This window comes from Sinohyriopsis cumingii, chromosome 17 (genome assembly GCF_028554795.1).
Source record: "Sinohyriopsis cumingii isolate HCF-2022 chromosome 17, ASM2855479v2, whole genome shotgun sequence".
Lineage (NCBI taxonomy): Eukaryota > Metazoa > Mollusca > Bivalvia > Unionida > Unionidae > Sinohyriopsis > Sinohyriopsis cumingii.
Genome location: NC_142977.1, coordinates 73,231,113 through 73,374,744, shown reverse-complemented (window position 1 = coordinate 73,374,744; position 143,632 = coordinate 73,231,113). Strand labels below are relative to the sequence as shown.

Below are 143,632 nucleotides of genomic sequence, written 5' to 3'. Positions count from 1 at the left end.
GAGAATGTGAAGTGGGCAAGAGAGTACTGGACTTTATTATTGCAATGTGTACTCACTGGTAAAGCTCGTGATATTTACATATCACTGTCACTAGAGCAGAATGCTGACTATGATGTTGCTAAGGACACTATCTTGATGGGTTATTAGTTAGTCCCTGAGACTTACCTGTAAAAAGTCAGAAACACTTAAACAGAAGCTGACCAGGCCTATGTCGAATTTGCTTGGGGAAAGCACGACAATATGATAGATATGATAGATGGTGTTCTTTTAGAAAGGTTAATAAATATTAAGAAAGTCTCAGACATAGTATATTAGTTGAAACGTTTAAGAACATGGGATAATTTATTGATTACTTCTGTAGACATATTTATATGTTTAATTTATTGTGTGTTTCAAGACATAACCCTGTTTTTATTTATAGTATGTTTCACGGCATTGACCTGTTTACATGGACTGATTTATAGCATGTTTCAGAGAATATAATTACATTGCATGATTTTTAATATTTTTCACAGAATATTCCTGCTGGCATTGCATATTTGATAGTTATATGTTTCGTAGAAGAAAACCAATGTTTACATGGACTGATTCATAGTATGTCTCCAGAAATAGTCTTCTTTACCGCTACTGATTTATTGTATGTTTCAAGGAATATATCTGTTTACATGGACTGATTTATAGTATGCTTCCAAAAATAGTCATCTTTACATGAAATGATTTATAAGATCTTTCAAGGAATATACATGTTTACACGGTGTAATTTATTGTATATTTCAAGGAATAGACCAGTTTACATGAACTGATTTACAGTATTGTTCAAATATTATATTTATTTTAATAGTACATTTTATATGATTCGAGGAATAGACCTGTTTACATGGACTGATTTATAGTATGTTTCAAAGAAAAGATTTGTTTAAATGGTATGATATTTATGTTTCAAGGTAAAAGACCTGTCAACATGGTGTGTTTTATTAAACACTTCAAGGAATATAACTGGTTACATATTTTGACTTATTGTATATTTCAAGGAATAGACCTGTTTATATAATGTGATTCATTGTATATTTCAAGGTATATACCTGTTTCAAACGGTGTGATTTATTGTATGTTTCAAGGAATATACCCGTTTACACAGTGTGTTGTATTGTATATTTTAAAGAATAGACCAGTTTCCACTGTGTGATGTATTGTGTATTTCAAGGAGTCTACATTTTGATTTACCATATGAATTAGGCCTAGTCTATAAATGTTTCGTCCATTTTGGCCCATACGTTTGATTTCTTCATGACCAGATATGTCAGTGATGGCCAGGATTCACAGTTATATAGTAGAGTTAATTTGTTACCTCTGACTGCTCAAGACAGATGGTTGCTTAATACATGATGATTTCGTACTATCTTTGATGATTGGTACCTTGAAAATGTGGGTCTGAAGGACAGATGAAGGTTTTAACTGTTCGGTTTTGGAGCCTTGAGAATGTGCCTATTTATGACAGATTATTACTAAACAGAGATGACCTTTATTACGAGTTTAAATATAGGAGCTTCAGATGATGGTTAAAGAGAGACATAACCTTTATGACAGGTTTAACCGTTCAAATGCATTTAAAGGGGACAAAAACCCCGACCTGCGCAATTTTATTGTAAAAAGAAAAATATTTAGTAGTTTGTATATGTAATCTATCCCGACTATTTTTTTCTTTGCATCAATTGTATTTGCACAAACATTTCATACAAAATATTGTCCTGTATTCCGAGATCAAACGGAAAGAACCTGCCCCGAATTTGTTAGATCCCTTCCATACAAACAGGATGTGACGTCATTTGAAACGATTAACATATAAGAGTTGTATTCGATTTGTGCAGCGAAGTGTCAAGTAGAAACAAGATTATTTTACTCCTTTTTTTTCTCCATCTTTGAAAAGTAAAAAATTATCTACCAAATGAAATAACATTAAAGAAATGTTTACGCTTTTTCATTCAATGTTTCCAACATCAATTTATTATGCACGTTTGATTTTGTATGTAACTAAATCGGATGAATATGCATTTTTCTTCCACACTTATGTATCTTACTCCTTTGTTTTCTTCATCTTTGAAAAGTAAGAAATTATCTACCAAATGAAATAACATTAAAGAAATGTTTACGCTTTTTCATTCAATTTTTCCATCATCAATTTATTATGCACGTTTGATTTTGTATGTAACTAAATCGGATGAATATGCATTTTTCTTCCACACTTACGTTCAAGACTCTTTTCCACTCATTATATAATAAACCCCTCCTTCCCATTCTGTATTCATCTTGATTGTGTAATGTCGATAATAGAAAAATAAATCACTTATAATTGAAAGTTTTTGTGTTCATATAAACTCGTAAGATTTCTTATAACTACACACACCGGAACACCACGATACACTTTTTTAAACAATTTTTAAACATATGTTACCGTTAACTTTCTTGATTGATAAATCTATTATAATAACATTATTAATTAATCTGGTAATTACTCTTAAACTCGAACCAGGTTGATTCGGTACAAATCGCTGACTGGTTCGGCCCATATATCTGGCTGATTATCCAAGCTTTCAAGCTGATTTGGACCATGTAAATGTTATTCAGTTTAGTCCGGGATTTAAATGTGACATTTGAGTTTGTTTTTAAAGATGAACTTCTCATTATGTCTCAAATATGCATTTAAAGTAACAAAATCCCGTTCGTACGCGTGATCATGGTATCGTTATATATAATAAAATAACGCAATCATGTTTATTGTGCATCGGCAATTTAGTAGTGAAATATTTTTTCAGCTTCTAAATAGTTTGTTACGAACACTAACAAAAAAGAGGAAATAAACTAAATGTTGGGCGTAGTACATGATAGCTTTCAGAAACCGTCCGAATTCTGTGCATCAGCCATGATGTTGAACTCAATAGCGACCGGATTTCCTGAGTTGGCGTCAATGATGGTTTTTATCGAGTTTACGTATCATTCGTCAATGGTTAGTAAATCTCAATGAAAAATCAGATTAAATTGTTCAGTTAGAGAGATGATACTATAACCATTTGGATTACTGACGGCAAGAATTTAGTCGATTTCGGGTTATAGAAGTCCATGCCATAAAGTCGTCTCAGGATTGGTTGGAGAACTTTCATGTAGAAAACTGCAGATGTCACATCATGCTTACACCCGCTCTATTTTTCCATTTAAAATGCATTTAATGATTTGGAGAGCATAGTAAAAGGGATAGATGCCACTTGATTTTCGTTAAGTACAGAAGCGGAGTTCATCAAATGGAAAAGTTGAAAAGTTGCAAATCTTATAGATTTAATAAGTTATTTAGTTGAAGATTAACAACAATAAATAAAGCCTTAACAACCAGGGCGAGTTCTCCATAATTCATTATGAACAATGCCAGTGAGTACACAGTGTCTCAAATGACGTCACATCCGCTATTTTTACAGAGGGAGGGAAGAGCGTTGTTCTATTCAAGACAGATTGGGAGAGATGATCGGTTTTTCATAAATTTCTTCGTAACGAGTACGAATAAAAGGTACAAATTTTCAGAAAATGAACCTTATACATATAGCAAATTATATATGAAGTTTGCGCGAATTTCAGTTTTGCATGTTGGTCCCCTTTAAAGTAGATACTGCATTGCGTCATTAGTTATAATGTTTAAATGCTTATTTTATTTTAGTTTTCCAACCAGATTTCCACATAGGTTCAGAGGAAATGTGATATGTTTATCATAAGTTTCATGGAGCCTAAGTAAAATAAACTAAATATCAAAGGATAATTCACAGCAGAAATTTAATATAAACAAATTAGTTATGATAAATTTAGCTAATCTTGTTAACAAAGTTTATTATATCTAATTAAAGATATGGAGTGTCAGTGGTAAAAAGGTTCCTTTTTAGTTCATCATACAAGCCATATGACCCTGAGAGCAACTTGCATCAAAACGGTATGACCGTTTATTCATCATCCATGATCCACCACTAATTGTCATTTCCAATTTCTTAACAAATGCTAGATTAGTTAATACCAACGTAGCATAAAGCATCTTGATCTAAAGTTCTTTCAAGCTTGCCTAAATCATGCTGATCACTTGCAAAATAAAGCCTTTGACTTCTTCTGCCAACTTAAATACGCCAATTCAGTATGAACAGACTGTAAAGGAAAAGATGAATGTTATCAATAAACACATAACTTAAATCGTAAATGAATAGTTACGAGATGAAATACAAACATAAATTTAATGAAAATTGATTTTTTTTACTAGACAGGTTAACCCTGAATGCAGGTTTAGCTCTCAAACTTTGTTCATTATATTGTAAGTAAATGAAACTGCATTATTATTATCATTTATTATTAGGCAAAATAATGGATATTTTTGTTTATGTAATAATGTTATTACTTTGTTTTTACTCCTGTCCATAGATGGTATTGACATTGGAAAAATTCACCACTCCCTGCCAATATTACTTGATAAAATTGTTTTGCACAGAACAACGGGGTGGTGCCCTGGGGATCTATAGAATCTGGAATTACAAATAGTTATATGCGTCTATTGGACACTATCTTTATTACGTACCCCATAGCAAGACGCATTTACGTCTTTATTACGTATTCGATTGCAAGACGGATTTAAATCTCTATTACTTATACCATAGCGAGACGGATTTACGCCTTTAATACGAACACGATAGCAAGAGGGATTTATGTCTTTGTTAAATACACCGTAGCAAGACTAGGTCTGATTATAATTCAGCTTTAACATTCTTCTAGTTTCAAACATTGATATTTTATTCTGATGAAGTGCATGCTTGTGCCTTCTTCTCTCCACTGGAAATTCGAATTACTTGTTGACAAAAATGCGTTTTCTAGTAATAGAATCAAAATGACTAAATATTTATGCCTTATTCTTCTCTGATACAGTATCTGTATTAACCCTAATAAAATCGTGCAGATTCCAATAATATAACATATACCGGGTCATTTTTGCTGATAATTGTCAAAGTAAATGTAGTGCAAAACACACTACCAATGTCAAACATCAAGGCTGTATTACACTAGATAGTAAGTGCAAGTGCATTGTTAAATTTCACGTCGTGTAGATGGGAAGAACATTAATTTAAATAGTTGACGCAAAAGACATGCAAGTATCGGCGCAGGATAAATATTTATGTACCAGAGACGACATATATTGGCATGATAACATATTTCACGAAACACCGATAGTAAGTATCGACGCAGAGTTATTGTTAAAATGCATGTACTAAAAGTGTACTAAAAATGGTAAGTATCGAAGCAGTACTACTGTTATATTTCAGGTACCAGAGTAGGTAAGTATCTCTATCGAGATACTATATTATCTTGTGATCGTGTTGAAGCTGTGCTAAACCGATGAGACCAAACGAAAAGGAAACTTAACACGTAAAACGTGACTGCAAAATGTATTGTCATGCATTGTTTAGGGGCATTAACTATCACAATATTTGAAAGAACAAGGGTATAATCCAATATTTAAGCTGCAAACTACACTCATGGGAGAACTTCGGGGTATTTGTTAGCTTAGAGTCTCTTGTAGCAAACATTATCAAAATAAAGAAACACAATCCAATGAAAAGGAAGAAATAATACACCAATAAAAAACAAAGCATCCTTCTTTTGATCCTACTCCAGTATTTTTGCAAGCACTTCCTTGTAGTTTGTCGTACAGTGTTGGAGAGCACGTGTATCATGGATACGTGAGAAAGCTTGCCGGTAGATTCTCGTGGGTCGGTGGTTCTTTCGGGGGTTTTCCCGGGTTCTTCCTCCACCATTAATACTGGCCGCCATGTATAGCATATCTTGTGCTGAAAAATAGCGTTAAAACATATAACAACAACATGTATCATGGCCAAATTTCACCAAAGCAATGTGTTCCAATTATCCTCCTTCCATTGGTTGCGTCATCTCTTTTTCTGCAACGAAAATAATCACCATCTTCGCCGTTTCTACTTTCTCATCATGGTTATCGTCCTCAGTAACTAGTGGGACCAAAACTACCGTCAGCAAAAATGACTTTTTTAAACATGGAAGGCTTTGATTATCTCTTAATAATAGAATGTCTCTCTAGTGACATTTTCCAAATTAATTAATGCCTGATTTCATTTAGAGATTAAATCTAGTTTTATATGTGTGTGCAATTGAGGTTCTCTACAGAATTACAAATTATCGTGTTGCATAACACAGCTTAAAGTGAAGCAATGGTTTTGCTTAAGGTGTATAGTTAATTTGTTTCCTCAACTAATATGTTTAATAAAAAATTCGTGTCTTGCAACGAATTTTATGTCACAATTCTTGACCTATCTCTCCTTCAATCTTTTCACTGCATTGTGTGATTCCATTATATATCGGTAATCTGTGATTTCTTACAAGGGAAACTGGTTTTGATTAACTTTTAAAACCACTGAAACCATCATTGTCGTTCTCTAAATACGTAGATGAATAAATCATAATTAGGTTCTTCCATGGTAGAAAAAAAACTTCCTCTGAAATACATTTAAGAACAAAAACATTTTTTGCAGTCAGGACCTTCGTTTCAGGGACCATGGCAATAAGAAAATTCAACTTTCCGTACTGGGCGCACATCAAGTGCATAGTTATCTAATGTGTCGATTTTGTTTCGCGTTTGGTCTTTTCGCTTGTGTGATATTTTGCTATTTACATCAAGCAAACTTTACGTTCTTTAAGCACTCTGAAGATAATGATATATAGCACTAAACTTCAAATAAGCAGTCCCTACAGAATGATACAGAAACAATGGAACTCTCAAAGAACAACCTACACACAGACTCGCCAGAGAAATGAACAAACGAGGAGTAAAATCTTTTACTTATCATAGTTATTTTTAGAAGGAAATGAGACGCAAGGACTCCTGATCGAATACGTGAGAAATATATTCCAAGGATTATCGTTTGGGATGAAATATGTACAATGTCGATGGAAACATTTCTTGATTGGTTATTGACAAAACTATTGCTGCAATAATGTGTGGCAATCGTGATCAATCACCGCCTTTTGTTGGATTGTCTCCGCACGAATGGCTAAATAAGTTTATAGATTATTATGAAGAAATAACTGATGATCACAGAGCGCTTGATCCAGAATTAAGAGAGTTTAAGAAATTAATCAGACTACACCGAATAAAATTTAGTGTGAAATATAGCGTGATATAATTTCAGAAACTCCTATAAACAAGAGTTAGAATTTGTAGAGACCAAATGATTTGATAGTTGCAAGTAGAAAGATAGTTCGTGATACACTACAAGAACAACTATTTTTGTTACATAAGGAAAAATATTCAAATCTACCTGTACCAGCAGCAGGGGGGGCGAATCCGACATTTTGTCCAAACGTCATTTGGCTTAATTAGTACTTTCTGCACTCAGCGGATCCGGTGTCGTCAGCGCCTGGTAAAAAAAAAACGACGTCGTCGTCGTTGTCATCGTCGAGGGGCCAAATCGACAATTGTCCGGAACGTCATTTGGTTTAATTAATACCTTCTGCGCGCCGATCCCAGCGTCGTCAGCGTCCGGTAAGCACATCGACGACCGCGTCGATGTCATCGCCCCCCCTGCTGCTATGATCTTACAAACAGAGTGATCACTAACTCCTCCTCTTGCAGATCAATTAGGTTATTTGACTGATCGGTAAGTCTGAAATTAATTCTTGTTAAAAACCGATTATGGCATCGCATATAGACCGGATTAATTGGACTCTCAACGATTAAAAATCCCGGAGGGGCTGTTGGTGAAAATGAATAAAGGATGTACCCCTGTTGAGCCTGATTTGATTGCTTGGTATCCACCTGGTAACTCCCTTCGATAACATCACACACTAGATTAATTGCTATCACCGATGCGATATTTACGTTGTATGGAGCAATATGCCTACCACCATCTCCGTTATCGTGTCTGAGGATATGAGTTGATGGACCGAGAAAATCATTAAGAGACTTTCTTAGTTCTGGCGCGTTGTATCCTGGAAACTTGAAATCGGGTAAATCGGCTTCTGCGATATTATACTCGGTTAGGAATTTTTGTTTATTATCATCGCTGCTATCGGATATTGTTTTAACGATTCGTTCATTGATATATTCCATGTCTGATATAAGTTGATTTAACACCTCAACGTGTTTTCGTTCTTTTGTTTCCCGTAGCTGTTCTAGTTGTAATTGGTAATAATGATTAATCTCGGCAAACATACCAGTGATATCATTTAAACTAACTCTGGCCGCGGCGGATAATTTAGGAGTTTGCTTATACGAAAAATGCCATTGCATGTTATTCCTGTCTTGAAATACAAACCTGCTTGGTAATAACGCGCCTTTTATGATAGACAAATCAATTCGATAAGTGGGATTAATCTCATGATACGATTGCTTGCCCGCGGGGATTTCATGAGGTGGATTCTTAGGCCATCCTAGTATGGTTCTTATTGAACTGTTATAGATATCAACCATATACCCCGGTGTGCTTATTTCAATCGTCGACGATAACGTCGGTTCATGAACCGTAATAGCGATTTTTGATTCTTTTCCTGTGATCGATTTTATCCTGCGCTGAAATTCTCCATTGATTTGTTCTATTTGGTATGACCCAGTTGGTATTGTAACCTCCTTCCAGTCTGGGGTTCCATCGGGTTTATTTGTCCATGCAAAAACCAGCGAGTTATTAGGTTGTTGTCCGTTAAATGCGTCCGCTCGGATATTAGGCCAACTGTGATATATTCGCAATTTTGCCAGCGCTATTTCCTTCACTGGAACCGGTGATGGAAAGTTCACACTGAATTCGGGTTTCGTTGATGTCACTGATATCATACTTGTTTGTACCGGAGTGGTGTTCTCCGCGATCCGCTGAAGCAACTGAAACCCTTCGGGGTTCAGCGACATTATTATTATTCGTTGTCTTTAGTGTCTAATTTCAGCAACCAGGTGGTTCCGGCTTCCAGTTAAAAATCCTCGATTTTTGACATCGCGGAGCTATATAACTGGACCATCGCGGAGAATTCAACATCGGATACGAACAAATTATCAATCGATAATGAGATCAACCCGGATAATTTCGAGTACGCGTCGGATACTATTTGATGTTTTACTGTATACTCGTTGAGTTTTTTCTGAAAACACGATGATATCTTTTTAGTGATTGCGTTGGCGACTCCAGCAATTGTTGTCATCGCGGAGATAGCGATTGGAACAGCGATCGGGGCTATCGTGGTTACCGTGGATAAAATAACACCGGTGCCAGCTACTATACCCGACACCGAGTACACGACCGCGTCGATGGCGGTTATTTTACGACGGTATTTTTTTATTTTTGCACGGTATTGTTCGGAAAGCGTTTTTAAGTTCGCGGAGAATTCTTTTGCGGTATCGAATCGATATTGATGTGACGTCGGTGATACCTCTGATTCAATTACCTTGGCGGTCATTTTTATTTTAAAAGAGCTAGTGTTTTTAATTACTTAGATCCACTACAAATTCCGCATACCATGTGATGTTTGCCCTAAATAGACTGCTATCAACGGCTTTAATTATAAACCGTTCGATTGTATCCTTGTCGATGATTGTTGATATTGTATTGTTAAACCCGGATGAACTCGGCGATGATATACTGAACTGCATCGCCGAAATCAATGTCAATCGATAAATACCCTTAACAATTGCGGTGACATCTATTGCATTACGCGTAGGAGTCCAATCGAATGATCCGTATTGAACCGTGTATACGCCACTGCCGATGATCCCATGAGGTGTTTTCATTTTTTCGAGTTGCTCTGTCATTCTAGGTAGTCTGTCCTTAATCGCTTCAACATCAGTTTTGATTGTTTTTATTTCCCCTCCATACGCGTCTACATTTTTTTTGTTCGCTTCAATATTAGTTTCGAGTTGCTCTGTTATTCTCGGTAGTCCGTCTTTAATCGCTTCAACATCAGTTTTGATTATTTCTATTCTCCGCAAATTCGCGTCTATATTATTCTTGTTCGTTGCAACATTAGTTTTGATTGTTTCTATTTCCCGTGTATTCTCGGTCATACTTTTTTTGTTCGCTGCAACATCAAGTTTGATTGTTCCTATTTCATATGTATGCACGTCTATACCTTTTTTGTTCGCTGCAACATCAGTTTTGATTAATCCTATTCCCCGCCAATACGTGTCTACATTTTTTTTGTTCGCTTCAATATCGGTTTTGATTGTTCCTATTTCCTGTGTATGCGCGTCCACACCCTTTTTGTTCGCTTCAACATCAGTTTTGATTGTTCCTATTTCCTGTGTATGCGCGTCTACACTCTTTTTGTTCGCTTCAATATCAGTTTTGATTATTCCTATTTCTTGTGTATGCGTGTCCATATTATTTATGATCGTTGTAACATCAGTTTTGATTGTTTCTATTTTCCGTCCATGCGAGTCTACATTATTTATGATCGTTGCAACATTAGCGCCAATTATTTCTATTTCCCGTTCATGCGCGTCTACACTCCTTTTGTTCGTTGCAACATCAGTTTTGATTGTTTCTATTTCCTGTCTATACGCAGTGATATCATTTATAGTTGTTGTAATCTCATCCGGTCTGGTATTTTTTTTACCAAAGAATTTATCAAAGTTGTCATCGATCCTGTTAACATTTTTCCGTAACGAGATAAATTGGCCCGACAGCGTTGCAAAATCCAAAATAGCACCCATTATTGCTGCAAGATTTGGTTCGGTTACCGCCGGGGTCCCGAAAAAACTAGCGGTAGTGAGTTGTATATCGGTGATAGATTTTTTCACCTCGGTGGCAGATTTTTTCACCTGCGCGTCAAGTTCGGTCACCGATCTATCCAACCTTATAAAACCGTCTTTGACTAATGTTACCGCCGATATATGTTCACCCGGTTTGAGTCGTCCGTCGCCGGTATACAGCGCGATAGTGCCCTCGGCGGCGTCACGCTGTCGTGTTAAAACGTCATTCAGCGACACATTACCGGATTTCAATTTACCCTGGCGGTCTTGAAATACAACTATTTCGCCTGGGTCAACACTGGTTAAATTCAACGTATCAGCGATTTCATCCTCGATTAGTTTTTTTATGTCATCGGTGGCGAGCGTTTCCGTGGATTCTTTCAGCGCCGAAACCGGTCGCCCCCAAATATCAATCATCGTTATTGTAAAAAAAAACGGCGTTTCTAATTAACCCGCCGGGCCTCTACGACCCCACTAGTGTATTCGTTTACAACCACATGAGGTGGTTTCCGCGATGATGAAATCGCCGCGAGTACGTTCAATACCTCACGGCCACATATCGGTGGGTCACTTAATTGCTGCGTTGGCAGCGTGGAATAAAAAACCGGGGCTGAACACGCCCGGATATACCGCATGAACTCGTTCGGCGGGGCTAACCCGTATGAATCAAAATAGACGATCGCACGCGGATCAATCGCGTATGCAACCCAATGAGTTCCCGCTCCGGAGGATTTATCGAGGTTAATTATGCCGGTTTCAATATTCCTTGCTGCCGCCGGTAATTGATCCCTCATAAAAACACCTCTGAAGTTTTTTATCGCTAACGCGTCGGCGGCGTCTATTAAATCAAAATTAGACATTGGAGTCATTGACTCCTGAGTCAATAAACGGTTCCCGGTAGTCTTAGACCCTTTCCCGAATACCATGAATACGGGGTTCCCGGTAGTCTTAGACCCTTTCCGGCCACGGGTCGTTTTTTTTTGTAGCCTTTCCCGGTTGCCTTCTTTAATGCCATTCCCGCCGCGGTACCAACGGCCCCCAACGCAGCCGCCTTAGCCACTGCTGGTGCGGCCGCGGCAATCAACGCTGGAATCGCAGCTAACAGCGGAAATATCCCACCGGTCTTTTCCATGTTTTTAATTGCTGCGGCTGAAAAATCTATTTGAACACCCTTTTTATTCTTCATCGCATCATTGAAATGTTTTATTTGACGCGCCGTCAACGATATCTTATGATTACCACCTGCCATCTGCGACGGCTTCAGCGTTATTGTGGTTCCGCATTGTTTAGCCGACTTTGATCGTAATTTCTTGACTTGACCATCAGTCAACTCTACACTGACGACACTATACGACATTTATTGTAAACGCGTTTGTGCTTTCAATTACATGTTTTCCACTGGCGCATCAACGATTCTCATTCGTCCACCAACGCCTTCTAGCAGCATTGATTTATCGCTGAGAATGACAGCAACCGCTCTGTAATTAACACCACCCGGGGCTATACGAGCTCGGAAGTGTATATCAACGACGGATTGTCTCGTTAAATCAAGATGTTCCAGCGAAAAATAATAAATCGGATACAGCTTTTTAAAATCAAGTTGTGATATTTGCAAACCAGTGTCGACGTTTTGATCACGACCCATATATGACAGCAATCGATGATACACACGTGCGACATGGTTGTCGCCGTAATTAAACTGTATATCCTCGGATGGTTCCTGTTGTCCGTTTATTCTCAGCGAAACATCCCTGACTCCTAATTGATCAAATATCATATGGCTGCGTTCTTGACTGCCCAATCGTTCCCTATTCTGTAGCGCTATGAATATATGACGCGGGGCTGAAACACCCTGTTTTGATGCCAGGTGCCATGTAAACGTATCGGCGACGTTATCCTCTTTAGCATCAGTTGTTACCGCTAGCCAACTCAACAGCGATTTCCCTCCCTGTTCCATAAATGCTAACAATCGTGCTTCCGTGGTAACTGATGGAGTCAGCACCGGCATCCACAATGCTATTTTAGTTAAAACGACTTTACCGTCAGCGACACCAGCAGCACGCCATATTGCATTGTTATCATCGCCCCTTCGCGTTAGCGCGATTGTATGCTTAGCCCCATAGATAACTTTTCTGACATTTCTGCAAAACCCAAATATGTGATGGAGTGGAATCGCGCATGAAAACGTTCGGCGTGGTCTTTGCAACATTGTTACTCGTGCTGCGAATCCCATATTGTAATTATTGTTAAGACTTTTCATAATATTGAACTCAGCGCCCGGTCTTGCTCTGCGGTCTGGATTGGCTGCTTCAGCTTGATTAGCAAATGCGGTATCTCTTTCCACCAGCACGTTGACGTACTGAAGATGATCAGCGTTATCGGCGGTGTCCTTTGCGAACATCATAGATGGGCCCGCCGATCTTGTATAATCATCCGAGTATCTCGCTAACCCAATTATCGTCGTTGCAACATCAACCTCGCGTTCTATTGATTCAATTTCTCGCCCGTCAATAAGATATCTGGCGCTCTCAAATAACGCCATGATACCGTTGTTGACGAAACCAACTCGAACACGATCGTCATCTGCGTATGGTGCATTATCGGCAGCATTTGTCACGAGTTCTCCCTCAATTTCGATAAACGCTTCACATGGCAGAAAGTATCTACTGGTATCTTGGACTTGAAGTTCAATTCGCGATCGTAGGTCAGGTTGCGCTGCATAATAAGAATAAAATTGATAATCACGGATAGAATCATCCCTGCGCACTGGGGCATCCATATCAAACGCGGGATCAGCGGTTCGCGCAAACATTTCTATTATTATTCATGTCGATGTTTTCAATTGCGATTTTTTCGTCGTAAATTCTTTGAATTCTGTTTAAGACCACTCCCCCGCTATTGCGTTCATGGGCGCGTTGGTGAGTGACTGAGCCGCCAACGACTCTAGTTTTTCTTCCACGGCGTTATTTATTACTTTACTGACATTTGCAGGCATCACCGTCGTTGATGGCATCACCGGTGGTTTTTGTTTTTTTCTTCTCACCAATGACATTAGTTTGTCCTTTGCTGCAGAAAGCGCCTTTCCGGCAACATCTCCAATAGCACTAATACCCTTATCACGAATAACATCAATAGCCTTCATTCCTAATTGTTTGGCTAACGGCGCTACTTTTGGAGCCATTCTTGTAAATAACCCCGCAATGGTGCTACCGAGACCATCTCCATAGTACGCGCGGTAAACAGGCAATCGCGAGTTTACCACGTAGACGAGTACTGGTTTATCATGGTTGTAGTGTATGATCATCCTTATTAAAAACACCAGTTTTCCAATTAATCATCCACTAACTCGTCTATGAGCGTTCGATATGCATTAATGTCCATAATACCGCCCGCAAATAAACGCTTGCAAATATCAGCGGCCTCATTGATTATTTCCGGAGAGTTATTTCCGGCTCGTTTTCCTCCGATTAGTACTTCCAGCCGTGATATATCACTGAGAACACTACCAGGACAAGTAACACTAGCGTTTCCAACTAAGCCGCTGCCTAAATATCCATTTCCAGTTGTTTCTTTATCCACTCTACTCAATACCATCTTTTTAAAATCCTCAAAATCATTGCGAATATTTTTTGTGATTTTAAATTTGCCGCGTTTTGCCAGGTATACTTTTTTTATCCAATTCTTGTCATTTTTTATGTACTCTTTATACATTTTGTTTACAGCGTTTTCTCTTAGATCAGGTGAAAAATTCAGCGCGGTGAATCTAGCTAATTCAGTGACATCTAAACTTTTAATTTTATTGTATACATCGTGTGTAAATATACTTTGTGGTGAATACATTTTTTCTATAGTAACGTCTCCTTCCTCTTCTTTAGTATCACCTTGTCGTCGTAGTTCTTCTAGTACTCGTTCTTTTTGTCGTTGTTGCTGTCCAGTAGTTGTTATATCCACGGGAAGTGTTTTCAGAGACTTTTTTGTTTGTTCGGTCTCTGCTGCTATCTTTTCAAGTACAGGAAGAAGAGGCACTTCTCGTCGCTCGCCCTCCTTAGGAATATCTCCATATATTGCTCGTTCTGTTGCCGCTGTAACATCCTTAGTCGCTTTAGTTACCGGGGCAAATAACTGTTCACTTCCAACAGCAAAATCAGTTTGCATTTGTTGCCGCGTTTGAAGTTTTTCTCTCACTCTGTCTCGTAACGGTATAAACTTTTTAAGCGCTGCTAGCCGCTCTCTGGCTAGCCGAGTAGTAAGTGATTCACCTACCATTATTGTAAATTGATCCGCAATTTCAAATAAAATTTTCTAATTTTCCGCCGAGTCTTTCCATGGTGGCAGAAATATATCGAAGCGAAAGTTGTGTCATAATGATAAGATTTTCAATATATATGCCAGGGTAGCCATACTGGAGATCTGATCACCACCATTTTCCTTTAGGACCAATCTGAGATTACAAGAAGTCTTTTAAAGAAAACCCATGCCAATATGGCCATTGGTTCAGGTGAAGTTGTAATTATAAGGAGTTTTTCTAGATGTTTACGGTCTGATCACTACCATTTAGAACTAACAACATACGAAACACACTTAAACCCAATGTTGAAAATGACCAGCCTTTACAGATATTTTCAAAATGGCACTATATTTCCATGCTGAACATCAGATTGGCGACAGCATACTGATAGGACAAGAAGTAATGATAAAAAGATTTCAAAGATGGCCACTATATTGGCCGCTGTCAGGCCAGCACATTTTACAATTAGATCCAATTAGACATCACAAAAAGTCTTAATGTAAAACTCACAATGATTTGACCGTTCATGTCAGTGAAAATTTACAATTTAAGAAATGTATTGGGCTTGACTAGTAGCTGTTTGGTTTAATGGATAGGTAATTAAAAACGTTATAGTACGACTTTATCGAAAAAAAAATAAACCATTACTTTTTCACATCACATGTATATAATGTTACATTGGTATGCCGACTTCGTCACGCGACGTGGGCACAGGTAACTTCAAGCTGAGGCTCCCACAGGGGTTTCGTCTATAATCCTCCTAATGTTTTTAATCTTACTAGAGATCTCGCGGCGTTTTTCATAAAGCTGCCCGAGTTTTTTTCGTATTGTTTCAACGGCAGTGAATAACCCAATGAATACGCTTACGTCATTGCCATACAGGTTCTCATTAATTGTATGTTGTAATCGTTTTATAAAAGAATACTCGCGGGCTAGCGTAAAACGCCCCCGCTTCGATTGCTCGTTTATAACCTCATAATCGGATAATATTTCCTCGCTGTTGAGCCTATCAGATAATACAATTCCTTGATTTTTTAATTTTGAAATCTCAGTTAATATATTATTGATGTCTTGGGGATCCATATTCTTATAAACATCTTATTTCTAATATCAAAAATTTTAATAAAATTATTGGGGGGTCATTTTTGACCCCGTTTTTTGTATGGACAGTACAATGCCGTAAATCTCCACTCGATGTTGCAGAAGTGTTTGTGGCAGATTACAGGCATACATATACTTAATTATGGACAGTACAATGCCGTAAATCTCCACTCGATGTTGCAGAAGTGTTTGTGGCAGATTACAGGCATACATATATACTTAATTATGGACAGTACAATGCCGTAAATCTCCACTCGATGTTGCAGAAGTGTTTGTGGCAGATTACAGGCATACATATACTTAATTATGGACAGTACAAACAATGACGGGGGCGTGGTTTGCACTCAACCGAACCAAAACGCAACCCATAAAAATCAATCATGGTTGCGTAGTTGGAAAAAACCAACCGCGCACACTATGAATGATAGTGTGTGGGCTGCGTTTTGGTTCGTTTTGAACTTCAACGAAGGGGGCTTTATCCCCTCCCCCCCAATTATATAGAAAAAAAAACATCTAACCGTTTCCCGCCAAGCAATTGCCCGCTGCGAGGCGCGAACCCGTAAATTGTTGACTCGAGTTTCATAGTCAAACATGTTTGCATCGGACTACGGACGCGCACCTAACAAATAACGAGTTTTTAAAAAATATAAGCACGTAGTGCGTTCCAGGTGAACGCGCATAGGTAACTCATTTACATTGAAACAGACGACAATTTGCAATCACGTGACAGCATAACTCTATCATGGCGACTTCGTCATACCCTCACGAGTTATCCCCCTTCAGATATGAAAATCGAATTCTATGTCCGTTTTTACTTGAGAAAGCTGTTTGATATACTCGTTCTGCAACAAATCGTACTGAGGCGCTACAAATGTCAAAATATTTTCCTGCCTCATTCATTGACTGAAATATTTTTTCCTCGTGCGTTGATGTATCAAATGATTTGACGCCCCTTGCTGCTTTTGAGTACTTACCAGTCTGGCCTTTTTTAATATTTTCACTCTGAGAGATAGCTTGCAGATTACACAGTCTGTTATTTTGATAATTAGAATCAATGTGATCAATAACGAGACTATCTTTGATCAATTCGTGGAAACATTCATAGATGATTCTGTGACAGAGATATTTTTTCCCTCCAGCAGTAAACATTAAATACCCGTGATTGTTTTTCCATCCAACCGGTTTTTTTAGTCTGCGGTTTCTAACAATGCCGTCGCAAGATGCCTCGTAATTGACGAGCAGGGGATGCGGCTGAAATTCTTGGTCCATTTATATAATAATACTACTTGTCTAATTTATTATTTGGTTTAATTATAAATCTTTCAACATAGTCTTGGGGGGTTTTGATGACGGAGTCAGCGGTGGGGTCAATGACGGCGTTTTTAATTCGTTTGTCATAATAGCGTTTTAGTTCCCTGTATCGCTTTCCGCCACAATTAATACACAACTGCGATTTTCCTCTTACACCAACGCGGCAAACCAAGCACGGGAGGGGGCCAAGAGAACCATTACGAACGCTTTGTAAATGATACCCGCAGAATTCACCTCTACATGATTTATTGCACGGGGTTGTCGACCCAATCATCAACCATTTGCATTTATTCATTATACTATATTCTTTTATTTAAATACTTGTTTTAATTATATGGATGAGGAGTTCGAGAGATTAGCAGCAATTAAGCCCTGGAAAAATATTAAGTTCAATTTCGATAGAGTCCTCAAGGACACACCAAAAGCGTTAATAAACGATAAAACCCTGTTGAGTAAAATACGCGATTGTATCAATGAATTCAAACGTGATGGTGCATCTCATAGTTGGTCAACATTTCGAATTGATGGCGTTGTTGATGCTACCATGAACGACAAACGCGCGGCAACGATAACATCACAACTTGACGGTAAAAAGTATTTCTTCAGAGTAAAATTCATTGTCCGGGTGGAATCAGGTAATTGGATCATACGTGATAAATTTGAACCAGTTCTCAGCGACAAGAAAACAGTCATTGTCAGCCGCGACTCCAAGCCGGGGTTGTTAACCGGAATTGACAAACCATACTATGAACGAGCGTATCCTGAAACAGCAGTTGTTTATGGAATATACCCGTTAAATAAGAAACCTGATATCGGAAAACTAGCGCCGATGAAACAGTCAACGGGGATAAATTGTGTAGCAGAACGAATAATAGAGCATTTTACAAATGCATGTCGAGGAAACAAATTGACTGATTTACGACGTAGCAAAATCAACCGGTGGGAACTAACCGTAAAAGAGCGTGGAGCAACCATCAGCGACATAGCGAGATTAGAAACGTCGTTGAGATTTCCAATAACCGTTACAACGATAACCGGTGAAGTATTATACGAATCAAAGTACAAATCAAATGGGGCCCCAATCAAAATTATTGATCATAACGAACACGCATGGACGCCCGCGATCACAGTGTTTCCACGGGATAGAACGGTAAAGTATATCCCCGGGGAATTTATACAAGATGGTTTTCTCGCGGAGAGGAAACTATTTGATGCTATCGCTTATTTGTGTAAAAACGACCCTGTATCAGTGTGGTTACTTCGCAGCGCTGATACCTTTGATCAGTTTGTAAGACCAAACGGTGAATTATATCGCACTGAAGCATTTCACAACAGGATGAAAAAAACCGCCATGGAATTTGAAGAGCATGATGAACAACTGCTAACAAATTGTTTTACGATTTCATCGGTTGCGGCTCATGTTGCAGCGAGGAAAAATGCGTGGGGTCCAACGCGCAAGGAATTTCTACCGGATGTACAATCCAGTTGTTTGGAATACTATCACGGTGGACTATGGAACACTGAATACAACCGCGACGCTATGATTTCCGTTGATATGGTTGCCTGTTATCCAGCGAGTTTTCTCGGGTATGGATCCGCCGCTGAGTATTTCAAACGATTTGGACACCCCAGACATGAAATGACTCGTGTTGCTATTAATGGACCACTGCCTGATTTTGATTTAACCGGATTCGCTCGCATAGTATCATTTGAGTTCGCGGCAGGACTTCATCGCTGTTGCTATATTTGGATCGGTAGACACATGGCTGAAAAGAAGTGGCTGCCAATAGCGTTGCTACGGTACATGATTGATTGTAGCATGCTTGTATCGTTGATTGTCAGTGACGCGATTATATCATACCGGGCGCAGACTGAAGTCTGGTTACCAGAACCGGAGCGTCTAGATAGCATAATTGACGAATCCAGAAAACACATCGATGCCGACGAGGAATATATCATCGAATGGTCCAGGAGGATATTCAACCAACGAAACCGCGAGGCAAAAGATCTCGGTAGAAGAATAATCGGTAAGTTCACACAAGGTGGAAAAAACTGCGACTACAAACGATATTGCTCACGGCTGATTATAGATGACGCAGAATATGATTTCGTAATCAAGGACGCAGTGGCGAAAAATAGATACGTGAACTGCGAAACAGCTTTCTTGTCCAATGGAACAAGGTTGGGTACAGTTGTTACCTACAGCGATGGAGACAGCCCGGCATACCCGCATTTGAGGGCGTCTATGCTGGGTTACGCCGCTATCAATTTATTCTCGATGATAAATAGATTCCCCGACACCGCGGTTAGAGTGGCCGTTGATTCGTTTTATGTTGACGTAGCGTATAAGGGAAACGTAGCCGAGTTTACTAGTCCAGACGAGAGTTGGGGTACATGGAGAATTAAAAATGAAATACAACGCGATTATTCCCCGTCAGCAGATGTCACCGTTGAAAACAATTACCTACGCGGTGATAAATTATCAGAATGGTCTAATGCACCACCGTGTTCTGATCCAATTTGTAGACACAAGACGGTTTATTTAAGCGGCTGTGGCGGGTCGGGAAAGACGACTCGGGCAATTGAATTATTTCGAACGCGGGCAAGTATAATCGTGCTTACACCGACCCATAGACTAGCGCGAGAGATAAAACAACGAAATGTTGACGCCGTTACTTATCACAGCTTTTTTCGATACAGCGGCGGTGAGTGGACTCCTGATCGAATGGGTGAAAAATTTATTCCTGAGGTTATCATCTGGGACGAAATATGTACTGTTTCGTTAGACGTTTTACAAATGTTTCTTGAGTGGTTGCTGCGCGCGAATACAGCGGTAATCATGTGTGGCGACCATGGCCAACCACCACCATTTGTCGGCGAGGGTCCACATGATTGGTTAAAGGGTTTTGTGGACTATTATGAAGAAACCGATACTGATTACCGGGCACTTGATGAACAACTGCGCGAGGTTAAAAAATTAATCAGATTACAGCCAGATAGAATTCAATGTGAAATAATCCGCGAGGTGATTCCGGAAACACCGTTAAATGAATTCTGGGAAACATGGAGACCAAACGATTTGATTGTAGCGAGTAGAAAGATAGTCAGAGACACACTTCAGCGGAAGTTGTTTACGTTGCATAAGGAAAAGTTTCCAACGCGTCCAGTGCCGTTATGTTATAGACCCGCGGATACACGGCGACAGAACATTGAAGTTGAAATCCCGGGCCGGACAGAAAAACAAATTCTCGTGCTGAATGATATCGTGCTCGTTGATATCAGCGTCGTCGAGGACGCGCTACGTGCTGATAAATCCCCGTGGACGCTAGGATACGCAACGACAATACATTCCTCGCAGGGACTGACTATCACGGATACAATTGTTTGGATGGTTGATAATCGCATCGAATGGTCGAATCTAGTCTATCTTGCAGTGTCCAGAGTACGAAGGATAAATCAGCTTCGAAGAATTGTTATTGACGGAGTCAGTGACGGAGTCAGTGACGGAGTCACCATCGATGCAAGCGTCATTGATAGAAAACTCTCGGGTTACCGCCAACAGGATAAAAAAAAAACAGCGGCGTTTTGATATTGATGCCGAATTAATAATTGCGTTACGACAACAACAGAATAATCACTGCGCGAGTTGCAATTGTATAATGAGTTGGCGCTATTCGGATAAAGACGCTCGCCAATTTACCGTGGACAGGATCGATAACAGTCTCGGTCATGTCAAAAACAATGTGAGGTTGACCTGTCTTGAGTGCAATAGACGCAACGGCGCTAGTTAAGACCACGCGGGGGTAATTGAGTATCGTCAGGTATCACTTGTAGTTGCTCGCGTGTAAATCCGCGCTGTGGGGCAGTTGAATTCAATCTATAGATCGGTGGTCTATTAGTTGATCGTGTTATCGTTGATATGTTATGTGTGGTAACACTCCAGATAGGATCAGTAGCCCTTTTTTTACCGCCTTCAAGCTCTCCTGGTTCATACAGATATCTAACAGTGACATCGCCGAGAATCGGCTTGGAAACGCTATCTATTTTTGATCTTCCGGGTATATACTTTTCTTTAATCGCGTCGCTGGGCTTCATGTTGATTGCTCGGGTAATCTCGTTATTTAACGCTGAAATTACGCCTGGCAACCTTTTGACCCATTCACGAGATCGTTTTTCTTGGATGAATTCCTTCGCGTATTGATATCCAAATAACCGTTCAGCAAGAGTCCGATTGAATCGTTCAACAATTGCCTGATCACGATGTAGCGCAGTATGACCTCGTCGTACCGCGACGCTATGATGTTTCAGCGTTGAAAGAACAGCGCCGCGAAATTCACCACCGGGATCAACTTGTAATAGATTTGGCCAGCGCAGAGGACCTCTTCGATAAATTCGCTCAAACGCATCGGCTACTTCAGTTGCTGACTTTGTTTTCAACGGCTCCGCTTGTTTATATCGACTCGCAACATCAACTACGGTTAGCGCGTATTTGTAACCGTTGTCATGCGGCAGAAATAGTATATCAGCCTGATGAACTTCATTAGGTACGCTGATATCAAAGCGCGAGAAGTTGATTTGTTTAGGCGGTGGTAGATAGATTTGCCATATAGCCTGTTTGGATAACCAATTAGCCGCAGTGGCCCTCGTTACTTTTGCAGCGCTTGCAAGCTTACCAATTGCGGCCTTCCCCTTCCAGTATCCTCTCGGAGAATAATAGATGGATTCCATGTTGTTATTATAAACGCTAGCGTTTTCAATTACCAGCGCGAGAAGCTCCGCTTCCAATCATTAATTTACCTTTCATAGCCGATTTTACCAACCATGAGGCCAATTTTTCTTTGACGGATTTATCAGGAATAGCATTTAACGCGTGAATTAATTTTACGTCCGCGATATGACGCTGTTGCAGATCGCTTCTTTTGTAGTAGGCAACATCATGAGCATGACACGCCTTATCGATAGCGTTTATTGGATACTCGCCGGGTTTGGGTTGATTTTGATCATCGAGTCTGATATCTAATCGCGTTCCGGGGCCACAGTAGTTATATCCTGGAAGGTGCTTTTCTCCTGGATACTTTGCCCACGGGGTTCCGGGGAGTTTTGATAACCTGGCTGCAATATCACCTCCTCGCTTTTTTTTAAAACATCCCCGGGTTTAATAGAAATAAATCTAAATTTCTTTGTACCGCATTGTACACACTTGCCAGTAAGCGCCGATCTGTTATTTCTTGTTGTAACGGTTGTCATATCATTTGTGCCAGTACGCACTCTACACTTTACACAATATAGATCCATAATTTATGTATAGAGACATGAATATAATTGACTTTTCAGCGACTAAAACAAGAGAACCAGTTAAGCATGTTGCAGCGTTACCAAACTCGATCCGGATGATTATCATCGGACCATCTGGAACCGGCAAGACGCAATTGTTACTCAATTTAATAATGAGATGGATGAAGTGGGATAAGTTGTATTTAATCGCCCCTAGCGTAGATGATCAACGATGCTACGAGGTGTTGAAAGATTTCAACGAGAATGCATCAGCGATCGCTAAAAAAAATGTCATCGAGTTTATTACAGATATCAATGATGCACCAGGTATCGATGATATTGATGGCGACGTTAACAATCTAGTCGTGTACGATGATGTTATGTTAGACAATCAAAAAAACCCAGCTAGGATATTTTCCAGAGGCAGGCATAAAAACACTGACGTGATATATGTCACTCAACGATACACTCAGATTCCAAAAGTAATCAGAGACAACTGTAATATTCTTGCTGTATTCAACGGCGTTGATACACACACGCTACGAAATATTTGGCAGACATGGTGCGGCGGTGACATGGACTTTAATGTTTTTCGAAACTTTTTTAGTCATGCTCAGTCGACCCCACATGGATTTGTAACGATAAATTTACATGATCCTCGGACACGATATCGTATCGGACTTGACCAAATATTCGGTTAAATTGTAACTAATTTTCATTGTAAATAACCACTTAGCAGCAGGGGGGGCGATGACATCGACGCGGTCGTCGATGTGCTTACCGGACGCTGACGACGCTGGGATCGGCGCGCAGAAGGTATTAATTAAACCAAATGACGTTCCGGACAATGGTCGATTTGGCCCCTCGACGATGACAACGACGACGACGTCGTTTTTTTTTTACCAGGCGCTGACGACACCGGATCCGCTGAGTGCAGAAAGTACTAATTAAGCCAAATGACGTTTGGACAAAATGTCGGATTCGCCCCCCCTGCTGCTGTACCATTGTAAAAATATTCAGATCTACTTGTACCATTGTATCGACCAGCAGATACACGACGACAGAATATCGACGTTGATATACCAGGATCATCAGAAAAACAAAATCTTGTATTAAATGACATTGTTTTAGTTACTGTCAGTGTTGTTGAGAGCGCGTTAACTATGTACAAAACTCCATGGACGCTAGGATATGCAATGACGATTCATTCATCACAAGGATTAACCATTTCTGATACAATATTTTGGATCGTCGATGATCGTATCGAAAGGTCAAACTTAGTTTATCTTGCAGTGTCTAGAGTTAGAAAAATATCTCAGCTGCGGATAATTGTCACAGACGTCACAGAAAATAATGAAACTCAGGAAACCATTGCTTTCAATAGCGATGATATAATTAGTTAATTATAAACAATGTGACAAAAAAAATAATAATCGCGACTTTGATCTTGATGCTGAATTTATCATGACATTAAAACAAAAACGGAAAAATCATTGTGCACGCTGTAACACAGTAATGTTGTGGCAGTATTCAAATAATAATCCAAAACAATTTACCGTAGACAGAATTAATAGTAGTTTTGGTCACATACATATATAGAGATCGCAGATATGCTGACAGACCGGCTAAGAGAGGAGGGAGTGGGAGGTGGTATTAGGGAGACTTAACATAAATGACATTCATTTATGTATTGCTCATTCCTACGTTTATGTATTGTTCAGTTAGTCTCCTGCCTTACCAACCAAAAGAGTGAGTGAAAGAGTATGACGGGTCGGGTAGAAATGTACCTTACAATCTCAACATGCTATTGCAACATTGTAATATTTGTATTGTGAACACTATAATAAAATCACATTAAGAGAATGCATGCATACCTAACCGTTATGAAGACCGAGGTTACTGATGTCAAATTCTGCTTGTTTCCTTTTTCTCGCTCACTCCGCAGATTACGGCCTATTGTGTCCACTATGAGAGAGAGAGTGAGCGAGATAGACGAATCGAGAGAGAGAGAGAGAGAACAGAGATAATTTTTATGAAATTGTGTACCGCGTTTAATTAATTTCGAAACCAGGGATTGTTAATATTCTCGTTGTTTTATTCTGACCTCGCTAATAACTAATCAGTGGAACTTTATCACCGATTTAGGTAGCACAACATTAGTTTCCCAGTGTTGAAATAAAACCTGCTTTTGCAACATTGCGCCATGGGCGGATCACAATTTGGTATTGCAACAGTGCAGGTATATAAACTCGCAATGAATAATTAACTAGGTCACCGTCGTAAGGGAGTCAACAGACAACAGTTTAATATGTCTATGTCGGTGTCTTTTTTGTCTCATTTTTGTACTTTGACATTATATGCCAACTATATTTATGTAAATATATAGTGGACACGAAAAAGTAATTAGTGGAAGGGGTTGGTGTGAATGTTTGAGCCAAGAGATTTTATCACAAAGAGAAACAGTCTTTCGGAACTGAGAACATCCGTTACCGTATTATAATTTGTACCAGAATTTGAGAAAGTGATCAAGTGTGATAATTAAATGAACAAGAGATAATTTTTTCCAAAAGCAAACGTTCTTAATATATATATCTTAGTGGAAGATACACCAATCAACGATACAAAATCACTCACCAGTATACTCAAATGTGTGTACGTGGAAAGTGTAATCAATATATATCTATGACAGTTCGTATAATCGCAATAAAGTAAATATTTCCAAACTTCATGGGACAAGTAAAATATTCGTACCCTTAACAAAACTGCACTGCAGGTTGGTTTTGAGGGCTACTCCATGGAATGATATTCATGTCATTGGAACATCCGTGCTATTATAAATATAAATAAGTTGTCCGTTTGTCACGTGTACAGAGTATTTAATGAATATATACGAATGGGTTGGTAGGAAATGTGTGCCAGGTAGCGGGTCCGGATAACCAGCAGGGCTGGGGTTTGAACGGGTCCGGTCGTTCAACACCAATTTCGTCCAGTTACCCCCCCCCCCCCTTGAATTATTTTCAACCATTAAACATTAAGTTTCTTGTATTTTATTATGTTACCCACACTCAAAAAGACTGAGGTGAGACGCTTCCCGACTATATCAAATATTGTATTTTTTATAATATATATATATATATATATATATATATATATATATATATATATATATATATATATATATATATATATATATATAGAGAGAGAGAGAGAGAGAGAGAGAGAGAGAGATGTGTGTGTGTGATTAACAGGCATTTCCAATTTCTAACGCACAGTGTGAAGGTGATCTTATTCAGGGAGAGGAGTACAGCTTTGTTATTGTTCCGCTCGACTGTAGCGAACTCGTGTCACTTGGATTATGAATCAGTGATCTATCCCAAAAAATGAGCTTCTTTAGGTCCCTGCCCAATAATGCTTGACCCAATGTAGTAAAAACAAATAACATTAGGATGTTGAGACAACAATACTTAAAGGAGGCCAGAAACCAATGGAAATATTGAATAATAATAATAAAAGTACTATAGCAGAAAACCTTATTCTGAACTATCATCTGCGACCGTAATGCCAATATTTAAATATTGGCCTATCTTCTAGGAGCTAAATTTCAGTGACCTCGAATGCAAAATTTCCGCGCCTCTTCGGTTACTTTCGGGATGTGACGTCATAGTAGCGACTCCAGCAGCCCAAGTGGGAGTTGCCAGAGGAAAAGACAATACCGTTTTGTGTTGCTTACCGGTGTAATAGAACATTAAGAAAAGCCTGTTGACATAAAAAAAACTTTTCCGAAAGATAAAGGCATAATGAAAAAATGGGTACATTATTACAAACGAGTCGATTTCAAAGCAACACCATACAGCACTATGTGCTCGTTACATTTGTCAAAGCAATGTTACGAGAGGGATCATGAAAAAATAGCAGCTCAAAGATACGCAAACGCTAGGCCTAGACTAAAAGTTGACGCTGTTCCAGACATACCTTTGGACATTTTAAATCCTGGGAAAAGAGTTAAATGCGTGAGTTACGAAAATAGGCAGAAGGACGAGTAAGTGACCACAAAATGCAACAATCAATCCACATCTTTTATCTAAAAACAGCAGTGCTAAAAACAAATCTGATAGCCCAACACCCTGGGACCCTTCTGGTTTTAGTTCCAGCCCATCCTGTATTCAAAGTGAGGTGCCCTGTCTGGCTTGTCGAAACAAAAATTGTTTGCCTGAGGAAACTTTGATTGCGCTGGTGAAATGAGTAAATGTATTTTCAAGATGTTGACATACATGCCTTAACACGGCACAATCTAAATCAAATCACCACTGTCCTAGGTGAGATTTAGATTTCGATTTTCATCAAATGGAAACTTTGCTAAAAATAAGATTCTAAACCTGTCGTATTTCGAGAAAACACAATTTTCAGTAATCTTATAAAAAATAAATATTTAATTTTAAAAAATGCATGGTATACATGTAGTATACATAAACGGTAATCTGTAATAATTGGAACTGATATAAAACTATTCCTTGGGCAGTTTAAAAAGCAGTGAATTAAAAAAAGGTCAAAGTTTCACATTAACTGTCTGACAATAGAACGGGGGGGGGGGACTATTGACCCCCCTTGCCCCAATGTGCGACCGCCCATTTGACGTGCCTTTTCTCCCTGTGATCCGCCTTATTATTCCCACATGACAAGCCCCTTTTGCATATTCTGGTCAGTTCTGGCTAAATTGCAAAATAGCTAAAGTTTTGATTTAAGTACGCAAACGATAAAGCCGGTGTGACTAATGAACATAATCCTTATCCTTGCATTGATCTTGTGAAAACGACTGCCCTTCGGACAAACTTCAAAGAAACCATGTTCGACAGTGTGTGTATGCGTAAGCACCAGCAATTGATTACCAAATACACGATGCCTATTTTGTTGTTACTTACGATGCCATGGACTTAATTTTAACAGTTCAAATCTGCAATCACAAGTTAGCGTACTTGTGGCAACTGTTTTTCTCACGTTTTATGCCCCACCTTATTTCCTTAGGTTTATGTCTTAATGCATGTAACACTGTTTGCTGAATAAAATATTTATTCAGAATTAGTTCTTTAGGGCCACACATACTGCATGGTATATTTTGTTTTATTCCTTGTAATTTAATCATGATAATTAAACTTTTCATATACGGTAGAGGAATGTAAAGTGTTAATTGGCCGATATTCTTTGGCGGAAATGGAGATGCGATTATGTTTGCAGAGAAAATTTCAAAGTGATCTTTCATTTAAGCTAATTGGTGACAATTTTATTCTTTTAATTTTTTTAAAAATACTATAGTACTGTTGTAGTTGTTTAAAAAATCTGAAATTTATTTGAATAATGTTTAATCTTCACGTTCTATTTACTGAAGAAGAAAAAAAGACTGTTGTATGATATTAATTATTTCGTCCAGTGCCGGTTTAGACGTGTGTGCATGTGATTTGAATTTTTAACGTAGCTTTAACAATTTTTCAGTCATATCGCTACGATGTCTGCAGTGTGGCAGTTTAGACTCTGGATTGCACACGTTATATTTAAAAATGGTTTGGGGTTGGTTTGTTTTATTCTGACAAATGAAAACTGACAGACATAATGTAATAATCGTGACTTCGCTGCGCAAAATTGAGAGATATTACGAGATCGGGAGGTAGATGAGGAAATACCCCAAAAATCGGGAGGTTTTTCTCCCGGCTTGAGAGTTGACAGGTATGAAATGTCCGGGCTTGTGGAATTTCATTCATGACTTTAGTTTATTTAAGTCACTAGCCCGGGGCCTGTGCCTAACAAGTTTCTTTTAGCACTTATCAGTACAGTACATAAACTATTATATCAGATTGCAGATTCAACTTTTGAATGTGCAACCCAAATGTAGTCTCCTGTCTGCCTCGTTCGCCAATGTTTATGTTTGTATTCGATGACTGGCTAGTATGGCGTCACAGTACCACGTGATCTGTCGTCTTATCAAAACTCGGAAAAACTCGGCAATTTACGGAATCGTGGTATCTTTTGCGCAATATAATCACTACCCGCTTACGATATTTAATTTATAAACATTGTAGTCGAATTAAAATCTGTAGAGAATTACATACGTAAAAGGAAAATTTTGATTTCTAGTCTCCTTTAAATTGCATTCTGTGTTTAATAAAGCCAACGAGATGAGCATGCATGAACATGACTTCTATTTCACTACACATATAGATTGGCTGCATAATCAACATCTACGCAAAAATGTTTAATATAAAAGCAGCAACTTATCGAAAATCATTTCGGTCAACTTTAATGTCATTAATGAATAAAAACAAAATGCTTGCCACAACCTGCATTTGGATACCGCCATCAGACTATATTCAGAATACTGGATACAACGGTTATAAACTTAAAATTTTCTGTAGTATCATAATAACTAGATTTTTCTCTTAAGTCCAAACACTGCAACAGACTGATAAATATGAGAGGTGGCACGTTTAAGCACACTAAAAGCAGCTACTAAAATACAGGTCTTGAATATAGATATGACACCATTTCAATGACTGACATTTTAAACATCTAATGGCTAACTGTTCCATCAACAGATTTATGTGAAAGATGTTAAATAACTTTTGCTTTCAGATAATCCAGAAAAATATTAAGCTGGAGTTGCGCAATTTTACTGTACTTGCATTTAAATTGTATAAACATATTTCAACCCCCATTTAATTTTGCATATGGAAATGTTAAATTTCAAAACTGCATTATATTTCGTGCAAAGGTATTCATGTCACAATAAACTATGGGCAAAGAAATACCGGAAGAACGTACTTGTAGAATAAACATTGTAAACCGCAAATTAAGAAACAAAAACAAATAATTATGTATATAACTACTTCTGTGGTGACAACATTATTTTCTGATGGAAATATTTACGTTTGAATTGTTAAAACACTGTAACACTTTCACTGCATTTTGCAATGAGTGACAAAATATAAGAACTACTTCACTGCCATAAAATGGATTTGTTTCAAACAAATAAACAGGTATATATAAAAATATAAATCTGAACAAAAAATGAATCTAATCACAAAATAAATACCAAGCAATCACTCTGTAAAAGTACATATGTTTGCATTAGCTGTGATTTATTAATTTTTATTTTCTAAATTTTTGTGGTTTTGTGAAATGTTTATTTCTGTTTGTGATTTAATGTTCTGAGAAATATTTAATTTGATAAACATAGGGTCTAAACATTCCAGTATGTCACTTAGATAACATGTCAAAATCATATCCTATCGACTAAAGCTGTTACCCAAGATGAATTATAATGGGGCTTTTGAATTCTTTGTTTGTGACAACCAAAAACATAGTGAAGTCACATCTTTGGTATTTTTTAAGGATAACGTCTGTTGTTTTAAGGATAGAATTTCAATTTATTTCCAGTACTGAACTAGAGGGACATCAAGCGTACTAAAGCACCTTAACTTAATTACCCCATTTGGTTTTCTTTTTCTTCTTCCTCATCCTCTGAACTATCATCCTAATAGTTTTCCATGACATCAATCGAAATAAATATTCAAATATATTTCATATTAAATAAAATGTAAGAATTGAAAAAAAAGATAAATAGTCGTTGATGGTATCAACAAGCCATTTACTTTTTGCTATACATCCATAATCTAGAACCCTTATGGTAAAAACAAAGCTACCAAGGTCAGCATTATCAATAGCTAGCAATATCAGGTCAAATACAATTTTCCCGCTAAGTGACGTACAGAAGAGTCATTGACTATCTTGACATACCTAGTTAAGCTATCGTTCTTGAATTACTTTAATATATAACTATTCGTACTTGAAAACATTAACGTATCCTACCATCATTTTAATTTGTATCGTACCGACAGTTTTTCCTCTAGTATGTTTAGATGTCACCGCTTTCCAGTTCCAGGGGAATCTTGCTACCCGAATCGTGTCATCAGACAATCCATAGTATTATCGATACGCTCGTATATCATGAGGTAAGAAGAATGCCAACGAATCTAATTCATTAGCATCCAGATTAAAGATTGGTAAATAGTTGCAACATGCTTTCTCAGCAATGTCGATGCTAAAAGCTAAGAGTTGACTGCATTATATTTTTCCGAATGCTTTCGGAATACATCATAATTGCATTTTGGTGCCAGTGCATTTCGTATTCTTGCACATACTAAATTGATTGCTTCACTTATTCCAACTGAATTTCCACACCTATTTAGACAGTCTATCTTTTCTGCGACTCTGCGACAACATTACGCGTACACTGATCCCCCTTTTTCCACCTTTCTCCACCCATCAACAATCAATTTTCCTTAAACGGATTATTGTAGCAAGTTTATGCTAAAGTTCATTATTTCGCGCAACGTACCACAAGAACCAAAATAAACAATATATATTTATATCTCCTACATCTAAATTCCTATTGGCGACAAAATCGCTAAATATTCTAAAGCTCAGAATTTTCAGTGGAACCAATTTACGCAATAAATTTTCCTACTATAAAGTCACATGGAAATTATTCAGAAACAAAGACCGTAGAATTAATTGGCTACCTACTCAGTTTGATAAATATTCTCTAAACGCTCGTCCTTAGTAATCAAACAATTTGTAACTAAAATGTATCGATCCAAAATAATAATATAATATAATATAATATAATATAATATAATATAACATAACATAACATAACATAATATAATATAATATAATATAATATAATGTAATGTAATGTAATATAATATAATATAATATAATAAAATACTATTATTTGCAAGGCCGAACCAGAATATTAATATGCAGGGAAAAAGCAGATTGCAGCAATGCCCTTTCTTAATGTACATCAGTATTCATCCAAATAATTATGTTGCAAATTTTAAAGGCATTCACATACTAGTTTTCACACATTGAAATTATTTTTCGTTTCGTCCAGTTCTTGCTAATATTTCTTGTTTCTTCGACATTCTCTTCGTGTCTGTTGTATTCTTTGCATTTTAAATAGGTATATTGTTACATATGTGCACCGATAAGACTGAAAAATCTTCGCTGTATAGAAAAGATACTTGTTTGAAGGGGTTACACTTAATTTGATACAAAATTGAGTAACAACTAAATGTAAGAGAAATGTTAATACGGCATGCAAAATTACCTGCCCAAAAATCTTTTCAAAACTATATTATGTAAGTAAGGTTAAGATCTTTGGAGGGTGCCTTACATTTTTACAGTATCACCTTTCTTGGACTTAATCCATTAAGCACGTAGCTCACATTGAGCGATCTAGCGACATACATGGTTGCTTTAATCAATTTTTGAGTCGAAAAAATGTTGTTTTATTTTATAATTTTTAAAGTCATATTTTATGATTGATAAAATATTCGACGTAAAATCATATAACAGGGCAGCAAGCTGACGTTGAAGTTATGACAGTTCTCCGAAGCGAATTCTTAATTCTCCGTACGATTGTGTTAGAAGACACCTGACCTATTGGACAGCATTTGTTTAAAACCTGGGTCACCATATATGTTGTCATATTCTACGAGTATAGGTATATAATTGGGTCATTATCTAATTGTATGTGTCCAAACTTGATAGTCACTGGTTTTTAATCGCTATATTTGTAATTTAATTAAACTTTGATTTCAAACTTAACCAATGTACACATGCCTTAAATGTCTGTATTAGGTTTGTCTGTTACATAGATTTGTTCAGTGCCGTTATCTGCAAACAAAGTATCCATAAACATGAATAGTTTAAGGAATTAATAACTACTATATCATGTGACTGGGTACCTTTCTAAGAACTGGGGTTCATTAACTCTTTACAATCTGTGGCAAGGACGGATTGGTGGTACCGGTTGATAATATCAGTAGCAGATTTTGCTCTTGGTATTTTCGCTGCTATCAACGCTATCCCTCTGAGCCATTTATAATAATGACAAATATTCCTTTGTCTTCATATTTTCCTCATCTAATATTAAAGCGACATGTGTTGATTTATCATTAATATACATTGTATGTTTGTTAAAATAGTCTTGCTCATTGATTCATGTTCCTTTTTAAAGAAATGCACGAGGTAAAAATCAGAGGTATTCAATTTTACGTCTGCATAATATACATCCATGAATTCATTTATCCATTTATCTATCCATCCATCCTTCCATCCATTTTCATTTATGAATATACAGAAAGCAAGAAACAATACATATTTTCACACAGAAAATAGGGATTTACTTGTATGAAGCACAGTTGAAACATATGTTCCTGCCTAGAATTTAAAGTGTATATTGTTGGAGCGAAAACGAAAGGTAGAAAGAAAACTAAAAACTGGTGAGAAATTAATTTTGGATACCATTTAATACAAGATGACATTTATATATTCATGTATGCGTTGTCATATATTATTATAGAAATAGTAACATTTCCACATTTTCTTAATGACATCCATCTTCTCGTAAAGTCATTTCATACAAACGTTTTTAAAGCGAGATTCTTTTCTGCAGATCATTCATATATAATAGACCTTTTACAAGAGAAATGGTCCTCTGCTCCGATCAAACCTTTAACTTGTATATTATATATTTATTATTAGACAAAAATCAATTCATGCCATTATATATTATTTGTTATTATCTACACCAAAATGCACATTATTTTCGTTTGAGAGACCAAACCCGCGTACATGTGTACATTTGCAATGTATCATTAATACAATTATGTTAACATATAATTACTCATACTTATATTCAAATAGCAAGTTTAAATTTACTTTTTAAAAATTCCTTACAAGAATCTAATAAAAAATATGTTATACATACGCATATTGCCATAGCAGGTGTGAATTAGTTTGTTCGCTATATCTGTATTAATCCTGCCTTTCCTAAATATATTCTTATAAAATAAAGATTAATGTTAAAGATCCTTATCTAAATTATACATGCTGCATATTTTGCATCACCTCCTTATTAATGGACATTATGTAAGAAATATAGTTCTTTCCTTGAAAGCATAAACAAAACTCGATTTTCCTTTATTTTCGTACGAACAAATTAAGATTTGAAAGAGAAGTATTAATCTAAAAGATGACAGGTTACCTGCAATAAGTCATGCCATTTCGCATTGTCGATTTTCAGGCTTTTTAACCAAATCATCTTTCTTTCGTCAGCAAGTAAAACAATATTTAACACCTATAATCCTCCTTAATCAGAAATCTTGGTCACTAATATCTCTCTGCATTCCATGTATGGTCTCAATCGAAATAAACGTATAACGAAGGGAGATAGTTTCATTAAAACAAATTGAAATTGTTGGAGACTATGCTATCATATGGGTTACTTTAGGCAGTGTCATTATTTAGGCAACAGTAATTATAGCGAAAGATGTACGATGCCGCACTCACCTTTGTCTTAAACTAGTTTTCATTGCCGTAATTTTACTGTGGTAGTTCATTCGCATCATTGCTGTGATATCTGTTTAGAATGTTCTTATTTATAAAGTGAACTCATGCATATCGCTATTTAATTGACAACCTACCAGTATTCTCTCCTTATTGCCAGTTTTACTTTTAAACCAAACAATTTGTGTCTTTTCAGTAGCAGTACTTAAAGTGGAGAAAATTAACACGTAAGATGAAAATTCTAACGCACATGCTACATATTCATCTGTCCCATCCAAAGCGAGGTAAGTGTCGCTGGCATATTGACATGTGATATATTTTCAGTTGTTTGATCTAATGTATTTAGCAGAATCGGTATGTATAACGATTTTAGCTAAAATCTCTACTCACATAATAAATGCATCGAACTCATTTGTATAAATTTGAATGTTTTCTCTACGGCAATCCTCTTTGTTTATTGTTACTATTTCAGACAGCATTGTTTTTTTGAAGTAAACAAATTTATCTTACAAATCTTGCAAACGCTTATCAAACTTCTGATCAATATCTTCAATCTTATTTTGTTACGCGCTGAAATGTGCATTCTGCATGCTTAGGTGATCAGCAGTTTCATAATATCCGTCAATCTCGTTGATAATCAACACGTGGGGCTCCTTGAGTTTAGAACGCATTGATGAATGAACAATATGGACAAACATTTTGAGATATTTGTGCTGATGAATAGAATCCAGACATCATGTTAATGAGAGTAATGTTGACTGCTTGGCAGTCACGAAGTAATACTTATATGAAGATGGACAGGTTTCGCCACAGAAGCATTATTTTGTACAGAAAGGACAACTACAAACTTAGAAGAGCATGGTTTTCAGTACCAAATTGATCAGACATCAGCGTTCTTGTTAGTCCTTTTCATCTTTCCCCTTTTCGCATTATCATAAGAGCCAGCTGCATTTGGAGTTGTTTGGGTATCTGAGATCATTATTACTTCCTTTTGCTCATAGCTCGCCTTCTCCTTATTTCTTGCGCGGATTTTATTCCTGATGTTCATATCGTCTACGGAAGGCATTCCACCCCTTTCAACATTCTCTATTGTCAAGGCTTCTCTGCCCGCCATAAAATCCCTGTCACTACTAGGATTTTTTATCTCTCTTGTTGATTTATGGCCTCTATATGGTGGCAAAGCTTCTTGTCTCAGTGGTTGTCCTCTGGATAACTCCGTACCCCTTAGGCTTATGGATGGGCGTAGATTGCGTAAAAATTGTGATGGATCGAACGGCAACATCTCGTGAAGTGGACTGCTGCGCGGACTGAAAAAGGCGAGAAACGGTATAATACAATTGCCGTGATATATTATGTGGCAGATAAAGCAGTGGGATATTTGAGTTTTATGTCTACCATATCCTTGCCTAACTATAGCATAACGTTTGAATTAGACATTATGTTGGATGGCTTTTGGTGTATATACTATGATTCGTACGTTCTTTAATGGTATGTGTGTATCCTCTCCATGTATTTGTACTTCTGATTGTTTGTGAAAAAAGACATAACTCATTAAAACATTACTGGATAATTTTATCGATGCCTGATAATCAAAAATACGTGTTGCCTCACATGTTAATGTTTTCCAAGTGCTGCTTCAAGGAAACGTATGAACTTATTACTCGCGAACAGTGCGGTTTCTTTTGGGCATCTTAGTTATGTTTTGATTGAACAGCAAATTAAAGCACTTAAGGGACTGTGATACCGCATAACTATTATCATAAGAGATGTAATTATGATAAAATGTGAAGAAGGCCGTCTGGAAGCATTAATGAATATGAAACAAAGATCCTAAAGTAGCTCAGTAAGAAAGAAACGTCAAAAGACTTGTACAGGAGAGTGCTCTTGAATTTCGCCCGGAAATGAAACGCATCTGTGTTATTTGTTTTGAAGATGGAAGTATCATCTACTTTGAGGTATTATCTCAACATGCCTAAAAATGACAACTATATCCTTGCCTTTGATACATTTGGATGGCTATTGATCTGACCCAGAAACAGGAACTACTAAAAGAGTAAAAATATCAGCTTATAGCTTATAAAGAAAGAAACCATGTTGTCACATTCACTTTCAACAGGCGATTTATGCACTGATATTTTAATCTACAGAGATAATCATCCATATAGTATTCAAAATATCTTTACGTTCTAATATAGTCAATAATGAATGGGGAAATGTTTCTTTTTCTACGACTACGAATTAAAACATTAACTTTATACTGACGACTTGAAGTAACCAAAATATTTAGGTGCAGAAGATATATATATATATATATATATATATATATATATATATATATATATATATATATTGCTGAGCCAAGTGTTTAAAGTAGGTCATTTGATAGTCAGTTAAGTTAGTCGGACAAAATATGAATGGAAAGCTACAAATGAATAAGTGTCTTCAACTCTTCCACGTGTGACTAACATTTAGATGTTCAATGACTTTTATTCGGACTTTCAAAAGCTTCACATATGAATTGTTCTACAAGTTTGTTTTTAAACAATCAACTGTCATAACGACAAAATATAAAAATATCACTTAATGCTGAATTCGTTAGCTGTAGAAAAATATAACACTTTCCAGACATTGTTAGTAGGCGAAATTGAACTCAATGATTAAAGAAACCTTAATCTTATGACTCCAGAGAGAAGAGCTTCGTTGCCGTACATCCGTTCTTTCCCATTTTTCCAGCGAACCTACAAGTGTTATAATGATGTACACATTAGAGCACACTAATGAACTTTAACATAAACAAGCTATAAATGCAAGGACAAATATTGAACTTTGAGTATAATGGGATAAAAGAGTTGGAATTATATGTTCTCCTCGCGTATGTTTTAGCAAGAAAATATACCTTTCGTTTGTGAGTTCATTTCCGTAAATACTATTACTATTCAGAAGCCAGAATTAATGCCACATAAAGTTTATTAATCTACCAAGACAAATGATCTATTTTGAGATGGCAATGATTTTCTTCCTTCTTTCCTGTACTGAGTAAATATTAACAGCGATGATAACATAAACAACAATGTAAAACGAAATGTTTTAAATAACCACTGTTATCATACGCAGGTATCTGCAACAGTACTTAACACTGTCAGACTATATTAAAAGCATTTTTTAAAACCCTAGGTACTGATATGTGAAAGGACACACGTAAATATTATTTGTTCAGAACTTGCGGTGGAAAATATTGTTGAAGAATAATAGAACAGATCACATTATTCTAAAAGTACTTATCAATACCATAAACACTAACTGGCAGTCAGCTAATGACACTGATCTAAATGGGATGCATTAGACCGTAGCCTCATTATAAGTCTTTGTCAAGTGTCGCAATACCATAAACACTAACTGGCAGTCAGTTACTGTCACTGATCGAAATGGGGTTTTAGATCATATCTCATTATACAGTCTTTGTCAAGTTTTGCAATACTCATTTTCAGTATATATTGTTTTTCCACACATTTTCTACTGCGCTATATTTATCGGAAAATCAAATGACCTGTTAAAAATGTCTTGATATTAACTGATTGAAGTACATTAGTATTTTATTATAACTATTGTAAAACTTAATACAAGAAGTTCATGGTTCGGATCACATTTCATTGTTTCATTGTTTCATTATTTCAAAACTTAGATACGAAAAGGAAGATCTGAATCACATAATTGCAAGTTTACGATGAGTGAAGTATTTCCATATCACGTGTATACGTTTATAAGATGAATGACAGAAACAAAGTGTTACCCTGACAGCATTTTCACCGCCCATGTTTGTATTATACACTATGCCTAAGGTTCCTTCTTCGATTCCATCATCACAGGATTTTGGAGTACTCACTTGCAAAAAATTAGATAGTCAAATCAAGTAATATATATATATATATATATATATATATATATATATATATATATATATATATATATATATATATAGATATAGATGCATAGAGAGAAAGACAGAACGACACGCGCAGACAGTGATTACCTTAATAAAGTGTTACATAGTACCATACCAATAAGAATAAATTCCCTTGGCAAACGAAATCCTATGGTTGCCAATCGAGCCTGGTCTGGTTAGGATTGAAACGTGCGCCATTATGATTGCAACTGCAGCACGTTGAACACTACAACCATGTATTCACAGAGAGAGAGAGAGAGAGAGAGAGAGAATATGCAGACTGAGAGAGAGAGAGAGTACAAAATTACATTAATAAACGCGTAGAAGACATATTTCTGTAAGTTTTCTTGATACCACATTAATGAATTATATCGATACAACTCTTATCCCTTGTAATCGTTATTAACACTCGGATAGTAATCAAAAATGTTAACATATATTTCTTAATTACCTTCCGTTCAGGTCTAAATGTGAGACCATATCATGAATACATACTTCTTCCAAAACACACAATATATGTTTATTTTATTTTCATAGCAGTCTGAAGAAATCATAATTATAGCAATAGAACCATGCATAAATACGTTCGAAATCCGATGCTGAGGCATCTAGTTTTGCCCTCATTCATATATCCCGTCCACATATGCTTCAAACGCATTTTAATGTAAGAAGAAAAAATGCCCTTTACAAACTTTGTTACCATGTACACGGTGCTGAAAAAATGAGTTCTTGCACAGATTGATGGTAGTTATGTGAATCTTATCCTTAATTAGCGATCTTTGAGAAAGCAATGAGTAAAACAAAGTCCTGATTTGTTTCTTCAAGATCGTGAATAAATTCTGCTCAAAATGCGCTTGTCAAAGAGTGTTTGGAAAATAGGTAAACTTGCAGAACTTAGTACTACGAATCATGTTATATACATAGTCGATGAGCAGATTCCCGTTCCTGGCAAACGAAACCACTTGATGATTTCCTCTATATATATTACAGGAGTGTATGTTGGATGGAACCTTTCTTATTGCTGGTAATATTTGGTCTTGCTGACGCAATGTCTAGTGGCAGAAGTTCCATTATATTATGGGTACATAGACAGATTGTATCCGTTCCAAAGGTGATGCTTACATATGGAATCTAGAAATGCCAACTATGCATGTGCAAGCAGGCTGTTTGAGCAGTATTAGAAGATTTTGTTGGGGTTTGTGTCTTCACCAAATTGCATCGTATTTGAACAATTGTAAGATAATACAATTTCGAAACTAAATAGTGGGGACATGTAGTTGCATGCAGTTTGTACAGGATAGTAGTCATAATCAAATTCTGAGGAGCCAGCATTTCCTAGTAATTCACCTCTTCCAATTAACAGATGATGCTTTATTTAGATTGGTTTCGTCTACTGAAGCACAACAGCAATGTAGTTTACATATTTCTGGGTCGATTGGGGTAAACTGCATGTCCAAAGTATATTCTTCAGTAACGGACAATGATGATAAAATGGTTGGATTCGAGACAACGATCTATCCATTAGATTGGGTATACGGTACACAAACCTCTATGGTTGTGGTTCCAGCCGGCATGTAATGCCTCTACCAATTGCTCGAGGGCATATCGGGCCTATTATATCTCCCTGAAAGTATGTACAAATGAATCCGAACAGTGGTGCATGAGTGGTTGAATATATTAATAACATCGATGTTAATTTTGTAGATAAATATCTCAGACAAACTATTACCTCTCATAACTTCACAACCAATTTTCATAATCAGTGGATTTTCCATTACTCTCGGTATTTCGTGCTCCTGTATTTTTACGTCATATGCATTTTCTGCGCCATATCGGTAGCGGAATCTCCATCGGCCATATTTCTTTGGTTTGTCCCATTCAACAATTATCCAGCCAGAGAAAGCTGATATGTGAGAAAAAAAATTACACATAAGATTCATAGAATCATAAACCGTTCTTCCGGGTTTAATGTTTGCTTCATTCGTTATATTTACCACAGCATAAATGTATTAAGTATTCCAAGTTAAGTAAGATAAAAGTACTCAGTATATGACTTCAAGGTTTCATACTCCTAACTCTAGAGCAGTCTATATTCCAACCTGTTGTAGAGGTCTTATGTTAGTGCTATGAACTTTATTGACAATAACTGGACAAAAATGAGCATTTAGATGATGTAATCCTTTATTGGTAATGCATTTTGAATCCCATTAAAATGTCAATTTATCACATTTGTTGACGCGAATGTCAATATACAGCTTAATATCAGGAATAATGTAGAACAAAGCATATAAGTATATGCTCTGTTTAAGTTTAGTTAGTTATGGGTACATCACAATCCGGATTCGAAGCTAAAATTAACTATATCCAACCGTAATAAATCATTTTCCGTGTAGCAACCATTGCTTTTGCTATAGGCCGGCATTACGTTTGACATTAATGAGTTTAATGACTTTACGCATAATGATCAACATTATATTTAGTGTAAACTATTCGAATGATATTTGCAGGTCCCAGTTCCTGTCGGAAAGAATACATTATTCAAACTGAATGTCTCTGTTACTCTAGATATACATTTTATAATCAAGCCATGCAAAATGTTGCACCAATATTTAATACAACGCAGTGCAAACTAAATTTTAAGAATTATTCAGGTCTCGACATCAGCTATCTATATAATAGGATTGTAACAACCTCTGGTGACAATGAAGGTTTAAAGTTTTATATCATTGTTTGGTACGTACAGGAAAGCAAATCTGTTAATATGAAAATGCATATTTTGGCAATTAGAAGCCTTTCTTACCTTGACCTTTTGAATAAGCAGTTATCGTCCCAGGACCGGCATTGTCCTCATCATTTCGGTTCCAATCCGGCCCTCTTCGAACACGGGACCCCAATGGAGGAAGCTGGTAAGAACCATGTACCTCTCCCTCGTCTGATGTCGTTCCTTCATCCTTTTGATATTCTAATTGTTCTTTAACCTCAGTGGTAACGAACTCCTGTTAACAATATTATTTGATTTATGGTATATTTACTTTTCCAAGAATACCTTTTCGTCGCAAGTATGGCGCCTTATATTTTCATGGAATCAATATATTTCATTATTATTCAAATATACTTTTTCTAATTTTCGTAAGGTATATTAGTCAATTCGAATAAATGATTACTCAGATAAATGTTCGAAGATATGATAGCACATTTGATAATCAGCTTTTGTAATAGATTGAACATGAATAATCTAACTTAAGTCACTTCCTTCGTATATTTGTTTACTGTCAATAATTTCAATGACCGCCTGCAGGCTTTCGTAGTTACTAAATGGATTTCACATGCATCTCAGCTAAATAACAGGATTCCTAAGTTTCTGACTGCCTCCTAGAACTGCGGCGACATCGATATTTCCACTCATATATTTCAAATATCTAATTATAAGATAAAAGATAACAATTTTAGCTGAAGTTTTACCGTGTAGAGAACGCTGAAGACCATGCAATTATTCAGAAGGTAGAACGTTCAATGACCATTTATTATTGAAAATCTTTGGAATTTTGTGTCTTATTAAGTGCTAACATGACAAGTAATTATTTTAATGTCAGGAAGTTTTGTGTTGTTAAATTGAAATCACAATTAAAATAATGATAATCCCAACTTACTATATCTTCCTTGGGCAAACCGCTCGATATCCTAAGTACATTGTCCAATAAATCTTGTGACAAGCTGGCAATACCAAAGTATTTTGAAGCAAGTTCCTACAAGAAAAAGAATGAGAGAACGGCTTGACCTAATAAATCATTGTTACACACATTTCTCTTTTTAGTTAAATTTAAATAATACTAATATTAATGAGGACTTTGTATAGCGCCTAATCTTTAGAAGCTCTAAGCGCTTTACAACATTAGACAACACCTATAAGATAAAAAACATATATAATGATAAGATTACAGAAACAAACACCATGAAATTAGAAAACATAAAATTAATGCTGAGAATATTTCAGGTAGGAAACATTATTAGGTCTTTAAGTTTGTTCTTGCAGTCGAAATAAGTGAGTTTTGAGAGCATTCTTGAATGGGATCACTGTGTCTTTGTGTCTAAGTTCTGTGGGCAATTCATTTCACATTGCTGGGCCCTGGTATACAAAAGAACGCTGTCGATATGACTGTTTTCATAGTGAGAATAATGAGTATACGATTGTCAGAAGAGGAGCGTAAGTATCTTGCTGATATATACACATGGGTGAGGTCGGATAGGTATGTTGGACTAGAGTCAGACAGTGAAACGTAGCACAGAGAACAAATATTTTGTCTGATTTTGGATCGAATGGATAGCCAGTGTAGGGTACAGAGCAGCGGGCATGTGTGCTCTGATCGTGGTCCTCTAAGTATGATCCGAGCAGCTGTGTTTTGAACGTTTTGAAGTTTCTGGAGTAGATATTGAGATGAACCAGACATAACTGAGTTACAACAGTCCAGTCTTGAAATTACTAATGAACACACAAGTGTTTTAGTAGCATCAACTGAGAGATATTTGAAAATGGAGCTGATGCGTTTCAGCTCAAGATCTGCAGCCTTGCATATGTTCATGATATGTTGGTGCAATGTGAGAGTACTGTCCAGAGTAACACCTAGGTTTGGTACTGATTGTACGAATTTAATGTTGGTGTTGCTGATATTTATTGTTTGAGGTAAAGGATGTGAATGAGAAAGTCTTTGTGTTGTGATGAGAATGGCCCCAGTCTTATGATCATTCATCTGCAGCTTGCTACATGTCATCCATGTTTTCACATCAGAAATGCACCTCTCTCCACCTTGGATGGTAGCATCAACGTCAGTTGGGTGGCTAGATTTGTATATTTGGGTGTCATCAGCGTACAATTGGTGAGGCACTGGATGATGATCGATGACACTTGAGAGCGGGCGGGTGTAAAGAATGAAGAGAACAGGTCCAAGAACAGACCCATGTGGAATACCACAACATAGATCAACTAGGCTGGAGTGTATTCCATTTGCAGACACAATTTGTGTCCTGTTGACAAAGTAGGACTTGAACAACAGTAAGGCTGTATCATGAATGCCAAATACATGCTGGTGACGGTGAAATAATATATCATGGTCTATTGTGTCAAATGCTGCAGACAAATCAAGTAGGCTGAGGATTGTAATCTTTCCGCTATCCAAAGCAGAGAGAATGTCATTAACTACTTTTAGAAGAGTAGTTTCAGTACTGTGGCAAGGACGATATGCAGATTGTACATTGCTAAAAAGACTGTTTGAATTCAGATGAGACACAAACTGGAATAGAACAACCTTTTCTAAGATTTTTGATATGAATGGGAGATTGGGATCTGGGCGATAGTTCTCTAAATCGTTATAGTCTAGTGTTTTTTTTAGCAGAGGCACTTTTGCAAAATGATGGGAATTCCCTGATGAGAGTTAGGTATTTATAACATCATTTTAGTTAAGGCAATACTGGATCTAAGTACTCAAGCAGCAGTGATGTTGGAATTGGATCAAGTTCATATGTCTTTGGTGCACTCATCATCAGGATTGTACGTAAGAAATCCATAGAGACAGGTTTAAATGCTGCTAATGGTTGCTGATCAAATTCTGTATCCCAACTGTATGGTGACGACGAGTCAATTGAAATAGTGGTTTCAAGCTTATCTCTAATGGTTTGTACAGAGAATATTTGCAAACATGTCCGGAAGGTCGACTGGAGAGAAGGTAGTTGGAAGTGATGTATATTTGTGCCTTGACATTAGCTTGTTAGTAATCTCGAAGAGCTTTTTGCAGCTGGAACTTTCCATGATCTTGGTAGTGTAGTGGGCTGATTTCGCTGCATGGACTATATTTGTGACATTCTTCTTAGCGGCTTCATAGATTCGCTTATGAATAGTGAGTCTGGTGGAAAGCCACAGCTCTCAGCTTTACGGCGGTTTCTTTTAGCAGTGCGAAGCTGGTCCCTAACGTTGCTAGACCATGGAGAACACTTTTGAATTGATACTCTGCACTTGGTAGCTGGGGCATGTTTGTCGAGCAATGAACGCAGGCAGTTATCGAGTTGTTCTGCGGTAGGAGGTAAGCAAGTTGTTAGGTTTGCTTGGATGTCATGCATTAGTTTGGTTCTATTTATCATACGGAAATTTCTCTTAGTAGCAGATAAAGGTGGACGGTTAGGGACTGATAGGTCAAGATGGCATATAATGCAGAGGTCATTTGATGCAAGTTCATGGGATACCAGGGAGGACCGTAGAATATTATCATCCGGTCTAAGAAGAATCCAGTCTAAAATGTGACCATGTTTATGGGTGGGTTGGTTAATTGACTGTTTGAGGTTGAAAACATTAATGGAATCTAGAAGTTTTTATGCGTTTGGGTTTCCGGGACATTTAAAGTGAAAGTTGAAATCTCCAAGAATAATCAGGTTGCCACCTATCGAATTTATATGCTCCAGGAGATTCGGAAACTGCTCCGAAAAGAGAGATTCAGTCAGTTTGTTTTTTCTACTAGGAGGAGGGTGGTATAGGCGGAGAAAATGGACTGACCTTTGCTCCAATATGAGTGTGGTTTGGACTAGTTCAAACGATGTGTGATCGAAATTGAATGTTGTGGTGTGGTTAAGATGTTTAATCATGGAGTTCTCTGTGATGACAGCAATTCCACCTCCACGAGAGTTACGGGGGCATGACTTGATGGAGTAACCAGTGGGTGTTAGATCCGCACACCTGGGCTCATCGCCTGATGTTTTAGCCATGTTTATGTCAGGAAAAAGACGTCAATATTCTGGTCGTCGATAAAATTAACTATTTCTGTGCGTTTTGCCGTTGGTCCTACTGATAGTGCATTGAATAATGCAATACGCAGAAGTATCTCTTGGAGAGCTGACACAAACAAATGTTTAGTTTCAATAATATGTTTGGCTGAGTTTCCAAATATTATTCATATCATGACCAAACTTTCGATCTTTGACCAGTCTCATAATATTCTTTGAAGTCTTCTCAGGGTGGATCAGCAAACCATTTCAAAATATTAATCTTCTTTTGCTACAGATTAGGAAACGTTATAAAATACACGTTCGGTTTGTCAGCGTGAATGTATTTGTCATATTATGATGCATGTACAAGCTGTTGTATTGATGTGATTGATACGTTTTAGTTTTGGTCACCATATACTGAAGTTCTATTTAAAAGTTGAAAAATGCATACTTGATAAAAAATATATTAAGTTCTCATATTTGTTTAATCATGCATATATTTCAAGTACTACAATCGGATTTGTGCAAATGGATGCAATATACACTGCTGTAATCATCCGTGATGACAGGTTACCCGAAATAGTTCTACAGAGCATGATGAAGAGGAAATCTTTGTGCCTACTTCAATTCTTGTGTTTCCTCAACTGTAAATACTTGTTTGCTACAGGAACATATTCAACGCAACTTAGTATGATTACTTTTGATTATCATATTTATCACATGACGTAATGCAGATTGAACTTTAATTGTGTAAATATTCAACATGAGCTACATACCATTTTCTTCCCATATTGAGCCATTGCCGACCAGTCTGACAGAGTCATTACTTTTCCTCCACCAGAATTTGCCATCGCTGTTAAAAACTCCTGCACATAAATTGAATAAAAGCGTAAATAATTACACGCTCTGTAATACTTTTACTTGACAACATATTTTGCTGCACACAACATCAATTGCCACCAGGTCTCTGCTACGTTGTCATGATGTAGCATTAAAACATGCATATAAAAGGACACAATAAGATTCCACCCTACGTGTGTTCGTAAACAGCAATTTAAACAATTTAAAGGCTTGTTTTGTCCGAACAGTTATTGTCTCAACTTGTTTCCGCACTTTAGCTAGCAAAACTGAGAAGCTCACCTTTTGTTGCACTTTTCATGCGCTGTGTTTTGTTGAATAATGTCTCCATCACTCTCTGAATTAATAGTTAAGGCAATGGAGCAAGGGAAAATTAAAGGTTCTATAACAAACCAATTGCTTACTTTATATTTTGGATACAAAGTTTTGATGAGGTTGTCGCTTTGTAAATTGGTTTTTCCTGGGGTGTATAAATCCTTTTCAGCAACCAAAATCAAAGGTAAATGTGTTTTATTTTTCCATTTTAAGTATTACCAAAAAATAAAGCACATCACAAGATGGTGTTTTCTCATTAGATAACAAAACTGACATATATATATATATATATATATATATATATATATATATATATATATATATATATATATATATATATAGTATTATGACAAACTAAATGAAACATTCAAAAATAGATGTAAATTTTTCTCCGTAAATAGAAGTCATTAAAAGTACGATTACAAGCAAATTAGGGGACGGACGGAGACAGATGTACAGCATACCCGACATACATACATGAATAGTAATGCCGGTAGCACGACTGTGCATATTAAACTAGATGCCTTGCGATAAGAAGTCCAGTGATCCTTTGAATTGTTATAAACCCTCGACAGGGCACGTGATGCATTTTATAACATTTCAGCAAAGGCAGCAGTTTACAATTTATTTAACCAATCAGAACAGATAACGCTTATAATTCATATAATAAACGAATATATACAACCGCAAAAAACAATAATCCTTTGTAGTACAGCCTGGGTTAAAATCTTTTTCTGGGTTTGAATAATCGCTAAAGTAACCTCCTAAAAAGTCAATTACACCATATTATCACTAGGGTGTTACCTATTTAATATTAAAATAACATAACTTGCTCCACACGTGTGATATTAAAATAACATAACTTGCTCCACACGTGTCATATTAAAATAACATAACTTGCTCCACACGTGTCATAATAAAATAACATAACTTGCTCCACACGTGTCATATTAAAATAACATAACTTGCTCCACACGTGTCATATTAAAATAACATAACTTGCTCCAAACGTGTAATATTAAAATAACATAACTTGCTCCACACGTGTAATATTAAAATAACATAACTTGCCCCACACGTGTAATATTAAAATAACATAACTTGCTCCACACGTGTAATATTAAAATAACATAACTTGCTCCACACGTGTCATATTAAAATAACATAACTTGCTCCACACGTGTCATATTAAAATAACATAACTTGCTCCACACGTGTCATATTAAAATAACATAACTTGCTCCACACGTGTCATATTAAAATAACATAACTTGCTCCACACGTGTCATATTAAAATAACATAACTTGCTCCACACGTGTCATATTAAAATAACATAACTTGCTCCACACGTGTAATATTAAAATAACATAACTTGCTCCAAACGTGTCATAGTACCTCAAGATAATATGACGTAACGCAACTTAAGGCAAAAGTTAATACGTGTCAGACAGTTGAATCTCGTTCAGTGTAAAATGACTAAACTATGCTGCAGGCTCGTCAAATCATTTATTCAATATGACTAACAATGTAATGAAATTTTACATTAAGAAATGAATCGAAACGTTCCAGCATTTTCTTGGCCAAGGCTCGGGAAAGTTGGCATAAACACTCATGCAAAATCGTTTATCGACCTCGTAGAAATATATCTTCCCCTATAGTCAACGAGCAGATTCCAAGGCTGGAATATATATTTTACGACTTTGGTGAAGCCAAAAATCTAGTCCGAAGCATGTTAATCTCACACGCACCAAAATAATATAATTCATAGATCATCTCAACCAAATTTGTATTAATTTTGAAAGACTGGTAATTGATAAACTCCCTACAAACGGATATGAATCACAAATGTCCAAAAGGCAGTGTATATTCTGTACGCACCCGTGCGGATGTCAGGCAAATGTAATTAATTACCAGTCAACCCGCTTTATCACGTCATAAAACATATATTGTACCTTGTACCGAGTTTGAGCCTTGGAAGTCAATGAAAAGAACAACACACACACACACACACACACACACACACACACACACATATATATATATATATATATATATATATATATATATATATATATATATATATATATATATATATATATATATATATATATATATATATATATAATTATATATATATATATATATATATATATATATATATATATATATATATATATATATATATATATATATATATATATATATATATATATATATATCTTCCAATAGGTTTCATTCTATCGATAGAGTGATAGAGCATTAAATTGACAACATTTGCAATCAGAACGAGCGCGGAATTTGTTCATAAGGCTTTTTTTTACAATTCCAGTAATCGAGGTTAGCTGTCAACAGAAGTGTATCGAAGTCCAAAATCAAAGTTTGACTCACATTCCTGCCGAAGAAAAGGCCAGCACAATTTGTAGCAATAGTAAAATTGTTTGTTTGAGCAATATTTTAAATTATGACTAGAAAAGATACCCGACGATTATTGAGCAAAGCTATTCATTTCTCCAATAGTTGACGATTTCCTGTTATTCAATATTAAGGAAATAAATTATAACGATACTACATTTTCCAGTAACCTGAACTATCAAACGTAATAAATATAATTTCTTTCGGGAAGAGAATATCAGTATCTAAAAGTCTAATTGCATTTGACTATAAATTAACAAAAGCAACTGCGAGTGACTCAAACCAATTAGAAGAGTTATTAGTGCCGAATCTTCAAGCACATCAACCAATTAGAACAGTGATTATGTATTACATTTTATTTGTCTTACCGTATCATAATTGTTGCCAACAGCGACTGTATAAACTCGTAACAATGGGATCTGCATGCTAATCGAAATAAGTCGTCTAGCAATGTCTTCTTTTTCCTAAAAAGACAAGATTACATAAATCATAATATATATATATAGTTTGGTGGCAGTAGAAGGCAACAAACTTGAATTGCTGTGCGTGATAGAAATAGGGAAGAAACGGACGGGCAGATTGGCTGACCACATCAAAATAAAATATGCACCGTCTAATCTTTTTCCTGACTTCTCATCTCAAAACTCTGATAATTTGTATTTGATAATATACTTCATTATTAACATCATTCCATAAAGTATGCCTTGTAGTAATTAAGATTTCCTGCAGGCGCTTAGAAAATAAAACTGATTTAAAGTCACGAAAAAAATAAATAATAGCTCAACAAAAGAAATAGATAGCCCGATATTTTTCACTAATTTTCTCGTCACGTGATGAACATTTAGTTAATAGTCTATTGATGTCACTGAAGAAACATTAAAGAACAGAATACTGATGTGCGTAAACACAGTTAACACTTGGGCCTCAAAACGTATTTTAAATGCAATATAATTACATTTTCTTGCACGTTTGGAAATATAATTCTAATGGAGATACAGTTTAATATTAAATTATATTATCACTTGAACATTTTGAACAAATATTGTATGAAAAATGCAGCTAATTCCTGAAACAGCATTATGTTCTAAAGGCCTAATTAGGCTGATGCAGAAGATTAAAAATGAGCAGGAAACCAGAACCATTTGTAGTTTGACATAAAGCAACTCATATGAGAGCATTTCTTGTAGCGCAAGAATCCTTCTTTCAGAACTAATGCTTTCTTAATGCTCAGTTCTCTAATGGAGCCTTATAATCAGTAATACATACTAGTTCCTTTTGTTAGTAATATTGCTGCTTATAAGCCGAAAATGACTTTAGATTGTTTAGAAACTATATTCAACCAAACTGATTACAAATAACTAAAACATAACCATGTCTTCGTCATATTTCTCAGACTCATCTAGACCCCCGGTCAACAATCTGTATGTTGGTCGTCCGTCCGTGATGAGCAGCAACCTTGGGCTAAATTTGAAGCCTCTCAACCTCGGTGCATACGCTACAATAGGAAATTGACAGCCTGGGAGTGATTGCATACAATTGCATCATTAAGAGTGGATATAAGCATAACATACATGAACAAATTAATCCATGTGGCCAATGACACTGTAGAAAATGTGACTGCTATAGTGAAGTAGGTTAAATATTGACTTTGTTCTTACTTAGAAAACAAAATAGATAACGTTATGTATTGATATATCAATTACACACATATATGTACACATACATATCTCTCTCTCTCGTTCTATATATATATATATATATATATATATATATATATATATATATATATATATATATATATATATATATATATATTTGTTACTAATTATTAAATTCATGTGGTATAATGTTATTACCATACAAGTATTATTACTCTGTATTAAGTTTATTTTGTTAGATAGTTAGATGGAAAAACTCAAGCAGCGGGGGGGGGGGGGCGAATCCGACATTTTGTCCAATCGTTATTTTGCTTAATTAATACGTCATTTGGTTTAATACACTTTTCTGCGCGCCGATCCCAGCGTCGTCAGCGTCCGGTAAACACAGCGACGACCGCGTCGATGTCATTACCCCCCCCCCTGCTGCTAAGGGGCTATTTACAATGATCTTACAAACAGAGTGATCACTAACTCCTCCTCTTGTAGATCAGTTAGGTTATTTGACTGATCGGTAAGTCTAAAATTAATTCTCGTTAAAAACCGATTATGGCATCGCATATAGACCGGATTAATTGGGCTCTCAACGATTAAGAATCCGGGAGGGGCTGTTGGTGAAAATGAATAAAGGATATACCCCTGTTGAGCTTGATTTGATTGCTTGGTATCTACCTGGTAACTCCCTTCGATAACATCACACACTAGATTGATTGCTATCACCGATGCGATATTTACGTTGTATGGAGCAATATGCCTACCACCATCTCCGTTATCGTGTTTGAGGATAGTTGATGGACCGAGAAAATCATTAAGAGACTTTCTTAGTTCTGGCGCGTTGTATCCTGGAAACTTGAAATCGGGTAAATCGGCTTCTGTGATATTATACTCGGTTAGCAATTTTTGTTTATTACCATCGCTGTTAGCGGATATCATTTTAACTAATCGTTCATTGATATATTCCATGTCTGATATAAGTTGATTTAACACCTCGACGTGTTTTCGTGCTTTTGTTTTCCGTAGTTGTTTTAGTTGAAATTGGTAATTATGATTAATCTCGATAAAAACACTAGCGATATCATTTAAATTAATTGTTAATATGACTTGCGATTCAGGAGTTTCCTTATACGGAAAATACCATTGCATGGTATCCCTGTCTTGAAATATAAACTTGCTGGGTAATAACGTGCTTTTTATAATAGACAAATCATCCAGATAACTGGTAATAATTTCATGATACGATTGCGCATTCGTGTGCAAGTCCGCGGGGATTTCATTAGGTGGATTCTCGGGCCAACCTAGTATGGTTCTTATTGAACTGTTATAAATATCAACCATATACCCCGGTGTGCTTATTTCAATCGTCGACGATAATGTCGGTTCATGAACCGTAAGAGCGATTTTTGATTCTTTTCCTGTGATCGATTTTATCCTGCGTTGAAATTCTTTATTGATTTGTTCTACTTGGTATGACCCAGTTGGTATTGTAACCTCATTCCAGTCTGGGGTCCCATCGGGTTTATTTGTCCATGCAAAAACCAGCGAGTTATTAGGTTGTTGTCCGTTAAATGCTTCCGCTCGGATATTAGGCCAACTGTGATATACTCGCAATTTTGCCAGCGCTATTTCCTTCACTGGAATCGGAGAAGGGAAGTTTACACTGAATTCTGGCTTCGTTGATGTTATCGATATCATATTTGTTTGTACCGGAGTGGTGTTCTCCGCGATCCGTTGAAGTAATTGCAACCCTTCGGGGTTCAGCGACATTATTATTATTCGTCGTTTCTAATTTTTAATTTCAACACCGAATATTAACAACCTGCTTGTTTTCAGGAGGATGTTTTAAGCCCATTGAAGTGGTTTCAGGAGAATGTTTTAAGCCCATTGAAGTGGTTTCAGGAGAATGTTTTAAGCCCATTGAAGTGGTTTCAGCGACGTGGTTTCCAGCTTCCAGTTGAAAATCCTCGATTTTTGACATCGCGGAGTTATACAACTGGACCATCGTGGAGAATTCAGCATCGGATATAAACGAATTATCTATCGCCAACGAGATCAACCCGGATAATTTCGAGTACGCGTCGGATACTATTTGATGTTTTACTGTATACTCGTTGAGTTTTTTCTGAGAACACGATGATATCTTTCTAGTGATTGCGTTGGCGACTCCAGCAATTGTTGTCGCCGCGGAGATAGCGATTGGAACAGCGATCGGGGCCATCATGGTCACCGTGGATAAAATAACACCGGTACCGGCTACTATACCTGACACCGAGTACACGACCGCGTCGATGGTGGTTATTTTTCGACGGTATTTTTTTATTTTTATACAGTATTGTTCGGAAAGCGTTTTCAAATTCGCGGAGAATTCTTTTACGGTATTGAATCGATATTGATGTGACGTCGGTGATACCTCTGATTCAATTACCTTGGTGGTCATTTTTATTTTAAAAGAGCTAGTGTTTTTAATTACTTAGATCCGCTACAAATTCCACATACCATGTAATGTCTGCCCTGGTTAAAGTTCTTTCAACGGCTCTAATTGTAAACGGTTCAGGTGCGCCCTTGTCTATAATTGTTGATATTGTATTGTTAACCCCGGATGAACTTGACGATGATATATTAAACTGCATCATTGAAACCAGTGTCAATCGATAAATACCCTTAACAGTTGCGGTGATATTTATTATATTCTGTGTAGGAGTCCAAGTGAATGGTCCATGCTGAATCGTGTATACTGTGTTGATGGTGTTCTCATGAGGGATTTTTATTTTTGTCACCTCCGGTAGTCTGTCTTTAATCGCTGCAACATCAAGTTTGATTGTTCCTATTTCCTGTGTATGCGCGTCTATACTCCTTTTGTTCGCTGCAATATTAACGCTGAATGCTTTTATGAGCACTTCATGCGCGTTTACAGCAATTTTGTTCTCTTTAACATCATCTTTGATTGTTTCTATTTCCTGTGTATGCGTTTCTATACCCCCTTTGTTCGCTTCAATATTAGTTTTGATTGTTTCTATTTCCTGTGTATGCGCGTCTACACTCCTTTTGTTCGCTGCAACATTAACGCTGAATGCTTTTATGAGCACTTCATGCGCGTTTACACTCTTTTTGATCGTTTCAACATCAGTTTTGATTGTTTCTATTTCCTGTGTATGCGCGTTTATATTATTTTTGTTCGCTGCAACATTAGTTTTGATTGTTCCTATTTCCTGTATATGAACGTATAACCCCGCTTTGATTGTTTCTATTTCCTGTCCATACGCAGTGATATCATTTATAGTTATTGTAATCCGGTCTGGTATTTTTTTTACCAAAGAATTTATCAATGGTGTTATCAGCCCTGTTAAAATTTTTTCGTAACATGTAAAATTGGCCCGACAGCGTTGTAAACTCCGAAATAGTACTTTTTATCCCCACAAGATTCGGTTCGGTTACCGTCGGGGTTCAAAAAATCTAGCAGTGGTGAGTTGTATATCGGTGACAGACTTTTGTATCCCCTCGAACTGATTTGCTTGCGCGTTAAATTTATCATACAAATTTTTTAACGAATTCGACATGGTTATATAATTGTCGCCAAGTGTACTTATTTTTCCATTTATCGTCAAGATGGATTCACCTGATTTAAGTCGTCCGTCATCGGTATACAACGCGATATTGTTCTCGGCGGCATCACGCTGTCGTATTAAAACGTCATTCAGCGACACATTACTGGATTTCAATTTACCCTGGCGGTCTTGAAATACAACTATTTCGCCCGGGTCAACACTGGTTAAATTTAACGTATCAGCGATTTCATCCTCAATTAGTTTTTTTATGTCATCGGTGGCGAGCGTTTCCGTGGATGCTTTCAGCGCCGAAACCGGTCGTCCCCAGATATCAATCATTATTATTGTAAAAAAAACAGTGTTTTTAATTAACCCGCCGGGCCTCTACGACCCCACTAGTGTATTCGTTTACAACCACATGAGGTGGTTTCCGCGATGATGAAATCGCCGCGAGTACGTTCAATACCTCACGGCCGCATATCGGTGGGTCACTTAATTGTTGTGTTGGCAGCGTGGAATAAAAAACCGGGGCTGAACACGCCCGGATATACCGCATGAACTCGTTTGGCGGGGCTAACCCGTATGAATCAAAATAGACGATCGCACGCGGATCAATTGCGTATGCAACCCAATGAGTCCCCGCTCCGGAGGATTTATCGAGGTTAATTATACCGGTTTCAATATTCCTTGGTTTTGTCGGTAATTGATCCCTCATAAAAACACCTCTGAAGTTTTTTATCGCTAACGCGTCGGCGGCGTCTATTAAATCAAAATTAGACATAGGAGTCATTAAACGGTTCCCGGTAGTCTTAGACCCTTCCCCGAGTACCATGAATACGGGGTTCCCGGTAGTCTTAGACCCTTTCCGGCTACGGGTCGTTTTTTTTATAGCCTTTCCCGGTTGCCTTCTTCAATGCCATTCCCGCCGCGGTACCAACGGCTCCTAACGCCGCCGCGTTCGCCACTGCTGGGGCCGCCGCGGCAATCAACGCTGGAATCGCAGCTAACAGCGGAAATATCCCACCGGTCTTTTCCATGTTTTTAATCGCTGCGGCCGAAAAATCTATTTGAACACCCTTTTTATTCTTCATCGCATCATTGAAATGTTTTATTTGACGCGCCGTCAACGATATCTTATGATTACCACCTGCCATCTGTGACGGCTTTAACGTTATTGTGGTTCCACATTGTTTAGCCGACTTTGATCGTAATTTCTTGACTTGACCATCGGTCAACTCTACATCGACAACATTATACGACATTTTTATTGTAAACGCGTTTATGTTTTCAATTACATGTTTTCCACTGGTGCATCAACGATTCTCATTCGTTCACCAACACCTTCCAACAGCATTGATTTATCGCTGAGAATGACAGCAACCGCTCTATAATTGGCAATAACGCCGCGAGTTACATTAGCTCGGAAGTGTATATCAACGACGGATTGTCTTGTTAAATCAAGATGTTCCAGCGAAAAGTAATAAATCGGATATAGTTCTTTGAAATCATGTTGTGATATTTGCAAACCAGTGTCGACGTTTTGATCACGACTCATATACGACAGCAACCGATGGTACACGCGTGCAATATGGTTTTGACCGTAATTAAGTTGTATATCCTCAGATGGTTCCTGCTGGCCGTTTATTCTCAGCGAGACGTCAGTAACGCCTAATCGATCAAATATCATATGGCTGGATAGTTGATTATCAACTCTCGTCATATCCTGCAACGCAACAAATATATGACGCGGAGCCGAAATGCCTTGTTGTGATGCCAGGTTCCATGTAAATATACCATTGATATTTGATTGTTTAGTATCTGTTGTTGTTGTTAGCCAACTTAGTAATGAGTTTCCTCCCTGCTCCATAAAGGATAGCAATCTTGCCTCTGTGGTAATGGATGGAGTAATTACTGGCATCCACAATAATATTTTAGTTAAAACGACTTTACCAGAGTCATTATTTGGATTCGCAAGATCCGCTGGAATTCTCCAAATTGCATTTCTATCATCACCTTTTCGCACAAGCACCACGGTATGCTTTGCTCCGTAGATAACTTTTCGCCCGTTCCTACAAAATCCAAATATATGATGCAGTGGAATCGCGCATGAGAAAGATCTACGCGGCCCTGTTAACATTGATATGCGTGTTGCAGCTCCGATGTTAAAATTAGGATCGCTGTTTATAATCATATTCTCAACATCAGCGTGAGCGTTATCAGCATTATTTCTTGGTCGTCTTACCACAAATTGCGAGTTTCCAGCAGTGTTTCTTGTATCCTTTGCAAACATCATAGATGGACCCGCTGATCTTGTATAATCGTTGGAATATCTTGCTAGCCCGATTATTGTTGTAGCAACATCAACATCACGTTCTATTGATTCAATTTCTCGCCCGTCAATGAGATATTTTGCGCTCTCAAATAGCGCCATTACACCGTTATTGACTAAGCCAACTTTGGTATCATCTGGATACGGTGCTGGTACAGCAGGAGTATCGGCCTCTGTTACAAGTTCTCCTTCGATTTCAATAAACGCTTCACACGGCAAAAAGTATTTACTGGTATCATGGACTTGAAGTTCAATTCGCGATCGTATGTTGGGTTGTACTGCATGATAGGAATAAAATTGATAATTACGGACAGAATCATCCTTGTGCACTGGTGCGTCCATATCAAACGCCGGGTCAGCTGTTCGTTTAAACATTTTATTTAATAATACGCTGATGTATCTAAATCATCGTCGTCGTTTTAAATTCTTCGAATTTTGTCGTGGTTTTAAACCACTTCCCGCTATTATGTTTGCGATGTCATCTTGATTATTGTTTACCAACGACTCTAGTTTTTCTTCCACGGCGTTATTTATTACTTTACTGACATTTGCAGGCATCACTGTCGTTGATGGCATCACCGGTGGTTTCTGTTTTCTTTTTCGTGAAAATCCCTTGGATTTTACCAACGACATTAGTTTGTCCTTTGCTGCAGAAAACGCCTTTCCGGCAACATCTCCAATAGCGCTGATTCCCTTATCACGAATAACATCAATACCCTTCATTCCTAAATGTTTGGCTAACGGCGCTACTTTTGGAGCCATTCTTGTAAATAACCCCGCAATGGTGCTACCGAGACCGTCTCCGTACCACGCGCGGTATACGGGCAATCGTGAGTTTACCACGTAGACGCTGACTGGTTTATCATGGTTGTAGTGTATAATCATCTTTATTATAAAAAACACCAGTGTTTTCCAATTAGTGATTGATCACCAGTGATTGATCACCAGTGATTGATTAATCGCTGTAATGACCGTGGTCCACGAGTTCGTCTATGAGCGTTCGATATACATTAATGTCCATGATACCACCGGCAAATAACCGCCTGCAAATATCAGCGGCCTCATTGATTATTTCCGGAGAGTTATTTCCGGCTCGTTTTCCTCCGATTAGTATTTCTAGCCGTGATATATCACTGAGAACATTACCAGGACAAGTAACGTCTTTACCAACAGAGTATCCTTTTCCGTGTTTTGGTCTTTCACTTTTTACTTTATTGTGGAATATTATATAATTATTATCACGCGGTGGTAATTCATTTTTATATTTACTTGCCAAATACACTATTCTTGTCCAGTCCTTTAACGACCTTATATTTTTCTCGTAGCCGCTATTGATATGCTCATCTCGTGTGTCCTTAGCAAAATTTGTAACAGTAAAATTAACTAATCCTTCTAGCCGAGATTTCTAATTGTGTCTATTGTGCTCTTTTTAAGCACATTACGGGGTATATTCCCCTCTTTCTCTATTTCTTCCGGTATTTCTTCCGGTATTTCTTCCGGTATTTCTTCTTCTGGTTCTCTTGCGGTGGCGCCTAGTTCTTCTTCATCGGCTATTGTAACATAAGGTTCTTGTGGGTCCGTTATAGCGAGTGGTGGCGGCCTCCGTGTTGTAGCAACCGCTATTTTCGCAGGGAGTGTTTCCAGAGACTCTTTTGTTTGCTCGGTCTGAGCCGCTATCTTTTCAAGCGCACCGAGGACGGGCACAGTTGCCGCCGTAACATCTTTGGTCGCTTTAGTTACGGGAGCAAAGAGCTGTTCGCTTCCAACAGCAAAATCAGTTTGTAGTTGTTGCCGCGTTTGAAGTTGTTTTCGGACCCTGTCTCGTAACGGTATGAACTTTTTAAGCGCTACTAGCCGCTCTCTGGCTAGCCGAGTAGTAAGTGATTCGCCTACCATTATTGCAATTGCTCCGTAATTTCTAATTTCCCGCCGAGTGTGGCGGGGGGGGGGGATATGTCCCAGGGGCTCCACGGAGTTTTCGTCTATAATCCTTCTAATGTTTTTAATTTTATTAGAGATTTCTCGACGTCGTTCAAAAGCCTGTCCGAGTTTTTTTCGTACTGTCTCAACGGCAGTAAATAGTCCAATAAATGCATTTACGTCATTGCCATACAAGTTTTCATTGATCGTATATTGTAATCGCTTTATAAAAGAATACTAGCGTGGCAAGGTATATCGACCTTTCTTTGATTGCTCGTTAATAATTTCATAATCGGACAATATTTTTTGGTTATCAAGCTTATCAGATAATTCAATTCCTTGATTTTTTAATTTTAAAATCTCGGTTAATATATTATTGATGTCTTCGATATTCATATTCTTATAAAACATCTTATTTCTAAATAAAAAAAAAATTATTTTACAAAATGAACCCCGCGTATCAATCCCGAGGTGTGTTATCTAGTATGAAGTATTTCGTCATGGCGACTTCGTCACGGTGACCTTGTCACTCGCTGATTTCTGTTACATATGAAAATCGAATTCTGTGACCCGTCTTTTTTGAGATCGCTGAATTCTGTATTCCTTCTGCTACTTTTCGTATTGAGGCGATACAAATGTCAAAATATTTTCCTGCCTCATTCATCGACTGAAATATTTTTTCCTCGTGAGTTGTTGTATCAAATGACTTTACGGGTTTTGCTTTCTTTGAAAACTTACCAGTTTGGCCTTTTTTGGCATTTTGACTTTGCGAGATGGCTTGCAAGTTTATAAGAGAATTATCAGTCTTATTATTATTAATATGATCAATCACAAGCCCATTTTCGATTAATCCGTTGAATACTTCAAATACCACCCTATGAACATAATAATTCTTCTTTCCGGCACCAAACATCAAATACCCCTGATTATTTACGGTACCAACCGGCTTCTTCAGTCTACAATTTCTAACAACGCCGTCGCGAGATGCCTCGTAATTAACGAGCACAGGATGCGGCTGAAATTCTTGGTCCATTTGTATAATAATACTACTTGTCTAATTCATTATTTGGTTTAATTATAAACCTTGCAATGTAGTCCTGAGGAGTTTTAATGACTGAGTCAGCGGTGGGGTCAATGACGGCATTTTTTATTCGTTTATCATAATAGCGTTTTAGTTCCCTGTATCGCTTTCCGCCACAATTGATACACAACTGTGATTTTCCTCTTACACCAACGTGGCAAACCAAGCACGGTAGGGGGCCAAGAGAACCATTACGAACGCTTTGTAAATGATACCCGCAGAATTCACCTCTACATGATTTATTGCACGGGGTTATCGACCCAATCATCAACCATTTGCAGTGATTCATTATACTATATTCTTTCATTTAAATACTTGTTTTAATTATATGGAGGAGTTCGAGAGATTAGCAGCAATTAAACCCTGGAAAAATATTAAGTTCAATCTCGATAGAGTCCTCAAGGACGCACCAAAAGCGTTAATAAACGATAGAACCCTGTTGAATAAAATACGCGACTGTATCAATGAATTCAAGCGTGATGGTGCATCTCATAGTTGGTCAACATTTCGAATTGATGGTGTTGTTGATGCTACCATGAACGACAACCGCGCAGCAACGATAATATCACACCTTGACGGTAAAAAGTATTTCTTCAGAGTAAAATTCATTGTCCGGGTGGAATCAGGTAATTGGATCATACGTGATAAATTTGAACCGGTTCTCAGCGACAAGAAATCAGTTATTGTTAGCCGCGACTCCAAGCCAGGGCTGTTAACCGGAGTTGACAGACCATACTATGAACGAGCGTATCCTGAAACAGCAGTTGTCTATGGAATATACCCGTTAAATAAGAAACCTGATATCGGAAAACTAGCGCCGATGAAACAGTCAACGGGGATAAATTGTGTAGCAGAACGAGTAATAGAGCATTTTACAAATGCGTGTCGAGGAAATAAACTGACCGATTTACGACGTAGCAAAATAAACCAATGGGAGGAGACAGTGCGCGAGCGAGGAGCAACCATCAGCGACATAGCGAGATTAGAAACGTCGCTGAGATTTCCAATAACCGTTACAACGATAACCGGTGAAGTATTATATGAATCAAAGTATAAATCAAATGGAGCCCCAATCAAAATTATTGATCATAACGAACACGCGTGGACGTCCGCGGTCACAATATTTCCACGGGATAGAACAGTAAAGTATATCCCGGGGGAATTCCTGGGAGAGGATGGTTTTCTCGCGGAGAGGAAACTATTTGATGCTATTGCCTGCTTGTGTAAAAACGACCCTGTATCAGCGTGGTTACTTCGCAGCGCTGAAAACGACATGGATACCTTTGATCAGTTTGTAAGACCAAACGGTGAATTATATCGCACTGAAGCGTTTCACAACAAGATGAAAAAAACCGCCATGGAATTTGAAGAGCATGATGAACAACTGCTAACAAATTGTTTTACGATTCCATCGGTTGCGGCTCATGTTGCAGCAAGGAAAAATGCGTGGAGACCAACGCGCAAGGAGTTTCTACCGGATGTACAATCCAGTTGTTTGGAATACTATCACGGTGGACTATGGAACACTGAATACAACCGCGACGCTATGATCTCGGTTGATATGGTTGCCTGTTATCCAGCGAGTTTTCTCGGGTATGGATCCGCCGCTGTGTACTTCAAACGATTTGGACACCCCAGACATGAAATGACTCGTGTTGCTATTAATGGACCACTGCCTGATTTTGATTTAACCGGATTCGCTCGCATAGTATCATTTGAATTCGCGGCAGGACTTCATCGCTGTTGTTATATTTGGATCGGTAGACACATGGCTGAAAAGAAGTGGCTGCCAATAGCGCTGCTACGGTGTATGATTGATTGTAGCATACTTGTATCGTTGATTGTCAGTGACGCGATTATATCATATCGGGCGCAGACTGAAGTCTGGTTACCAGAACCAGAGCGTCTAGATAGCATAATTGACGAGTCCAGAAAACACATTGATGCCGAGGAGGAATATATCATCGAATGGTCCAAAAAGATATTCAACCAACGAAACTGCGAGGCAAAAGATCTCGGTAGAAGAATAATCGGTAAGTTCACACAAGGTGGAAAAAACTGCGACTACAAACGATATTGCTCACGGCTGATTATAGATGACGCAGAATATGATTTCGTAATCAAGGACGCAGTGGCAAAAAATAGATACGTGAACTGCAAAACAGCTTTCTTGTCCAATGGAACAAAGTTGGGTACAGTTGTTACCTACAGCGATGGAGACAGCCCCGCGTATCCGCATTTGAGGGCGTCTATGCTGGGTTACGCCGCTATCAATTTATTCTCGATGATAAATAGATTTCCCGACACCGCGGTTAGAGTAGCCGTTGATTCATTTTATATAGACGTAAAGTACAAGGGAAACTTAGCCGAGTTTACTAGTCCGGACGAGAGTTGGGGTATATGGAGAATTAAAAATGAAATACGACGCGATTATTCCCCGTCAGCAGATGTCACCGTTGAAAATAATTACTTACGCAGTGATAAATTGTCAGAATGGTCTAATGCACCACCGTGTTCTGATCCAATTTGTAGATACAAAACAGTTTATTTAAGCGGCTGTGGCGGGTCAGGAAAGACGACTCGGACAATTGAATTATTTCGAACGCGGGCAAGTATAATCGTGCTTACACCGACTCATAGACTAGCGCGAGAGATAAAACAACGAAATGTTGACGCCGTTACTTATCACAGCTTTTTTCGATACAGCGGCGGTGAGTGGACTCCTGATCGAATGGGGGAAAAATTTATTCCTGAGGTTATCATCTGGGATGAGATATGTACTGTTTCGTTAGATACTTTACAAATGTTTCTTGAGTGGTTGCTGCGCGCGAATACAGCGGTAATCATGTGTGGCGACCATGGCCAACCACCACCATTTGTCGGCGAGGGTCCACATGATTGGTTAAAGGGTTTTGTGGACTATTATGAAGAAACCGATACTGATTACCGAGCACTTGATGAACAACTGCGCAAGGTTAAAAAATTAATCAGATTACAGCCGGATAGAGCTCAATGTGAAATAATCCGCGAGGTGATTCCGGAAACGCCGTTAAATGAATTCTGGGAAACATGGAGACCAAACGATTTGATTGTAGCGAGTAGAAAGATAGTCAGAGACACACTTCAGCGGAAGTTGTTTGCGTTGCATAAGGAAAAGTTTCCAACGCGCCCAGTGCCGTTATGTTATAGACCCGCGGACACACGGCGGCAGAACATTGAAGTTGAAATCCCGGGCCCGACAGCGTCAGGGACAAAAAAAACAAATTCTTGTGCTGAATGATATCGTGCTCGTTGATATCAGCGTCGTCGAGGACGCGCTACGTGCTGATAAATCCCCGTGGACGCTAGGATACGCAACGACAATACATTCCTCGCAAGGATTGACTATCACGGATACAATTGTTTGGATAGTTGATAATCGCATCGAATGGTCAAATCTAGTCTATCTTGCAGTGTCCAGAGTACGGAGAATGAATCAGCTTCGAAGAATTGTTATTGACGAAGCCACCGACGAAGCCGGCGACAACGATGACATTATTGATGCAAGCGTCATTGATAGAAAACTCTCGAGTTACCGCCAACCGGATAAAAAAAAAACAGCGGCGTTTTGATATTGATGCCGAATTAATAATTGCGTTACGACAACAACAGAATAATCACTGCGCGAGTTGCAATTGTGTAATGCGCTGGCGTTATTCGGATAAAGACGCTCGCCAATTTACCGTGGACAGGATCGATAACAGTCTCGGTCATATCCGTGGTAATGTGAGGTTAACTTGTCTTGAGTGCAATAGACGCAACGGCGCTAGTTAAGGCCACGTGGGGGTAATTGAGTATCGTCAGGTATCACTTGTAGTTGCTCGCGTGTAAACCCCCGCTGTGGGGCAGTTGAATCCAGTCTATAGATCGGTGGTCTACCAGTTGATCGTGTTATCGTTGATATGTTATGCGTGGTAACACTCCAAATAGGATCAGTAGCTCTTGCTCTGCCGCCTTCAAGTTCTCTTGGTTCATATAAATATCTAACAGTGACATTGCCGAGAATCGGCTTGGAAACGCTATCTATTTTTGATCTTCCGGGTATATACTTTTTTTTAATCGCGTCGCTGGGCTTCATGTTGATTGCTCGGGTAATCTCGATATTTAACGCTGCAATTACGCCTGGTAATCTTTCAACCCATTCACGAGATCGTTTTTCCTGAATGAATTCCTTCGCGTATTGATACCCAAATAACCGTTCAGCAAGAGTCCGATTGAATCGTTCAACAATTGCCTGATCACGATGTAGCGCAGTATGACCTCGTCGTATCGCGACGCTATGATGTTTCAGCGTTGATAAAACAGCGCCGCGAAATTCACTACCAGGATCAACTTGTAATAGATTTGGCCAGCGCAGAGGACCCCTTCGGTAAATTCGCTCAAACGCATCGGCTACTTCAGTTGCTGACTTTGTTTTTAACGGCTCCGCTTGTTTGTATCGACTCGCAACATCAACTACGGTTAGCGCGTATTTGTAACCGTTGTCATGCGGCAGAAATAGTATATCAGCCTGATGAACTTCATTGGGTACGGTAACATCAAAGCGCGAGAAGTTGATTTGTTTAGGTGGCGGTAGATAGATTTGCCATATAGCCTGTTTGGATAACCAATTAGCCGCAACGGCCTTTGTTACCTTTGCAGCGCTTGCGAGTTTACCAATTGCGGCCTTCCCCTTCCAGTATCCTCTCGGAGAATAATAGATGGATTCCATGTTGCTATTATAAACGCTAGCGTTTTCAATAACCAGCGCGTGAAGCTCCGCTTCCAATCATTAATTTACCTTTCATAGCCGATTTTACCAACCATGAAGCCAATTTTTCTTTGAATGATTTATTAGGAATAGCATTTAACGCGTGAATTAATTTTACATCCGCGATATGACGCTGTTGCAGATCGCTACTTTTGTAGTAAGCAACATCATGAGCATGACACGCCTTATCGATAGCGTTTATTGGATACTCACCGGGTTTGGGCTGATTTTGATCATCGAGTCTGATATCTAATCGTGTTCCGGGGCCACAGTAGCTATATCCTGGGAGGTGCTTTTCTCCTGGATACTTTGCCCACGGTGTTCCGGGGAGTTTTGATAACTTGGCTGCAATATCACCTCCTCGCTTTTTTTTAAAGCATCCCCGGGTCTAGCAGAAATAAATCTAAATTTCTTTGTACCGCATTGTACACACTTACCAGTAAGCGCCGATCTGTTATTTCTCGTTGTAACGGTTGTCATATCATTTGTGCCAGTACGCACTCTACACTTCACACAATATAGATCCATAATTTATGTATAGAGATATGAATATAATTGATTTTTCGGCGACTAAAACAAGAGAACCAGTTAAGCATGTTGCAGCGTTACCAAACTCGATCCGGATGATTATCATCGGACCATCTGGATCCGGCAAGACGCAATTATTACTTAATTTAATAATGAGATGGATGAAGTGGGATAAGTTGTATTTAATCGCCCCTAGCGTGGATGATCAACGATGCTACGAGGTGTTGAAAGATTTTAACGAGAATGCATCAGCGATCGCTGAAAAAAATGTTATTGAGTTTATTACAGATATCAATGATGCACCAGGTATTGATGATATTGATGGCGACGTTAACAATCTAGTCGTGTACGATGATATTATGTTAGACAATCAAAAAAACCCAGCTAGGATATTTTCCAGAGGCAGGCATAAAAACACCGACGTGATATATGTCACTCAACGATACACTCAGATTCCAAAAGTAATCAGAGACAACTGTAATATTCTTGCTGTATTCAACGGCGTTGATACACACACGCTACGAAATATTTGGCAGACATGGTGCGGCGGTGACATGGACTTTAATGGTTTTCGAAACTTTTTTAGTCATGCTCAGTCGACCCCACATGGATTTGTAACGATAAATTTACATGATCCTCGGACACGATATCGTATCGGACTTGACCAAATATTCGGTTAGTTGTAAATAATTTTCATTGTAAATAACTTCTTAGCAGCAGGGGGGGAAATGACATCGACGCGGTCGTCGCTGTGTTTACCGGACGCTGACGACGCTGGGATCGACGCGCAGAAAAGTGTATTAAACTAAATGACGTCACCGTCGTGTAGGATGGACCGTCGTCGTTTTTTTTTTTACCAGGCGCTGACTACACCGGATCCGCTGAGTGCAGAAGTATTAATTAAGCAAAATAACAATTGGACAAAATGTCGGATTCGCCCCCCCCCCTGCTGCTACTCACCACTTCCTAGCAATATTGCCTGACACAAATTAACTGCCCAGTACATGGGGGTGGAACCTTCTGGATAAATCGTATCTGAAATTAGAGAGTATATATGTACCTCTAATTGGGCACTTTTTACATACACCATAGAAATATAGATTTACGTCTTTACTGCGTGCACCATTGCAAGACGGATTTATTTCTTTATTACACACATCATATAAAGACGGGTTTACGTCTTTATTACATAAGCGTTTGCAAAACTGGTTTAGGTATGCTTACAATTAAGCTTTAAAATATCTTATTCCCTACAGTTCTTAGTGTAATCTTAAAATCCATCTATTTGCGCCCTCTCTCCAATGAAACATCACATTTATGCGAAACCTTCGGTGGGGCTTTTATTATTTTCCCGTTAATTTTCATAAAGAACGAGTAAATAAAGAAACAAATACGAAAGGAAAGAAGGACTAGTATTATACAGAAATAAGAAACAGGAGAATGTTTGGCTTGTTTTCATTCTACTTACGTATATGTGTCAGCACTTCCTGGTATTTGGTCGTAAAGTGTTGAAGCACAGATGTCTCATGGCCAAATGTCACCAAAGCAATGTGTTCCATTAATCCTCTCTCCATCGGTTGCACCGTTTCTATTTCTGTGATAATGATAATAATAATAATAACAATAATAATAATATCATCGTCGTCGTCTTATCATCATCATCATTATCGTCATTAGTAGCTAGAAGAAACAGATCAAATGCCATCTCCAATGAGTTTTTAAAATACGTAAGTCCCTGTTTTCCTTTTCACAATATAACAACTTTAATGAGTATTTTTAAAATATGCGAGGCCTTGCTTAATACTTGCTTAATACAATAATGGCTCAGTAATTACGTTTACCACATTAGTTTCTCAATTTCTCACTTCATTCGAGGTTAACAACTAGCTTTAAACATATATGAATTGAGGTCTTCCGTATGAAGTATGTAACAAAGAATTATAAATTATCGACTATTATGTTACAAGTCTTGACTTGTGTCTTTTACGATCTTTTCCCCACATTATGTGATTCTATCAAACACGGACATTGACATTATGCACCTATTATATATTGTTGTCTTCCACTAAGTAAAACTGACTTTTAATGGATGATTATTTGAACAATGGCTTCCACATCACATATATTTCAGAGAAAAACATTCGTTGCCAAAAAGGCTTGCATATTAAGAAATGTGGCAAGGATACGAAGTTTCATATAGAAAAAATGGCAGTCGATCAATGTACAATTAACTAATATTTTCGTTTCTTTTATGTGATATTTTGCTAACTGGGTCAAAGAAAAAGATTATTTAACCACTACATAGATAATGATATTTAGTATTGCATATGCATACAACTTCATCAGCAGCCCATACATTACAATACTAAACAATATCACACTCTTATAACTTTAACTTTCTCTTGACTAATTCATTTTCAGCATATATGGAACGTGTATTAAGAAAACGATTTTAAATTTTATCAAACAACAGCTATATTGGAGAAATTCTACCGTTGATGAAGTTCCTGAGGAAGTCAAGGATATCCCCCCAGTATTCAGCCACTGACGCTGAGGTATCCAGGCATATTATTGTGTCAAATCCTATGGACCTTGACTTCAGGATTTCCTTAGCTGCAAGTACATAGAATTCAAATATATATTTACGGTAAAAACAAACTTATGAAAAGCACGCATACATATACATACATAGGCCTATATACTAAATCAAGTTCGTATATATATATATATATATATATATATATATATATATATATATATATATATATATATGTTGGAGTTTGGACCGAGACAAGGAAATCCGAGTCAAGGGTTTATATTATTTGTCTCCCCACGAGGCTTCCCGAGTAGGGAGACATATAATATAAACCCGCGATTGGGATTTCCTTGTCTGCGTCCAAACCCCAACGTAGAATATTTTTCTCACCCAATATTTTCCTTTAAACTAAAAAGAATTCTTCACTAGTGTTCATGTCCAATGTTTACATGCGGCGCATGAATATAAATATGTCAATGAGGGCTGTGGTGTGACCGTTGCGTCCGAAGTACACAGTTTATATGCGTAAGCCAAGAAAAATAACAACATCAAACGTCGCATAATAGTGAGGTATTATCACATTTAATATATGGATGTTATATAAAATTGACAATAAATAATTAATATTTATTACAGGAAACAGTTTTATTTTCATCGGTTCCAATTTTGAAAAATTATTTTGTAAATAATAAAACGATATTTGCTACTCAGCTCTACTGTAGTTATACTTAGTACAAGCTGTAACGAAGAGTAACATCTTTCTTTAGATTATTCATGGGTAATTGGAGATCGTATATAACTATTCTTTTCTTTTGGAGGAGGTGAAACTGTGTGTGACATACTTGTGTTGTCCCTAATATTGATTGCAAAATTACCCCCGTGTATAACAGACCCTCCAAAAACGGAATCTAGCGGATAACCATGTGCTAAACTTTCACGTTCAGGGATTCTTTGAACATTTATTTTTTTTGTCCTAGAAATATGGCAAGTGCTACAGTGAAATTTGCTTATGGATTGATGTGTTGACGGATAAAGGATTCCTTCTGGCTGGTAAGTGCATTATTTGTCATTAAATAGTGTAGGTATATTTTTCATTCAGCCGGGGCACAATGGTGATGCCTAACAAAATGATAAAATAGCATGTTTTATATAACACTTTTCTGGCTGTTGCTAAGTTTTCCGTAGTTGTTTAGAGACTTGGGAGGCTATGAAGTGTATAGGTCTATAGTCTATATTGCATGGATCAGTGTTTTCTGTTATAGTTCATTTCACACAGCATTGAGAATTTTATCCTATCTGTAGCACAGTCATTTTTCGGGTCAGCGTCATTAAATGTAGCTAACAGTATATAACTTGTTTCACACAAAGTATTTACAACTAGTCAGGTAGCTTTAGCTACATTTAATGACGCTGACGTGAAAAACGTACTGATCCAGGCTTGCATATAGATAAAACTGACCATGCTGTTTGGCACGAACTAGCATAATATCAAACAATTCCATATCGTATGCGTTTGTGTCTTTGTCCCTCTCGAAATGTTTTTTATGGTGTGTTCTCAAAGATGGATTTACCTTAAGTTACTATGTTTTTGTTATAGATTTGTTGCCGTTGTTGTTGTATGATCTTAGTACAACTACGTCAGGCACAGCAGAAAACAAGGGTTTCTTTTTTAAAAAGTAGTTCTAAGCGCGTGGACACTTGACCGAGACGACTGGTCTGAGATGACTAGACTGAGATAAGAAAAGTAAGTTAGCAAAACAGCATATATATATATATATATATATATATATATATATATATATATATATATATATATAGAGAGAGAGAGAGAGAGAGAGAGAGAGAGAGAGAGATGTGTGTGTGTGTGTGTGTGTGTGTGTTTGTGTGTGTACTTAACATGGAGTCCCTTGCACTTGTCACAAATAAACTTATAATTTTTCCATTCAATACTTTACTATTAGAAGCAATTTCAGGTCAATTGAGGAAACACAAATAATATGCCAATCTTATTCTCTCTATCCTTCTCACCTTTATATATATATATATATATATATATATATATATATATATATATATATATATATATATATATATATATATATATATATATATATATATTGCTGAGTTTGACGGAACAGGCAGGAAGATTTTATACATGAATGCGGCAAATAAATGTTAGGTACGTTCTTAATGTTTCGGCCAACCATTCAACTTTTGATTAGAAAGCCGTGTCGTCTATGTATAGTTACATAACCAAACCAAAGAAGTCAATTGTTAACAAAATGTCCATAAGAGGAGTTTGAAAGATGAAACTATTTTGTTCATATAGTTCAAAATTAAAGTTTTATTTATTTTAAATTGGCAGATGACACAACACCACGCTCGTGACCAGTTGTAGCAGAGTTGGTGCTCTTACGTGTATGTATGTATTTCTCTGTTTGAATGTTTGCATTAAAAAGATTGAATTTAATTTTTCATTATACAAAACATCCATATGAACAAACAGTGTACATTTACAAAAGGAAAGAAAAGTATATTGATCTGTGAATTACTTCATGCAATACAGTTAGCAGCAATTAATCAACATTGTTTCATACACAAATATCAAGTTATGCTTGAAGGGAACATATTAGATTTGACGCCTTAAGGCAGTCATCCGTGTATTTCGTAATTAGAGTATACACTCAAACGGTGAATCTAACATTACACTGGTCCCTAATTGTATAGAAGTCGTCTGCTTCAGAGATAGTTGTGCTATTTATTATGGCTTTCAATGTGCTGAATTTAAATATTACAATTAAAGCAAATGATTGGTTAATGTTCCCAGGATATTTAATTTTTTACATTTTACGTCTATGTATATTGTGTAGATAATAGTGTGTATGTGTGATTTGGATGTTTAACATAGTTTTAACAATGTTTCAGTCATATCGCTACGATGTCTGCAGTGTGGCAGTTTATAGTGATGTCTAGCACTGGATCATCATGCAGCAGACACGTATCATGATGTCCCACCCAGTCACATTATCCTGACACAAGACCAACCAGTCCTAACACTCTTAATGTTGAGTGCTAAACGAGGCAGCTGTTAGTACTATTTTTATAAGTCTGTGTATGACTCGGCCGGGGATCGAGCCCACGACCTCCTGCATCCAAGGCGGGCGCTCTAACCATTAGGCCACCGGAGCGGTGTGTGTAGATAGTACAGGTTTATTCATAAATTGTAACCCAAGGTTTTTTCATGTGTTTGTGGCTGCTTTACATGGTGATATTTCACGTGTCCTAGTTATGTAACACTTTAACAGCAAAAGGGTTATGGGGGCCCCGAGTGGCCGAGTGAAAGCGCTGTCCGTTACGGATCACTGCCATCTCACCTCTGGGTTCGAGTCTCGGATTCAGCCAATGTGGATATGTGAAAAAGCTTGCCAGTAGCTTCTAGTGGGTCGGTGGTTCTTTCCGGGGTTTTCCCGGGTTCGTCCTCCACCATTAATACTGGCCGCCATGTATAGTCTATCGTGTGCTGAAAAATGGCGTTAAACCCAACAGCAACAACAGCAAAAGGGTTATGTAAATACAATTCATTATGAAACAAAAGGTATAGGACTCACGGTACTAATTCAACTCCAATGGTAAACATATGGAAACACTATCATATTCAAAATTCAATAACTTAACATTTATGGGTGCTGATAATGACACCTATAATTCTTCATGCACATCTAACCTTGGTGCAAGCTTATGTGGGGAGAACACCATATGACCCGCTGCAGTTTGTTTACATACATGTGCATGAAACACGTGTCATTGATTCTGCACCAAATGAATCAGGTGCTACTTTCAGTATTGAGTACTCCTGAGTCAACCTGTAAAAATGCTAAAATTGCATCAGTAGAAATTTGTCAATATTTTTTTTACACTACATATAGGATAAGCTCTCAAAAGATATTTTTCCTAAAATTTTAATTTTCATTATTAACCAATTATGGACCACCAAACCTGTAAATACTCTATTATTTCTTCACCCATTTCTAGACTGGTTCACAGTTCTTTCGTATAATTAGTACCGTGTGTCCTAAAAATCCTCTTATGTATATATATAAGTACAATATTTAGTCCTTGGTCAGCGTCTGCTCTGTGCTTCATGGCTTGTCTCTGGCTTCATCCAATGGAGCATATTTTGTCAATGTCCAGCAAGCATTCATGGACTCCATTTGCTCAAATAGAGTTTCTCAATTGTTGCAATGCCATGGTGAAATCGCTCGCAGTGCTTGTAGCTCACTGCTCCGCAGTTCGGTGGGACAAATCTAGACGAGAGTACAAAAATGTATCTTTAGTGACATTTTGCAGCCAAGGTTTTGTATGCTTTGAGGAAATTTTCCACAAACTCAATGTAGTTGTCAGCCTTGTTTCTATTTTTCCCTACCACGCAGTACACGGTCAAATGCATCATCTCGAAGAAGTTCACGAATCTGAGGACCAACGAAGACACCTTCCTTTATCTTAATTTCACTTAACCTAGGAAAGTTTCCACAGAGGTACTTTTAAGCTGCTTGTGTTGTGTCCATGGCCTTGACAAAGTTCTTTATCCGACCCAACCTCGTGTGGAAGGGTGGTAACAAAATCTTCCCTGATTCAACAGGTGCTGGATGTTGAATACTTTTCCTACCAGGCTCCAATGACTGTCGGAGTGGCCACTCTCTATTGTTGTAGTGGTAATCTCTCGCACGAATATCCCATGCGCAGGAAAATTAGTAGTACTTTGTGTATCCAGTCCGCAGACCAAGCAACAGAGCACAAACCTTCAAATCGCCACAAACCTGCCAGTTATGTTGGTCATAGTTTATGCACCACAAACTTTATTTCATGTTTTCATAGGTTTCATTTATATGGACTGCATGACTAACAGGAATTGATGGCAAAACATTGCCATTATGCAGCAAAACAAGCTTAAGACTCGTCATCGATGAATCAATTAACAGTCACTAATCATCTGGAACATTAACGATGTTGAGGGCTGCCATCAAACCATTGATGTTGTTTCAGGCTATAAGATCACATTCCAAAAAGAAGGATGGGACAAGATCACGGAACATGGAAACCCTAATGTCACCTGCCAGGAGATCCAATTGTTGTAGTCTGGAGCCCATCAGCTCTGCCTTCCTACTCTTGGATAGTTCCAAATCCCTGACAAAATGATTTAGTTCACTTTGTGTTATAAGGCATGGTTCAGAGGAGGAGGATGGGAGAAAATATGGGTCATCTGACATTTGATGATTCAGAACTAGAAGTTTCATCCTCTTTATCTTCGTCTGACTAAAGTGAGAATGATCCTGGTGCATCAGGAACCGACATTGCTTCTCTGTTGGGTACTGGGCATATAGCTGATGGAATGTTTGGATAATGCACAGTCCACATTTTCTTTTTTAATACACCTTTTCCAAATGGAAGCACCATTCGGAAAAAAAGATTGCTGATATGATCTGTTGGCCGACTCTAAATCTTCGGCACTGCAAAAGGCATATATTTCCTTTTCCTGTTCAACCAATGGCGAAGATTTGTTGCACAAACGTTTCAACATATGCGTGGGGCCCACCTCTTGCCCTGATCTCCAATGTTTCAGCCAACATAAAGGTATAGGCTTTCTTAACCACAGTGGTTATCCTGCGCTTTTGTGATGCAAAAGTCACTTCACCGCAAACATAGCAGAAGTTATCTGCATTGCTCTTACAAGTACGAGGCATCTCTGCTCACTTTAGTTAAACAGAAATGTTTCCCTTTGCAAAATCAGACACTGACAAATAAGAGGGTACGGCACTGTATGATTTCTAGAGCTGATATAGGGAAATTCGTTCAGCAGAGTGATGTAAGCTTAGTTATGATTGCATCATCCAAGACTTCTATGAATAACATAATGCAATTCAAATCATATATGACGCAATACCAACTTCCGATTGCATCATTGTTTTGATTAAAAAGCAAGTACTGTCCAAACCCAGTGATATATTTATTCATTGATCCAATCAAATATGTAATTTAGTCATTTCTGGTTTAAATGGAGATTCCTTCCTTTTATAACTGACTTATTCTCATCTTTTTCATTGTCAATGGTCGTATATTCGTATATACTGATTCACACTAGAGTCCATCAACAATTGTAAGCATCATTTTCGTTCTCAGCGATCCAGAATTAGTCAGGTTTTACTACATTTAATTCGGAAGCATGTTCGCTGTAAACCAGTGTCATCAGAGCTCTACTTCACTGCAATTTATGTTTAATCATCTTGTCCTGTAGAACATTGTTTCTAAACGGAAACGTCTCTCGTTCAAACCCTTTTCCTTATATACACATGTATATAATGTACCACACGACTATTACTTGCTGGAACAGATTTAAATTGCAGTGACACAAGGACTTTTGCTCAATGAAAGCACGATGCATAATCATACTAGACTGTGCATCAGACAACCTAGCCTAAGTGACTTCTAAAGATACGGGATATAACTATAGCAGTGGTGAAATGTCTAGTGGCGTTACTTATCATATATACAAAGGTCTATTCATTCACACATGATATCATAAGTTGTTTAAAATATTGATAGTGCCAGTGGTCTTTAGAAACGGCTAATGAAAGACAATATAATCCACCGAAATTTCATACACATACTACGAAGATAAATGTACATTTTATTTCATATTTAAACAATGAGAATTATATAGATGCAATTCGTGTTCTAATGTATCCAACGAACTACACACACACACACACACACACACGCACACACACACACATATATATATATATATATATATATATATATATATATATATATATATATATATATATATATATATATATATATATATATATATATATATATATATATATATATATATATATATATATATATATATATATATATATATATATATATATATATATATATATATATATATATATATATATATATATATATACCTTTGTCATAGGTTTCCTGGCCAACTGAGTCCCAATATTCTTTTGGTAAATGAGTCGGTACTATAGATGACGCATCTAAAACAAATACAAATTATGGTTAGCAATGCTTTAATTCTCTGCATGCTTCCGCAACGACAATAGTCCTGGTGTTCAAATTATACATCGTACATAAAAAGTCAATTCGTCACGAACTGCAACCTCCGCTGGCGCAAAGAGCATACGGTACGTATGAACTGAGACTCCAAGCACGTGCTATTTGCCATACTGAATGCTGATATATGTATATTTTGATTTTGACCTTGGAAGTTTCTACAAACGAGTTATATTTGCTACTTGATTGAAAATTCCATTAACTTGACCCTAAACCTTGTCCTTGAATTGTCTTAGATTTTGATATCAAGGTTGTTAATATTAAAATTATTTCAATATCTTAATATTACGCTTAGTCTATCTAATACTATTTCGTATGTTCTATGTTTTAAGTTATGAATTATATGTATCAGATCATTTATGTATTTAACATAGTCTTTGAAATTACGAAAAACTTATTAATAACTTCCGACTAAATCACTCTTTTGGGATTAATGTGAATTTAAATTGTGATAGAATTTGTCGGACGTTTGGGGATTAAATTAGCGATAGTTTAAGTTCCTTTAAAATTTTCTCTTTGCATTCCAGGAAATATATTATTTGTTGAGTTTCAAAAAACTTCATGATTGTCTCTTTGTTTAATTACATAGTTTAAAACCATATAATCATAACTTTTTCTCCCCCTGTTCTCTCTCTCTCTCTTCCCTCTGTCTCTCGCTCTGCATACATATACTGTAAGTTCCTTTACAAAGTTCATTTCGCATTCTAGAGAAATAAATTATTTGTTGAAATTCGCAACAATCCATGATTGTCTCTATATTCTATTACTTAGCTGAAAACCATATTATCATAACACATACACACATTTTCTCTTTCTCTCAAACTAAATACGTTCCTTGTCATGGAAAAACAGCTTGAATCTACAAATCAAAGTAGAGAGATAATCTGGACTCCAGCATGATTTAATGACAGGATAATGTCCAAGCAATATTTCCATAATAGAAGAAAAGAAATAATTATATGACGAACGGTCTGAAAACAGGTAAACACCAGGTTTATACTCGGCTGCTAGCAGACAAATATAATTAAAAATTAGATGATCTTGTAAATCGCACAGATAATCAAAGTAATTTTCATACTCAGACATATTTAACCATGTTGATTCAAGAAAAGCCAAAAGTAAACTTTACGATGAGCATTAGCTTATCGCCTTGCAAAGTTAGATCAGAGACAGACTGATAGTTCATGGTGAGTCAAATAAATTATTTATTACCTGTTTCTATTTTCAATTTGTCTTCATACATGAGTTTTTTGTTATTTTTCGTTAGCATTTCCTTTAGTGTAATTCTAGCAAGCGATCCAAATGAGACTTACTTGCTTGTGTCAGGGTCTTTGAAGCGCCAGAGACAGCCGGTCCAGATATGATACCACCTCCGATTTTATTCCTGTAATAAGGGAAGACCATATTTTAAGACGTTTACTCATACTAAATGATGTATGTATGTATGTATATATGTATGTATGTATGTATGTATGCATGCATGCATGTATGTGTGTGTGTGTCTGTCTGTCGGTCTATCTGTATGTATGTATGTATGTATATATGTATGTATATCATTGTGCTTGTGTGCTTGTATAATTAAATCAGAAAGCATGACAAAATATGTCAATAAAAGTGTCCACACGGTTTGACACACAAACATATTGCACAAAGTACTTTATAACAGACCTAAGCGAAACCTTCTAAAGCTTCGTGAATGAAAACACAAAAACGAGTGATGGCTGAATGCCATAATTATTAAAAGTTTGGCGTCTAACTGATGCGATCGGACCAATCCTCGCTGTCACTATTGAGTGTATGCTGTCTTAAGGTGTATATATACGTAAATAGATATTTAGTTATGTAGAGGTTCATAATGTGGGACCTTTAGCGACTGAATGTTGGCCTCGGTTACACTTTTGCGATTAGTGAAATATTGTGCACATCCATCTCTTGGTGATGCCTTTAAAAGTGTCAACTCTTTATTATAAAGATACAAATATATACAACGGAGCATTTATGAAGGCATTTATTCAATATTCAGGAAGAAATGTAAATAGAAAAGTTTTTAAAGCTTATTTGTGTAAGTATGTACGAAAATAATTGTTTATAGAACGTTATTGATGCCTCCTGGTAAGAAAATAGATCAAGGCTTAAAGACCATATATGGTCGCTATCTCAAAGTACTACATAGGTTAATTTACGAATCACATATCATTTTAAAAGCAAAGAAACATATTTATTTAAAGACATCTCCGAATGGCTGAAAGTAATCGCAGAATACATATTATTATTGATGAAGTTCGTGAGCGTTTATTTATTCTTTAAAATTTTGTCTACCAAGGACAAAATTGCAGTTTAGTATGTAATTGATGCGATCTGGCCGTTTAACATTGTCACTAATCAGGATAGGCTGGCTTAAGTTTTAGACATGCGTAAACAGATGTTTAATTCTGCAAATATTCATAATGAGAATACTTTTCATGGTATCATCTCTCGAAACATTTACAGAGAACGTTGGCGGCGGACACCCCTTTGAGATTAGTTTTATATTGTGCACAACCATCCCTTGGTGTTGTCTTTAAAAATGGCCAACATTGCATCGTACAGATACAGACTTAATCAGTGGCGCATGTATATATATATGCCTGTATTCAGCATTCAGAAGGAAAGATAAATAGGTAAGTTCTTTGAGGTTAGTTTAGTAAGTAATTGCGACAATTTGTGTTTGCAAAACATTATTGAAGTTTCCTTGTCAGAAAACCGACCACGGTGTAAAGAACATATCTGGTCGGTATCTAAAACAAACGACATTGGTTAAGTTCAAAGCAAATGCACAACAGTGGTCATAGTATCGCCTGCAATCGTGCAAATTACAATATGTTTCATATTTAATGTCATCTCTGCTTCTTGCCCAGTTCCAGTCACGCGTCGCTCCTCAGATTCATAAACACCTTTATCCCTAAATGCCTGAAAGATTAATAGTGTCGTCCGTTTGGCATTTTATTTGTATATTACATTATCCTTTTAAAGCATGAATTTTAAAACTCGCTTGTTACTTCAAACAGCGTTCTTGCTAATTCGAGCTATCAATACATATATAGGTGAATAAATCAGAACAACAGGATAAATGAAGGAACTAACAAGTGGAAAGAATATATTTTAACCTATTCATTTCCTCTGAGCGCTCGGTCTTCACTAAGTTGCCGTCTGTGATGGGTTTGTCATCGGTCTTCACGATGTTCGAAGAATGTGTCAATCCTTTCTTCTGTTTGTTTGAACAGGTCGTGTTTCCTTTGGACTGGAAATGCTCGGTTTTCTTTAGATTAGCTTCTCGACTGTGATTTGTACTGCTATGCTCCTTAATATTAATTTGGGCAGATATTTTATTTTTAACATCTTCCTTAATTCTCTTCTGTCTATTGTCCTCTTGTGGATCAGTATTTACACTCTTCAAACCCAATGAATCAATGCGAATAAATTGAGGAGATGAATTTCCTTCTGTAGAACTATCCTTTCTATTTAGAACCTCTCTAATATCCAGCTGCTTCGGAACATCAACCAAATTCATATTTTTGGCTGGTTGGTTTTCATCAAAGTTTTGGGGTTTTCTTGCCAATTTTTCATTGTTTGATGCATGCGTTTTCTGTTCGTCTAAGCTATGGGGTTCTTCAGTTGGTAACAATTCATAAGATTCCACAATTTTGGCATCGGGTTTGGTTTTTCGTGGTTTCATATCCACAGCTCTCTTGAATTTTTCACTCGTTCCTTGATTTGCGGGTTGAATTTCACTGGGTTCACAGTCACCAGCTAACTCATGGATGTTGATGCAGCTTACAGAACCACTCCCACCTTTCAAATGTTCATGGCAGCATAAATGATCACACAACCGAAAATGTCCTTTTTTTAGTTGATGGTCAAGAGTGTCTATACGAATAGCAAGCTTGTTAATAGTATCGACCAGAGCGGAGGCATTGCCATAATTTTCATAATTTTTATGGTTGTCCAAACTGAAGCGCGTTCCTCTTTTCGTTCTTTTGCTGATTTCTCCTGTTCTCGAAAGCTCTATAATAATACGTTAATTTGGATGAATATGTAGATGTACAGAAATAGTATGCAGCACATAGATTTAGTCCAGTAAAAATATTTAAAGAAATAAAATTATTTTGAGTTTTTGACAACGATATTAAGTTTAGTCGTCAGCACTAGCAAGTTGATAAATAACGTGTTTAAATATAAAATCATTTTGCGATATAGAGAAATGCTAGGTAGACATTGAATTAACAAATTTTAAAGTCTTCATATCCATTTGTTATGATCTGCATAAGTCTATAATATGTTTGTAAAATTAAATTAGCGTCTAATCATGTACTCTGATTATATTCCTGTTGACAATAGACCCAGTAAGCGACCCGAGCATTAGTCATCAACAAAACTCAAATTAAATTTTGTATCTTCTAATTTTTGTAAACGGGACAGATGTTGCACTTACAGGATATATTTCCAAAAGATAATCTACATGTAGGTATACGCAGATTTGTTACCCTAGATGATATATCTAAATATAAATATCCATTTTCTTTCCGAGACATAAATAATACTAATCCTGTTGGAAATGGTCTTTATGTTTTATTTTCCATTTTAACAAGATTTCACTTGAATTATTTATAAGTATAGTTACTTCTTTCTCCATCTGCGTGCATTAGAAGCGGGTCGCTATCACGGGGTAACTTATCAATCAATATATTTATTTGCTACCATCAGGATCTTTTAAACATTTATATGACGCTACAATCTAAACTCGATCAATGTCAAGCACCAACATACATAAACACACGTATATATATATATATATATATATATATATATATATATATATATATATATATATATATATATATATATATATATATATATATAAAGAAATTAATTGATCTATGTGTCCAAAAATATATAAAAATTAGTGTAACAGAAAATCAGAAAATTGTCCATGCTTTTTTGTTCGAGCGCTTTCGCATCATCTTTATGCACGCTCTGTATGTAAATACATCTTTTCTTTACAATATATATATATATATATATATATATATATGTGTGTGTGTGTGTGTGTGTGTGTGTGTGTGTGTGTGTGCAGAGAAAGTGACAAACAGAAATATGAATCGTGACAGGAAGAGGGTTGGGGAGAGGAGTAAAGAGATGCATTGTGGCGCATATAATTTGAGAACTCTTATAAATTTCTTACTTTTTCATGGCACACCTCCGTTTCTTCTGCCAAAAAACCCAAACTCTGCTTGGAGATTTATATCGTAGCCAAACCGTTATATAATGGTCCTTTTCAGATTAATGAAAATCCATTTATACATAATTACACAATTTGCCAACAAATACGGACTGAGCTCGATATTTCACAACACACATATCTGTGTAATCAACCGTCCATCCATCGTCCAAATACTTCGCGTCGTTTTCTATCTGTCAGTCAGTTGATACGTCGTTTCTTTCAACTACAATAGTGATGCGTAGCAAATGTATTAGAAGTTGTTATAATTATTTTCTTAGAAGTTTACAGACCGTTAATCGGCATCGGTTCCTCGTCAGTATTTCTTGACCTGAAATTAAGACATTCTTTAATGTTTCGACCTGCATTGAATACACGATATTTGTACTAATTGTTATATAGGATATGTATTCCTAAACTAATAGCACAAAATAGCTTGTCCAAGATATAACCATTTTGCTGAAGGTAAACACTAGAAAACAAGAAATACAATTGCAAGCAGTCTTTCACATACAACATTAGTATCTGCGGCTTGCATGCAGCGACAACAGCGCAAACATTAAACAGATAGTTAAACAAAATATCGTTTCTTATGGACATCTGCTTTATGATGGTAGTTAAGTATTTCAGGGAAATACCTGGGCATATAAGAATTGTCCATCAAATGCAACTGCATTTCAATTGACGTTACCATTACGACAGTTTTCACTGTATTTGCATGTCATGTCAGCACTCAAGTACAACATATTATTATTATTATTATTATTATTATTATTATTTGCTTACGCGGTAGGTCTCTGTAAGAGGTTAAATCTTTTCAGCATCGTCTTGGAAGTTCCACTGATTTCTTCCACTCTTAATGTGGGCAGCTGAAATAATAATAATAATAATAACAATAATAATACATTTGAACTTTAGTTATTTGTGTATCATCATACAAAGAGTAATATCAAAAACAACAACGGCATGACATGTACTAAACCAGACGTACCCCCCCCCCCCCCGCTCATCTCATATATTTATGAGCCTGAAATTAGCCTCACAGTTCAACCTTCAAGGCCATCGGTAGAGGATCGAAATTGCATGACAAGGTTCAGTTGCGATATTTTGGTTTTGATGCACGGCTCACTCTATTGGACCGACCGCGGAGGTCGGAAAATACAAATTTGGACAATTACTTATTTTTGCAGTAAGATATAAGTATTCCTGACAGTTTGAATAACATCTTAGATATGTTACCTCTTGCTCCATTTCCTGGGCATCTCTACGCATGACAGATGTCCTATAATGGTTGACGTCGGGTTCGAAGATCTCATCCGACGAATCCTCGTCACCTAAACCACTCTCTTTTAGGTTGATCAGCAAGCCTGCCATTCCATAAACCTGTTGAATAATATTACGAGATAGGTCCCGATTACATAATTGGAAGAGTCCACACCTGATTTTGGTCAACACGTATGTTTAGATATAACAACTATTACGTAAACACGTATGTTCAGATATAACAACTATTACGTAAACGAATTCTGGCCTGGATATAGTATAAATATATAGGTACATACTGTTATTGTTGTTATTGTGACATGTCCATGGTGTTGTATTCCATAGACTTTATTTTACTTCTTGACGTTCTTAAAAATAATGTGTAAATTCAAGCAGCATCCGATATTGTAATAACTGATTTGCAAAAACATTGTAATATGTTGCATGACTTGCTCATGGACGCAGTTATAAACTTTGCAAGAGAGAGAAGCGAAACCAACACGGTTAGTATATCAAACAAATAATTTATTTGTGTAAGTTACATAGAGAAAGTTTTAGCGTCACTTATAGTTTTGAGAATTAAATCCTAAGGATTCAGCTAAACTAGCCACCTCAAAGTCTAGTAAAATATCTTATTTGCTATTTAAAACATAAAATATGTCAGGTAGACATAGCGCCATTCACAACCAATAATCAAAATCATTTAAAAAGATATTATACAAAAACTCTATCCACAACCCAGAATCACGGGTAGAAATTAGGCACACAATATATATTAAATATCATCATAATCGTTGGCAGCCCAGTCTCGGGAGACCATGTGAGTAGTGCCCTTGGAGTGTCGTCTGTCTCTGGGGTTATGACATCGTCTGTTGTGGCTGTGCAGGCCTATACGCGAGTGACAGTCCCTACTGCAGTTGGTACAAGTGGACTTGATAGTCTGCGTTGCTGTGATTGCTGTCGCATTCTTCTTTCTCTCACGTTTTACCGCTGACAGCTGGCCTCTCCTCACATCAGCGACTGATATGCCCTTGTGGACCGTCAGTCTCCAGGTGCCTCAGTCATCGGCCTGCACTTTCTAGCCGTCGGTTGAAATGTCGCATGCCTTCATGTCCCTCTTCCAGACATCCTTGAAACGGAGTAAAGGGCGGCCGACTCTGCTGGTGTCAGTAGCCAGCTGTTCATATAGGACGTTCTTTGGCAGCCTCGCATCCTCCATGCGTGTCTCAGTCATCGAAGGGAGGGAATGCTGAGGATACTTGCAATCTGCACGATCTCGCTGTGTTGGGAGCGGTCATGCCAGCTGATTTTCAGGATGTGTTTTATGCACTGTATATAGAATGAGTTGGGCCGGCGCTCTTGCCTCATGTATGTGCTCCAGGTCTCACTTCCATATAGAATGGGGCTGTGAACGCAGGCCTGGTAAACTTGGATCTTGGTGTGCCCTGTCAGCGCGATATTGTACCAGACCCTCTTCGTTTGTCGGGCCATGATGTTGTTTGCCTTTCCAAGCCTTCTGTCTAGCTCCACATTGAGCGAGAGAGTGTTGCTGATGGTTAATCTCAGATAAGTAAAGTTGTTGACACCGTATAAGTTGATGGATTTTAGGGATGAGAGAGATCTGGGCCTGACGTCCCACTCGCCAGAGAAAAGTGAAACGTCTCTCACAGCCTCTCCTTTCCAGGTAATGCACCTGCGATGGCCACGTGAGCAATGTCTGGTTCTGCTGGGCAGGAGGTTACTGGCATATGGAACAATCTGATTCCTAACCCATGCAGATGAAGCTCGTTAGCCTTGTCAGGCAGTTTATCTAGGAGAAGGGAATTCTGATTCAAAGGTCCCCTGCCTTGTGGATATCTTCGGGAGAAGGAAAGGCTCCGGGAGTAAACCCATACAGAAAATCCGGGGTGGAGCTCCTAAGGCGGCTGGGTGTCAACTACAACTTCCTTCCTTCAACTCCTGCATCCGACCTGGTGCCAATTGTCATGCTCAGCATTCCTATGGGCCGCACCAGCAGGGAAAAGAAAGGGAAAACTGATGTCAGGGCAGCGCAGGATCACATACACCACTCCCAGGCTTGCGCCCTGGAGAAGTCACTTCAGCCTCGCTGGAAACAACATAGAGGCTGGCAGTCTACGGGTTATAAGCCCCACCCGATTGGCGTAGGGAATGGGCGCCACCGGTCCGCCTCGACGGTGTGAGGGATCATGCCGTCCCACTGGCCGACTACCGCCCACCTCAAGCCGTGCAGCCCCCAATCAGTAAGAAGTTGGCCCGCAAACGTCTGCCTACTCCGGTGTGTGGCTGGAGCTCTGTGTGCTGCTCAGCATGACAAGCAGGCGGAATTTTCACACCAGACAAAAATGAACTAGAAACCAACAAAGAAGACTGCAGTTCTTCGATTCGCAAGCTGGAACGTGCACACCATGTTCACAGGCATCTCTGACGACCTCAGAGAGGTGGACGACACCAGGAAGACCGCCATCATCGCCATACAACTCACCAGACTAAATCTAAGAATAGTTGCCCTCTAGTAAATCAGGCTCGCCTTCAGCGGCTCCCTCAGAGAGGAAAACTACACCTTCTTATGGAAGGGTCAAGAACTTGAGGAGCCCAATCAGCACGAAGTTGGCTTCGCCATTAAAAACACCCTTCTGGCCTCAGTTGTGCCTCCGTCAGGGGGCAATGATCGCCTCTTGTCCATCCGCCTTGCCACTGTTACTGGTCCTGTCAACATCCACAGTGTCTACGCCCCTACCATTATATTTTTAGAACACCATCATGATCAGTTATATGGGCAACTAGACAATTAGATAAAAAGGTGCCCTAAAGACGAGCCACTATTCCACCTTGGTGATTTTAATGCCATAGTAGGTGTGGACCACGAGTCATGGCCTACCTGCTGTGGTCACAATGGCACTGGAAAGACACACGAAAATGGTCAGGGACGGCTGCAGCTGTGCATCTACCATGACCTGTGTGTTACACAATCTTCTTCAAGTGTAAGCCACAACACAAAGTGTCTTAGAAGAACCCCAGGTCTCATCGCTGGCACCAGCTCGACTAGGTCATCACTAGGCGCTCTGCCCATATCAGCCTCCTCTCCACCAGACGCTACTATAGTGCAGACTGCGACTCCGACCACGCCCTCGTGAGCTGCTGGGTGCACCTACAGCCACACACATTACACCGATCCAAACCAAAAGGTCGATTTCGCATCAACTATGCGCAGATGTCGGTCCCCTCCAAGGTGAAGGTGTTTGTGTCCGCTCTGGACCAGGCTCTTCATGACCTGCCAGAGCACGATGTCACAGCCAAGTAGAACGCCATGAAGGGTGCCATCTACAGCACAGCCATGTCAACGTTTGGCAAGAAGGAACGGTCCAGCCAGGACTGGTTCAACACACACCTTTCAAGGACGGAACCAATAATTGAGGACAAATTAAAATCCTCCAATAAACGGATGCTTTCTGCCCTTACAAGTGCCCAAACCACCACCCAAAGCATTGCTAGACGGTGCGCAAAGGAGTGCTGGCAGAAACTTTGTGAAGGAATTTAGCGTAGTGCCGAGACTGGAAACATTCAAGGCGTGTACAGTGGCTTTAAGAAAGCCATAGACCCTACAGCGAAATGGGTCACCCCCCTGAACTTTCTAACGGGAGAGAAAGTCATAGATCGTAGGCAACAGATGGCCAGATGGGTGAAGCACTACTCAGAGCCAGAGAAACGTCGGTCTCCGATGTTGCCCTTAACAGAATACAGATATTGCCCACCATGGAGGAGCTCAACAAAGTGTCCTCCTTAGAGGAGCTCAGGAAAGACATCGGCTCCCTCCCAAACAACAAAGCACCAGGTAGCAACAGGATCCCGCCTGAAGCTATCAAACGTGGGAAATCAACATTGCTTCACCCGCTGTATCAGCTACTCTGCATCTGTAAGAGCTAAAATGTTCATTTCAGTGTTATGGAAGAAACAATATTGACTCTAATATTGTATACCTCCATATTAAACCACAACGTGTCCAGATCTCAAATGAATGTATTTAAAGATTTCACACTAGACCTTGGCTAGAAAGACGCTGCTTAAAACAGTAAATATTGTCACGAATGATCTTTACCCTCTGCTTATATTATGCGCTGAAACAATATCCTGTCTCTTTTGTGACTGACACATATTACAGGCATTGATCTACTGAATGTACTTATCCTGTTACGAAACCATCCTTCTGTAATGGTAGACATTTTGAAAACATGCATAATTTATCATATTTTAAAAGCTACTTCAATTAATTTCAATGTCGATTGTTTGATGGTTAATTTTCATCCGACTGAGCTATTTCTTCTTTACTTCTACGTTATACGAAACCGGTTACTTGCCATGCATTTTTATATAAATGTTACCAAGATATGAGGATCAAACAAAGTTGTATCACAATTGAACGCCACGAATAGGAAACAATAAATTATTACATAAAGAAATCACGGCTTTTAAAGTGATGGTATAAAGATATTGGATATTGCAACCGTATTAGTTCATTAAATTGTAATCAGCCCATGTCGGGTAAAAACGCATATATAATATTTCTTTCAACTGTATGCTATCGATTATATATGACAATGGTGAATTTCCACTGATTAATTATTTTAGGATTAAATGATCATGATTGGGTATTTATCGATGTGTAAATGTTGCCTAATCACTCACAAAGTAAACAAAGTCCGAAGGACTTTATATTAACTTTGTGAGTAATTAGGTACAATTTACACATCGATAAATACCTAACCATGATCATTTAATCCTAATAATTGCAATTTCGTTCTTTCTTTCGTCAAATCCACTTATTCCAACAACAATGCATTCCAATTTAAGTAGCGCGTACTTTCCTTTCATTCGCCGTTTTACATCGCCATATAATACATAACCTGTACAGAATCACTCGTACAGTCACATTTCCGTTTATTCAGAAACTTCATACTTTACATATTAGGCAATGTCTACCGGTGATTTCAACACATTTAATTTATTTACAACATTCTTGTTCAGTCAGCACCATCTGCTACGTCAGATGACTATGACCTTCCATAATAACAGCTGATACGGAAAGAACAAGTGTGCTAGATTAAATTTCCAGTCAAACTTTAAGTCATAATGGCTTTTATCAATGAACAACATGGAAATATGAACAAGATGATGCTATCCCTTACTAACTTAAAGGTAACAATTAACTAAATTGTGTACAGGAATAACATTTTATATCATTCTCAACAGCGTTAATACTTATGAAGACCCGTTCAGTGATCTAATGTCAAATGAGATGTAACTACTGTCAGTCACGTTTGTTATTATGAAACCAGGGGAGGCCATTGCCTAAGATGTAAAGTATGAAGTTGCCGAATAAAGTTTATTCGGCAACTTCATACTTTACATCTTAGGCAATGGCCTCCCCTGGTGTCAGCACATTTCTTTTCATAAACAATGACATTCTTTTTTTCAAATTGTAATATGTCCTATACATTTTATATCTTTTTCATCAGCGTTAATACTTAACAAGATCCTATCATTTATCTAATGTGAAATTAATTGTGCAGTTGCTAAATGTAGAGTTGCTCGCAAAACCGGTCATATGTTTTGTTTGGTTGCATAGTTGAGTGCTGGAGTGCTGGAATGAATTAATGACTACATGTCCAAAATAATTTAGATTAGCAAAGCAATTACCTTTATGGATTATTAGATAATTTTTCAATGGTGTTAAGTCACATTGGTGGAGATGGCAATTTTACCATTTAAAAACTTTATTCATTCTTTCAATAATGGCTTCATAAATATTTGTTTTTATTTTTGTGTAAGTAGCAATGTTCACCATACCACCAACACCCACACATTTATTTAATAAGCAAAGAAATTTAATATGAAAAAAATTACCATTGAAAACGCCAATGTTCCATATTGTGTTTCATTTAGTTGCCTCTGAGTATTGATTTATTTCAATAGTTTTAAATCCTCCTCAGATAATTTCTCGACTGTTGTTTTTTATCTCTCAGCGGCCTTAAAATTTACTGGCCCAGTTCAAACGCTATTATTGTTTTTGGTGTGTATGGCTAAGGTGACTAAGGTCATGGGGTACTGAGTGAGGGAATGTATCAATCTCGTAATCGGCCATTTTGCGCGACTATGTTGCAGATGAATGCCAAATTGTAAACTATGTATTTCAATCAAAGAATATTTGAAAAACTATAAAAAGAGTATAATTTATACTTATTTGCTGAATACAAAATCTAAAAAATGAAACAGTCGTTTCACAATGATGTGTCTGTAATGTTTATTTATATTGCAAACAGCACAAAAACCGAAAGTAGTCCCATAATTTATCGATGTGTAAAAAATACCAGATCAATATCAAATGACCGTTTACAGCCAATCGTATTGCAGAAAACCCGTTTCATTTATAAAAATTAGAATTATTAGAGACTGTAAATTTTTAGCCGACGAGGAACATATACTGTCAGTTATTTAATGTTTTTTGTTGCTGTTTATTTTTCTTAAACCTATAGTAACGTTTTAAAAAATGTCAGAAGGGTGCTCAGCCACACACCGTTCTCTCGATGTTTTAGTTGGTCACTAAGCAGACTAATTGACCAACAGAGAAACATATAGATTAACAATAGCATGTCCTAATGGTAATTCTCCCACAACCCTCAAACAACGTCTGTCTGTCTCTGTCGGTCAGCATATAAGTTTTACCACCTTGTCTCTCTCGCTCCCTATCCTTCAATGTTGGTTTGCCTGTCAGCATATCTGATTTTATTCTCCCTCCCCTTCTTGGTTTGTCTGTCAGTATATCAGTTTAACCACATTGTCGCATTTTCTCTCTCGCCTCTCTCACTCTCAATGTTGGTTTGTCTGTCAGCATATCAGATTCCCTCCCTCTGTCGACAATCGTAGCAACTTACGGGTTAATATCCGTGAAAAGGCGAGTGTGGTGGATTTTCGCTAGTGTCATGCGATGATATTTATGGAAATATGAATAATGGTAAAGGTTAAGTCAAACTGTTCAACGGAAAGGGGAAAGAGAGATGCTGGATAAAAACAAATGTATTGTTGGTAGTAATGTTAAATTAAATAGACTAATGACGTTGATCAATGTAAATACATAAAAATGTTTGAATTACCTCTCATCGATTCGTAATTGTTCTTTCTTTATATTTCTTTATATTACAATCGCTGTTACATGAGTGGCTAAACTTTCAGTGTTCAAGAAGCTAAACATTTATTTGTAATGCTCTAATTTCCAAAAATAGCAGGAAGATACTTATCAATTTGCAAAGGGGATTTTGAATAGCAAAAAACTGAATTTTATAGCGGACACACTGGGTAGGCATGTAAAGAGTTCATCCTGATGCTTCGCAGTACTCATATACAAAATGCCAGTGTGGACCAATGACCAAAGAAACGAACAGTGCAATCAGTTGTTTGCTAGATGAGCTACGTACCCTCAGGGAAACCAGGTTTCATATAGAGATAATAATCTTAGATGATCGGTATACAAAACTGAATCAGTCTATCCTTATGTATAGAAATGGGGACATAAAGATAAGTACCTGTCAGGTTCAAATTAGTAGTTTGCAATACACTTGGTTGTTTCCAGATTAACCGACTCAATCGTTTTGAATACAAAATCCGCTCAGAATAAGTCAGATAGAGTACAATAAAATTCCTCAGGTATGCTAGCAGGTACTTCTCCTATTATGTTTACTATTTATCCGCAAATGTGTAGCAAATACATTATTATCAACGGATTAGTAAAGTCATTTCTGCACAATGAATAATGAACATATAGTATATTGTCATAATTGTTCCATTGATACGAAAAACAACGTGCACATGATACATATCAATGGAGACCAGTCTGTCTGTGCTGTACTCAGCTTTTCTAGCCTTCTACATTGTGGATCAGGACCATTACGTAGCACATATGCGGTTTATCCACAATCGACCTCCACACAGTAGTAAAAACGGCGACAAAATGAAACTGACGTAACTAACAAAGAAGTTAACATGTAAATAGGTCACCGTCGTAGTTGTTGTTGATGTAGGGTTTAACGCCATTTTTCAGCACATGAGAGGCTATACATGGCGGCCAGTATTAATGGTGGAGGAAGAACACAGAAAACCCCGGATAAAACCACCGACCCACGTGAAGCAACTGGCAAGCTTTCTCACATACCCACATTAGCCGAATCCGAGACTCGAACCCACACAGACAGAGGTGAGATGGCAGTGATCCGTAACGAAGAGCGCTTTAGACCACACGGCCACACGTAGCCCCGTCACCGTCGTAAGGGACACAACAAACAATAGTTTGATACGTTAGTGTTGGTGCCTTTCTTGTCACGTTTTGTACTTTAAATGCTATATTTTTCATCTTATCTGGCAGAAAGGACTGTCATCCTTTGCCAGATATAATTCAGTAATATATACAGTGGCACTAAATACTAATTAGTGGAAGGGGTTGGTGTGAATGCTTTAGACAAGAGGTTTTATCACAAAGAAAAACAGTCTTTCGGAATTGTGAACTTCCTTTACTACATATTGCAATACAAAATATATCCGTACCAGAATATAAAAAAGTGATAGAGTGTGATTGTTGACAAAGGAAAATCTATTCCAAAGGAAACGTTATTGCTGTACATATCATAATGGAAGATACACAATGGTGTTATCAAGTGAAGGTAGAAAATCACTCACCTGTATACTCTTATGTGTATACCTGTACTATTAACCAGGAAGTGTAATCAATACACATCTATGACAACTCATGTAATCAAAAAGTAAATATTTAAAAACTTCTTCATCGGACAAGCAAAGTACATGTAATTTTAAATACAGTGTCCTGCAGCTTGGCTTTGAGGCTTAATCCCTGGAATAATGGTATGTGCAAATGGAAAAACCCTGTTACTATAAATAGCAATACTTTATCCAATATTCACAGGTAAAAAGGAAGTAAAGATATGAAAAGTCATCGCTTTAAATTGACGGCGTAGATCAAATCCCACAATATACTTTTAATACATTATCACTTCTTACGAAAAACGTCCTCTGAATAATATTATTTAAATAACATACAGACACACACACATGTGTATATATATATATATATATATATATATATATATATATATATATATATATATATATATATATATATATATATATATATATATATATATATATATATATATATATATATATATATATTTCTTTTAGTAAAAAAAGCTGAGGTGCATGAAACCTAACCTACGTTTGTATGTTAATGAAAACTGCGTAAAGACAAACTTTAAATATAATATCCAGGATATAATTTTAGGGAAAATATTTTTTGTTTTGATAGAGGATGAGAAAAGAGGTTTTATTACTTACTAGCAGATTTCAGTGCTAGAGTGGGAGCTGACCATGAGGCCTGGTCCACCTGTCTTGGCTTTTACGGAAGGGGCAAGATTAACGAGAATGGTCAGCGACTGCTGGAGATGTGCTGCTCCCACAGCCTATGTGTGACCAACACTTTCTTCAAATGCAAGGAGATCCACCAGGTGTCGTGGAGACACCCACGTTCACGCCACTGGCACCAGCTAGACCTCGTCATCACTAGGCGTGCAGAACTGGCCAGTGTCCTCCTCACCCGCAGCTACCACAGTGCCGATTGTGACACGGACCATTCCCTCTTGGCCAGCAAGGTACGAATATTACCCAAGAAGCTGCACCACGCCAAGAAGAAGGGTCACCCACGCATCAACACCTGCTCTGCAAGCAACCCAGAGAAAACACAGCAGTTCATCAGTAAACTGAAGGAAGCCCTCACCAAAGTGACACCTGATTACACCATTGACTCCAAGTGGTCCCATATCCGTGACTCTGTGTACAATTCAGCCATCACAGCTTACGGGAAGAGGGAGCGAAAGAATGTCGACTGGTATGAGGCAAACTGGGAGGAGATGGAGCCCGTGACTGAGGCAAAGAGGAAAGCCCTCCTGGCATACAAGGCTGCACCTAGCCCCAGAACACTACAAGCCCTCAGGATTGCAAGGAACAACGCCCAGAAGACTGCCCGCAGCTGTGCCAACACCTACTGGCTGAACCTTTGCCACAGTATACAGACAGCTGCTGACACCGGGGATGCAAGAGGAATGTATGAGGGTATCAAAAAGGCGACAGGCCCCCACAGCTACAAGACCGCCCCCCTCAAGTCCAAGATGGGCGAAGTCATCACAGACCAGGGGAAACAACTGCAGCGATGGGTTGAGCATTATCTCGAGGTATATGCAACCCAAAACAATGTCACTGGAACTGCCCTGGACGCCATTCCAGACCTGCCTGTCATGGAGGAACTAGACACACAGCCCACCCTGGAAGAGCTCGGAAAAGCCATTGATTGCCTTGCCTGTGGGAAGGCTCCTGGAAGCGACGGCATTCCGCCTGAAGTCCTCAAGAGCGGAAAACCAGCACTGCTCCAGCCCCTACACGCACTCCTCTGCCTTTGCTGGGAACAGGGATACATCCCACAGGACATGCGTGACGCCAAAATCGTCACTTTGTACAAAAACAAAGGAGACCGTAGCGACTGCAACAACTATCGGGGCATCTCCCTCCTCAGCATCGTTGGAAAGGCTTTCGCCCGTGTTGCCTTGGCGCGCTTGCAAATCCTAGCCTTCCGCGTCTACCCAGAGTCCCAGTGTGGATTTCGAGCCGGCAGGTCAACTGTAGACATGATCTTCTCACTACGTCAGCTGCAGGAGAAGTGACGCGAGCAGCAGATGCCCCTCTACATTGCCTTGATAGACCTGACGAAGGCGTTTGACCTGGTTAGTCGGAGTGGACTCTTCAGACTCCTGCAGAAGATCGGCTGCCCTCCACGTCTGCTTGCTGTCATCATGTCGTTCCACGAGAACATGCACAGCACAGTGTGCTTCAATGGCGCAACATCTGAAGCATTCCCAGTCATCAGCGGAATCAAACAAGGCTGTGTCCTTGCGCCGACGCTCTTTGCCATCTTCTTCTCCATGCTTCTCCAGTACGCATTCAAGGACTTCAGCGAGGGAGTGTACATCCATACCAGGGCTGACGGCAAGCTGTTCAACACCGCCCGTCTCCGTGCTAAGACTAAAGTCACAGAGGTACTCATCCGTGAATTGCTCTTCGCCGACGATGCAGCCTTGACATCACACACGGAAGATGGACTGCAGCAGCTGGTATGCCGCCTCTCCCATGCTTGTAATGAATTTGGACTGACCATCAGTTTGAAGAAAATGAACGTCATGGCGCAGGACTCAGACTCACCTCCCTCTGTCACTATCGATGGGTACAACTTTGAAGTTGTCGAGAACTTCACATACCTCCGGTCTAACATCTCCAGCTCACTCTCCATTGATTCTGAGGTGAACGGCAGGATTGCCAAGGCAGCAGCAGTGATGGCCAGACTTAACCAGAGAGTCTGGAACAACCCCAACCTCACAGAGAAGACCAAACTGCGTGTCTACCAAGCCTGCGTACTCAGTTCACTTCTCTACAGCAGCGAAACATGGGTCACCTATGCAAGACACGAGAGGAAACTCAACAGATTCCACCTGAGATGTCTGCGGCGCATTCTGCACATCCAGTGGCAGGACAAAGTACCCAACACAGAGGTTCTAGAACGCGCCAACATTAACAGCATGTTCTCCATTCTCAGCGAGAGGCGCCTTCGCTGGCTTGGCCATGTCAAAAGAATGGACCCAGGTCGCATTCCCAAGGACCTGTTATATGGGGAGTTAGCAGAAGGTGCACGACCAACTGGACGACCACATCTGCGCTACAAAGATGTTTGCAAGAAGGATATGAAGACGGCAAACATCAATGTCAACGACTGGGAGAGCTGTGCAAACAACCGTTCCAGCTGGCGCCTAGCTGTCAGGCAGGGAGTTCAAAACGCAGAGGAAGAGAGAAGAATAAAACAAGTTGGAAAGAGAACTAGAAAGAAGGATAGACAAAAGCTTACTTTGGAGCTACGACATCGTCTCCCGTAGACGGACGGATGCCATGTGAGATACGTATTGTATCAGTAGTTCACGAATGCTGGTTGCAAAAATATGGGCAAAAGTGTCTAGAACAATTGGCGTATTATATTTTTAGCATTATTGTACAGATAAATATATCTAAGCTCTTGACAAGTCCGATCGAGTACTAAGTATGCATTTATGGCAATCATAGCACGAAAGTGGCAATATTTGGTGCAAACCAAAGGTAAAATTGGTAATATTTTCAGTATACAGATTGAACAAGAGCATTTGGGGGAGCTGAATCTTCCTAATGCCAGTGGGCGTATGCATAACGAATACGATGATCCTTGCGGATTTCAATAACTTTCACAAAGTGCGAAATATCCTGTACAAAATGAAACTCTGCCGCCCGGATTCTTATTGGAGTAAAAAGAAAAGGCTGACACCAGGACTACTAATGCCACGTTTTGACTGGCATTTTAAAGTTTAATTATTAAAAGCAGAGCGTTTGTTAGGAACGTGCGAACTAAAGTGAAGATGGTGCACGGGTCCAAACGACGAGCAGCCTTAAAATGCTTCTCACCTATATAAAAAATCTTGTGCATCCTAAAAAGAGTCGCACCATATTTCGGTATTCGGTTTACCTTGATATATAGCAATTGTTCTGATCTTTGCACAGAAAAAGTTGTTACAATTTCAGAATCATGGAATGTGTTTTTCAGCAAGACTGATATGCAGTCCATTGATTTTTTGAAACTTGAGTTTAGGCTTAATGAAAAGCAAAAGCACCCTCTTCAACAGCAATGTCATATTTTTGCTTGCTATGTTTCGCAAAAAGCAGCTAAGTTTCAATACGGAAGCAAAAAGCATACTTAATACGACCGATTGATGAAAATAAAATACTGTAATGCGTACCATTTGAAAAGAGTCAGTTGTAACCAGAATATTCTGTTCAAAATAATATTTTGGGCACGCGGGAAAAACTCCACGTGTATTCATGCCTCGCGATATGTCGGCCTATTCTGCGCACAGCTTTGAAAAAATGTAATGTTTATCCATCGGGCTATAGAAATGAAATACATTACTTTGGACTGTTTCTGTAAGCAGTTCTATCGATTAATTAGGTCATGTTTATAAATAGTTTTACAAAATTAAGTGTAACAATCCCAAAAAACGGCAAGCAATATTAAGCGAACTAAACCGCTCTTGTAGAAAAAAAATTAGTACCATTTTTATTTAAAAAAGCTATTATGTGGAAGAGAAACAACAATGAATAGTGTGTACTGTATTTACAACATCTTGCTTAAAGGGAAAAAATTACTAAATAATTTAGAAACGGACTATAAGCCAAGAAATTTATTGATAATGCCGATCTAGCGGCAAGTTGACAGGTTGGGTAGCAGACGATTTTGTACATGCGGGACAAAATCAAAATTGGAAACTTATATTAAAATGCAGATTTCTTTTAAGGTGTATATCTCCATCCTAAAATATAAATAGCAAGTAAGATTTTCTGGGTTACAGGTTCACAAAGGTCATGGAGTTGGTCTTCATGTTGACATCAAGAAGTCACATTTTCATATACATTTCGAGTCGAAACGTGGGGTATACTTGTACAGTTTATGAACATCACTTTTCTTAAAGTACGACCGTTCTTTCTTGATGCATAATGAATTTTTGACGCAAAATAACACGCGATCCAATGTTTACAGAAATGACCTATCCGGTTGTTGACACCTTTAGCTCTTCCCAGCATGTTAAATGGTTTGAACTTTAAGGTGACACCCTGGTGTTCCGGAATATGTGTGTTTCGGTGTGGGTTTTCATATCCACCCAGTTTGTGTTACAAGCTTGTGTTTAAAATATTACAATTTGTATAAAATAAGTGTAATTTTTTGTTAGGGTTTCTCAATGTTTTATTCTTCAAGTCATAGTGTTAAGTTATCCAAAAGAAAAGCTATTTGCCTAGGCTGGCAGTGGGCCTGGATTCTATCCTCCCTTGGTTAGAACTTAGGATTATAATACCCACCCTTCGAACTGCTAAGTCCCAGAGTTGGATTCCATTCCTTTGATCTCGTAGTTTTGCATATTAAAATTGACTGCCAAAGTCATTTTGTCCTTGTGTTGTTTAGTTTTAAATGCTTTGGTGTAATGTTCCTCTTGTTGTAAAGACAGCTATATGTAGATCAAATATATTACAGTTGCTTTTCTTATTTACACTTTATTGTTAAAAGAAAATTTGAATTATATTTAAGCCGAAATAAAACATTTAATGTTGAAAACAATATGGTCTCTAGGTGTTTTGTGTTTTATTTTGTGAGTGCATGAATTGCGTTTTGTTAGGTGTGTTTTAGTTAGTCTATATGCCATATGTATTGTGGTCAAATTATGTTCTGTTACCTTGCTGCACCTTAGCGCAAAAAAAGGATTGAAATTTTCTCTCACGTGGACATTGTGCTGGTTTTGGTGAGCGAGATACTGAGGGTGATACAATTTCCTTCATGTTATCTAATGTTTTTTGTGCCACGACATTTGCGTATGATTTGGTTTGATCAGGAATCTGCGGTGTTATTGATGGTGTTGTTGTTTGTGTTTGTAGTTTTCCTTTTGAAGACATTCTCATTTTGTGAGCACCGGGTCTAGTTTGGTGACAATTTTGGTACCAAGTTTGTACAAGGATCCAGAATATTTTTAAATATCCGGGGATTTTGTTGGCCTCCTTTGTGTCAGTCTGAACCACTATTTTCTTATTTTGAAGGTCTTTTATAGCCTTATATATCTCTCTCCTTATGTTGGTCATTTTAGTTCCCGTTCTCTGTTCGAAGGCCTCTTGCAGGACTTCAAGGGAAATTTCCCTTGGAAAATAGGAAATGTACACTTCCGCGACGCGCAGAATTGCCCTACATGGTCGTAACAAGAATCATTTATACAAATCAACTTAATTATCATAGTAAGCGAATATCAATGACGTCACATTGTGTTCAATAAATGACCTAAATACACCTAACATCTAGCAGTATCATGAGACAAATGCGTGTAATTGACAGCTTAATGCACATAAACGATGGGCTCGTTGTCATTATTATTGATATTATGATGGCAGGCTGTAACAGCCGAAATTCCGAAATGTATAGGTATGTTGGACTAGAGTCCGACAGTGAAACGTAGCACAGAGAACAAATTCTGTGTTTGATTCTGGATCGAATGGATAGCCAGTGTAGGGTACAGAGCAGCGGGGAGGTGTGCTCTGATCGTGGTACTCTAAGCATGATCCGAACAGCTGTGTTTTGAACGTTTTGAAGCTTCTGGAGCAGATATTAAGATGAACCCAGACAGAATTGAGTTACAATAGTCAGTCTTGAAAATACTAATGAACGCACAAGTGTTTTAGTGGCATCAACTGAAAGATATTTGCGAACTGAGCTGATGCATTTCAGCTCAAGATATGCAGCCTTGCAAATGTTCATGACATGTTGGTGCAATGCGATAATACTGTTCAGAGTAACACCTAGGTTTCGTACTGATTATGTGAATTTAATGTTGGCGTTGCTGATATTTATTGTTTGAGGTAAAGGATGTGAATGAGAAAGTCTTTGTGTTGTGATCAGAATAGCCTCAGTTTTGTCATCATTCATATGCAGCTTGTTACATGTCATCCATGATTTCACGTCATAATTGCACCTCTCTACCCCTTGGATGGTAGCATCAACTTCAGTTGGGTGGCTAGATTTGTCTATTTGGGTGTCATCAGCGTACAATTGGTGAGACACTGGATGATGATCTATAACATTCGAGAGCGAATGAGTGTACATAATGAAAAGAACAGGTCATAGAACAGAACCCGGTGGAACACTATAACATGGATCACCTGGGCTGGAGTATATTCCATTTGCAGATACAATTTGTGTAATGTTGACTAAGTAGGACTTGAACCACAGTAAGGCTGTATTATGAATGCCAAATACATGTTGAAGACGGTGAAGTAATATATCATGGTCTATTGTGTCAAATGCTGCAGACAAATCAAGAAGAGTGAGGACCGTAATCTTTCCGCTATCCAACGCAGGGAGAATGTCATTAACTACTTTTAGAAGAGTAGTTTCAGTACTGTGGCAAGGGCGATATGCAGATTATAAATTGCTAAAAAGACTGTTTGAATTTAAATGAGATACAAGCTGGGATAGAACAACCTTTTCTAAGATTTTTGATATGAATGGGAGATTTTTAATATGAATGGGAGTCATGGAGTCTTGTCAATACTTGTTCATACTTTGGTGTTTGATAGCAATTGCTTGTCAGCTTTTATGATAAATTTGTCAAGAAATATTTTTGTAAAAACTCGACTTCGATTCTACTGCCTTCTGTGTTTGAATGGAATTTTCTTATTTTTTTATATATACTCCTTTCGTGTCTTGGAGCTTCTTCGATCGAAGCTTATACTGGCACGATAGACGACACATCTTCTGTTGGCTCTCCGCTTTTCCATGTATTTATATTCTTACATTTGTCCATTGACTCTATATATGTTTTAGCAACTGAACTAGTTATATCTACATAATCGGCTTCAGCTGTGCTTTGTGTACGAGTCAGATACTGTGCAGCACGCGACCTGATTATTCATAAGGGTCATTACGATTTTTTGTTTTAGTGCATGCAAACTCCATATTGATGTACGCTGTTTCAATGCCTGTTGAGAAAAAAGGTTTGGAATTTTTTTATTGTAGGTGTTTTTTCACAAACTCACTTCATCCCACCATCTTAGCTGTGGCATGTTACATAGATTTGTTCAAAAGAAATTTACTTGTTATGACGTATACGTTGTGTCCTGTTGCTTGCGTCATACTAGGGTATTTAGTAAATGTACACCTTGCCCACAGTGAGGAACATAGACAGTATTATAATGACTTAAAAATATAATGTGAAGACCGTCACGGTCATACCATGATAAATATTTCATGAAACAGAACCCAAGTTTGTAAAAAGAAATATTCCTTAGCTTAAACTTCAAAAACATTTTGTAGAATGCAGGGCATTCCTTTAAAGCAGTTAAGTCAGCTTAGGCTAATTGTTCACAAATATATTTACAGTGGATTACATGATTGTCATTCTCAGTGGAAGTTTTAATAAAATGGCACTCGCTGTTACAGCTGCAGCAGACCATTATTAACTAAATAAATGGCTTTATGTATCGTGGTTCCTACGTCATTTTATAGACTGTTTATAATTGTGTCAAGGTCACTTAGTGATATGTCGGCCAAGTATTTGTTAAAAGAACTTTTTTGGCTGATTCATAAAGAACTAGATCAGTTTGAAAAGATTTGGCTTATGAAAGAAGTAAAGAAAATTACAGTTCTAATAAACAATTACTTTTGAAAACATTTCAACCAATAATTTCCATATGGCTATAACAATAAATATACTTAAACCTGTAATTAATTTTCCTGACGGATGGTCTTATCAAGATGGGGATTTCTCAGAAAGTCTTCTAATGGTGTTTAATTTGTCCAAAACGAAAATGGTGCTGATTGTACATCCAGTATGGCTGCTACAATGTCGAATTTGAAATTCCTTTCACTCACGAAAAAAAGAAAAAATTGCCTTGTCTTGAATTCGTGAAATTATTTTCAGCCAGTAGACCATCAATACCTTTGATGTAATCTTGTTTCAGATATCAAAGAGAATGTCTCCGGTTTGTCATTATCACATTGGCTCCTCCAGTTCACCTAAAATTTTAGATGTGGCTGACATTTCACAAGGTTGACATTTTCTTTCAATTTTCAGTTCAATGTGTTCTGATGAAGGAGATTTTAAATAAATTGTATGTTTATTTGCTTATATAAATTTATTAAAATGTAAATAATAACGGATTATACGGCAGTGAATTACACGGACCATGACTTTGGAAATGCTGTGACGCTGATGTTTCTGATATTTGAATTATGATAATTTGTTCTGGATTACTTTGGAACTGCAGTCCTTACATAATGTCAAAGGTCTGTATATATATATCTACTCTAAAAACGTAGATATCTTCTTTGTATTGTGATAGAATGTCAAAGGTCTGTGTATATATCTACTCTAAAAACGTAGATATCTTCTTTGTATTGCGATAGAATATCAAAGGTCTGTGTTTATCTCTACTCTAAAAAGGTAGATATCCTCTGTATATTATTTGATTCATATTTTCCATTGCCTCGTGTCAATAACTTTTGTTCCTTATTGAATTTCGTTTAGATTTATTTACACTTGTGTATTATAAATATATGCTATATAAGATTCTAACTTTTAAAATCTTAAAGAATGTTTTGATATATTCACTTAAAATCATACTGATTTCTGGAATTGTTTGCCAGCGACAGTTTCTGCAACTTAATATTTTATTTTATAAACTGTTCTGTCGAGCAGCTTACATATACCGGCAAACCCTATATCAACCAGCAAACTCATCCATCGTCAGTCAAGAAGCGGATTATACCTATTATATAAACGCAGTATGTTTCTTAGTAATTAAAGGACAATGGAAAGCGATATGTGACCGTCGCCGTGCATGTTGAGCGTATGAAACATAGAAAGCGTCATAGGCATATTTCGTTTGCTGGGAATGTTTACCATTCTGCTCAAGTTACATTATGTCTGTCGTCAAAAGTTATACCATGAAAGTCTTAACGACGCGCAAGTTAAGTGACCGGCACAGTTTGCGGATTCACATCAACTATCACAGTTTAGATAATCACGGCCGCACAATTTCTCTCACCGATAATGTTTTCGAAGTTTAACGCGTTGTACACATTCATAGCACATAACTTTGTAGGCATGTGAAAATACACTGAGAATTGCTTGTATAATGAAAATTGACTGCGTCCATTTTACGAAGCTAATCCTTGCTCCATAAAGGCTTGTGAATAATGTACCTTACGACGTACGCTCCTAGTAATTGGCTCATCACGTGGTTCGAGAAATATCTTCCCAACACTGACTCCCCATAATCAACAAATAATCGCCAAAATCTAACAAAGCTATCAACGGACACCATACCATAAAGGCTCACGAATAATGTACCTTAGAACCTATGCTCCTAGTAATTGGCTCATCACGTGGTTCAGGAAATAGCTTCCAAAACCAGCCCTCCTTGATCAACAAAAAATTGCCAAAATCTAACAAAGCTATCAACGGGCACGTAAATACAAGCAACCCACGCCCTAGATTTATTGCAATATTTCATGCTTTATTCTATTTACTCTGGAAAGCCGCAGGTACCCGGCTGTGATAAAATATTCCCTATATTTTGATATGGGCAACAATTAGCAGCTCCGACAACAGTTAGCGGCTCCTAAAATGACGATGATTACAATCTTTCCCTACATTTTGATATGGACTACACATTTTTAATCTAAGGCTACGTTTATAAAAATCACAATTAACGGCTCCAAAACATCTGAAGCTCAGTCTTCTAACTATAATCACCGGCTCCTTCCCCTGTAACGCCGCTGATAGCCTTTTTTTTTATCTCCGTCTTTACTACTGAACGAGATTTCAACTAAAAAACGAGATCTGCTAACTATAATCACCGGTTCCTTCAATAGTAACGCCGCTGACAAATTTGATCTCCGGCTGTACGAACGAGATTTAATCTCATAAACGAGATTTTAATCATGTGTTTTTATATACGGAATACCACTGTCTTATCCGCATCAATGTGTTCTATCTTAGCGGAGTGAGCAATTTAGCGAGTTATATATAGCTTAGAAGAGCAAATATCAGTCATCCAATATTCGTTGCAATGTATTTTCCAGTTAACAGAATATAAACGACTTTGTTGGTTCGGGAATGTTAAGAAACAATATCATGGCTACATCAGCAAGTTGTCATGTATCTGTATAATACAAGACCTCAGTTAAGTATATTAAGGAAGGGTGGGGTAGGGGTTATCGCGTAGTTTGGATGGAAATCGAAATTCTTCTAATGAACTAGCGACTAAACAGCTTTTTGCTTAAATGGTGCAGTCTTTGATGGTTCTTGTCTCGTTATCTTTAACTAGTTGTTAACTAGCATTGGGTAATATGTATATTATAATCAGCCCCGTGGTCACTACTTTCCTTCGCCTCTGGAACTGTAGTTTTTGTATGTAAGTAAAAGCGTTCAACACCATCCCCTTGTTCACGAATCGCTTAACTTTCGCCTTAAACACCTAATACAGTTTTAAAATTTAATCCATATATGCTTGAGCGAGTCTGCTTTACACAACCTGAATGATGTAGTTTCTAGTGTTCTGTAAGCTTTGGATAATTCTGTACATGTCCATTATGCAATGATGTAAGGGCACATTTCTTTACCCGATGTTTGAGGAGTGGGTGTGCAAATATTATTATTAGACATTAAACACATTGGATGCGAACGACATAGTGTTTACCCACTGTGCAAGTATCATGCATCCACCCCTTCTCTTTTCCAGCAATGGGAAATGAACATTGGTTTCGTTAGAACTGGTTAAATGACAGTAATGATTCTTTATTTTTTAGTTCAATATACTTCCACGCGTGATATTTACTTTACTGTGAAATGATTACGCTAATCAATGAGCTGCCTCTGTATTTAAACGATAAAATGTTGTGATCACTTTAGAATTGGTTGTCAGGCAAACTTGTATTTACTACATGAATAAAATAAGTTTGCTAAAATATTTTCAAAAGGACAGAAATAAGGAAGATCAGGAGAAATAGATTTCATGTGAAAGTGGATGGTTAAAACGTTTGTTTGAATTTATTTACTTAGATTACAGTTATTGGAAACAACATCCGAAATTGGCAGAGGTTATAAATTAAACCAGTGTATTTGTAGTTAGTAGATGCACTTTACACATGAGAGGGCAAATCTGATGAAATATGGTAGAAAAGATCCGCAGATTTGTCTCAATTATCTGGAGTTAACAGCAAAAATGAGGGCATGCATGCAGTCACCAAATCCATCTCCAACAGCAAAACATATACACATGAAGCAGTGAAATATGTAGCATCAACCAATATGTTTGAAAAATGTAAATCCTTTTAAGAATTATTGTTGTATATTATTTTCTTACTTATATCTATGGAATAGAGCGCATACATTTCATCAAATCTTTGGAAAAGATTACAGTAATGAGACGTGTAAAAAGTAAGGCGAGACAAGTGAATTTTATGAAACCATTTGTCTTGGACGAGTATGTAGAAACAATATTTGATCAGCCCTGATACCAATGATACCCTATTTTTTTTTCGTAGTTAATACTGTTTTCGCAAATGTAGTAACTGAATGTAAAGGTTGACTTTTCAGTTCTTAAATTTAGTTCTTCATAAATTTCAAAATAATTGCAGTTAAATTATTACTCCATCTTCCAACTTAAGCTTGGTAATTTCTAGTTCATTTGCTTTCTTTCCTGAGAAAATTGCATGGCGTCTGGTCTTTGGGATATTCGAACACCACACTCAAGCAAAAAGCTCCTTTAGTTCATTCTGACCCACGTGATGAGTATAATATTATACAGGATTTATAAATAGATGTGCTGACAATTAGTAATAATAATCTTAATAAGACTTACCGCTCCGGTGGCCTAGTGGTTAGAGCGTCCGCCTCGGATGCGGGAGGTCGTGGGTTCGATCCCTGGCCGAGTCATACCAAAGACTTACAAAAATGGTACTAACAGCTGCCTCGCTTGGCGCTCAGCATTAAGAGGTTAGTGTTAGGCCTGGTCGGCCCGGTGTAAGGATAATGTGACTGGGTGGGACATCATGCCACATGTCTGCGGCATGATGCCCCAGTGCTAGACATCACTAAAAACAGCCACACTGCAGACATCGTAGCGATATGACTGAAAAATTGTTAAAGCTACGTTAAAAATCCAAATCACACACACACTTAATAGGACTTAAAATGGCACCGACAGTGTATTTTCATAGTGACTGATGACACATCGATGTTTCGACAGTTATGTGGTTTACCACTGGTTGCGCGAGGTTATGTGAATAATATTCACTATGCTTTATTCGACGTAAAATCAATAGTGTATGTTGTCATTTATGACGTTGATAATTCAACTGTTTGTTAAGTTTTATAAAAATTGATGGTTTTGCTTCTTTTCTGTTACTTAAGTTTGTGATCATCGAGTCGTAATATATACTTGGGGGCTAATCGGGGATACAAGTTTCAGAGAAATTGAAATTGTTTTGAAATTTATTTTAGTCCCTAATCTTTCTGACTTTACATAGTGAAACCAACACACTTTTACAATGTAAACTAATGTGGAGAATTGTATTTTAAATCCTAGCCAGGAACAGTCAAAATCTTTGAAGAGGACGAATTGCTCCAACGTTCCATATTTGGTAGAGAAGAATATTTTGGACCACAATGTTTTGACTCTGGGTTAAATCTGCAAGTTGTAGAATTTAAATTAAAATTCAAGGACGAAATAAAGTTAATAAATCTTGAGCTTGAAAAAGAGAAAAGAAAGAAACAAATGCAAATTCAAAAAGAAGAAAGAAAGGGAGATGAAATTGCAAATGCAAAAGGAAGAAAAAGAAATAAAAATACAAATGCAGGAAACAGACACAGAGACAAGTGCAGGAGAGAGAAAGGGAGATGCAAATGCAGGAAAAAGAGAGAGACAGTTGCAAAAGTAAGAGTTACAAATGTAATTGCAATTACATAAAGAAGACCAGTACCCAAACCTGTATTGATACTCACAGTACAAGGGATGACAATCTCAATATTTCTCCTGCGACCGATTTAGGTTTTGAAACCAATCCTTTGAGCCACATATTCAGTGTCACAGTTTAAAACCAAAATTAAGATCAGAGATTCGACATTTTGGAGTACAAATTTAACTTGAACCCCACCAGTGGTCCTAGAAAACTTGAAACAATATCGCATCAAGTCAAATCTGTTTGAAATCATTAGGAAGGTGATTCATTTGCTCCGAAAAGGAGAGTATTATAATCATTATGTCTTAATCCACTGACAGACTAGACAAAACTACAGCATAGATGGAACCTGACCAGGTACTCGCTATTTGCATTGCTAGTCACAAGATTATACAAATCTCACAATACGTCAGAAATCCAGTAGTCGTGTGATATCAACAACAAGCTTCTTTTTAATGTTGTTGTAAAAATTAAAATATATTAGTTGAGAGAGCTTTTGGGAAAACCAGAAAGAATATGTTTATGTTGAGAAAACGACCAGAAACCTGTCACTGTCAGTGCAATCTGGACAGTCAGATTCTTCAAGCAAAGAGCACATGTCAACATGGTAGTCACGTGATACAATAAAACCTAGGTATTTTTTAAAAGAAATATATACTGAATTATGTGTTCTTTCATTGTATTTTCTTTATTACAGTTTGCAAGTTTTATTTCATATTTTTATTTGTTTCTACAACATCTGACATGGATTATTATCGACATCATGCGACAACTGGACCTTTGATGTCATAAATATGTGGGTTGCGAGATTTGTGTAGTCATGCGACTAGCCATGCAAATGGTGAGTACCAGGTCAAATTTCATCAACGCCATAGGTTCTTCTTATCTTTCAACAGATTAAAGACATAATTTTTCTAATATTTGCATTTTCTGAGAAAAAAAAAATTTCATATCGGAATTCATGCATGTATGACTCGGGGTAACAGTGTTAAGTTTGCAAAGCCATCTGGTAAGTTGCACTCCTCCTGAATGGATTGTCATATCAACATAGGTTTTCACTAAGTGATGTTTTATGATATCTGTCTGGTCATGCCTCTACAGCAGCCATCCCGAAAATTGTAGTATTGCTCCTCCTTCTCAATGGAAAGCTCTACTCCAAATTGATGACATTGTTCACATGTTAAACTTGTTAGGGCTTATAGCTTTGTGGTTTTTAGAACAGTCTACATAACACACACACACACACACACACACACACACACACACACACACACATTAGTATGATTGAGCTCTTCTGGTCACAGATGAGCTTGTGGGTGAGACCTACATATGTAATCCATCAGTTGTTTTTTTTTCACTACTGCTCAAAAAGTACTTGGAGGAATGCCATGAACATTGGCATTCAGTTTCATCCTAAAATCTAGTGGGTCCTTTATAAATTGGTAGCCCCAGAGCTATTTTCGGTGACCATGTTGAAAATCTTGTTTGGTTACATTTAAAGGAAAGTCAATATCAGCTTAGGGTTTTCACTAAAAACGTTATGTGAATGATACTAATTGAACGTGGTACATATCTGACATCAGCGATGGCTGGTATATACATTATAAAAATCAGATTATTATTGCTCTTAATGGAATGGTGATATTGACATGTGGTTTTCACTGTAAAGTCTTCTTATGACATGTAACTAAATAAAATGATTCCATCTACCATGAAAAGTGATCTCCATGCTGGCCATCATATAAGTCTTTTAATCATTTATCTTTCTGGGAAATTGATTAGACTGACATGTGGTTTTCACTAACAGATATGTAGATGGTCATAAATGAAAATGGTTCTGATGTGACATTCAACATGTTTTTATGGCCAACTCTAAAATCTTGTTTTTGAACTGCTTCTCATCAGTCTCGTTAAAACTTTTACAAATTTAAATTATCTTTCTTTAAAATATTTTCAATTATAGGAAATCAAATATTTACATGCGTGCTGTTTGTTATTGGTTACTACAGAAAGCTTGTATTGCTAATAAAAACGCGCTTTCCAAAGAGAAGCTGCTCTGGAATTTGACCTTAAAAGGCCAGTCAGTGACTATGAAGGGACAATTAACTCAAAATCTAATCCTCAAAAATTGAAAAATCACTTGGTCATTGCCTTCTAGATGAGAAATAACCTTGCATATAATTATATAAAATGCACATACATTTGATGGATTTTGGTATTAGCCTCTGGTGGAGTGAATGATGTATGTTGTAACAGAAAAGGCCAGCAATGATTTTATGACTTTGTCACTTTCATAGACCATATGGCATTGAATAACATCCATGGTTGCCATCTCAACTTGACAGAAAATGCAGAGGACATTTGATTTGTAAGAAGAAATGCTTCACGAGAATTATACAACACTGCAAATAATTCATTTAAAAATCATATCAAAGGTAATTGCTAAATTAATGTTCTCACAACATTTTGTGACCTTTTTCATCATCATTTCTTTATTAATAGAGAGAAGACAAATATTTAAAACATAATTGCAGATTATATATATTTAGAGGGATATATTATTGGCTTATGTGCATAAAAAGTAACATGATTATTAATATCTTGCAACTTATGCTCATCCCTTGAATTCCTATTTCAGTTGCCTGAAAATCAGGCCATCTGTATTCTTAATAGCTCAACTTTATTATTCCTTCCTGGTTACCTTATTGAAACTTAATCAAATTGATGGTGCCGTGTTTGTTTATTTCATATAAACGATGATTCTCTTGATATCTCCTTTAACCTAGACCTTGAGATGAAGGCTTTGAGGGAGTGTGCAAATGATTGTAGAGACGACTGGGATTTATTAAGGACAACATGGAAGTCACAGTGGAATCTTTGAAAGAAGAATTCACCAAATTCAAGAGCCAGTTTGACAATGATACTAAGGAAACCAAAGACAAGGTTTTTGATCTGAATGCAAAATGTCAGCAGATTGATGCATCAGTGGCAATAATTTCTTCAGGCCTAGAAAATACGAAATAGCAGTTAAGCACGCTTGATAAGGAGATTCAAGTTGGAAAGGCATGTTCTGCTGAAATGAAGAACCAGTTTGACAGCCCTGCTAAGGCAACCCAAGACAAATTTGGGGATTTGGATGCAAAGTGTCAGCAGATTAATACATCAGTGACCCTAGTTTCCTTAGGTCTAGAAAATATGAAACATAAGTTAAACATACTTTATATGGAAATCCTAGAGGTTAAGGCAATTTATTTTGAAACTAAGGACCATTCTGACAACCATGCGAAGGAAATTAAAGACAAAGTTGAGGATTTGGATACAAAGTATCAGCAGATTGATGCATCAATGAACCTAGTTTCTTCATGTGTAGAAAATATGAAACAGCAGTTAAACAAACTCGATAAGGAAATCCAAGAAGTATAGGCAAATTCTTCTGAAGAATTGAAGTCAGCGGATCGAGTATCAGCAGAGAAAATGGAATCAGGTATAAAATATGCATGCTATGGGAGTATGGGTTGTGCAAGTGTTGATTTTCAAGCAACTGAATTAATGTTCATTTGTATATTGTACATGATTTAACGAGACTTCACTTTTAATTTATCACACCAGTATTTACATTCAACAGTAATTATAATAATCAGAGATCCTAATGTAAAACATATTAAACAAATATACAGAATCAAAAATAATTGAGAATAGATACAACTGTCATCAGGTGTGGTAAATATACTTGGATTAAGTATATGATCATATAAGAAGAAAGTTAAAGAATACATTCTTTAGCATACACTTCCATAGATTATTACTAGTCTTTCTAATACAAAATGCATGTTCAAGCAGACAGTCACTCTGTATTTTGATGAACCCATTAAAATACTTTATGAATTAGGCAATGTATGATTAAACTACATTTAAAAAATGGTACAGAATTCATAAATAGCTTGAAGCTGTTTTGTTAAGTGGTTTAAATTGGAGGAGTTATACAGTTGATTTAATATCAGTAATTGAGACTCATTTAAGTACTTGTAAAATCAATGAAAAACATTGAGAACCATCTTAAAATTCTAGATGATACAGTTGGACATATTGACCTGGGATTTTCACTAGAAAGACTTCTTTTGATATCTAGTTGATTCAGCATTAAAGTATTGCCGTCAATCTTCCAATGAAAATCTTGCTTGCATCACTACTCCAAAATTATATCTTTATTGTTATGGAATTTCTATGCTTACTAGCTATTTCTTCATTTTGTTAGTCTTGAATGAAACTTGCGTCAATCTGATCTACAGCATGGTCAGTGTTGCGGCTATTGTAAACATGTTGTTGTTGCTACTCATCCTGTAAAGATGGGCTTATTGAAATGCAGTTTGTTTAAAAACAGTAATTATTATGTATGGTACACATAGTGTATTGACCAGTGTATTAGTGTTCATCTAATTTTATCCAACTTCATGGTGTAAGATCCAGGTACTACACGAAAAGTCAGGCATGTGTTGCACATTTACAGATGTATTCTCCTACGATAGATTTAAGACAGGATGTGGTATCACTTTTTTTTAGGCCTTGAAAACTCGAGTTATATATACAGGGTAATCCACCAACTGGCCAGGTAAACCCCAATGTTTGGTCCATAATATGAAGTGAAATTATTTATTCTGAGAAAAATAGTTATAAACGTTTCAAAATCACATCAACCTGGAGAACCACTCCGAGGCGGCCTAGTGGTTAGAGCGTCCGCCTCGGATGCAGGAGGTCATGGGTTCGATCCCCGGCTGGGTCATACCAAAGACTTAAAAAATGGTACTAACAGCTACCTCGCTTGGCGCTCAACATTAAGAGGTTAGTGTTAGGACTGGTCGGCCCGGTGTCAGGATAATGTGACTGGGTGGGACATCATGCTCCATAGACACCCATGCAACCTGGAGAGAGTCATACTCAGCAAGCGGAGAGCACATGCCAATGCAGTAGTCATGTGATACTAACAAAATTATCGCTGGCACATATTCTCTGCTTGAAGCATTTGAGTCGAGTACGAATTCAAAAATTTCATCCATGGTATAGTCTTTTCTTATTTGTCATTAATGAGACACAATGAATGATATGCTCACAATTTCGCAGAAAGTAAATCATCCTCATATTAGTTTGATGGCTCTGTGTAAGGTCCTTTAAATTTGTTAGGCCGGTTAGTAACCCCACACCCCAACATAAATGCCCAAATGTTTAAAATGGGATGGGGATAGTAAAAATATATGGACTGTTGAGGCACAAACAAATTTATTATTTCATGCAATTGAACATTTACAATATAACGTACCCTAAATCACAAAAAGCTGTCTTAAGAATTTTCCTATTCAATGTGTAATCAACTTCTGCAAATAAAATTGTATACGTGGTGGCGTTTAAAGATATATATATATATATATATATATATATATATATAATATATATATATATATATATATATATATATATATATATATATATATATATATATATATATATATATATATATCACCCATGGTGGTGGTGATGTTAATATATATGATGCCTGGTGGGTGAAAATAAAAGTGCCGTACACTCTATATGATTGTTTTTAAGATATGACTCTTCCATGAACTTGTTGGAACTCTACTAAGTATAATTCTGATGATAATTTGATTGGCTGAGTTTAGTATAATAATCTATCTGGAGACCAAAGAATGATCACATTTTAATAAACAAATTTGTATTATGAATAAACTTGCAATAAATAAATTTGTATTAGGAATCAAATTGCTATCAATAAATTGATATTACAAATCCAATTGCAATAAATAAATTTGCATTATGAATAAAATTGCTATAAATAAATTCGTATATATTGAATCAAATTGCAATAATAAATTTGTATTAGGAATCAAACTGTAATAGATAAATTTGTATTAGGAATCAAATTGCAATAAATAAATTTGTATTAGGAGTCAAACTGTAATAGATAAATTTGTATTAGGAATCAAATTGCAATAAATAAATTTGTATCAGGAATCAAATATCAATAAATAAATTTGTATTAGGAATCAAATATCAATAAATAATTTTGTATTAGGAATAAAATTGCTATAAATAAATTTGTATTAGGAATCAAATTGCAATAAGTAAATTTGTTTTAGGAATCATTTTGCAATAAATAAATTTGTATTAGGAATAAAATTGCTATAAATAAATTTGTATTAGTAATCCAATTGCAATAATAAATTTGTATTAGGAATCAAAATGCAATAATAAATTTGTATTAGGAATCAAATTGCAATAAGTAAATTTGTTTTAGGAATCATTTTGCAATAAATTAATTCGTATTAGGAGTCAAATTGCAATAAATAAATTCCCATTAGGAATCAAATTGCAATAAATAAATTCCCATTAGGAATCAAATTGCAATAAATAAATTTGTATAAGTAATCAAATATCAATAAATACATTCGCATTAGGAATCAAATATCAATAAATAAATTTGTATTAGGAATCCAATTGCAATAAATAAATTTGTATTAGGAATCCATTTGCAATAAAAAAAAATGTATCAGGAATCCAATTGCATTAAATAAATTTGTATCATGAATCCAATTCCAGTAAATAAATTTGTATTAGGAATCCATCTGCAATCAATACATAAGTATCATGAATCCAATTGCAATAAATAAATTTGTCTTCTGAATCCATTTGCAATAAAAAAATGTATCAGGAATCCAATTCCAGTAAATAAATTTGTATTAGGAATCCATCTGCAATCAATACATAAGTATCATGAATCCAATTGCAATAAATAAATTTGTCTTCTGAATCCATTTGCAATAAAAAAAAATGTATCAGGAATCCAATTCCAGTAAATAAATTTGTATTAGGAGTCCATCTGCAATCAATACATAAGTATCATGAATCCAATTGCAATAAATAAATTTATATTATGAATCAAATTGCTATAAATAAATTCGTATCATGAATCCAATTGAAATAAATAAATTTGTATCATGAATCCAGTTGCAATGATTAAATTTGTATCATGAATCCAATAAATAAATTTGTATTAGGAATCAAATTGCAATAAATAAATTTATATTATGAATCAAATTGTAATAAATAAATTCGTATTATGAATCAAATTGCAATAAATTAATTTGTATTAGGAATCAAATTGCAATAAATAAATTTGTATTATGAATCAAATTGAGTAAATAAACTTGTATTATGATTCAGATTGCAATAAATAAATTTGTATTATGAATCAAATTGCAATAAATTAATTTGTATTAGGAAGCAAAATGCAATAAATAAATTCGTATTATGAATCAAATTGCAATAAATTAAATTGTATTAGGAATCCAATTGCAATAAATAAATTTGTCTTCTGAATCCATTTGCAATAAAAAAATGTATCAGGAATCCAATTGCATTAAATAAATTTGTATCATGAATCCAATTCCAGTAAATAAATTTGTATTAGGAATCCATCTGCAATAAATACATAAGTATCATGAATCCAATTGCAATAAATAAATTTGTCTTATGAATCAAATTGCTATAAATAAATTCGTATTATGAATCCAATTGAAATAAATAAATTTGTATCATGAATCCAATTGCAATGATTAAATTTGTATCATGAATCCAATAAATAAATTTATATTAGGAATCAAATTGCAATAAATAAATTTATATTATGAATCAAATTGTAATAAATAAATTCGTATTATGAATCAAATTGCAATAAATTAATTTGTATTAGGAATCAAATTGCAATAAATAAATTTGTATTATGAATCAAATTGAGTAAATAAACTTGTATCATGATTCAGATTGCAATAAATAAATTTGTATTATGAATCAAATTGCAATAAATTAAATTGCATTAGGAATCAAATTGCAATAAATAAATTTGTATCATGAATCAAATTGAGTAAATAAACTTGTAGTATGATTCAGATTGCATTAAATAAATTTGTATTATGAATAAAATTGCAATAAAGAAATTTGTATTATGAATCAAATTGCAATAAAGAAATTTGTATCAGGAATCAAATTGCAATAAATAAATTTGTATTATAAATCAAATTGCAATAAATAAATTTGTATTTTGAATCAAATTACAATAAATACATTTGTATCATAAATCAAATTGCAATAAATAAATTTTTATTATGAATCAAATTGCAATAAATACATTTTTTATTATAAATCAAATTGCAATAAATAGGTTCTATACTCTAGTGAGGTCAAAACAATTTATTAATGATAATTTGCAGTTTTTGACTCTGCCTGTTACCTCTCTAGATTTGGAGTGCCACTCGGTTGGCCTAAGTGGTTAGATCATCTGCTTCGAGTGCAGGAGGTTGCGGGTTCGAACCCCGGCCGAGTCATATCAAAGACTTATATAAGATGGTATTAACAGCTGCCTCGCTAGGTGCTCAGCATTAAGAGGTTAGTGTTAGGAATGGTTGGCCTGGTATCAAGATAATGTCACTGGGTGGAAGACGATGCCCCAAATGCTAGAAATGACTGTAAACTGCCAAAATGAAGACATTTAAGCAATATGACTGAAAAATTGTTAAAGCTAATTTAAAATTCCAAATCACACACACACACACACTTTCTGGATTCGGCAATTATCTTTCTCGTCTGACTTCAATAAAAGTTGGTTAAATGGTCTATAGGATCAAAATCGTACACAGATTAAGTTAAGCAGGAGACTGCCATTATGATGGGAAAGAATGTTTATCAGACCATAGTAAAATAGGTAAAATCAAAATGAGATAGTGTACATGGGTTGTGTTTTAAGAATATTACATTATTCTGCTTAGTGTAATGATCAGCTGTTAAGATACGTAAGTCAGGTGAGTATATGCTTATGTTCCTACTTTCATAATGTATCACCCATTGTCTATCTGTTATCATTGATTTATGTGACATTCACCTTCTCTAAAACAACTGGATTGATATCAAGCAGATTTAGCAGTGAGAAACTTGGAATGAATGCCTGTGAAATTTACACTAATGATGCCAATCTGGTATCTAAAGACTTACAAAAATGATATTAACAGCAGCCTCGCTAGGCACTCAGCATTAAGAGGTTAGTGTTAGGAATGGTTGGCCTGGTGTCAGGATAATGTGACTAGGTGGGAGATCATGCCTCAGTGGTAGACATCACTATAAACTGCCAACTGCAGACATCGTAGCAATATGACTGAAATTTTTGTAAAGCTACCTTTATAATCCTAATCACACACACACACACACACACACCAACCTGGTATCAAAATGGCTGCCAGTGATAAAAAGAAACCCAACTTGAAATTATTTTTTTCAGCAAGTCACTGCACATAATTTCACCAAATGTGGCAATTAATGCGTTTCATCATTTTCTAATGCAGCTAATCTGCCATTTAATTCGGCCACCATTACTAAAATAGTGTTTCTGATACTGAGTGTCACTTTCATGTTTTTGCTAAATTCGCTTCATTTTAGTTTATATGTTACTCTTATTTAGCATCCATTTACATCACTTAAGTCTAGGAGCATATATCAAATTTAAAGACATATCAGATGATTAATTATATTTACAGATACCAGCAAGCTTCTAGATGAGTTAATAAAAGCATACAGGAATTTGAGATGTGTGCAGCTGTCCCCAATATTTGAAAAGAAGAGATGCGATATTGATAACAGCTGTGTTGATTTAGTCATTGAAAAGAAAAATGACAACAGAAATGTAGAACAGGAAGGCAAAGATGTCTCCACACAACATAAATATATCCAGTCTGACTCCAAGAAAGTAATCGAGGTCACTATTTATAAACAAATATTCCTGGATGAGAGCGGTTCACAATTTAGACGTGTTTATTTGCATGGAAAAGCGGGATAGGAAAAAACACTTTTTGTAAGAAAGTTCTCCATGCATGGTGCAATGGTCTTGAAGGAAGGGTAGTTGCCCAGGATGGTTCTTTTGAGGATGAAGCTGTTCTTCAGATGTTTGTCCTCTTGTTTTATATAAATCTTCAAGAGGTTTCAGTTGAGGAAAATTTGATTGAGGTCATACGTACTCAGTTTCCTTTGGAGGATGTAAATAGTACAAATGTTTTAGGAACTCCGTTAAAGCATAATGGAGATAAAGTACTAATTATTCTAGATGGCTTAGATGAAATAATTGTAAAAGCTGGTTTCATTGAAAATGTTGTTACCCGTAGAGGTTACCCAAATTCCTGTTTTCTGGTGTCTTCTAGACCTTGGAAAATTTGCCAAATGGAGTTGCATGAGGAAACCGAAATAAACCTGCTTCTTTATCTAAAAGGATTCAGCAAAGAAAATGCAAAACGTGTGCAAAGAAAATCTTTGACCACTGTTACAACGATGGATGTATCAGTGAACAATTTGAAAAGGATATAACAGACAATCGCTTAGCTGCACAACAAATTCATGTGCCACTTCTCCTTCTTTTCCTGATACTGGTGTGGTATGAAAATAAAAGGTCATTACCAAGTAAACTCCATGAGCTCTATATTCTGTTCCTCAACCTGTTGGCAGATCGAATGACGGAAAAGTTCAAGAAAGATCCTAACCAAAGGCAAATGAAGTTTACGCTCGATGATAATCAGTCTTCATTACCTGGTAAAATATCTGAAACATCTCTGGTGGTGAATTTTGGAGAAGGGCTTCTGCTTTCACTTTGCGAAGTTGCTCATCAGTTTTTACTCAGGAGTGAAAAGGAAAATTCACTAGTGTTTGAAGAGAAAAAAATTACTAAATGCCTTTGGAGATAGGGGAATGGAAAAGTTTGATCTGGCCTTGGACCTGGGTATACTGTCAGACACGGATTCTGTGTCATATCTTAATAGAAACACTAATGTGAGTTTCCTGCATAAAACAATGCAGGAGTTTTTCACAGCTCTCTGCCTCATTCTCAATCCAGTAAAATTATCAAACTTTATTTCCTCACTAGCGGACTTAAGTGATGTGCATCAGAATGAAAATATCATTATATTCCTTGTGGGCCTGATGTCTAAGCATGGTAACAGCGTGCTAGAAAAAGTGAATAAAATGTGCAGTGATGATTGGAAAAAGCTGAGGAGTGGAAAGGGTCCGGAAATGGTCAGAACGAGATTATCTGTGTTTCATTCACCAGCAATGTTCACATTGATGTTATCAATGATTCGTAATGGTTTGAGGAAGCTGGGAGCTGAAATATATAGATATAGATTGTTTAATGTTAGCAACATCTACCTTAGATGTAGAGAAGAAGTAAACATTACAAATGATGAATTATTGAATGTATCAGGTTTATGTCTGGAGCAAAGTCACTTTGACCCACATCGATGGAATCCAGCATTCCTACAAAGTTTGTATCTACTGGGAAGTCATTATACGCATGATGGAGATTATGTGTTAATAGATCTGAGAGGACTTAAAGGACTCGTATATCTCAGACTACATTATTTAAACTGTGAGTTGTATCTGCCTGAGTCAGATTCTCTATCTGTGTTAATTATGGAAACATTAACACTGTCCAGTAGTTGTTGTGATGTAATAGGTAGGACACTGACACATTGTACTAAACTAGAGAGATTTAGCATAGACTTCACAGATCTCAACAAGTGTCTGCTAGATCTCACTAACAAGACAGAACTAAAGGTTGTGAACTGTTCAGCGATAACACTGTCCACTAGTTGTGATGTATTAGGCAGTACACTGACACACTGTTGTAAGCTGGAGAAACGTATAATATGTGACACAAACCTCCACAACTCTCTGTAAGATTTCACTGACATGACAGAGCTAACAGTCCTGAATTTTTCAGAGGTAACACTGTCTACTAGCTGTTGTGATATATTAGGCAGTACACTGACACACTGTTCTAAGCTGGAGAAACTTATTATATGTGACACAAACCTCCACAACTGTCTGTTAGATCTCTCTAATATGACAGAACTAAAAGAGCTGGATATCTTAAGGGTAATTCTGTCCAGTAATTGTTGTGATATATTAGGCAGTACCAGATGGCACAATGTACTAAGCTCGAGAAACTTAGTTTATGTAACATGGACCTCCACAACTGTCTGTTACATATCTCTAATATGACATAACTAACATTCTTGAATTTGTCTGCAGGAACACTGTGTAGCAGTTGTTGTACTGTATTAGGCAGTACAATGGTACACTGTGCTAATCTTGAGATACATATGATTATGATAAACAATACAGGCCTCCAAAATGTCCTGTTATGTCTCTCTAATATGAGAGAACTACGAGTTTTGGATAAGGATGAAGTAATACTATCCAGTAGTTGTTGTGATGTATTAGGCAGTAACCTGACACACTGTACTAGGCTGGAGACACTTATTATATGCGACATAGACCTCCACAATTGTCTGTTAGATCTCTCTAACATGTCAGAGCTAAGCAAACTAGATATGTCAAGGGTGACACTGTCCAGTAGCAATTGCTGTGATATATTGGGCAGTTCATTCAAACACTGTGCTAAGTTGACGAAACTTAAGATAAGCATAATAAACCTCCACAACTGTTTGTTAGATCTCTCTAATATGACAGATCTTAGAGTCCTGTATTTGTCAGAAGTAACACTGTCCAGTAGTTGTTCTGATGTATTACGCAGTACACTGACAAAGTGTTCAAAGCTAGAGAGCCTTTATATGTATGAAACAGATCTCCCCAACTTTGAAATAGATCTCACTTATTTTAAAATTCTAAACTTCTAACAGTCCTGTCCAAACATTGTCATGTATCTTTTGTGAAGCAATAGGCAGTAGAATGACACAGTGCACTAAGCTGAAGACACTTAGTATATAGAATTGTAACCACCACAACTCAGTTAGATCTCTCTAATATAAAAGATCTAACAGTCCTCATAAGCGTTGACCAGTGGTTATTCTTATTAGGCATTAACCTGTCACACTGTACTAAGCTGGAGTCAGAATTGCTATGTATATGTAATATATGTTTCTGAAAAGATAGGTGTTAGCAACATCAAAACAAAATTTAGGTTACTGGGACAAATATATCTTCATTTATTTTGGAGTTGTGTGTTTTAGAATTATTTCTCAAGCAATGTTCATGCTACGGTCATGCTACCGTCATGCTACAGTCAAGGGTCACGCTACCAGGTGAAGTGAGCGACTAAGTCGCCTAAAGTTTGTAAACTTCGCCTCCTTATGTTAGGACAGCGAAAACGACTTCGCCTGGTGATTTTTTAAAGAGGTTTATTAACTGACTTTAGTTTTTGAGATGCCCCCTTGCCTTAGCCAGGTTAGTTTTAGTGTTGTATTGTAGTGGAATGTATTCATCAAACCATCAGTAGCTAGGCTTAGTTTTGATATCAATTACGCTGACAAACAAACTCTTGCACATTCACAGGTATATGTATTGATAGCTGATTCATCATTAACCATTTCCCGAGTAAGTTTAGCAACTATCACTGCCCGATTTCCGCATGTTATCCGTTGATGATAAAAAACATACAAACTTGTGTTTCGAAACTTGAACAACAGTATGTAAATAGCAATTTGTGTTTTAAGAACAGAATCGGTGATGTGAATATTTTAACTGCCTCTTTTACACTATTTCGTCACAAAATTAGTTTTAAACTGTAAATGAACCAGTAAAGGGGACATCGCTGTTTGTGTTGTATCAGTTTATCAGATTGTCTATTTTCGTAAATCATCGGGCTAATATATTCAATAAAATATACATATCACAAAAAGCAAACACTAGGTATTTTTTTTCCAAGATTTAACTTTACAATGCAATTATGTAGGTCGCAAACGTACGAGATAAAGCTATGTTGTGGAATTCGCGAGAAGCGTTGTAAGGTGAAAGATGTTTTCTGACTTGTATGTGTGGAAAATACGGAAACAAGCAGTGAAGCAGATACTATTTAACCAATGCCTAAAATCACTACAAGTACGTAGATAAATAAATAAACCATAAATTTGCAATCTGATCAATGGATTATTGTAATGAAGCTATATAAAGTGAGTGGTTACAGTACGAAAACTCCTCCTAAAAATAGTTGCACTCACACGTCTGTATTTATTCCGGTGGAAAGAATGGTTTAGTTCATATACCGCCTGTAAAGGAGCCATGTCGGTAATTTTATGCATTTTAGTGTGTTGTGCATGAATAGTTATGGTAATGTTTTATCCGCAACAAAGAAATGAGGACGAATAGTATGATCTGAAAACATGTGCTCATTTGCCCTCCTGTACATGGTACGTGGGGTTGTTTCAAATGGGTCTATAAATCTTTCAAAGCGCCATTATTGTGAACTCTAAGAAAGTATCAAACACAATTATTGTTGGTAGTTGATTAAGCATTTTTTGCTAACTTACAATTACGATAATTTAATCTGGTTCAGTATAACAACATTGGAAACAGCACGTGATTATTGTCGTAGATATTTGTGTAGTCATGTGATAAGCAATGAAAATGACGAGTACAAGTTGATCAATGCTGTAGTTTCCTCTCGTCTGTCAGAGGAATAAAGATATAATGTTTATATTACTAGCAATTTCGGAGGAAATAAAGCATTTCATATCTATTTCATGCAGGTATGATTCGATGTAAAATTGTTTAAGTTTGCAAGGCCCACTGGTAAGGAGCTACTATATGCCACCAAAGCGGGAAAATTCCGATGTTTCAATTGGATATTTGCTCTGACACTAATCCCCACATAAATGTCCAAATATGAAGGATGGGGTAGGAATATTGAAAGGAAACCTGAATTAAAAATTGAACTCCTAGTCCTTATAGATAGAGTATTAAGACAAATTAAAATAAAATGTTGAATCTTTGAGCTGAACTTTGGTCCTAAATTATTAACCTGTGACATGTTGATGAAGTATTGGATTTAAATCATAACAAGTCGCAGACGAAATGGGAGAGTGTCGTCCCTTCTGTTATAGAGTAGATAAAGTTATAGAAACAATATGAGCGAGTATTACAAGTAGACGTATGTTGATTTTACGGAAAATTCAATCCTTCTTTATAGACTAGTATATAATTTTCAGCTTTTTTTGTCAAAATTGAAATCAACAACTTTGTAATTAGTTCTTTTAAACAATGGATTTTAAACCAAATCGTCTCAAGGAGTTTAGATTGTTTAGATTGTTTGAAAAATCTCGTTACGTTTAGGTTTCATTGTCACAAACTAATTCAGGGTTAAAAGTTGTTTGTTTTTTTCAAGATAAAATTCTAGTAAGTTGTATATATTGTTGAGCAGCAGGGAGGGCGAATCCTACAAGTTTTCAGGCAAAGGGAGGGCGAAATAAGCCCTTTATAAAACCGCGATGACGCTTGTGTGTAAACGCAATTGTCGCCGTCGTTGCTGCCCTTCGTTGTCGTTGCCCTCCCTGCTGCTTCCTGCGTCCCTTTTCGAAAACTAAGGTCTTTATCGAGGTACGAAAAATTATCCAAAAATTTTATCTAACCCGATTCGATACCGTGTTCGAGGATCGTGTAAATTTATCATTATAATTTTCTCTGATTACTGGTGGTATTTGTGTTAATTTTTTAGTAACATAAATCACATCTGTGTTTATATGTCTTCCGCGCGAAAATATTCTAGCTGGATTGGACTGTTTGTCAAGTATTACATCATCGTACACAACTAAATTGTTAATGGATTCATCAATATCATCTAAAAACGGCGCTTCATCAATATCAGTAATAAATTCAACAACATCATCACCGTTTTCATTTAACGATTTTGCACTTTCATTAAAATCCTTCAACACGTTATAACAACGCTGGTCATCTACAGATGGGACTACCAAATACAACTTGTTCCACTTCATTATTAAATTTAACAACAACTGAGTCTTACCCGATCCAGATGGACCCGTGATAATCATTCGGACAGAATTTGGTAGTATCGGATGGTGCTTAACCGGTTCTCGTTTCCTTGTAGCAGAAAAGTCAGTGATCTCCATTAGAATAATATAATATAAATATGGATTCATATTGTGTGAAATGCAGGGCGCGAACGCCAACAAGTGATGTAACAACCATTACAACAAAAAATAATAGATCCGCAAGTGTGAGCGATGCGGTACAAAAAAAGTTCAAATTTATCTCCCTGACTCCGTCAGGTGGTAAGTCAGCGCCAAAACCAAAGTCAAGTAAAAGAAAAAACGAGGAGGTGATATTGCCGCCAAGTTAGGAAAATTACCAGGAGCTCCGTGGGCTAAATACCCAGGAGAAAAACATCTCCCAGGATATAATTATTGTGGTCCTGGAACCAGACTTGATATCAGACTTGATGAGCAAGATCAACCAAAACCAGGTGAGTATCCGATAAGTGCTATCGATAAAGCGTGTCATGTGCATGATGTAGCTTATAAAAGTAAAAATCTACAAGATAGGCATCTCGCGGATGTGAAATTAATTCACGCTCTAAATTCCATTACTGATAAATTTTTGAAGGAGATGTTAGCTAGTTGGTTAATAAAGGCCCCGATGAAATCTACGTTTGTATTAGGTGCTGGTAATTAATTATAATGGAGTCGATTTATTATTCCCCAAGAGGATACTGGAGGGGTAGCGCAGCAATTAGTAAACTTGCCAGTGCAGCAAACGTCACACTTGATACTGCAACAGATTGGTTATCCAAACAGGCAATATGACAAATTTATCTACCGCGTCCTAGAAAAATTAATTTTGCACATTTTAATGTTAGTGTTCCTAATGAAATTCATCAGGCTGATATATTATTTCTACCACATGATACCGTTCGTCGCCGAACATATAAATACGCGCTAACTGTAGTTGATGTTGCAAGTAAATACAAAGACTAAAACAGCATCTGAGGTTGCTTCTGCGTTTGAACGAATTTATCAACGAGGACCTCTGAGATGGCCAAATCTACTACAAGTTGATCCTGGCAGAGAATTTCAGGGTGCAGTATCATCGCTGATGAAGCAACATAATGTCACCATTAGACGAGGGCGTACTGAGATTCATCGTGATCAGGCAATTGTTGAGCGATTTAATCGAACACTTGCTGAGCGGTTATTTGGATATCAGTACGCGAAGGAATTCATTCAGGACAAGAGATCGCGTGAATGGGTTGCAAGATTACCAAGCGTGATAACTGCATTAAATAATGAAATAACTCGAACAACCAACATGAAATCTATTAATGCAATTACCAAAAAAATATACCACAGCGACGTGATTTTTCAGCCCAACCAATACTGGGTGATGTCACCGTGAGATATTTATATGAACCAGGTGAACTTGAAGGTGGTAAAAAGAGTGACTGATCCTACCTGGAGCATCACCACACACAAGATATCTAACGTAACTAGATCTACTGGTAGACCAGCAATCTACAGGCTGGATTCAACTGCTCCTCAGCGCGGATTCACACGTGAACAACTACAAGTAATTCCCGAAGACACACAATTACCGCCCAGATCACTTAACTAGCACCACGACGTCGATTACACTCAAGACATGTCAGCATCACATTTTGTCGTGCATGACCAAGATTGTTATCTTTTCTGTCTACGGTAAATTGTTTTAGATTTGTATTAGTGTAATACCACGACATTATACAATTACAGCTTGCACAGTGATTATTCTGCTGTTGTTTCAGTGTCATGATAAATTCAATATCGAGGTCAAAATCGCGATTACTTTTTTGGTCACTCTGTTTGTAACCGGCTAATTTTTTTCTTATTATATCACTGTTGTTTTCATTATTAATTTCATCAGCCATTGACTCTCCCAAGACAATTCTTCGTAACTGAGAGAATCTTCTAACTCGAGACACTGCCAAGTAAATTAAGTTTGACCATTCGATGCGATCATCAACGATCCAAACAACTGTATCAGAAATAGTCAATCCTTGTGAAGAGTGAATTGTCATTGCGTATCTTAACGTCCACGGGGATTTGTTCATTTTTAGTGCATCTTCAACAACATTGACATCAACTGTGACAAAATCATTTAATACTAAATTATGTTTCCTTGACTCTGTCAAGGGTCCTGTTATATCAACATCTATATTCTGCAACCGCGTATCAGCTGGTCTATAACACAACGGCACTGGCAACATTGGAAACTTTTCTCGTTGCAATGAAAACAACCGTTGTTGAAGTGTGTCTCTATCTTTCTACTTGCCACAATCAAATCGCTTGGTCTCCACGTTTTCCAAAAGTCGCTCATTGAAGTCTCTGAAATTATTTTACACATAATTTCACATTGAATTTTATTCGGTTGTAATCTGATTAGTGTTTTAAATTCCTTCAACGTTGCATCAAGAGATCTATAATCATCAGACACTTCATAATAATCTACAGAATCTTTTAACCACAAATGCGGAGATGGACCAACAAACGGAGTGGCTGACCATGATCACCACACATTATCACTGCAGTATTTTTTGTTAGCAGCCAATCGAGAAATATTTTTGATATATCTAACGACACTGTGCCTATTTCATCCCAAATAATATTCCGCGGAATGTATTTTGCTCCAATTCGATCTGGAGCTGTGATAAGTACAAGAATTGACTCCCTGGCGAGTCTGTGTGTTGGTGTTAGTAGAATCATATCTGAATTCCGAAATAATTCAATCGCTCGAGTTGTCTTACCAGAACCTTCCGGTCCGTTCAAATAAACGGTTTTGTGTCTGGTGATTGGATCATTCACAGACGGCGCCAGCGACATTTCTGATAATTCTGATTTGCAATAACTATCTTTAACCGCAACATCAGCGGATTCACAATAACAATGTAACATTTCCTTTTTTATTCTCCACGAACTCCATGATTCATGAGTGCTTGTAAAACGAGCCAATAATTCTGAATATCTTTATCGATATAAAATGAATCCGTTGCAACTCTAACTGCTAGTTGGGAAATCTATTTACTTGCGATAGCAACTTTATAGAAACATAAGCCAGCATCGAAGATCTTAAATGTATGTATTGAGGTGATTCTCCATTAATGTAATTAAATTGTGCCCAAACGTGTTCCGTAAGACAAGAAAGCGTCCTCCCGATTACAAAATATATTTCTCGCAGCGGCATCAAGAATTATAAAATTTAATTCAGCATCATCCATAATCAATCGTGAGTGATGTCGTTTACGATCATATACACCACCTTGAGTAAATTTACCGATTATTCTTCTACCGAGATCGTTTGCTGTTTTTTCACTATTGCTGAGTTTAATCTTATGAATATTAGGAGCGTTATTGTTAATGACATCCATGGGTAGGTTCGGAACTCTCGCGCATATTCCTCAATGACTTTATCAAGACTGATACACTCAGGTGTTGGTAATTAAACCGAAGTCTGCAGTCGATATGATATGATTGCTTCACTGACCGTCAACGATACCAGTATTCGGCTGTCAAGTATATATCGCAACAACACTGTTGGTGCCCAGCGTTTTTCACTAAGATGTCTGCCAAACCAAACATAACAAATCGGATGAAGATTTTTAGCGAATTCAAACGATGTCACGTAAGCAAATCCTGTCAAGTCAAAATCGGGTAAAGGACTGTTTATAGCAACTCGCGTCATCGAGTTCGTGGGATGTCCAAATCTTTTAAAATATCTACTACACTCGCCCATCCCAAGAAAGCTTCCCGGATAACACGCAATCATGTCTACGGATATCATCTCGCTGCGGTCATACTTGGTATTCCACAAACCGCCATGTCCATACTCGACACAACTCAATTGTATATCCTCGAGAAACTCACTTCTGGTTGGCTTCCATGAATTTCTTTCTCTGGCGGCGTAAGCGGCAACACTCGGAACTGTAAAACAATTAGTTAATAACTGCTCAGTGTTTTTTGAATATCTCTGTGCGAGTTTTTTCATTTCCTGTTGCAGAGATTCCGTTCGGTATAATTCACCGTTAGACCTTACAAATTGATTATACTCGCCATCTTAGGAACTTTTAAACAACCACACCGACAAAGGGCCGTTTTTGCTTATCTGTTTAATAAAATCAAACATATTTTTACCAGCTTGAGGGTAATATTTCACAACACGATCTCGCGGAAATATCGTAACTGCCTTAGTCGAAGCGTGAGCGTTATGATCAATGATATTTATTGGAGCTCCGTTCCGATTATATTTCGATTTGTATAATACTTCTTCTGTTATCGTTGTTATGGTTATGGGAAATCTTAGTTCTTTTTCTAGCTCGGCAACATCGTTTATTGATGCTCCTGTATCCTTGACTTTATCAGCCCACGCTGCTATCTTGGAACGTCTTAGATCAGTTAGACCGTTTCCGCGCATCGCATTTTTGAATGTTCCATTACTCGCTCGGCTACACAATTCAGCTTTGAGAATCTCATTGGGGCAAGGTTATTGATTTTTGGTGTTTTTATCGGATAGATTCTATAAATGACCGCTGTTACAGGATATGATCGAGCGTAATATGGTTTATCAATCGCAGTCAACATTCCTAGTTTGGAATCTTTACTTAACAGAACGGTTTTTCCATTAGCATGGACAGGGTCATTTTTATCACGGATAATCCACGTATCGGAATCTGCTTGCACAATAAATTTTATTCTGTAAAAATATATCTGATTATCAAAGAGATAATCGACAATTGTTTTCGCTCGTGCACCATTCATTGTAGCGTCCTTGACTCTATCAAGGCGTATAATTTTGAATGTAGACAATACGTGAGATGCTCCATCATTACGAAATTCTTTTTTGACGTTCCTGATAATATCAAACAGATCAGTCAGGGCTCGTCTCCGCGAGTCAGGGGTTAGTCTGTCAAGATCGAATCTAGAAGCTTTCCAGGGTTTGATTGCAGATAATCTTTCAAACTCCTCCATATTATATTTAAGACAAACATTTAAATAAGAAATATTATATATATAATGAATCAGTTCAAGTACATTAAATTGGGATCTGTAACTCCTTGTAACAAATCCTGCAGAAAAGAATTCTGCGGAGAACATTTACAAAGCATTCGGAAAGGGGGTTTAGGACCAATACCGTGTCTGCAATGTGGTATTGGAGTCAGGGGTAAAACAGTTATGCGCAAGTTGCGGGGCGAAAAGATACCGTGAACTTAAAAGATATTATAACAAAAAAATAACAATAATGCGTTGAAATGTGAGCGCGATTATATAACTATGTTCTCAGACAAATATAAATTAGACAAATAACATTATTATATAAAATGAACCAGGAATTTTCCCGACACCCCATCATCAATAATTACGATGCGAATCGTGAGGGAATAGTCAGGAATTGTAGATTAAAAAAACCAGTTGGTGCTGTTAATAATGCTGGTTATCTAAAGTTTACTGCAGGGAAGAAAATATATTACAGTCATCGTTTCGTGTTCGAGGTATTTAACGGAGTGATCCAAGACGGTCTTGTGATCGATCACATCAACAATATTAAAACCGACAATTCTTTATCCAATCTAAGAATTGTGACACAAAGCCAGAATTGTAAATTTGGAAACACTGAATGTAACAATAAAAGCGCCAAAGCAATTTTATCCATAAATCTAAACACAAACGAAGAAATAATATTTCAATCGATGAGCTCAGCTGTCAAGTATTTTGATATTTGTGCGCCTTCAGTACAAAAAGTCGCAGAAAAGATACACAAATATGCCCTCTCCAAAAAAATATAGTTAAAAAATTTTTTTTTCATTATTGTTAGGTACTTCGCTAAAATCCGAGGTTTTTTTAAATGTAAATAGCATTATTTAAGGGAGATAACTCCGTTGAGCATATCTCATGCAATTAGTTCCCTCCCCCTTGACTTGTCAAGGCGACTTTGTCAAGGTGATTGTGCAACACCTTCCACGGGTAATATATTATCCTGAAAAGTAGGACTAAATTCAAGTATTATTTTGCAACAACCAAAAATAAGTGAAGTCATATGGTACGTTATACAGTTAACTGTAACGAATCGTCTTTTGTATGTACACTACAACGGGTAAACGGTTCTCCGTGCTACGTAACACGGAAGTAAACATCTCCAATTACTTCCCTTGAAAAAGTCAAGGTGACAAAGTCAAGGATTTTATCAAAAACGGCAGGTGTAATTGTTTATTTACAACAATATACTTATTTTACTGAATTCGTTTGGTTTTCTGGTTCATCTGTATTTTTTCTGCGATTATATTTAAGAAAAGAAGTACGAAAAACCGAGTGAGCTATTTTTGAATTTCCAAGTATCAGTCAGTTTATATACTATAACGTCCGAATTATGTACGGGATTTCGAAACCCAACAAAGCTGAACAACTTCCGCGTTGTTACCCTGACGGGGTGACATTTTACACCTCGCGGGGTTGATTTTGGGGAGGGTGTGCAACTTTGTTGAGCGTAGAATATAACCCCGTATCTGTCTGTGATATCCTTAGTTAAAAAATACATGTTGTACTGTCCTTAATATAAATTATAGTTAAAAAATACATGCTGTGCTGTCCCTTACTCGCTTGAAAACTTGCTAAGATGCGGTGGCACCTTAGGAGCTTACAGATGTAAATACATGTAAATACTATGTGTTGTGCTGTCCCTTACTCGCTTGTAAACTTGCTAAGATGCGGTGGCACCTTAGGAGCTTACAGATGTAAATGCATGTAAATACTATGTGTTGTGCTGTCCCTGTAAACTTGCTAAGATGCGGTGGCACCTTAGGAGCTTACATATGTAAATTATATGTTGTTTTCTGTCCCTGTAAACTTGCTAAGATGCGGTGGCACCTTAGGAGATTACAGATGTAAAAAGTCTATGTATATATCTATCCTTATATGAACCCGCTAGCATATCATTTGGTAAGCTAGGGGTTCAACATGGGAAATGTTTCATCTTTCGCAAACACATCCTCTGGGCCTTCTAGACTGTTATTTGACAGGTTAGGGGTTCACATGGGGGTTGTGTTTCCGCTCCTGAGTTTGGTAGGATGTCATAAGACACTCTAGAGACTCAAAGAGATGTGGAGTGCACTTTTTTTCTTTATAATATATATATATATATATATATATATATATATATATATATATATATATATATATATATATATATATATATATATATATATATATATATATATATATATATATATATATATATATATATATATATATATATATATATATATATATATATATATATATATATATATATATATATATATATATATATATTTATATATGAATTACGAAAATATCAATGATATGATTGTTGCTATTAAAAAATTAGAAAAGTGCGGATTTAATATATCCGATGAACTAAATCCTGAAAAAATCATGTCTGATTTTGAAACACTACACGAGGATAAATGCGCAGGGCGTTATATTTTGCCTGCTCATTACAGTTTTATAAAAAGTATCCAGACGGAATTACATAAATCGCTGGCTACAGTAGAAGAAGAACAAATAAATGAATTTGTTTCGTTGTCTCGTGCAATTGAAAAAATTAGGTTGGAATTAGCCCAAGAATATGAAACAAGGAAGGTGATAAATACTCGTGTAAAACAACTAAAAAAATGTATGTCCCTTGACGAGGAAGTAAAAACCTAGTAATGAAATCAAGTACTTGGAAATGAAATTGAAAGTAAAATAAAAGTAATACAGATACTTGCATTAGATAATTATCTTTTTATAGTTCCTTGATACTTGTATCAGTCCGAGTTAGATAATATTTTCCTTAGTCGATCGGATTTAATGCAAGAGTGCGCATAATTGAGAATTTGATCTCGGTTACATACAATTGAAATAATATGCTCGCGTCTGAGACTATCTAACTGTTGCTGTGTTAGTAAGAAATCTTTGCTTCCGTATTCGTCAATAATGAATTTCTTCATGGGTAAATGCGGCCTTAACTGCTTGCTCAAGCGCTTGTTTGTCATACACGGTGGTGGTACATATTTAAGATTTATAAATCTAAGATCTAAATACGCGTATATATTCTAAAATTTGAGGTATACTGCAATGCGCGATCACAATATGATCATTTTGTAGTCTTTATAGTTACGTATCAGTCAGTATAAAATCATCAGTGCCGTATTCGTCAACAATTATTTTTTCAAGGGTAACTTTTCCGGTTTTGACAGCTTCATCAAGAAGTTCTTTGTTATGTATGAAACATTTTACACCGTGGTACATTATATAATACTAGCTTGATTAATTGTCAGTCTAAATTTTCCTGCAGATTTCTATTCTACTGAATTCGCATGATTTTGACTAGTAAATACCCTATCAAAATTAACAAATCGGTCGATTTCTATGATTTTGACTAGTAAACACCCTATCAAAATTAGCAAATCGGTCGATTTCTATGATTTTTGCTAGTAAACACCCTATCAGAATTAACAAATCGGTCGATTTCTATGATTTTTACTAGTAAACACCCTATCAAAATTAGCAAATTGGACAGTGTGCACGATTTTTACTAGTAAACACCCTATCAAAATTGAGAAATTGGTCGATGTGCACAAATAAAATACAGTCCACCGTGAAAGCGTCTAAGATTTCACAAGTAAATTAATATGTAGTTTCTCATTTCGCAAATCAAGAAGGTGGCCAGACTGGTAAGTTAGTTTGAAATTTATTCTGGTCAGCCATGGATTATGACATCGTAGATAGACTGGATTGATCGGCTCTTGCACGATTAGAAATCCAGGTGGTTCTTTCGGGGTGAATGAATAAAGAATAAATCCTTGCTGGACTTGATTTGATACTGTCGTGTCTGTGCTGTAGCTGCCATCGATTACATCACACAAGATTGACCGCGACCACTTCAGTTATATTTACGATGCCCGGAGATACATGTCGTCCGTCTCCTTGTGGGTTATTATTGTATTTGAGAATAGTTGGCTCCGGTAGTGATCGCCTGTACTGTGCAAGTATGTCATCAAAGAACTCATTGATTAGATCGTTGACTGATTTCTTTAGCTCGGGAACATTATAACCCGGAAATTTAAAATTCGGCAGCGTAGCTTCTGTCAGTGAATATGCATTCAAAAATCGTTGTTTGTTTTTACCCACACCGTCAGCATAATTGATTGTTTCCTGAATTATTCGCTGGTTAATATATTCCATGTCGGATACAAGTTGATTTAATATTTCTACGTGTTTGATGATTTCGCTGCGTGAACTTGACACATCAAAAAGATATTATTGGAAACTTTGTCGTAGTCGCTGCAGTTGAGTTTTGTGTTCTTGATTAATGATTTAAAAAAATTAAATAATTTAATCTAATTTAATGGGTGTAGTTGAATCTCCAATAGAATTTTTTTTTTAGTAAAGAGCCAATTAATATCGTCCTTGTTGGAGAAAGGAAATAAAACTTGGACATCACTCGAGTACTCTTCTCTAAAATGTAGTAGAGGGTGTTTGTTATCTCCGTGGTATGATTTATTCTCCGTGACATAATCAGACTTTTTAGGTTCTGTCGTATTGGTGGTGCCAGTGGTGGATTTTCAGGCCATCCTAACACTGTTCTGATCGAACTCTGATATATATCCACGGCGTAGTCTGGGGTGCTTATTTCGATGGCAGAAGACAGCGTTGGCTCATGAACAGTTATTGTTATCTTAGATTCTTTTCCTGTGATATTTTTTATTCGACGTTGTAATTCTTCATTGATTTCTTCGATTTGATAAGACCCGGATGGTATCAAAATAACATTCCAGTCTGGTGTACCATCTTCTTTATTTTTATGTGCAAATACCAGTGAATTATTCGCTGGCAATCCACCAATTGATTTTGATCTGATATTGGGTCAACTGTGATATACTCGTAACTGTGCTAACGCGATCTCGTTTACTGGAATCGCAGTTGGAAAATTAATACTGAATTCTGGTTTAGTCGAGATTACAGTTCGTTTTGGGCTTGTCTTTTCGACTATCTGTTGAAGTAATTCCGTCATTGTTATTTATCTTTTGTCTTTTCAAATGACTGGTGTATTCCTCGTATACCATTGCCATTTGCGTAAATTCGAAATCTGATATTGCTGTATCGTCGAGACTTGATGATATCAGCGACGATAATTTCGAGTAGGCGCTCGTGGCCGCATTGTTTAACTTTTCATATTCGCGCAATTTTGTTAGCGCGCATGAGGATATTTTTTTTTCGCGATTATATTAGCAACGCCTGCAATTGTCGTTGATGTTGAAACTGTAACTGTGATTGCGATTGCAATTGTCACTGGTGTTAGCGCTGATAATAATACTCCCGTAGATGCAACTATCGCGGATACTGAATACACTATTGTGTCTAGGATGATTACACGTCGCTTGTATTTTTTTACTTTTATTGTGCATTCGTTAATGGTATTTTTTAACTCTGATTGCCATTTGCGTACTTGATCGTACCTATACTGCTGAACATCTGTTGACTCTGATGCCATTTTATTATTTTACGCAGTAACCAATTGAGGAGTTTCAGCTACAAATTCCAAACACCACCAGTAAGATGTTGCGGTTAATTTCTTGTCGGCGGATTCCAGTATAAATGTTTCGTCCGTTCCCTAATTTAATATTATAGTCACAACCCCGGAAAACTTATCGGTGGAACGTCGCCAGGGATATGTTGTGAAAATTTCAAATTGTTCAGCACTGAACACAGACAACCTGTACACTCCAGTGACTGTTGCTGTATATTTGATAGTATTATTTTGTTTAGACCATGTTGCAAATCCAGATGATACTGTGTATACTATGTTGGTAATATGCCCGGCAGTAACTCCAGGTGGGATTTTAATCAAACTGATTTTGTTAACGATCTCAGGAATCCCACTTACGATATCCTGTGTGTTTGTTTGATGGTGTCAATGTTAGTTTTGATATCAGAAAGTTTAGCGTCAACGTTGAGTGGATCACCAAAGAATTCCTCTCCGGTTTCATAAATTTTTCTAAAGCTTCTGCGAAGATTTGCAAACGCGTTTACATGAACGTCATACTCGTCCCGCAACGTGGATAGTTTAGCGTCAACGATGTCAACATAATTTTTTGTCGCGGCATCTTCCCGGGATGTTGGATCTCTTAAAACCACTATTTTATTTCCGTTCATGCTGAGTTCACCTGTCATTGTATCGCCGGTCTTTTTACGCGTTCCCCCTCAGCATTTTGCGTATCATCTCTTAACGCCGCGATTGATATAAGCGAATCTTTGATTTTTCCGCTGTCAGTGAACACAGGGATGTTACCCGGAGTAGCTCCAATAACCCTACGAATTATTTCATGCCATTTGATATCGCTGGTTTTTAGTTTTCCGTGTCGGTCCTGAAAAATAACAACCTCATCTGGGTCTATCCCGGTCAGGCTTAAAAGATTATCGATTTCATCTTTGGTCGCATATTTTGATAAATCTATATCGGTGCGCTTCACTTTTCTGTTGAGAAGAGATCTTCCGTAAATATCAACCATTATTCTTTAACGATTGTTTAAAGGTATACTCGTGCACAACTTTGTGAGGTGGTTTGGTTGACGTTGATATCGCATCGAGGACATTTATTACTTCACGACCACATATCGGAAGATCGGTCAGTGTTTGTGTTGGTAGCGTTGAGTACCAAACTTTCGATGGGATGTCTTTTGTATATTTTAGAAATTCAACTGGCGGTGCTAACCCATACGAATCAAAATAGATAATTCCACGTGGATCGATCGCGTAAGCAACCCAGCGAGTTCCTGGACCATCGCTGTTATCGAGATTAATAATTCCAGTTTCTGGATTGTTTGGTTGTGCTGGTAGCTGATCTCTCATAAAGACACCCTTGAAATTTTTTATATTTAATTGTTTAACAGCATCAAGCAAATCAAAATTTGACATTGGAGTGAAAACACTCTGGGTAAAACCTAGAACCGTTTTGGCTACCATCAAGGCGGAGTTCCTGGAAGTCTTAACCCGCATCCTTTTTTTGTATCCTTTTCCAGTCGCCTTTTTTAATGCCATTCCAGCAGCGGTTCCAGCAGCTCCTAACACGGCTGCTTTTGCGACAGCTGGGGCGCAGCTATCAGTGTTGGTATTGCTGCGAGAAGAGGAAATATACCACCGGTTTTAATCATGTCTTTGACGGCCTTTGGAGTTAAACTAAGTTGAACCCCATTTTTTGCTTGTTTTGCTTTATTGAAATGGTTAAGTTGTGTTTTAGTCAGCGATAGCTTGTTTGGACAGCCAGTAATCTGATCAATTTTTTTAGTGTTATCGTTGCGCCACATGTGCTCAACGACAGACTGTCTACTTAAATCAAGATGCTCTAGTGAGAGGTAATAGATTGGATAATAATTTATAAAATCCAATTGTGATATTTGCAAACCAGTATCAATATTTAGATCACGCGCTAGATATTTCGTCAAGCGTTGGTATGCACGTGCAACATGATTATTATCAAAATTTAACAGTATGTTCTCAGATGGTTCTTGATGGCCGCTTATTCTTAAAGAAATTTCTGAGACACCGAGTTTGTCAAATATCATGTGACTCCGTGTTTGTGAGTTTGTTCGTGTAACATCTTGAAGAGCAATGAAAATATGTCGCGGTGCAGAAACTCCTGCTGTGATGCTATATGCCATGTAAATAAACCATTATTATTACTCTGAATACTATCTGTGGTTGTTGTAAGCCACGCTAACAACAATTTACCACCTTGATCCTTAAAAGAAAGCAGTCGCTGTTCTTCAGGAATTGCCGGAGTCATTACCGGCATCCACAGTGATAGTTTTTTATTTTAACCTTACCAGCGTCACCTAGGGGTCGCCATAAAGCATCATTATCGTCATTTTTTTTAACAAGCAGACCGTATGTTTTGCTCCAAAAATTACCTTTCTGACATCTCTGCAAAATCCAAAGATATGCTACAGCGGAATGGCACAAGAAAGATTTCTACAATCCCCGCTCAACATTAATCTACGTGTAGCGAAACCCAAATTAAATTGCGTATTAGCGCTAATAATCATGTCTTCCACGTCAATATCAGCAGGATTAGGAGCAGCACGGTTTTTTGGTCGTCTAATAATAAACTGATCACTGTTAGGATAATCAGAAGTGTCCTTGGCAAACATAATTGATGGACCAGCTGATCTTGTATAATCATCAGAATATCTTGCTAGACCAATTATTGTTGTAGCAACATCGACATCATTCTGAATCGATTCAATATTTTTTCCATCAGTCATATATATGGCGCTGCTAAACAAGGTCATAATTCCGTTATTGACAAAACCGATTTTAACCTCAGGTCCGTATACTGTATCATTTGTTTTTATAATTTCACCTTCTACTATAATTTCACCTTCTTCTTCAATAAACGCTTCAGCGGGTAAAAAATATCTACTTGTATCCTGAACCTGTAATTCAATTCGTCCTTGTTTATTTGGTTCTCGTGCGTCATAAGAATAATACTGATAATCACGCACTGATTCATTTTTAAGAACCGGTTCGTCTATGTCGAATGCTGGGTCGGATTCCCGGTTAAACATTTTATTATAAAAGTTATCGTCTAAAACGAAGAACACTTCCCGCCACCAGACTTGTGTTTATTTGTTCAGCCCCTTGATTTATCAGCGCTGCTAGTTTTTGATTTGCGGCTTCATTTATTACTTTAATAACATTTGCAGGCATGTCTGTGGTGGCTGGTAATTTTACCGGTGGAGTTTTTTGAGGTTTGCGTATTAATCGTGCTAGTCTATCCTTAATTGCCAAGAATGCTTACTGGCAGCGCTACCAACAGCGCCAGTAGCTTTATCTTTAATAACATCAATAGCTTTCATTGATAATTGTTTTGCGATCGGTATTGCTTTAGGAGCCATCCTAGCGAATAAACCCCGAACAACATCACCGAATCCATTTCCATAAGTCATCCTGTATACGGGTACTCGTGAGTTTACAACCCTGACCATGACTGGTCTACGATGAGAATTGTGAACGATCATTTTATTTAATTAGTTAGTTATTTTACTAATCGCTGTTTGCGAGTTCATCAATAAGTTCTCGGTATATACTAGCATCCATGATACCACCTTGAAATAATCGCTGACAGATATATATCAGCTGCTTCATTAATTATTTCTGGTGAGTTATTTCCAGCTCGCTTTCCTCCTATAAGAACTTCTAACCGTGACACGTCATTGATGATATTGTAAGGACAAGTAAGACCACTTCCCAAACCACTGCCAGTTGCTCCTTCTTCTGTTCTTTTTTAAATAGTCTTAAGGGTGATCTTTCTCCTTTTGCTTTTTCAGACCTTTTAAGTTTCGACAGCAGTGAAGAAGACTGTTGTTGTTCTATCTGTTGCAGAGGTGGAGGAAGTTCCTGCTGGGGTTCTAGTTGTTTTATTTTCTCTCTATAAAGTCTATTTACTTCTTCATCAACAGTTCTGTAATTTAAATCATCATCTCTGGCTTGTTTTTTGTTTATATATATGCGATATATCCATTTAATAAGATTATCATCGGTTACTTTTTCAAAACCGGGTTTTAAGATACCAGATTTATTAAATATACTAATTAATATTTTTTCAGGCAATCCTTCTATTTTAATATTTCTAATATCTTTGATAAAATCCTCCCTAAATTTTGCTATCAGTCCAATATTTTCCTTTACTGGTTTAGATGCAAGTTCAGCACGAATTTGTTCAATGCCTTCAAGTACTTTTTCACCGATGGGCGGAGGTTGAGCTGCAGCTATGTCACTTGGAAGGTCTCGTAAAAGTTTCTTTTGATTTTTTTAGTTCTCGCTGCTATTTTTTCAGTCTGCTTAGCGGGCTGTCTTAATATTGGAAGAATACCCTTCTTTGTTTCGTCCTTAGGATCTCCCAATAAAGCTCTTTCAGTAACCGCCGCAGCTTTTTCAGTAGCTGTTGTAACGGGTTTAAATAATTGTTCTATGTCTGTTGCATATTCAACTTGTGCTTCTTGTCGTTCTTGAAGTTTTTGTTTGACAGAATCTCTCACGGGAAGAAATTTCTTTATTACTTCTAGTCGCTCTCGAGCTAATCTAGTGGAATGTGCTTCTCCAATGTTGGCCATTATTGTTAACTTAAATTTTTAATTTATGACAACAGACGCGCAAATGGTACCTCGATAAAGACCTTAATTTTCGAAAAGGGACGCAGGAAGCAGCAGGGAGGGCAACGACAACGAAGGGCAGCAACGACGGCGACAATTGTGTTTACATACAAGCATCATCGCGGTTTTATAAAGGGCTTATTTCGCCCTCCCTTTGCCTGAAAACTTGTAGGATTCGCCCTCCCTGCTGCTTTTTGTTGTTTGTTTTAATTTCATGTTAGGATATATTTACTTTATATAAAATGAATCTAGAATGTTATATTAATTTACAATTGATTATTCTGATTTCTTTAGAATTAATGACTCATGATGTCTAGTTGATCCTAAATAAAAATCATCCTGCTCAAACATCCAATATGGCGAGCACAGTGACTATCTTGAAAATCTTATCAATATTCCTGAAGGAAAATTGCTGGTCATACTGCTTTGCATATTTACTTTGTATTATGTTTTGACTTTTCGTAAAGACTATATGTTATGTATAATTGAATTTAGCACATGTCCTTGTCCAAAATCAAGTTCATCTTGTACCTGACCAGTAACATCTGTTTTGTAAACAACAGAAAACAAAGTTAAAATTTTCTTTATCATTGTGGATTAAATATTCAGGTTGTTAGTATTGGTAAACATATTTACAGTTTGGATTCTGACATTAGAAACTTATATAATGGAAAATTCCACTAAATTGACAATATTTCCAGAAAATGGTAATTGTGACCTAGGTCAAAGAGAAGTCTACATAATAGTTTTTAATAGAAAAAGTACTTATTCTTGCTATAACGAAGCATGATCATTTGTATTGTTGTGTTCAGTTTTCGATTTTTATTTATTTAAAATATTATTTACTGGAATTACAATGTGCTAATTTATATTCCTGGTCAGTAACATTAATCTGGAATTATTGCGAATTCAAACAAGGACATCTTGAATTATATTATTGTGATTCATCAAAAGACAATTGGCACATCTCCATGTTCCAGGCCACTACAGGTACATAAAAAACATCAGAGTTCAAGTTTTGGAATAACACTGGAATTTATTTAGAACTTTATTTATTATGACTGTTGCTATAAATGTTCGTACTATTTGGAATTTAATTCACAATACTTGAAGTTCTTTTTAAATTTTCACTTTGTATTCTAGGGAACTACATTTTTTTATAACTTTTCAAAACTTGTTGGTTTTCACTCTTTTCTGTTATTTTGTTTAAGACCATAGGGTCAAAACAATATTTATATTGGGCTTGTGTCAATAGAATTTTCATGTTGTCTGGTTGGTCTTAAATATAAATGATGCAAATCTGATATTCAATATGGCCACTATAGCAGCCATCTTGAAAATCTTCTTAGTGTGACTTTTCCAAAACAGAAAGTCATATTAACATGGGATTTCCACCAGAAGGTTTCATATTGCTCCTAACTGATGTTGTATGTTTTTAACGCCATTTTCCGCGCAAGATAGGCTATACGCGGTGGCCCGTATAACTGGCGGAGGAAGAACCCAGAAAAACTCCAGTTAGGATCACATAGAACTCAAAAGAAGCTAGCGGCAAGCTTTCTCACATACCCACATTGGCAGAAGCCAAGACTTGAACACATCCGGACATAGGTGAGATGACAGTGAACTGTAAAGGCGAGAGCTTTAGACAACTCTGCTACATGTGAGCCCCTTAAATGATGTATTCTTACTCTTAAATTTATGCAGGTCACAATCTGACAACCACAACAGATTATTTGAAATCATATTGTTGCTGGTTCATATCAGAGGTGGTTTCAGTACTCAGAAATTAAAAGGCAGAAATAGTCATGAATTCCTGGAGATTCATTTTGGCTTGTAGGGTATTAGTCCCTTTAAAGGACACTTCTTTCACTTCTATGGTCTTAGTGTGCAGTTTTGGAACATTTTATCATACTATTGAGTACCTACCGAAATAAAAATTCCCGTGGAGACCACTTGCATCCTGGCATTAAGGGATTTCAGAGTCAAATAATTTTTTTACCAGTATGTCATCAAAATTCCTGCGGAGATCACTTGGAGCCTGGCATTAAGGGATTTCAGAATCGTAAAAATTTTATGAAAGTATGTCATCAAGTTTGATCACTATTACTAAAAAAAGTAGATAAACATTTAAATGATTTCTTATCCGAAAATGCAGAACAGAATATGACCGAGTCCAACGTGGCCACATTTAATAAAAAGAGAAGAATCTTTAAATAGTTTATTAACGACTGTTCTTCAGAATTTGGTCGTGTGGGACAGGAAATATCCTGGCACACAAAGTTGTTGAGTCGTACATACGATGGAGATCCACAATATAAAATAGAAATAGCTTCAACCAAACATTTTTTGCAAAGAAGCAAAACATGCTCAACCGAACATGATCAAACTTGACTGAAAACATCCCCAGTTTTCGTCCTACATTGCACCCTTGTGAGACCTGCACAAAAATGACACCAAACCCAGCACAATGAAATGATATTTAATGCAGTAAACAAGTGGTACCAAGAAATGAACAAGGCACATTTTTACCATTACATTTTATGCAGATAGTCCAACTAATTATTACATATCCAAATTTCTCAGTAATAGTTATTCTGAAAATGAACCAAAAGCATCTACCTATCTTTCCAGTTCTATCAGTTTTTATAAGAGACCAATTCTTGCAATTCGTTGTACATACAAAACGTTGTAGAGTAAGCAGATTCAAAGTAAAAATAGTAGGTTTTATTTTGGAGTATTTACAATGTATAAAAAATGAAGGTGTCCAATCCAAACATCAGGTCAACTTGTCTCAAAGTACTAAGCTAACAGTACTAAATTAAAATATACGAAAACAAACATTTTGTTTCATTTTGTTCTCATTGCATCATGGTAATTATAATAACAAGTTAAAATGCTTAAAAAGACGCTGTTATTATCGAACGCATGCGCATGGGGGCTAGAGAAATATGGATGAAGCCACAACGTTGTGTCGGTGTTTAAGATCGGGTATTAATTCAGAATGTATTCATTTTAGCGATTTTGGTTTGCCACATGATTGATTCAGACTCAACAGTTCATATTGGTGTTTACAATATATATATATATATATATATATATATATATATATATATATATATATATATATATATATATATATAGTATGTACCCTGTATAAATGATATACCACGAGATGAATACATTTTTCTTTAAGAGGAAATGAGGGTTGCCGAATTTCCTTTAATAAAAATATTATACAACGAGTGGTATATAATTGATACAGCGTACATACTATACAGATATTTTATTTATATCACATACAAATACACATATTTGCCCTTTAAATAGAGTTAAGATTTACTACAGGTAACTGTGTATGGAACGAGTGAATGAACTCACATCCTGTCGAGTGTGTCCGCTACAAAATGTAGTTCTATGCCTTTTGTGGCTATTCACAATCACATTTGCATATTGATAACTTGATTATTTTCTCTTTTGAGTTTCTATTTGTATTCTCATTGATTAAATCAGTATAAGACGCACTTATGATTTAAACATGAAAGATGGTTTTAATGAAAAAATTAGAGCACTGCAAACACTGAGCGTTCAGCCATTCACGTACCGGCGCATGGAAATAAGTTTGGAGTAGAAACTAAGTAAAATGACGAACCAACATGAGGTAATTAATATATATATATATATATATATATATATATATATATATATATATATATATATATATATATATATATATATATATATATATATATATATATATATATATATATATATATATATATATATATATATATATATATATACAGCTGATCAACGTCATTATTTTTATTCTTTTATTAACATTACCACCTATCACAAAATTCTCTCTCTCTCTCTCTCTCTCTCTCTCTCTCTCTGTTTTAGGTTTGACTTAACTTTTACCATCATTCATAGGTCCAGAGACATCGTCTTATGACACAAGCGAAAATCCAAGCAAAAAACCTCTACGCTTTTCGCGGATGTTCGCCTGTGTCATCCTATGAAGGTCGAGCGAGAGAGAGAGAGGCGGCTTTGGACATTCTCATATTTAATTAATAATAATCGATTTTAGAATATTCTAATAGGTTTAAGAAACAACAGACAGGACAAAGCGTTAAATACATTACAGTACGTGTTGCTTGTTACCAAGAAATTTACCGTATATTGCCGACAGGCTATTGCAACTTTGTATCATTAATTATATAAACACTGTAGATAAACTCTAAAGGAACTGTACACATACCGTTACGAAGAACCATATTCTTGTAGGTTACCTGGTTTAAGTTCAGTTTCAAGGTTTTCATCCGGCTCAAATTCTTTTCCTCTCTCACTCTAGATTTATGCGTATTTTGTCCAATATGCATGTGAGGGGAGGGCGGAAAGGTAAAATTGTACCCTATTAAATTAATTTAGAAAAAGTGGATTATTAATACTTTTATCGTCATTTTCAAACGTCACTTAAGATTAACGATCGGAAATTCATCACTGATCTAGAATCAACAGCAGACAGTTGCAAGACTGTATATATTTGCGTATTATTGCGCCATGCGCGGATCACAATTTGATATACCAATAGCACTGGTATATCAAATTGCTTTATTCCAACACTGAAAAAGCCATGCGTTTTTAATGAATGTGGTCAGATGGTAAAATGGTACTGATCTGATATCTAGCATAGCTGCCATGGCAACGAGCTTAAAAATGACTTTATTTCTCCAAAAATGTTGAACAGAGTGTGATCATTTTTTAAAGCGGGCTAGCATGAATGCTTTTGAGTTAGTTGCCACTGTTACTAACGATAGCAAAGTAGTACATGTTTATATCTATCAGCAGTTTCTATTATCATGTTCTCAAAAAAGGCTGGACTGATTGCAATTTGGCACAAAGTATCTTGCCATAAAGGCCGTTGAATTCGTACAAATTATGCCAGTCCACCATCAAAAAGATACCAACAAATAGAAAGAAAAAAAAATTACACAGCTTCCTTCTTGTACAAAACGAATTAATAAAATTTGACCAAATTTGACAGCATTATGACATGAAGATGATGGTTGATTTACCGTCAAATATGACAGTAGTAAAGTGGGGCACTAGAGCCTCAATGGGAATTAGCATTACAGACCCCCCCCGGGCAAATATAGCCTCAAGGGAAATTTAACATGGAGAAAAATCGTGGGCAAATATAGCCTCAAGGGGAATTGAACATGGAGAAAAATCGTGGGCAAACCTAGCCTCAAGGGGAATTGAACATGGGGGAATAAAGTGTGGGTCTATCTAGGGACAAGGGCAATTGAACATGGGATTTTTTTTTTTGTTTTTTTTTTTTTAAAAATTTTTTAAAAAAAGGGGTAGGCAATGGAAAGTCATTCTCTTTTCGAGAAATATGGGTGGCCCTGAAAAGGGCCTTTGGTTTTATGTTAATATGCCCTTAACATAAAGGGCATCTGCGGCATCTTCTTGTCCTCAAGCTGCGTCTTACTCGAGGGCCGTAAATCAGTGTCCTCTTGAGGCAACCTTGTCTTTCTACGTATACTCTTCGTATCCACAGACTGGTGTCTGACTTGTCGACAACGGTCCACTTGGACCGGACATACATGAGCATGTCCGTCCTAAACATCATTGAAGACACAAGGGTGGATGATTCGACTGTGGTCCACATCTTGAAGCGACGAGAACAGGTGAATCAATGCAGTGAACTGCGCTTATTTATAGGTAGAGGAAGGATTGAAACGGATTGAGTTTGTTGACCAATCCAAACACGCGTGACAAAATTCAGTCAGCCAGCATCCAATCCGAAGAGAGCAGTCTGTGACGTCACGTAGTCTATATAGATTCGGTAGCGCTTGTGTGCAGTCAATCTATGCGACAGTGATTCAACATGACGGAAACTCAGAAAACGATTCATTGGGGTGCACCAGCAGTGGAGACCACCCAAGGGAACCCGGACTTACTTTCAGAAGAGGTAAATTGGGATTTTGTGGATTTTCTTACCTCGCAAGAATTTGTTCCGGAACCTTCTTTACCTTCTTCATTACCGCAAGTGGAGAATTTTAGACAGAGACAGAAAGAAGAATTGGAGAAATTTATACAACGACAAAAGGAAGCGGAACAAGCTTTTCTCCTACAGCAGCAGCAAGAAGAGGTAAGAAAAAAAACAACAGCAACAACAGCAAGAAGAAGTAGCAGCAAAGAAACAAGAGGGTGAAAATCAAACGGTCACGGTACTGTTGGACATTTTAGCGGAGTTAAGAAGTCTGAAACAAATGTATCAGACTTCTTTATTACGACCAAAGAGAATACGACCTTCCCGAGCTAAACACGTTAACCCTGTGACTAAGCCTGTCGTACCACCCTTAGTGATTTCAACCCAATCATCATCATCAACATTACGCAGTCCAGAAGTAGGCCTTGGCCGTGGCAAAGGCTTAAGGCAGTTAAAGTTGATTGCTTAAACTCACCCCTACACCAAAAAGAATAAAGGCCCTTTTCAGGGCCACCCACATTTCTCGAAAAGAGATAGCCTTTCAATTTGCCAATAACTCAAAAAAAAAAAAACAACCCATTTTACCCCTATAGTACGTGTCTGTGTATGAGTGCGTGAGTGTACGTTTTTATTTAAAAATCAAAACTCAAAGACACTTACCTTATATCATTAATTTATTCTTTTATCCATTGTTACAATCCAATTCACAATTCACAACAGAACACTTTAATTAAAAGTTCATTGACTTCTTCTTTCTCCTTGTTTAGTCTCTCTGTTTTTTGAATTTCTTCACCGTCTTTTCCTCTTCTTTCTCCTCATTTTCTTCCCTTCTTCTTTTCTTCTCCTGTTTCTTTGCCTCTTTTAAATAGAATTGTCTTCTTTCTTCCTCTTCTTCCTCTGAAGAATCCCTCTCTTCCTCTGAAGAATCCCTCTCTTCTTCTGAAGAATTCCTCTTTTCTTCTGACTCCTCTTGTTTCTTTTTTGGGCGATCTGGAGACCAATGTCCTTTTTCTTGACAATAATAACAGGTATCTTTACTTCTGTCTTTTTTAGCCCCTTTTTTTCTTTTTTGACGGTCTGGACACTCTGAAGACCAATGCCCTTTCTTCTGACAGATATAGCAAGTATCTTGACTTTTATCTCGAAAGGAAGGAGAGTAGTCCGTGGGCTGGTCTGAAGAGAATTTTCTAATGACCCCTCGCAAAGCTCTGACGAAACGTTCGATTTGGCTAGTCTCTTCCATCGTTGTGCTCGGCTTGAGAGTGAAATGAATAGTGAAAGGACAAGACACACACCCTTTTATATACGCTGGTCTGCCATGACTATAAATTAGTCTATGGTGTTTAAACTTGAGTCATTTGACGTTTTTCACTCAAGATGAAACGATCCTATTCATTCGAGAAGAAAGAAGAAAGTAAGAGGCAGAAACGTGATCTATCGCCTCGTACCAGGGCTGAAATCTTGGCACAAATTCATGCCAGTGATTTTGAAGAGGACATGAGTGAACCAGAATCCAAACCCTCTAAACCAAGTTCACCACCCTTAGTCAACCCTGAAAAATGCTATTCCATTCGAGAGACCGAAAAGCGCTCCTCTAGAAAATTTAGAACCACGGCTTACAAATACAAAGTGAAGTTTAAAGATTTCAAGGCTGAAGTACCGTTAGAGAAAGCAGAAGTGTTCATCACTGGGGTGTGGGATTCTTTGCTCACCGCACTCAAGCGACAATGTCAACCCAAAGAAAACGATCGCTTGAGACTTTCCATACAACATGACGGTTTGAAATCCCCTGTTTGGATCGAGTTTAGCACCCCTGCAGAATTGACCGCTTCCAAAGTCATGGACAAGATTCAACACGTGCAACAATCTAATGACCAGTTTGACATCACCGATGGAAAAGCCACACTGGACATGACCCACGTCTCTCCTCCTCAAGGGACCGGACGCAAAAAGATGTTATTGGTGAACGAGCTTCGTAGCATTAAGCGTAGCCTCGTCCAAATTCACAACCCTCAAGACCAGATGTGCTTAGCTCGAGCCATCGTGGTGGGAGGAACCTATGCCAACAAGAACGACACGACAGAATGGAAAAGAGCCTGGAAAACTATTCGACAATCGAACCGAGCCAAACAACGAAACGAAGCAGAACTGCTGTTACAACAAGCCGGACTGTCCAAAGACACACCCTGTGGCATTCCTGAGATGCAAAAATTGCAAGATGCCCTAGCTCCACTATACACCTTGAAAGTACACCCTCAAGAAGTGCTCGGCCCTCTGTTGTTTCGAGGCCAAGACTTTAAGGACGGAAAATACATTCATGTCTATTATCACGATGAACATTTCGATACCATTACCAGTATCACCGGATTCCTGGGATACAGTTATTACTGTGAGAAATGTGACCTTGGTTATAACAATCGAGAGCAACACAAGCATTGTGGATTGAAATGCTCAGGATGTTTGGCCTCTTCACCCTGTCTGAGCGAAGAACCAGTGCCTTGTTCAACTTGTCTGCGCACGTTTGTCAGCCCTACCTGTTACCAACAACATTTGAAGACGCAAGGTTCACAGAAGAAATGTGCTTGTCAACTACTGAGATTGTGCCCTACCTGTGGACAAGGCATACTTACCAATAATGCCAAGGCACACGTATGTCGAGGAAAGAAAAAAATGTCACATTTGTCACCACATCGTCGACTTGGAACACCAATGCTACGTGCAAAAATACCAACCCCCACCAGAGAAAGAGGACGGTCACAAGAAGAAAGGCAATTTCATCTTTTTCGATTTCGAATGCATGCAAGAGACCGGCATTCACATTCCTAATTTCTGCGTGGCTCATCGAGCGTGCGAGAAGTGCATTCAAGAACCTATTTTCAGTAATTGCCCTCACTGCAGCAAGATTCCTGGAGGGCGTGAAAAAATCCTTCGGGGACCGAACACGTTAGCCGATTTTGCACAATGGGTCTTAGACCCCATCGACAAGACATGGAGCCAAGAGGACATCGAACGTTACGGAGATTGTCATCGTCATGCCACGGTGATGGCTCACAATTTCTCCGGATACGATGGACAGTTTCTTCTCAGATACTATACGGAACAAGGCACCGAGCGTCCTAAAGTGACTTTGAACGGAGCCAAAATCATTTTCATGCAAGTGGGACAAGTACAGTTTAAAGATTCGATGAGCTATTTGGCCATGCCTTTGAGTCGAATGCCTAAAACGTTTGGAATGACAGAAATGGCTAAAGGGTACTTTCCACACTTTTTCAATACGGAAGCCAATCAACACGCCGTTCTACCCCATTTACCTGAAGCTCACTATTACGACCCCGACAACATGCGTACCGAACAACGAGAAGCTTTCTACGCTTGGTACCAGGCTCACGCCTCGGACCCTTTCGACTTTCA

At 37.1% G+C, this 143,632-nt stretch overlaps 1 protein-coding gene across 1 annotated transcript; it reads right to left on the bottom strand.

Moving 5' to 3' along the window:
• Positions 1-33,099: 33,099 nt before the first annotated feature.
• Positions 33,100-89,371, bottom strand: LOC149779234 (uncharacterized). Its single transcript, XM_089939817.1, has 19 exons — positions 89,210-89,371; positions 80,441-80,584; positions 79,988-80,070; positions 79,495-79,532; positions 77,091-77,988; positions 75,258-75,328; positions 73,794-73,868; positions 66,774-66,893; positions 65,749-65,874; positions 65,241-65,315; positions 49,807-49,931; positions 48,805-48,900; positions 45,627-45,716; positions 41,751-41,846; positions 40,901-41,096; positions 39,830-40,003; positions 37,948-38,039; positions 36,825-36,895; positions 33,100-35,464 (listed from the first exon to the last, which is right to left on the bottom strand). The coding sequence occupies exons 2-19, from the start codon at positions 80,573-80,575 to the stop codon at positions 35,038-35,040; spliced, it is 2,988 nt and encodes a 995-aa protein (XP_089795943.1). The 5' UTR covers positions 80,576-80,584; positions 89,210-89,371; the 3' UTR covers positions 33,100-35,037.
• Between the last annotated feature and the right edge of the window lie 54,261 nt (positions 89,372-143,632).

Bases quoted from the DNA above. Each gene is read 5' to 3' on its own strand.
- LOC149779234 (XM_089939817.1), bottom strand. From the start codon at position 80,575: ATGGCAGGCTTGCTGATCAACCTAAAAGAGAGTGGTTTAGGTGACGAG. The intron at 49,932-65,240 runs GTGAGTAGCAGC...TTCCTATTGTAG, and splicing joins GGCAATATTGCTAGGAAGTG to CGTATGCACCGAGGTTGAGA. The intron at 36,896-37,947 runs GTAACACTTTGT...TAACACTTGTAG, and splicing joins GCGGTGAAAATGCTGTCAGG to GTTCGCTGGAAAAATGGGAA.